General features: G+C 43.1%; 1 protein-coding gene across 5 annotated transcripts; it reads left to right on the plus strand.

Moving 5' to 3' along the window:
* The first annotated feature begins 52757 nt into the window (after positions 1 to 52757).
* On the plus strand, positions 52758 to 116472 carry CTNND1 (catenin delta 1). 5 transcript variants are annotated; one of them, XM_075217198.1, is made up of 20 exons: positions 52758 to 52910; positions 68938 to 69155; positions 71720 to 71785; positions 71880 to 72017; positions 72388 to 72803; positions 77027 to 77255; positions 77807 to 78029; positions 94893 to 95088; positions 96304 to 96421; positions 97579 to 97726; positions 98911 to 98976; positions 99503 to 99630; positions 100698 to 100848; positions 100984 to 101173; positions 105585 to 105699; positions 111164 to 111242; positions 112858 to 112905; positions 114126 to 114205; positions 114903 to 114985; positions 115858 to 116472. In XM_075217198.1, the coding sequence occupies exons 2-19, from the start codon at positions 68961 to 68963 to the stop codon at positions 114963 to 114965; spliced, it is 2649 nt and encodes an 882-aa protein (XP_075073299.1). In that variant the 5' UTR covers positions 52758 to 52910; positions 68938 to 68960; the 3' UTR covers positions 114966 to 114985; positions 115858 to 116472. The 5 variants fall into 5 exon arrangements, with proteins under 5 accessions (XP_075073299.1, XP_075073300.1, XP_075073301.1 ...); XM_075217199.1 differs by having other exon boundaries at positions 68943 to 69155; XM_075217200.1 differs by lacking the exon at positions 114903 to 114985.
* Positions 116473 to 122475: the final 6003 nt, after the last annotated feature.

Consider the following 122475-nt stretch of genomic DNA (forward strand, 5'->3'; position numbering starts at 1 on the left):
AAGCATCACCACATGTGGTTTGGATGGTAACCCCTTGCCTGGGGGAAGGATTCCCGCTAGGACTCCAATGGTTCGGTTGTCTGTAGGAGTCCTCCATACGGAGGAGCTCTCCTTCTATCTTATCACTTGTCCCTCTGCTCCTTTGATATTGGGGTATCCCTGGCTTCGCAGTCATAACCCCCTTATTGATTGGAAAACAGGGGAGATTGTCCGTTGGAGTCCCGGGTGCTCTACGTCCTGCTTGACCCTGCCTCTTAGAGTTATACAGCCTAGTCCAGAATTGTTGCCTGTACCCTACCAGGACTTCAGTGATGTCTTTTGCAAGAAGAAAGCTGATTCACTTCCACCACACCGGGAATACGACTGCGCAATTGAATTGGTACCCTGTTCTAAGTTGCCCAAAGGGCGTTTATATTCACTATCCCTTCCTGAAACACAGGCCATGGAATTATACGTAAAAGAAAACCTGAAGAAAGGGTTCATCCGCCCTTCTAAGTCTCCGGTAGGCGCAGGTTGTTTTTTCGTTTCCAAAAAAGATGGCAGCCTGAGGCCTTGCATCGATTTCCGTGGACTGAATAGCATCACGATTAAGAACATGTATCCTTTACCCTTGATCTCTGTCCTGTTCAATCAACTGAAAGCAGCTACTGTATTCTCTAAGATTGACCTCCGAGGGGCCTACAATCTTATCCGAATCAAGAAGGGGGATGAGTGGAAGACTGCCTTTAATACCCACTCGGGACATTACGAATATCTCGTAATGCCATTCGGTTTGTGCAACGCTCTGGCAGTCTTTCAGGACCTGATTAACGATGTATTACGTGAGTTCTTGGAAAAACCGTTGTTTATTTGGATGACATCCTAATTTATTCTGAATCCTTATCTCAGCATCGTCAGCACGTCCGCCAGGTTTTATTGAGATTATGAGAACATCATCTGTACGCAAAACGGGAGAAATGCGAATTTGAGGTGTCCACAGTGGCATTCCTGGGTTATATCATCTCCTCATCAGGATTCGCTATGGATCCTGCCAAGGTGCAGGCAATTCAAGATTGGGTCCTACCTACTAACTTGAAGGCGATCCAAAGATTCCTTGGCTTCGCCAATTATTACCGAAGGTTTATTGGCTCATTCTCCTCGTTAGTGGCTCCTATCACTGCCCTCACTCGAAAAGGAGCAAACGCAGCGGAGTGGTCCGCAGAAGCACTGGCGAGTTTTTCAGCTCTCAAAGCTGCCTTCATTTCCGCTCCAGTCCTTAGACACCCTGACCCAGGACTTCCGTTTATTGTGGAGGTGGACGCTTCAAATGTCGGTGCTGGTGCCATTCTCTCTCAGAAAGACCCACAGAGTAAAAAGCTACATCCTTGTGCATTTTTCTCGAGAAAATTTCTGCCAGCGGAATGTAATTATGACGTCGAAAACCGTGAATTATTGGCCATTAAGTTGGCATTGGAGGAATGGCGACATTGGTTGGAGGGAGCTGCACACACCATTACTATCTTCACAGACCATAAAAACCTCCAATATATTCAGACTGCAAAAACTCTGAATCCCAGGCAGGCTCGCTGGGCCCTATTCTTCACCAGATTTAGGTTCATCATCACATTTCATCCAGGTTCAAAAAATATTAAGGCTGATTCTTTGTCCCGAAGTTTTTTGGCCCATCATCCTGAGTCTCCTGACTCGCAGTCTATTATTCCTTCAACTTCAATTCATCTCGGACTCACCCAGGATCTGGGAGCCACTATCCAACACTTCCAGAAAATTGCTCCAGTTCAGACACCTCTCAACAAGTTATTTGTCCCGGTTCATCTAAGGAAACCTGTCCTCATAGAGGGTCACAACAATCGCTCTGCTGGTCATCCGGGAATTCGTAGGACTATCGAAATTCTTTCTCGCTGGCTTTGGTGGCCCACCTTATCGGATGATGTGGAGGCTTACGTTCGTGCCTGTCCTGAGTGTGCTAGAAACAGATCTGCTAGAAACCGCCCTTCTGGTCTACTGCTACCCTTGCCTGCTCCAAGCAGACCTTGGTCCCATCTTTCGATGGATTTTATTGTTGACCTTCCAGTATCTGCAGGCCATAACACCATTTGGGTAGTCGTGGACCGATTCAGTAAGATGGCACATTTTATATCCTTACCCAAACTACTGGATGCCAGGACCTTGGCTACCTTGTTTCTGACCCATATCTTTCGTCTCCATGGTCTTCCTGAAGACATCGTCTCGGACCGAGGATCTCCGTTTATTGCACGATTTTGGAGATCTTTTTGTAAGTCCATTGGGATCAGTATCAGTCTGTCCTCAGCGTATCACCCGCAGTCGAATGGACAGACAAAAAGAACCAACCAGTCCTTGGAACAGTTTTTACGCATCTATGTTTCAAAATTTCATGATAACTGGTCCTCTCTCTTGCCCTGGGCGGAATTCGCTTACAACAATTCCTGCCATTCCACAATACACACATCTCCGTTCTTCTGCAACCTCGGATTTCACCCGAAGTCTAACTCTTTCTCTACTGCTGTTCCCAGTGGGGATTCTGGAACACCTGCTTTTACAGCCAGGTTCAGATCTATCTGGAAAAAGGTGCACTCTGCACTGGGTCAAGCCTCGCAAAAATCCAAGGCTTTCGCTGACCGCCATCGTGTGCCATGTTCTCTGAAGGTGGGAGATCGGGTTTGGTTGTCCACACGGAACATCAAGTTGAGGCAACCTTGCAAGAAACTGGGGCCCCGATACATTGGACCATTTTCAATTGAGAAAAAGGTAAATCCAGTGGCTTTCAGGCTGAAACTCCCACCGTCTTTAAAAATACCCTCGACATTCCATTGTTCGCTTCTGAAGAAAGTCGCTGCTCCCAGCAGATTCAGCCAGCCTTCCTCTAGCAGGCCTCGGCCTTTGGATGTGAATGGAGACCAGGAATATGTCATTGAAAGAATCCTTGACTCAAGGAGGGTCCAAGGCCAAGTTCAGTTCCTGGTGCACTGGAAGGGTTATGGCCCTGAGGAGCGATGCTGGATACCGCGGAGGCATCTCCATGCTGGGAGACTCATTAAAGAATTTTTCAGGAAATTTCCCACTAAACCTGGGTGTCGGGGTTCCTTATCCCCTCCTCAAGTGGGGGGTACTTCCGCCCAGCACCCGACCGTTGCTAAGGCAACGGTCAGACGCTCCTTTAGCGCGGCGTCCCGGCGGTATAGAGAGCCGGGCGCGCACGCGCATTTTGTAAATTATGATTGAATTCAGCCTGTGGGCTGAATTAGCAGGCAATAGCCTGCAAGTGGGTATACTTCAGGGGCAAGCCCTGATTGGTCCCTCTGTGTATTTAAGGCAGTGAGGTCTGCAGCCTCACTGCCGGTTATAGCGTTCTGTCCTCAGTCCTGCTGCCTGCTTGTGCTATCTGTTTTGGTTCCTGCTACCTTGGATTTGACTACCCGTGTTTTGACCCCTGCTTGTTATTGGACCTGTGACCCTTCTCTTCTGACCTCGACCTTTTGCCTGGACTTCGGATTTTGCTTCTCTGCCTGTGTGTTTGACCCTTCGCTTGTCCTTGGATATTGCATCTGTGACCCTTTGACCTAGGATTCTACTTAACTACAGTCCGCCAATCACTCCACTTCTGGGAACTCCTTTAAGTCAGTATACGTCACTCGACCCTCGGTCAGCCCGCAGCCCAGTCTGTCCCCACCACTAGGGGCTCCAGCGAACACCTGGCCTTCAGAGTAGTTCCTGAGTTTCACTGTACTGACTTGGGAGTTCCTAACAAACATAAGGCATAATACAAGGTGCACTGAGCTAGTTATACAAGCCCACAGGACAAGAGGGAGCCAGTTCAAAGTTCAAGCTAAGTGGAGCAACAGTGTGGATTAAAGTGGGAATCCAAGCAGCATAAGAGGAATCACCAAGTCATCAGGGCCGGACTGGCCATCTGGCACTTCTGGCAAATGCCAGAAGGGCCGATGGCAAGATGGGCCGATCCAGCGTCTGCAGACCCGCTCGAGCAGCGCTACCTCTCGGTTCTCTGCTCGGCGGGCAGAGTTAAGTGATTCCTTCCTAAGCGTCCGCTTGTCAGGGCAGAGGAGAGCCTGACAGTTACAACATAACGGAGACTCTGACTCCTACTGCGCATGCGCAAACCTAAGCGCGGTCTGGAATGAATATTCACAGTAGCATTTTCGGCTCCAGCCGCCTTCCAGTCAGGAGAAATAGGGAAGACTCACTTTGGGGACATAACAGCAGCCAATGGAGAACATCTGCAGAAACGTGAGTTCAACCACTTGACTCAGGGACTTGAACCAAGTTTTAGTACTGTGGCTATGAAGGCTTTCATTTGAATTACCACATATATTGTTAACATACATAGTTATTTGACTGGCTTGATCCTGCTATATATGAAATTGGACTAGAGTTATTCTGGAAAATTTTTGGATCCAAACTTGTTATACATTCTTTTGGATATGGACTGTGGTGGATTTATCATCAATTTGTGAGAAATCAGCATGTTTCAGCAATACTAACAAAGCTATGTGTTCTGACCAGAATTACTATTATTGCAATTGCTATTTTGAGCATTATGTTGATATTTTATTTAATATTTGATGTTATGACATTGGAAGTTTATGATTAATTTTCCAAATTGCTGTTTTAGATTTTATTCCTGATTTATATAAAATTGTTTATCACTAATTGACATTTACATTTACTGACACTGCGCCTTGGGATTATCTAATGGTTTATCTCTAGTGGTTTTTCTGGAGTTTTCTGGAATTCGCTCCCTACATCTCTATACTGACATGAACAGGTGAATTAAAGTTTGAGAAGCAGAGCTAACTTTGCCCAGACAAAGAGTGCAAAGAATTTCTTATGCTCAAGACTGGTAGAAGCGTATCTGGCCCTCTTGCCAAAATGACTAATATCAGCTGCTATGTGAAGGCCATGAGCACCCAAGGCCAGCATTGGGGACATGCATATCTGGCAATGGAAGAGTGGTAACTGGACCTACTGCCAACATTAGCTTTCCATGTCTGTCCAAGTATGGGTTTTGTGTCTCTACTTCATTATTCTTTCTGTTGTGGTAATGCTGTGCTGTTTCAGCATTATATCGGTGAGGAGTTTGAAGAGGATTCTGTAGGGGAACCATTGTAAGGCTTGGCAGAGAGGGGAGGCAGATGTGGAGCAGCAAAAGAGGTAGACAAGTCTAGCTGCAACATTAAGTATAGATCGAAGAGCGGGACGGGAGCGGGGAAGGCCAGTAAGGAAAAGGTTGCAGTAGTCAAGACGAGAGATCAGTGAGTGGATTGGTGGCATCCTGGGAGAGGAAGGGTCTGATTAGTGTATGCTATAAAAAGCCTTTTAGGTTTGGACATACAGGTAAGGGATCAATTATTAAGAAACTCATTCTCCAGAAAGAATATAAAGTCAATAACTGCTGCTGTCCATAGATAGCCGAATAAACACAGACATCATCATGTTTATATCCTCATACAGGTTTTCCAAAGGGGCTGGGTACGTATTAACGATCCTGAAAATTCCAACAGGCTTTAGTCCTAAAAAAACCCCCAGAGCTCTGACAAAAATTAATACAATATAAACAGACTTACCTGAACACCGAAGCTCCAGATCTCCAATGGAAGCGACATGCTGACAGGTAGTCATTCCGAAATACACAGGACTCCAGCACTTCAGTTTAACGTCAGTGCGTCTTACATCAATGTTAATTTAAAGCGGCAGTGTCTGGACCCCGCAGACTAAGTGTTTTAACACTTAGCCTAATTAATGATCTCCAGAAGTTCAGATGGTATAACACAATTAAAATACAAAATACAGTTCTTTATATACTGTTTCTGACACACATTTTGGCAGGGGGTAACCTAGCTGGCACCACAAAGCCTGATATATTACATCCAATGTTTAACATCAGGATGTAATATATTCTCTAAACTTGGATTTAACGGAATTTAAACTTAACAAACGTCACATCAATCTGTGATTTCCCAAATTACTTGCTTTTTCAAATAGTCCCTATCTTATTAATAGGAACAAATACACAGGAATAAAAAGTAATGACCCCCTGATGTGTATCCAGGCTAAAAAGATGTGTTGGTTTACTCTAATGAAAAGACTTAAGTAGTCTTCCTTTCTTCAGAAGAGTGACAGAAACAAATTTCCTCCATAATCTCATAATAAATTAATACATGGCCAAATGCATTTACACTCCCACCTCCTAGGACCGAGACATAACCTTTTCGGAGCTGTGCGGCGGTTGCTAACCAGCGCCACAGCGCCCATATGTCAAATATATACATTTAAATTAATAAACATTCCCTTTAATACATTTTTACATCCCCTAGCGCTGGGGAATTAACCCTCCTGTTGCTGGAGCACATTCCAAGATGTGCAGCTGTATCAATACCACACCAGCGTGCAACAATATCATGCATGGAGCTCACAGCAGGTGGGCCTGTGTGCTTTAACTGCCAGGGCTGATTTTTAGTCCCAGTCCGACCCTGCAAGTCATAATACTGCAGCAGGCCTGAATAAGTGTGAGAAACAGTTCAGCAGGGACTCCTGTTCTTCTCTTGTTCATCTCTTGTATATCTCTAACTGTACTAGTTAATACACTTGTAAGAATTTCACTTAGAAGAATTCTCACTAGCCAACAGCCTCACTGGTTATAAAGGTTGGGGCCAGTCTTATTATGTGTTTACTAGCAGGATTGCAGAGCTCCAGCTCAGGTGCCTCCCGGCTTTTGTCAGGCACACACTGGGACAAAAGAAACGAGAATTCCTATACTGCAGAGTTTGGAACAGGTCGATCTTGACAGTCCAGTGGGAACAGTAATTTCCAGACAGTCATGCATTCAGATTTATTTCCCATACTAATGCACTCTGGGTACAGCTAGCAATCTAGATGGCCCCAATTGGTGGCTTTTGGTTAGAAACCCACCTCTCACTCAGACCCCATGCTGATAGTAGCGCCACTAAGTTGGGAGATAAGGGATACACACAATGAGTTTTGACCAAATTCTGTTTCACATGCTGGACCTTCCAGTGTATTTATTGTGGTCTGGTGCACTGCTGTCAGAATTCTTAGTATGAACACTACAGAGAGATATGGTAGTGAAAACAGAATGTCATTATTATTGAACACGGCTCATACAGATAGTAAATAGTGCAGTCAATGGTTAACAGCAAGCATACTCCATAGAAGCAGCAGGTATAATGGATAAATGTAGAATCCTAGACACAAAAGGTGTATTGCAACACAGGGTAGCAGGATGACCAGGTTTAGCAGACGAAGCAGGATACCAGTATTTCCAGGTTTAGCAGATGAAGATGACTGGCAATCAGGCACACATGGTGAATTTCAGATTCAGGTTACTAGGTTTAGCACTACCAGCACAGGATATTACAGAGGTATCAGACGGGAGGACGGTCAGGCAAGCCAGGGTCATAAATCAGAGGATCCAAAACAATACCAGGGAGTAAACATGAGCACAGTCAAACAGAGACATGGTCAGGGTCACAACAGCAGGAGCAATATGACGAGACAAGCTGAGGTCAGATACCAGGGGTAAATGTATTAACCAGTGGTTTTTGCAAGTCGCTGATGTTTAGGGAGAGTTTGCAGGGCAATTTAAAACGGAAATGGCTGCAAGGCAAAACCTTGCAAAAACCACTGTTAATACATTTACTCCAGGGAGTAAATGTATCAAACTGAGAGTTTTCTGGTGGGTTTGAAAAGTGGAGATTATTCTATTTAACCCTATTTAGAGTCTTCTTGAGTTCAGTGACTCATGCATTTTTGCATTAGTGAGTCCTTTATACCTATCTGCATTTCAGCTCCAGTGTTCCTGAATATTTACCTGTAATTCGACTCCAGTATCATCCTTGTCCTTTACCGCCACTCCTGCTCCAGCATTTGTCTATTTGTTTGGGTGCTGCCACAGTGCTTATCTAGTTCCTTAGTACCCTTTCGGTCATTTCTTGTACCTGCATGGGGGCAATGAACTGCGTGGCACAAGCACTGAAGACCACAGCTCCATGATTATGACTGTACTTCAGATGAGGACTGACCAATCACCTTAGCATATGGTCCAGATACCGCTGGAGGAGGGTTTGGTACTTAACATATCCAAGGCAAGACTGCACCAATAAGAATTCTTTTAGGAGGAGGCACCCCAGAGTTGTTTTACCTCTTTTAGGAACATTTGACATAATTTAACACACTTTACAACATCAACATGGTACACCCATGACATATTTATGAAACCCAGGGAAGTACCACTGGAATCTTATCGATGAGAGGGGGTCCCAGGCAGGTTTACCTTTATTATGTCATTTCTGTTGCCACACGTTCTCCAAAGGAGACTTGTCAAGTGTATATATGCATCCAATTCTATTCAAGTATGACGGGGTGGAGGAATGCATCTCTCCTCCATCTCTCCTCATGTGAGTGTTGCACTGTCTTAACTAGAGGATAATGAACCTTCACTCTGCTCACTTCTGACCCTGATTAAGAGGTGTTTTTCTTTATTTAACAAGTATTTAGTTTGTTTTAAATAAGGAGTATGATTTTTTTTTATTATATATATATATTATTGTTGTTTTACATTGGTATTTTAGTGATATAGGGTTTATAATATAGTACATTGTTTTTCCTGATGTCATATGCAGTGCTAGGTAATTCAATGGTAGATAGAGGCAGGAGAGAAGTACAAAAAACTGTTTATTGGATATGTCTAAAATGTCCAGAGTAACCTAAGGATTATATAAAGAAAAAACACAGCTTGCTATTGGTTAATAAATACAGAACAAAGTCTCTAATAATGGCAGTCTCTGGAAGCTGAATTAAAGATTTCCAGAGAAACCAGAAGTCTGTAGTATTTCAAACAGAATAATTAAAGTTCAGACTTGTAGAAACAGACACAGTACTAACAAGATGTAATCTTTGTAATGGACAATATCTAATATTTCTGATCATCTGAAGGCAGCAAAACTCCATATGCAATTGAGATGAGCACAAAGCCCCTCAGTACTGTATCAGCAGAGAGTGATATAGAAGGAGTTCCTTCCTAGCCAGCAGACATATGTTCAATGTGTGTGTGTGTGTATGTATATATAAATATATATCAGATCAGGAGAGAAGCACACCTATTTAATGAGACAGTTGTGCAATGCTTATCACAGCTGATGAGGTAATGTCAACATACACAGTCAATGACTTATGCTCATCAGATTTAAAGAGACAATCCCAATATCCTAACATGCACTCTTTAAAAACCGTGATTTGACATATCTAATCCTGAGACCTCACTTAGACCTCTGATGAACCAAATAGTTGAGTTTGGATCTGTTGCGGGGTTCACTGTCAATTTTGAGAAGTCCACTGCTATGTACCTGGGTAAAAATGTCATAACCCCAACCTGGGCACGAGACATATTTATCCCCATCCCGTCGGTTCCAGATAGGACTGTCGGAGACCCACAGTTGTCCAAAATGTGGATCCCCGAGGGCGGACTTGACACATTGCTTTTGGGAATGCCCCCCCAATTAAGCGATTTTGGACTCAGATTTGGAGATTCTCTAATACACACTTGGCGAATTACGCACCCCTTTCTCCGGAATGGGCAATATTTGAAATACTCCCAGATAGATGCAAAGTTGGTAAAGGATGTAAGAAACTATTATTGGCAATATCAGTCACGGCCAGAAAGAGCATACTGCAGGTCTGGGCCCAAAATTCCCCTCCGGTGTTTTCTCTTTTCAAAGAAAAACTATCACATATTTGGCATGGACTGGATAGAGATGTCTTTGCAGAAAGAGGTTAGAGTAAAACAATTTTTCGACACATGGGAGAGCTTTATGGCCCTTTTACCTCACACTACACGATTACAACTTTGGAATAGTTTCCATAATACTGAATGGTTTGAATTGAGAATGGTTTCTGCTAGGGATGTGCACCAGCCACTTTTGGTGTCTCGTGTTTTGTGTTTTGGATTCGGATTTGCTTGAGGTTTTGGGTTCGGATTTGTTTCGCAAAAATCCTGATGAAAGGTTTTGGTTCGGATTTAAGGTTTTGGATTCGGATTTATTTTGAAAAAAACATAAAAAGTGTTAAAATCAAGTTTTGGTTTATTTTCACTCCTACGCTATTATTAACCTCAATAACATTCATTAGCAATCATTTCCACTAATTCCCAGTCTATTCTGAACACCTCACAATATTGTTTTTAGTCCAAAACGTTTCACCGAGGTAGCTTTCTGGACTGCATAGTGCAGTGGTCCCGGTACACAATTTGGTACTGGGGCCACAATATATCACCCTCAACTGGTCTCAATTCCACCAAAAAAGTATCTGGACTGCGTAGTGGAGTGGTCCCCACAATATAATAAAAAAACCCTCAACTGGTCTGAATTCCACCAAAAAAGTATCTGGACTGTGTAGTGGAGTGGCCCCGGTACCCAATTTGATACCGGGCCACAATATAATAAAAAACCCTCAACTGGTCTGAATTTTACCAAAAAAGTATCTGGACTGCGTAGTGGAGTGGTCCCCACAATATAATAAAAAAAAACCTCAACTGGTCTGAATTCCACCAAAAAAGTATCTGGACTGCGTAGTGGAGTGGTCCCCACAATATAATAAAAAAAACCTCAACTGGTCTGAATTCCACCAAAAAAGTATCTGGACTGCGTAGTGGAGTGGCTCCGGTACCCAATTTGATACCGGGGCCACAATATAATAAAAAAACCCTCAACTGGTCTGAATTTTACCAAAAAAGTATCTGGACTGCGTAGTGGAGTGGTCCCCACAATATAATAAAAAAAACCTCAACTGGTCTGAATTCCACCAAACAAGTATCTGGACTGCGTAGTGGAGTGGCCCCGGTACCCAATTTGATACCGGGGCCACAATATAATAAAAAAAAACCTCAACTGGTCTGAATTTTACCAAAAAAGTATCTGGACTGCGTAGTGGAGTGGTCCCCACAATATAATAAAAAAACCCTCAACTGGTCTGAATTCCACCAAACAAGTATCTGGACTGCGTAGTGGAGTGGCCCCGGTACCCAATTTGATACCGGGGCCACAATATAATAAAAAAACCCTCAACTGGTCTGAATTTTACCAAAAAAGTATCTGGACTGCGTAGTGGAGTGGTCCCCACAATATAATAAAAAAACCCTCAACTGGTCTGAATTCCAACAAACAAGTATCTGGACTGCGTAGTGGAGTGGCCCCGGTACCCAATTTGATACCGTGGCCACAATATAATAAAAAAAAAACTCAACTGGTCTGATTTTTACCAAAAAAGTATCTGGACTGCGTAGTGGAGTGGTCCCCACAATATAATAAAAAAAACCTCAACTGGTCTGAATTCCACCAAAAAAGTATCTGGACTGCGTAGTGGAGTGGTCCCCACAATATAATAAAAAAAACCTCAACTGGTCTGAATTCCACCAAAAAAGTATCTGGACTGCGTAGAGGAGTGGCCCCGGTACCCAATTTGATGCCGGGGCCACAATATAATAAAAAAACCCTCAACTGGTCTGAATTTTAGGGGAACAGATAGCGGACACCGGATGGACGTCTAAAACCAACATAGCAGTTAAGGGCGCAGTTCCTCTTTTTTGTGACTGCACAAACAATTAACGTAGTAATAGAAATGACAGGTTTTTTTTTTGTTTTAAATATAGAAAGAAAGAAGGTAGTACTAGAAATGGCAGTTATTTAGTTTCTTTTAAATAGAGAAAGAAAGAAGGTAGTAATAGAAATGACAGGTTTTTTTTGTTTTAAATATAGAAAGAAAGAAGGTAGTACTAGAAATGGCAGTTATTTTTATTTTTTTAAATAGAGAAAGAAAGAAGGTAGTACTAGAAATGGCAGTTATTTAGTTTCTTTTAAATAGAGAAAGAAAGAAGGTAGTAATAGAAATGGCAGTTATTCGAATCCCCAGGAGAGTCTAAGTGGGGTGAGCCACAGAGAGATTATTTCCCTCAGTTTCTCTAACAGGTTGTCAGTGTTGTGCCTCTTCTTAAAACCTGTGATACATAACTACACACACTCAGCAAAGCTTTTACAAATTATCTGCGGCACAGGAGAGTACCACTGGACTGTACTTTAATAGCAGTACCTATTATTTTTGGGTACAGCAACAGTGAATGATCGTAGTTAGACTTTTAAATAGCAGTACAAGCTAGATTTTTTAAAATTTTGTAATATTTTTTTCCAATTAATTTTGGAAAATTTTTTATTTATTTATTTTTAATTAATTTTTTATAATTTTTTTTATAAAAATATATATATTTTTTTTAACTTTTGGATAACTTGGAAATAACAATGCACTTAGCAGAACAGACCACAGGACACAGGAAATACAGAAAGAAAGAAGGTAGCAATAGAAATGGCAGTTCCTCTTTTTTGGAACTGCACAAACAGTGATGAAAATGAAGGTGGAGCTGGTGGCATGTCACGGTCCTCTTCAGAGGACAATCTCCTGAGCAGCAGGTCTTTGCACCGCTGTAGACTTGTGTCCGCCGGAAATAGAGACACAACATACGCTTTAAACCGAGGATCGAGAACGGTGGGCAGAATGTATTCCTCTGACTTTAAAAGACTGACCACCCTCGGATCCTGGCAAAGCGTATGAAGGGCTTCATCCACAAGAGCTACATGCTTGGTGGAATCGCAATGGTGTACCAGCTCCTCCCTCACTTTCTCCAGCTGCTTCTGCAAAAGCCTGATCAGGGGAATCACCTGACTCAAGCTGGCAGTGTCGGAACTGACTTCTCGTGTGGCAAGTTCAAATGGCTGCAGAACCTTGCACAACACGGAAATCATTCTCCAGTGCGCTTGACTCAGGCGCATCCCCACTCCTTTTCCTATGTCGTAGGTGGCTGTGTAGGCTTGAATGGCCTTTTGATGCTCCTCCATCCTCTGCAGCATATAAAGGGTGGAGTTCTAGCACGTCACTACCTCTAGTTAATTTAGATTGCAAGGCTTGTAAATACTTTGAAGGCAGGCTGCAAAGACTGTGGAGCTAGAAAGTGAAATTAAATGGACCACGTTACATTGGTGGCTATCTATGCCCCCCCCCCCCCGCCCTACACTTATAGTTGAATATAAAAAAAGCAGCCTGCATAGACTGTAGAACTAGAAATTCAAATATACAAAGAAATGGACAAAGGCAGTTTGGTATCTGTCTGCATCAGATCCCCTCTCCAATAGGAGTAAAATAGAAAACTATTCAGCGTTTATATAATCTAGAATATAAATAGAAATTGAGAAAGGCAATTTGGTATCTGTCTGCATCATAATCATCAACATCCTCCTCAGCGCCAGCTACATCAATATCCTCCTCCCGGTGTACACCATTCACACCTTCATTAGCCAAATCTGTAACTGGACTGTGGGTGATCCTTCCAGCATATGCAGAGGGCGTGCTGCAAATGCTGGATGGAGTCACCTCTTCACGTACAGTGATGGGAAGGTCAGGCTTCACAACCACCAACACCCTTGGAATCGCCTTGGGGATTTGTGATGTCATCTGTTTAGAAGGCAGAGTTCTTTGCTGTTTTGTTGTTGTTGCTGACAGCATAACTCTCTTAAATTTTTTGTAGGGGGGGGGAGGAGGAGGGCTTAGATCCTTGGGTGAAGCTGGACCACTAGTCATGAACACGGGCCAGGGCCTAAGCCGTTCCTTGCCACTACGTGTCGTAAATGGCATATTGCCAACTTTACGTTTCTCCTCAGATGATTTTAAGTTTCTCTTTTTGCTACTTTTTGAGAACTTGGGCTTTTTGGATTTTACATGCCCTGTACTAGGAGATTGGGCATCGGGCTTGCCAGACGACGTTGATGGCATTTCATCGTCTATGTCATGACTAGTGGCAGCAGCTTCAGCATTAGGAGGAAGTGGGTCTTGATTTTTCCCTACTTTATCCTCCAAATTTTTGTTTTCCATTATATGTAGCACAAGAGAGCGTACCCCTAAGCCACACACACTCGGCAAAGCATTTAAAAATTATATGCGGCACAGGAGAGTACCACTGGACTTATACTGCTGAATCAGTGAACTTTGTAATAGCAGTACCACTGGACTTATACTGCTGAATCTGTGAACTTTGTAATATAGCAGTACCACTGGACTTATACTGCTGAATCAGTGAACTTTGTAATAGCAGTACCACTGGACTTATACTGCTGAATCTGTGAACTTTGTAATATAGCAGTACCACTGGACTTATACTGCTGAATCAGTGAACTTTGTAATAGCAGTACCACTGGACTTATACTGCTGAATCAGTGAACTTTGTAATATATCAGTACCACTGAACTTATACTGCAGAATCAGTGAACTTTGTAATATAGCAGTACCAATGGACTTATACTGCAGGATTGTTTTGGGATATATTTTTTTTTTTTTTATAATTACTTTTTTTGTAATTTTTTTTATAACTTTTTTGGGAATTTTTTATAATTTGGGAATAATGGGGAAATACCAATGCCCTTAGAAGTACAGAGCACAGGACACAGCACCACTGGACTGAACAGGACACAGCACAGGACCCAGCAGCACCACTGAACTCAGAAGGACAGAGCACAGGACACAGGACCCAGCAGCACCACTGAACTCAGAAGGACAGAGCACAGGACACAGCACCACTGGACTGAGCAGAACACAGCACAGCACAGAACTGAACAGCACAACACAGCACAGCACAGAACTGAACAGCACAGCACGAGATATAGCAGGACAGAGGACCACCTAACACAACCTCCCTCTACCCTGATCAATGCCCGAGTGAAGATGGTGGCTACTAGCGGGGAATTTATAGGATCCGAGTATCGCGAGATCCGACAGCGGGATTATGACTCAGAGCCTTGGTTTCAGTTTTGCAATTGGCGGGAATACCCGGATCTGTCTCGGATCCGGCTCGGATCGGCAACGTTCGGGTGGGCTCGGATTTCAGATATCCGAGCCCGCTCATCTCTAGTTTCTGCAGATCCTCCAATAGATCTGTCATCACCTTCCAATGTTTAGATCCTGTTTAAAGTGGGAGGTTTTGGTTACAAAAAAAAGGGTATAGGCATGAGACGTTGATTACTCAATGGACTGTAAACTAATTGTGAAGATTTGTATGTAATTTATAATGCATTCAATTGTATGTATTGTATAACACACTCAATTGTATTTGTTGGATTTTGTACTTCAATAAAATATTTATAAAAAAACAAACAAACCGTGATTTGCATTACGAGTGTACAATAAGATGTGAAGACACCATGTTTTATTGTATTATTGATGCCCTTTAAGAACTTCATATAACTTGGATGTTGCTGCCCCCATATATTTCCTTTAAAAAGGAGGACATAAGGAGGTGAATCTATCCCCAGTAGGTATTCAAAAGAGAGGACGAAATTCGTTGGGTGATCTATTGAGTCATCCATATAAGTACTTATATTGATGAGTCAATAGTTTATACAACGCATTTCGTTGGAGGCTATGTTGGTAAATAAATCCAAAACGTTCCAAACAGAACACAGAGTTTGAATTGTATACGAAGTGAAATTCTGAATAGAGTCTTTATTTAATGGATCCAGGACTGGCCATAGGCACATAGGAACAAGGTAACTTTTACATGCAATTTGTTCAAAAGTGCAGGATGATACATATGAATTCACTGGTATTGGATTAAGGACTATAATTAAAATACTTTCAGGATTTGGATCTGCAGCCACTTTTCTGGGTATGCGCAGAGTGATTTCACACAAGCATGCAAACTGGCATAATCTTCACTGAAAGTCAACTTTTAAACACCACCCACCACAATCTATTTGTGGTGGGTATTGTAGATAGAGTTTTCAAGACTAGAGCAGTGATGGCTAACCTATGACACTCCAGGTGTTGTGAAACTACAAGTCCCAGCATGCTTTGCCAGTAGATAACTAGCTGATAGCTGGCAAAGCATGCTGGGGCTTGTAGTTTCACAACACCTGGAGTGTCACAGGTTAGCCATCACTGGACTACAGGAAAGTCTTATTGTGTGAGGGAGGGAATTTCACATAGTGGCTTCAACCCGAAAAAAAGTCCTGTAACCGGGAATGGGAGAATGTGATGAGAGTGGAAGAGAGACGCAGATCTAGTGCAGAATGGAGGTGTCGAGATTGGAGATATTTTGAGACAAGTAAGGAGATGTATGTCGGTGCAATTTTGATGACAACATTTTAGGTTAGTAGAAGATTTTTTTATTGGATTTGTTAAAAAATAGGCCACCAATGTAGAGACGGACAGAGTGGCTCAACAGAAGAAGAATGGTTTGCTAGGAAAATCAATCTAGCTGCTGTGTGCAAAATAGATTGTAGGGGTTCAAGTCTGATTTTGGAAAAAAACAGTAAGTATGGAATTGGAATAGTCGATGCAGGAAATGACTATGCAAAACTACCTTTCTAAAGATGAAAAATCATCCCTCCAACAACTAAGTAAAATGGAAAATCTGCTGTGCGGTTGTTACATAGTAGCAACTATATGAAGACAAAATAACTAAGATCTTGACTATGGGTTCAAACATTCATAGATACAAAGTGGCCGGTCTGGGCAATAATATGTAATTGATTATTTTGTGCATAGTTAGGAGTGAACATAGGCAGTCTCAGACATAGTAGGCATATGTGTCAATGAGACATACATTATGTATGAATATGACAAAATGAAAGTTAAAAGGAAAAAAAGGTTTTCACCTTCTGTCAAAGATGGTAGTTGTAGGCTGTGCAGGCTATACAAAATATCTTCGGTAATAACTGTGGGATAAAACTTTCATAGCTACAGAGTGGTAGTTCTGGGCACTTATAAATAACATAGTATGCATAGCCTGAACGTTTGTATCTCTGTTAGCATTAGAGATGAGCGCACTCGGATTTCGTGAATCCGAGCCCACCCGAACGTTTCCGATCCGAGCCGGATCCGAGACAGATCCGGGTATCGGCGCCAAATGAAAACCTGAAACCGAGGCTCGGAGTCATAATCCCGCTGTCGGATCTCGCGATGCTCGGATCCTATAAATTCCCCGCTAGTCGCCGCCATCTTCACTCGGGCATTGATCAGGGTAGAGGGAGGGTGTGTTAGGTGGTCTTCTGTCCTGGTAGATCTCGTGCTGTGCTGTTTAGTTCTGTGCTGTGCTGTGTTCTGCAGTATCAGTCCAGTGGTGCTGTGTGCTGTGCTCTGTCAATTTTGAGTTCAGTGGTGGTGCTGGGTCCTGTGCTGTGTCCTGTTCAGTCCAGTGGTGCTGTGTCCTGTGCTCTGTCCTTCTAAGGGCATAGTTATTTCCCCATTATTCCCTATTTTCAAAAAAATTAAAAAAAAGTTATAAAAAAAAATACCAAAAAATAATTTAAAAAAAAAAATAAATTACAACAAAATTTGCAAAACCAATCCTGCAGTATAAGTCCATTGGTACTGCAATATTACCAAGTTCACACATTCAGCAGTAAAAGTCCAGTGGTACTGCAATATTACAAAGTTCACACATTCTGCAGTATCAGTCCAGTGGTGCTGTGTCCTGTGCTCTGTCCTTCTGAGTTCAGTGGTGCTGCTGGGTCCTGTGCTGTGTCCTGTTCAGTCCAGTGGTGCTGTGTCCTGTGCTCTGTGCTTCTAAGGGCATAGTTATTTCCCCATTATTCCCAAGTTTTTAAAAAATAAAAAAAAACTTATAAAAAAAAATACAAAAAAAAAGTAATTATAACAAAATTTGCAAAATCAATCCAGCAGTATAAGTCCATTGGTACTGCAATATTACCAAGTTCACACATTCTGCAGTATCTTGTGCTACATATAATGGAGACCAAAAATTTGGAGGACAAAGTAGGGAAAGATCAAGACCCACTTCCTCCTAATGCTGAAGCTGCTGCCATTAGTCATGACATAGACGATGAAATGCCATCAACGTCGTCTTCCAAGCCCGATGCCCAATCTCCTAGTACAGGGCATGTAAAATCCAAAAAGCCCAAGTTCTCAAAAAGTAGCAAAAAGAGAAACTTAAAATGCCAATATGCCATTTAAGACACGCAGTGGCAAGGAACGGATTAGCCCCTGGCCCGTGTTCATGACTAGTGGTTCAGCTTCAGCCAAGGAACTAAGCCCTCCTCCTCCCCCCCCCCTACAAAAAATTTAAGAGAGTTATGCTGTCAGCAACAACACAGCAAACAACTCTGCCTTATAAGAGACATTATCACAAATCCCCAAGGCGAGTCCAAGGGTGTTGGTGGTTGTCAAGCCTGACCTTCCCATCACTGTATGGGAAAAGGTGGCTCGGGAGGAGGCTATTGATGTAGCTGGCGGTGTGGAGGAACTTGATGATGATGATGCTGATGTGGTTATTGTAAATGAGGCAGCAGTGGGGAAAACAGCTGATGTCTATGGGATTAAAAAGCCCATTGTCATGCCGGGTCAGAAGACAAAAAAATGCACCTCTTCGGTCTGGAGTTATTTCTATCCCAATCCCGACAACAATTGTATTGCCATATGTAGCTTATGTAAAGCTCAAATAAGCAGGGGTAAGGATCTTGCCCACCTAGGGACATCCTCCCTTATACGTCACCTGAATAACCTTCATAGTTCAGTGATTAGTTCAGGAACTGGGGCTAGGACCGTCATCGGTACAGGGACACCTAAATCCCGTGGTCCAGTTGGATACACACCAGCAACACCCTCCTTGTCAACTTCCTCCACGATCTCCATCAGATTCAGTCCTGCAGCCCAAGCCAGACTGAGTCCTCTTCAATACGGGATTCATCCGAGGAATCCTGCAGCGGTACGCCTACTACTGCCACTGCTGCTGTTAGTCGGTCATCTTCCCAGAAGGGAAGTCGTAAGGCCGCTAAGTCTTTCACAAAACAATTGATCGTCCAACAGTCGTTTGCCATGACCACAAAATACGATAGTAGTCACCCTATTGCAAAGCGTATAACTGCGGCTGTAACTGCAATGTTGGTGTTAGACGTGCGCCCGGTGTCCGCCATCAGTGGAGTGGGATTTAGAGGGTTGATGGAGGTATTGTGTCCTCGGTACCAAATCCCGTCGAGATTCCACTTCACTAGGCAGGGGATACCAAAAATGTAGAGAGAAGTACGATCAAGTGTCCTCAGTGCTCTGAAAAATGCGGTTGTACCCACTGTCCACTTAACCACGGACATGTGGACAAGTGGTTCTGGGCAAACGAAGGACTATATGACTGTGACAGCCCACTGGGTAGATGCATCCCCTTCCGCAGCAACAGCAACAGCTGCATCAGTAGCAGCATCTACAAAACGGCTGCTCGTGCAAAGGCAGGCAACATTGTGTATTACAGGATTTAATAAGAGGCACAACGCTGACAACATATTAGAGAAACTGAGGGAAATTATCTCCCAGTGGCTTACCCCACTTAGACTCTCATGGGGATTTGTGGTGTCAGACAATGCCAGTAACATTGTGCGGGCATTAAATATAGGCAATTTCCAGCACGTCCCATATTTTGCCCACACCATTAATTTGGTGGTGCAGCATTACCTCAAGAGTGACAGGGGTGTGCAGGAGATGCTTGCGGTGGCTCGCAAAATTGCTGGACACTTTCGGCATTCAGCCAGTGCCTACCGCAGACTAGAGGCACATCAAAAAACCATGAACCTGCCCTGCCATCACCTCAAACAAGAGGTTGAGATGCGCTGGAACTCCACCCTCTATATGCTGCAGAGGATGGAGGAGCAGCAAAAGGCCATTCAGGCCTACACAGCCACCTACGACATAGGCAAAGGAGTGGGGATGCGCCTGAGTCAAGCGCAGTGGAGAATGATTTCCGTGTTGTGCAAGGTTCTCCAGCCATTTGAACTTGCCACACGAGAAGTCAGTTCCGACACTGCCAGCTTGAGTCAGGTCATTCCCCTGATCAGGCTGTTGCAGAAGCAGCTGGAGAAAGTGAGGGAGGAGCTGGTAAACCATTGCGATTCCACCAAGCATTTAGCTCTTGTGGATGAAGCCCTTCGTACGCTTTGCCAGGATCCGAGGGTGGTCACTCTTTTAAAGTCAGAGGAATACATTCTGGCCACCGTGCTCGATCCTCGGTTTAAAGCGTATGTTGTGTCTCTGTTTCCGGCGGACTCAAGTCTACAGCGGTGCAAAGACCTGCTGGTCAGGATATTGTCCTCTGAAGAGGACTGTGACATGCCAACAGCTCCACCCTCATTTTCTTCCACATCTATGGCTGCGAGGAAAAAGCTCAGTTTTCCTAAAAGACCCGCTGGCGGGGATGCTGATAACATCTGGTCCGGACTGAAGGACCTGCCAACCATTGCAGACATGTCTACTGTCGCTGCATTGGATGCTGTCACAATTGAAAAAATGGTGGAGGATTATTTGGCTGACACCATCCAAATAGACATGTCAGACAGTCCATATTGTTACTGGCAGGAAAAAAAGGCAGTTTGGAAGCCCCTGTACAAATTGGCTCTATTTTACCTGAGTTGTCCCCCCTCCAGTGTGTACTCGGAAAGAGTTTTTAGTGCAGCGGGGAACCTGGTCAGTGAGCGGCGAAGGAGGTTGCTTCCTCACAACGTTGAAAAAATGATGTTTATAAAAATGAATAATCAATTCCTCAATGAAGTACAGCACTGCCCTCCAGATAGTACTGAGGGACCTGTGGTTGTGGAGTCCAGCGGGGACGAATTGATAATGTGTGAGGAGGAGGAAGTACACACTGTAGGGGGAGAGGAATCAGAGGTTGAGGATGAGGACGACATCTTGCCTCAGTAGAGCCTGTTTAGTTTGTACAGGGAGAGATGAATTGTTTTTTTGGTGTGGGGGCCCAAACAAACCAATCATTTCAGCCACAGTTGTTTGGTAGGCCCTGTCGCTGAAATGATTGGTTTGTTAAAGTGTGCATGTCCTATTTCAACAACATAAGGGTGGGTGGGAGGGCCCAAGGACAATTCCATCTTGCAACTCTTTTTTTGGCATTATGTGACCATTCAACAGTCGTTTGCCATGTTCAAAAAGTAAAACAAAATGTCAACAAATTCAAAAAATTAAACCAAAAGTAAAATGCCCTGTCATAAATTAAAACAAGAGGTATTGACGTGCTAGAACTACTGTAGTGTTTATATGTTATAAACACTACACTTGGAAGTTGGAGGAGGTATTGTGGCCCCGGTACCAAATTTAGTACCAGGGCCACTCCACTATACAGTCCAGATAGAGGTGTATCAGATATTAAACAATGTTGACTGTTGCTGCAAAATTTTTAAATAATATTGTGGGGAACACTACACTATGCAGTCCATAAACTTTTTTTGGTAGAATTCAGACCCGTGGAGGGTTTTTTAATTATATTGTGGCCCCAGTAAAATATTGTGTACCAGGGCCACCCCACTACGCAGTCAAGAAACTTTTTTTTTGGAATTCAGACCCGTGGAGGGTTTTTTAATTATATTGTAGGGACCACTCCTCTACGCAGTCCAGATACAATTTTTGGTGTAATTAAGACCAGTTGATGGTTTTCTTATTATATTGTAGGGACCACTCCTCTACGCAGTCCAGATACAGTTTTTGGTGTAATTAAGACCAGTTGATGCCGGTTTTCTTATTATATTGTGGGGACCACTCCTCTACGCAGTCCAGGTACAATTTTTGGTGGGATTCAGACCATTTGAGGGTTTTTAAATTATATTGTGGTGACCACTCCTCTACGCAGTCCAGGTACAATTTTTGGTGTAATTAAGAGCAGTTGATGGTTTTCTTATTATATTGTAGGGACCACTCCTCTACGCAGTCCAGATACAATTTTTGGTGTAATTAAGACCAGTTGATGCCGGTTTTCTTATTATATTGTGGGGACCACTCTTCTACGCAGTCCAGATACAATTTTTGGTGTAATTAAGACCAGTTGATGCCAGTTTTCTTATTATATTGTGGGGACCACTCCTCTATGCAGTCCAGATACAATTTTTGGTGTAATTAAGACCAGTTGATGCCGGTTTTCTTATTATATTGTGGGGACCACTCCTCTACGCAGTCCAGATACAATTTTTGGTGTAATTAAGACCAGTTGATGGTTTTCTTATTATATTGTGGGGACCACTCCTCTACGCAGTCCAGGTACAATTTTTGGTGTAATTAAGACCAGTTGATGGTTTTCTTATTATATTGTGGGGACCACTCCACTACGCAGTCCAGAAAGATACCTCATTGCAACGTTTTGGACTAATAACAATATTGTGAGGTGTTCAGAATACACTGTAAATTAGTGGAAATGATTGTTATTGAATGTTATTGAGGTTAATAATAGCGTAGGAGTGAAAATAAGCCCAAAAACTTGATTTTTGAACTTTTTATGCTTTTTTAAAAAAAAAATCAGAATCCAAAACCATACATTCGAACCAAAACCTTTCGGCAGGTGTTTTGCGAAACAAATCTGAACCCAAAACCTCAAGCAAATCCAAATCCAAAACACAAAACACGAGACACCAAAAGTCGCCGGTGCACATCCCTAGTTAGCATAGCCCAGCTCTTTGTCAAAAGATGCATCCAAACTAGTGACCATAAAACTAGACCCAATAGGTTAAGCATACCTGCTTGAAAAAGGACAACAATGGGTGAGGTGGGTTATCAGCAGGAATCCAAAGCATAAGTGTTATGTGTTAAGAAGAAGTCCTATCTCCAAATCAATATTTAACTCTTTAGAAAGCGAGATTGAAATTTTCGTGCATTTTACCATAGAGATAAGCACAAGGAAATCTACATTTCAGGGTTTTCGGACGTACTTAATGCCCATAAATTAAATATTTGAGGGGTCTCTTCTGTGCACCCTATGGAAGTGATCTGGTACACTATGATTTTCCATCTTATTTTTTCTGTTTCTGTTATGTTTGTCTAGTCGCTATCAATTAAAATTGTCCACTGCGATCAATGTGGTTCAACGCACAAAGAGATTTAATAGCAAGATGTAACAAGTAACAATTCAATAAAATAAAGTACAGCAGATACATACACGGCGCACATGGGTCCAGCATACAGTCATTCAATCCTGAAGTCTGTGGTCAAAGTGGACTGTATGATGATCTCAGTGTCTGGTTTATATAGAGTTTGTGGTACATAAAATAACAGTAGTGATGTCATGGCATTTTTCCATTGGTTCAGGATTCAGGACAGTCCAGTATAATGCAGGTCATAGGTCGGTTCAAACGATGCCCTTCTAGGGAGGGGGTCAGCTCTCCAACAGCTGCCTATGTGTTTTCCCTCCGAAAAAGCTGGTTCAAAGTGGTCTATTAGCATTACAAACACAGTATCATTTTGACCATTTATACTTTATCATTCATAACTTGCGTACGCAAGGTGTGATCGCTTAGCCGATAGTAGCGGATGTCTGATGGTGAAAAGTGGATCAAAATGACACTAAACATGATACGTTTCCTATATCCTGAACCTTAGATATCAATAAAGTGGTTTTAACATTATTATATTAAACTTAAATCTATTACATTTGATTATAAAAGAATCAAATGTAATAGATTTGGAACTTTATTAAGGTGAACTATTTACAAGTGAATGTGTGAGTGTAAGTGTATGCAGAAGTGTTCGCACGTGTTATTGATAAATACGCACTTCAACGCCATAGCGTGCTCTTCGCATATTTTCTGATAAAGCCAATTAAATTGATGGTTATTAATTTGAAACGACTTCATCCAATTATTCGACTTCCACATTGCCTATATACAGTATATTCTCCAAATCTATTTCTGTGGTAAAGACAGCAAAGCTAGTAGATATAGGAGAGATCTCATTCAATTTCTCAAAGTATGTGTAGCCTACCTTTGTGTTTCTCCTCTAACACTAGGCTTCTTCATGGTAGTGATGTAATAGAGTTCCCCTGCTGTAAGTAGTGTTTTAACTGTGCCATTTCATGCACATGTATAGCTAAACAAATGATTATGTAAATCTGATTGCCCTCCTTCTGTTGTATGAGCTTTGTAATCATGCTAAATGTAGGTGTATATTCCAAAATTAAACTAATATCCCAATGCTTATGGTAGTGTTTTAATCATAGGAAACGTAGGTGCTGATAGGGCAGAGTATGGGTTTACAGACAAAGATATAGCTAGGTTTAGGTAGATTCTACAATGTGTCATATTGGAGCTGTTCCATATCTCTCACATTGCCCCCTTCTTACACTCACATTGCCACCCTCCATGTCCCTTTCTTTCTTGCCCCCTTTCAGGCATCCTATTGTTGCCCCCTTCATGTTTCTCTCATTACAGGAGGCAAATAACTTTCTCCAGCGCTAGGTGCAGGGGAGGGCTGGCAAAGTTTAGCCCGGGCGGCAATACTCGACTCAGCAGCCTATTGGGAACATTTTAAAGGTAAAAAAATGCAGCTAGCCCAATGACCCAGCCCAAGGTAGCCCACTATGAGACTGGCCCAGGGGGCAATGCCACCTGCCCCTGGGTGAGTGGTAGATGCTGTGACCCCCCTAAGAAAGGTAGGTCCAATGTGCATACCCACCCCTCTTAATCCAGCTCTGAATATGAGCTCTCTACAGTGTGTGCTTTGCACCTTGTCCCTCTGATCTTGTCTCCTTCCTGCTTACTTTACAGGTCAATTATGGAGTGCAAAATGGCTGATCTGCAGTGCAAATACTGTTTTGGACCAGCTGCATGTCTCACTTTGCACAAGTGTTCCTAGAATGATCCATCGCAGTCGAAATTAAAGAAAAAGATACATTTACATGAAAAATAACCCAGCATCAACTAGCAATGACAGATAATTATAGATTATATTTTTTTATATTCAATAAAGTAATTTATGAGGGTTTTGGGGAAACAATAAATAATGATTACCCCAATAATTTAAATGTGAATGGTGCTTCCTTTTATTCTCTGAATGGCAAAATAGCTTAAACAGTATGCTGTTTGAGCAATCTCGCCACTCACAACCACCTCTTTTATTTTGGCCATTTGGATAGCAGTTTTGCAGCGGTTTTGCAACCTCAGCTTAGTAAATCCAGCAGTTTGTATGTTCATCATTGTTAAAATCTGGATGGCGATTTGTAAAGTGGTGGTATTGTCAAATTCAATTATGGACGTTTTAATGGCGGTTTTAAAATCACTGTAAAAATTGCCGAACACTGGCAGTGTCAACAAACCGTCCTTTAGTAAATCTAGTCTTTAGTGTTTAGTCACCATGAATATGCAATTTCTAATCATATAGTTACTCTTTCCTTTGTTGACTTTTGATGTCTCCCAGAAAGCAACTTGCACTGTATCCAAATATTTTTTGGGGGAATGTGATAAGATTAAGGGCTAGATTTACTAAACTGCGGGTTTGAAAAAGTGGGGATGTTGCCTATAGCAACCAACCAGATTCTAGCTTTCATTTATTTAGTACCTTCTACAAAATGACAGCTAGAATCTGATTGGTTGCTATAGGCAACATCCCCACTTTTTCAAACCCGCAGCTTAGTAAATCTAGCCCTAAAATGTGTTTTTTATATGTCTGGTTTCTCTGTTTCATATAGACTGCTCTCCATCAGCCCACCATGACTTGTATTAATCATGCTTATGTTGCCTTTTGATTCTTAAGGACATATTTATCACAGAACAAAAAGTCTTATCACCAGTGATATGGCTTTTTATCCTCTTCTCATATATAAAGGGGTAAGATTCACCAGTAAAACTCATGGTTTGCACTGGGAGGGCTATTTAACAAACACTGTGACAGTAAAATGGCCACAATACATTTCTGTTATCACCATCTCAGGACAATATCCCCTGAGACTGCTCCGTGAAGAGGGTAAACTTTACCTCATTAGGGCAGTTGAGTATTGCTCAGCTGCCCGGCAATATTTTATAGTTATATTGTGTAAATTGGTGAATTTTTATTGCAGCTATTATTGGCAATAAAAAATCAAGCTTATTGATACATTTTGATAAATAGGGGCCTTCGTCTATTTGTCTGTATTAGGATCTGCACATACCAGCTGCAGCAGTTTATCTCGTCCAGTTAAATGTTTCCTATGTCTAGGTCAAGTGGAACAATGTGATATGGTGTATTGTATTATGAACCTACAGTTTGTCTCTGCACTAAGCAACTTTTATTCTATCTGTAATGCAATTTATTATTATTATTACTATTATATTATGCTTTTTTGTCAGACATTCACATTATAGCAATTCTAGCAAACAAAATGGTCTTACATGTGTATGCTGATGATGATTATTCAAAATGGACATGGCTCTAGAGGCTTAAATACCAAACTACAGTGCATGCAGACTTCCTAGCCTTCCCCTGCGGCCCACAGCTTCTCATCAGTCCTTTTATCTGGATTATGCCATTGATAGCAGTTCTTATTCTTTGCGTTATGTCACATTGAGCTTCACCCATGGCCACAGCTCTTATAAGTGAGTGAGGAGGCTGAGGGGTGTTTTAAGGAAAATATAGGTCTGAGAGGTGTTCTAGTGTAAACCGGGTTCTAAAGGGCAAAGGAGGATGCTTTTGGTGAGTGGGCATTGTAGGGTTGTTTTGATTTGAGTGGCATGTGGGGTCTATTTTAAGGGCATGTGATGTCTCCTTATTTATTATTGTTAATTTATATAGGTCCAATCATATTATGCACCATTGGAGCATACAATCTAAATTCCCTACCACACACACAGACTAGGATCCATTTTATCAGAAGCCAATTAACCTACCAGTATGTTTTGTTTAATCTTTGATTAAATGTATTATTTTACGTTTTATGGAGATTGTGTGGCCCTTTTTCAGATTAGAGGGCCACAACACATGCAGCCCTTGAATAGCATTAGGTTGATATAGATGTACAAAGTTGATATTGTTCATTTTGACATGTTTCACTTCTCCACTATGTCTCTTAACCCTTCCAGGGTTCCTTTTCCTCAGGGTTCTCGCCCAAATGCCCTTTTCGTTTCCTCTCCTGTTATCTTTCTCTTTTGTGGCTACTTCCCCTTCTTAATTCTGCTTTCTTGCCCTCTAACTCAGGGATGGACTGTTTATTTCTCCTCCACTTACCTTTAGTCACACTCTTGAGAATCAACTCCTCTTCAGTTAATGTCAATGGAATCAGCTCCCCCTGCAAGCGAACTATTCTCTTGAGAGCCTGTAGGAGAGAAAGAGCTGACTTTTCTACAAGAAATGCATCTTACCGGAGCCCATTCCAAACTCCAGGGTAAGCGGGTAAGCAGTTTTCCTCTGAGAACTGTAAGAAATGGGGTGTGGCTATTTTGATCCACAACAAAGCCCCTTTCTGCACTCCAGCACTTATGCATATCCTGAGGGCTACTTCCTACTTGTAGGGGGTACGCTCCACTCTGATCCTATTACTCTGGTCTCGGTTTCTGCCCCAAATTAAAAACATAAGCCCTTTTTTACCAGACTCTTTAAGTGCATTAAGCGGTTGTGCAGAAAGCTGGTGGTGACTTTAAAGTAGTCCTTAATCCCACCTTGGACAAGTCTCCCCACCTTCCTCCCGGAGGGGAGCTGCTCTCTCCCAAGATTCTACTTCTCTAGCCACTTTGCTCACTAACTACTGTCTATATCATTTCGTGCGACTCTGTAATTCCGACGCCAGAGACTACACCCACTTCTCTGCCCCTCACCAATTATACTCTCGTATAGATATGCTACACATTTCCCACTCCTTATGTTACACAAGCAGGCATTACTCCACTCGCCTGGACTGACCATTCAGGGGTGTTCTTCCTCCTTGACATTCTTAAACGACCACCACATAAAGGTAGGTGGTGCTTAGAAGACTCCCTCCTGCTTAATCAACCTACCTTTTTAGACATTAAAACCTGGATTTTCAATTACTTCCTAGATAACTTTACCCCTGATGTAGACCCGGGTGTCATATGGGAGGCTCACAAAGTCATTATTCGAGATTAACATGACAGTGACTTCCAGGAGAAGGGCCATGGAGGATATGTCATTTCTCACTCCTTGCCCAACCTCAGACACATCATGAACCTGGCTTACATACCCAGATTGACTCACTGAAGGGCCAACTTAACACCCTCCTTTCCCGTAGAGCTGCTACCACTATGCAGAAACCCCAACAGTGGTATTATGAGAACCTGATAAAGCTGACTTGGTGCTTTCTAGAAAGCTTCGCAAAACTCTGACTCGAGTCATATCGACAAAATTCGACAATCCCCTAGAGCGGACGTCTTCTATGAGCCGTCTGCGATACTTCTACTCCTCCATTTATAACGTTCATGCACCCCCCCCCCCCTCCAAGTACCTACTTTGGAGGATTACTGTTATGTATAAATAACTTATGGTATAAATTTATTCAAAGGAAATAGCGCAGGGCGCTTATTTATATAATTGCACATGCACTTATTTTTGATATTGTGTATATTTTGGGATAGGAAATCGTTATTTCTGAGCCCAGGGTAGAAAATGTGTTTTTTTCTGTTTTAACCTTTCTAAAGCAAATGCCTATTTCTGATGTATATATATCTATTACAATTAGACTTCGTGGATGGAAGCCTTTTGTGTATTGTGATATGGGAAAATGGTTTGTTTTGGTTTGTGATGTTCTGTGGGAATGTGTATTCTGAAGAAAGACCCCATATGTTAATTGGGTCATTTGATGTGTGAGGTTTCACTTGGAGACAGGAAGGTTTAATTTAAAAAGTGCTGCTAGATTTCCTGCATCTAAAACAAAGATGCAAGACATCACAGCGTTTCTAGAATTTCACAGATAAGTGTAAATATTGTTAGCTTTGCAATTCATGTATATTTATATTTTGGTAAACAGGGTACATCCTCATTCTAAAAATAGCCTGTGTCCAAATCTGTATAAAAAGCACTGTTCTGTACACTGAAATGTATCATTCTGATGTTCCATCTGACCTGACCACTGATACCTTTAATCAGTGGAACTGTCCTTGTCAGGGCACCTGAGTAAAATAAAACATCATTCTTTGCTTCAAGACTATGCTTTACAACTTCTTCAATATTGCTGGAATCCTTTGACCTGCAGATTAGACCCTAAATCTAATCTGTTCTCCGGCTGTCTCTGAGGTTTGGACCCAAGCTTTTCCAGTACCACCGCTCTGGCTACTACCCATGCAGCTCTGGTCAGTGTGATAGGCCAGGGGGGATCCATCCACAGCAACCCTGATCCATAGTAAGAGGTCTGAGTTACCAGCCCAAGTGTACCAGCACAGGAGTACACTAGCAGTGAGTTACCCAGAAGGAACATGGTTCTGAGCACCATAAAGGAGCTCAGTGGTGTCAACATTGGAAGCCCCTCCTACTATGGCAAGAGGGCGCATTTGGGATAATGTAAGGAAACAGTGGCAAAGTAAGCCCAGCCGGTTCCTAGTAACAACAGACAGGCGGTCTGTTGGCATAGGCGGTCCAGCCTGTCACAATTACCTCATAGCCACTCCTCTTCCTAAAATTACCCTACTGCAGCTGATCGCCTTGAACTCAGATATCACCCTGGCTGAGGTCCTGGCGGCTATCAAATCTTTAAAAGCTTTGTCCGCTCTGAGCCCCGATGGATTCACTCCACAATACTACAAAAAGTTTGCTGGGCTATTTAGCCCACATCTGGCAAAATTCTTTAACAAGGTGCTGGATGGGGCATCCTTTGACTCAGCCACCACTAGGGCTAACATTATTGTTATCCTGAAGCTGGGGAAGCCAACTCTCTATGCGCTACCTACAGGCCTATATCATTACTCAACATTGACTTGAAACTTTATGCTACAATTCTGGCTTCCAGATTGAACCCACTCCTCCATTCCCTCATCCATCCTGACCAGGTGGGCTTTATCCTGGGGCGTCAATCCCCTGATAATACTAGGAGGGTCATTGACCTGATACATACAATTCATAATGATAAACTTCCCTCTCTACTTATGGCGCTCAACGCTGAAAAAGTTGTTCGACTGCATTTCCTGGTTTTTCATGGATGAGGTGTTTGGAGCAATGGAGTTCTCTGGTAAATTTCTGAATGGCTTCTTGGCCCTATAACGCACTCCATCAGCTACAATATCAGCGAATGGCCTCACCTCGGCTTACTATCTCCTAAGGCACGTGTCAGAGTTGCCTCCTCTCACAGCTCATATTCTCCCTTGTGATAGAGCCGTTGGCTGCCAGGATCCATGCCAAACAGAAAATAGCTCATATGCTGGTGAGCCCATTTGCTCACAAAATTGTTCTCTACGCAAATGATGTCCTGATGACTATTTCTAGTCCGACTGTCTCTTCCACCCCCCCCTACCTCTTGGCTGAGTTAGATGTTTATGGCCACTTTTCAGACTACAAAGTCAACATGAACAAGATAGAAGTCCTTGGGGTAAATGTATCAAATAGCAAATTTTGCAAATCGCTGACACCTGGCGAATTTGCATGGTAAATTTAAAGCAGCAATAGCTTTAAAGGCAAGTTTTGCCTGTAAAGCCATTCCCGCTTTAAATTTACCATACAAAGTCGCTGGATGTAGGCGATTTGCAAAAATCGTTGTCACAACGGAAGTGTGATGGAAGCGATCTGCTGGTGTTGATGCGACTGTACAGGGGGGCGCGGAGTCTAATGCACCCCTGGTGTTCACCAGGGACCCCCGCAAGGAAGTATGTCACTGTCCTAAAGACAGTCACCAGCAAGATAGGTGAACAGCGGATAGACAGACAAGCCCAGGTCGTAACCAGGAGGGCAATGCAGTACCGAACTAGAAGCCGAAGAGTGGTCAGGGAAGCTGAAATGTACCAGAGGAGCTGAATCAATGTCAAAAAAGGATACAAAGAGTAGTCAGTAACAAGCCGAATCAACAGAATACAAGGAACAGAATGCAGGAACAATGGGACGTTTGCGGTCGGAAGGAGTCGGGCGTCCGTCACCAGCAGTGGAACTGCGGGGACGGCGCTTGACACTACCCCCCCTCTCTCCTCTTTTACGTAACCTCTCCAATGAACCATAAAAAAAATGTAAATCACTTTTCTGCGCTGTGGTTTCCGTGACAGAACCAATAGACTGAACAATAATAATATATAAAAAACAGAAAAAATACTTATATCGACTGGTGGTATGGTGTTCAATTCCTCTCCGACGATCTCACAATTGCCTCAAAATTGTAGAATACAAAAAAAGTATAAGGATTACAAAAAAACATTTATAGATGGACAATAATGTTTTTTTGTAATCCTTATACTTTTTTTGTATTCTACAATTTTGAGGCAATATTTATATTATGCATTGGCATCTCCATCACTTTGACACCCGATCATGTGATCGGAGATTAACCTCCATAGGATAATGCTGTGAAGTTTAAAATAATGTGATTTATTCCGTAATTTGCAACATGTACCCCTATTTTATATATGTTACTTCAAGTTTTTATCCAATGATGAATGTTTGTTTTGTATACTGGCGCTTCTATTAACTCTTAGTATATCTTTGGGTCTGATCATGTGATCGGAGTTAATCATAAAAGGAAACACAGTTTGTTGTGCTCATTACCTTGAAAAAGATCCAATGACTAGGATCGAAACGCGTCGATTTCAACTGTGTTTCTCCTATATTTCCCTACCGAGACAAGACCCATCCAGACGGAGATGTCAGCGAATGTTCAGTCCGCCAGCTTGCTTTTCTAACATATTGCAGTTAACATCCGGATGCAGCTGCCTTCTCTTTGATGATTATCTGTGATTGTTTCACTCGCTGGAATGACTTACATATGATATGCTGACTACCATCTATTCTGCGGTAGGAACATCTATGTTTTTATCCAATAAATGTTTTTAGTTATTACATAAAAGATATACCTCTCTGTTTCTTACATTTACCGAGAGGTTCTGAAGAAAGAGGGAGGAGCAAAGAGTTTTATGCTTACTTTGAAGTGCCACGTTTAAAGAATCTATGGTGTAAGTAGTTTTGACTGTGGGGGATCCCACAACATATGCAATTTACTTACCTGAAATTTATTTGCAACACATTGAAACATCTATCAACCGTATTGATTATATGTTCAAAATCATTAATGTTGGAGAACAATTCCTTCCTAAATACTTGTTCAGTCTATTGGTTCTGTCACAGAAACCACAGCGCAGAAAGGTGATTTACATTTTTTTATGATATTCAACTTTGGTGTATAGTTTTAATTCACTGATCTGCCGAAGTGGCATATGTAGCGCTGTAAGGGTATTATACTATCCATTATATCTCTCCAATGAACCAGATATTGGGTCCTGCCTCGCGAGATTCAAGAATTCAGGATACATTCTACCTTAAACTCCTCCCCGGAGGTAGTCTGAATAGGAGCAGGAGTAGAGAAATATGGAAAGAATTGTGGATCTTGAGGGATGAAGGAATTTGTAGCTTGTAGGATACAGCGTTAATGACCTTAGAAATTTTAAATGGACCGATGAAACGTGGCTCCAGTTTCATAGAGGGAACTTATCACCCACATGGAGAACAGGAAAACATCTTCGCTCAGCAGAATTCTTGTAACGTGCGGCAGATCTGGTAAGGTTGGCTCTGGGCCATCTTAGAGAAACGGTCCACTACATTCCAGATGGTGTCGAACACGTGAGTCATTGGAAGTTCCGTAATGAAGTCCATGGATATACTGACTCCGGGAGAGTCAGCAATAGGAAGAGGATGGAGGAGCCCCCCAGGAGGATTTCTGCTGGGCACAAACATGGCAGGCTGCAACAAAATCTTGGACATCAGCAAGGAGAGACGGCCACCAATAATAGCGTGATAACAAGGCTACTGTCTTTTTAAAGCCAGCATAAACTGCAAAGTTAGAAATGTAAATCTTTTGACGGAGATGAGGTTCAATAAAGGAAATATTTACAGGTGGTGTCCCGACCGAGGAGTGGGTAAGAGCAACAATGTTAGCAGGGTTGATGATAAGGTTAGATTCGAATGATGAGATGGCATTGGATTCCTCAAAGGGTCTTGACAGAGCTCTGACATTTTTAGAACCAGGACGGAAGGTCTTAAAACTGGAAAAAAATAAAGACCAACAGGCCTGACGAGGATTAAGGCATTGAGCGGTCTGTAAATAAACCTGTAAAAATGGTAACCAGGTGAAGGGCTCCCTCAAGAAGATGTCTCCACTCCTACAGAGCTGATTTGATGGCCAACAACTCCTTGTCACTGATGCCATAATTCCTTTCACAGACCCCTGAAGGGTGTCCAAGCGAGAAACAACCCCTTGTAGACATTGCAAGAGTTGTGCCTGATCGGAGTCTTACTGATCCACTCTCTGGGCTAAATAGAGCAGCAGGTCTCGAGCTGAGGGTTCGTCCTGTTCACTCATATGGCCAGAATATACTGACACGCAATTGCAGAGATGGTCACTATCCGGTATTAGCGAAACTGAAAATGGAGGGGCGGAGTCTAACGTTCCCACGGTATTCACCAGGGACCTCTGCAAGGGAGTTTAGGCTTAACTGCAGAGGGTACGCAGTTCGTGGTTCTCCAAGTCAATCACTGGTGTAGCGACAGTGGTAGACAGGCGTAGTCAGTCAGTCCAGGTCAAAGCCAAACGAGTGATGCGGTACACAGGAAGGATCCAGAAAGAAGTCAGGTCAAGCCAAATAGTCAAACCAGCTGAACAGCAAAGTACAAAAACGTAACACAGAAGAATGGTAACAGGAAGCTGAGTCAGAACCGAAGAACACAGGATCAGTAGTTCAGGAAGCGCTGGAGTAGGAGGGAACCAATACTCTGGCACCCTACAGGTGTCATACGGCGCTATATAAACCATATGATGCACCCTGATTAGGTGATGAAGTTTCGGTGGTCAGACATACTGACCGCCGACAGGTGAGCATAGATAGCGTATCATTGCCTAGCAACGGAATGCAGCTTAACTGAACATGCGCACGCACAGCATGCAGAGGATCAAGGAAGCGTCCCATTGCCTAGCTGCCGAGAGGTTGCAGGCATCCGCCTCCTGCAAAAAGTGTCAGTGCGGAGACGGCGCCTGACAGTACCCCCCTCCCTGAAGAAGAGTTGGAGGTCTGATTCTTCAAAAACTTTGACAGCAGGTGGGGAGCATGTAGATCTTTCTTATTCACCCAGGACCATAACCCTTCCAGTGGAGGAGGAACTGAGTCTTACCGTGAAGAGATCGGGATTTCAAGATGCATTCAACCTCATATTCGTCGCCCAAGACCTTCTTGATGGGAGGAGGCGGAGGCTGAAGGTTGCAGAATTCATTAAGAACCAATGGTTTTAATAAGGAAACATGAAATTAATTATGCAAGCGGAGTGCAGGAGGTAAATGGAGCTTATAGGTAACCGCATTAATAATGTGAGAAATGCGAAGGGGACAAATATATTGGGGATCGAATTTCATTGATGGTAGCTTTAGTCTGAAATTACGCATGGAAAGTCAAACCTTGTCCCCAACGTGAAGTACTGGAATCTTCCTACAGTGACAGTCAGCAAAGAGTTTATGCCGTTCCGAGAACTGTAAAAGTTTAGATCATACCCGAGTCCACATTTTCAAAAAGTCACCGATCATCTCTTGAGCTGCCGGTACTGATGCACTGGGGACTTCTGAGGAGGTGGGAAGTACGGGATGTCTGCCAAAGTCGGTAAAGAAAGGAGATGTTACAGAGGATTCATGTTGATGAATATTATGTGAAAATTCTGCCCAAGATAGATAACCACTCCAGGAGCATAGGTGATTAGAGCAGTAACAACGGAGGAACGTCTCCAAGTCCTAGTTGACCCACTCAGTCTGACCATTAGTCTGGGGATGGTATCCCGAGAAGAATTTTAGCTTGATTTCTAGATTGTTGCAAAAGGATCTCCAGAATCTTCAAATGAATTGAACTCCTCTATCAGAGATGATCTCAATGGGGCAACCGTGGATCCGAAAAATATTTTTAATTAAAAAAGTAGCTAGATCAGCAGCAGGTGGCAATTTCTTAAGAGGCTGCTAGTCAATGGGTCGTGGCTGCAGAGAGGGTACAGGCGTCCGTCTCCTGCACCAAGTGTCAGTGTGGAGATGGCGCCTGACAGGAGGACTTACGAATAAATCCATGTCAACATTTCTCAGTGATGTAATCCGCCATGGCTTGAGTCTCACTCTCACGGTCACTAGGATTCTCGACCCAGACTTCTGCCAATAGTTGTCACTACACTCGAGGCGCGGAGTTTAACGCAGCGGCTGGTCTTCTCCAGGGACCCCTGCAAGAGGGTATGGGTTTTAGCGGCACCACTGCGCAGGTCGCGGTCCTCAAGTGAGTGTGGCAAGGTTAACGGACAGACAGCTATGAGAATATAGGATATGGCAATCAAGATAATAGAACGCGATGAGACGCTCAGTGGATGTAGGTAGCAGGAGCAGCAGAGAGGTATGGATGACTGGCAGGTGGTAGACACCACAGACGTAGAGATAGAGATGGAGTCTGGCCAGCAGGTGAGATAATTAGGAGATGCTGCAGCAGATGGCTGGTATTTACCACAGAGGTAGTGATGATTATCTGACCAATAGATGAGATAATAGGAGATGCAGTTATGTTCAGTGGATGACTGGTAATTACCATAGAGGTGGCGATGATTATCCGGCCAATAGATGAGATAACAGGAGATGTAGTTATGTTCAGCGGATAGCTGGTATTTACCACAGAGGTGACGATGATTATCTGGCCAGTAGATGAGATAATAGAAGATGTAGTTATGTTCAGGGGATGGCAGGAATTTACCACGGACATGGCGATGATGTATCTGGCCAGCAGGTGATGTGTAGGAGACTCTGCAAAGATCACCACGAGACAGGTATTGCCACGGAGACGGCGATGAGGTTTCCAGCCAGCAGGTGAGGTATAGGAGACACTGCAATGATCAGCGAGAGGCAGGTATTACCACAAACATAGCGATGAAGTATCCGGCCAGCAGGTGAGGTATAAGAGATGCTGCAATGATCAGCGGGAGGCATGTATTACCACAGACGTGGCTTTAAAGTATCCGGCCAGCAGGTGATGAGGTCTGGAGACTCTGGAATGCTGAGATGAACGGGAAACACAGGAGATTAGACCATGGCTACCACAGCAAAGTGAGGATCAAGAACAGACAGTTAAGAGGAGGTCATAGGTGCCTTAAATAGGGGAAGGCTGACAGGTAGCCAATACGAAGTGAGGAAAGGTTTTAAACATCGTTCTGGTCTGCACATGTGCAGAAGTATTCCTAAGATGGTGGACGGCTGCGACGCTGCATGGAGGCCGGCAGAGAGGTGAGTGGCCTGGATCTGGGTCCAGAGGAACCAGAGATCCAGCGAGTGACAGTGTCACGGGCACTAGGAGTCTTTACCCAGGGATCACCAGGTGGTAGGCTTACCAGAGCAATGTAGATGGTAATAGGGTACTCTGGTAGCTGGGTGATCACGGAACAGGAAATGGTAACTGATGAGATGCTCAGGAAAGTCTATGACTAGCAGCACTGGTAATATGGAGGTAATAATACACGAGGAACTGTATGGACAAGGGCACGTGAAGGTAGTCAGTGGTCTGCGATAGCAAGTTGTACCACTGCTATAGTGAGGAGGAATGTCCAACAGAGACAAAGGGGTGATGAGAGTCAGCGGTTTGCGGATAGCAAGTTGCACCGCTGTCTGAGTGATGGAATGGAATCCAAGTGGAGGTATCCGGGTAGTCAGTGGTCTGCGGTAGCAAGTTGTACCACTGCTATGTGAGAGGGTACTGGAACAGGTGATACCGGAAACAGGGATCAGTGGTCTGACATGAGCAAGTTGTACCACTGAATATATATGTGAGGAGGTGCACGGGGAGAGACTGCAACACAGGATATACACAGGCACCTTATACACGATCCATAGTAACATGCACAATATATATAAATGACTGAACAGTTCTGCAAATATAGAAAGTCTCTTGAAGTAGTCCAGCACAAGTTAACACAGTCAATGATGGCAATAGACTCAGCGGACAGCAGACTCCAGAGGAGAACCAAACACAGTCCAGCAAGATATGCAATACACCAGCACAGTCAATGAGAAGTATGCATACCGTGGTTCAGAAGCAGTCAGTCAGATAGGAGTGCAGCGATACCTGAGTGGCAGGAGGCCGGCTGGATGAGAAGTCCCTGGATGGGTGAGGCAGCGGTCTAGTAGGTGCAGCGCACAGGTGAGTAGACCAACAGGGACACGAATCACAGGAATCAGTAATACGTGGAACTGGACTCATGGAGGACCCAGGAGAATGGAGATGATCCAGCAGAGGAGTAGTTGATGAGATACGAATCCAATGCTGACAGGAGGGTAGAGACCAGCGGGACACGTGAAGGCGTGGAGAGCGGATCAGCAGGAGATGGACGATAGCGCAGACAGCAGCGGCAGGACTCTGCGCCCACGGAGGTAACCAGGGGCAACCAACAGGACCCACGGTGATGGAACACGGGATGGCAGAGTAGACCAGGAGCTGTAGATCCAGGAGTGTAGCGGATGGCAACGTGAGCAGTAGACTGGAAACACAGGAGAGCTGAGATGAGGCGGCAATGCACAGGGGTAGCGGATAGGAATCAGCTAACAGTCACAATGATGAACACAGGCGAGTTGCAAGCTGGAGACTGTAGTGCACGGAGGCAGCGGATAGGAATCAGCTAACAGTCACGATGATGAACACAGACGAGTTGCAAGCTGGAGACTGTAGTGCACGGAAGCAGCGGATAGGAATCAGCTCAGGAACTTGATGATGATCAGGTGAGTGGATGTGAAGTGAAGGCTGGAGTGCACGGAGGCAGCAGATAGGAATCAGCAAACAGCCATAATGATAATAATAGCGTTGAAGTGATTTAGAAGACTGTAGTGCACGGAGGCAGCGGATAGGAGTCAGCAAACAGTCACGATGATACAGTTGATGGTAGAAGTGGTATGGGAACCACAGGAGTAGAAGTGGTTTGGAAACCACAGAGGTAGAAGTGGTTTGGAAACCACAGGATTCAGCAGGGCTGAATACACGAGAAATACAGGAACACCTTCAGAGACTCATGGGGAATGAGACTCCAAGATCAGGCAACGTGGTGTTGACCACAGGTGCTTAATATAGGGAGTGTTGCCTGATCTGCCAATTGAGTTAAAGGGACATACACTGAAGTATAGGAAAGGGCTGCGCATGCGCAGACCCTCAGGATGGAGGACGGCCACGGTTCCTAAATGTCCGGGAAGAGGCACTCACGGTCCGGTGAGTGACAGTACCCCCCCTTTTAAAGGTGGGCACAGAACGCCTGGAACCGGGCTTGTCCGGATTTTTTTAAATAAAACTTCTTCAAAAGGGCAGGAGCATTAAGATCTTCAGCTTTGATCCAAGAGCGCTCCTCAGGACCAAAGCCCTTCCAATGAACGAGGAAATGGAGACCTCCTGGCGAAATTTTTGCGTCTAGTACCTCAGTAATCTCGAAATCCTCCTCCTGATGGACTTGAACTGGCTGCGGAACTGAGGGAGGAGTTGAAAAACGGTTGATAATAAGAGGTTTGAGCAAGGATACATGGAAGGCATTAGAAATCCGAAGATTCTTAGGAAGAAGAAGTTTCACACATACTGGATTGATTACTTGAATGATCCTATATGGACCAATAAAACGGGGGGCGAATTTCATGGATGGAACCTTCAAACGAATATTTTTGGTGGATAACCAGACACGATCTCCAATTTTTAGTGGGGGAATAGCCCGTCTCTTCTTATCTGCGAAAGATTTATATTTGATAGATGTCTTCTTTAAACAGGTTTTGACCTGAGACCAGATATTTTTAAAGGTCTGACAAACAGTTTCCACCGCAGGAACTTGGGTGGGCGGGAGGGCAGGAAATTCCGGAAAAGACGGATGGTGACCGTGAACCACCAGCACTTGACTTTTTGAAGATGACTCCTGAGATCCATCTTCAACGTCCGATGACGTCATGAACGCCCGATGAGGAGGAAGGCGTTCAGACTGAACTTTATCACCCAGATCCGTAGATGAAGGATCTTGTGGAGGAGGACCTGGTGGAATAGACGAATGCTGTCTTTTGAATGAAACCACTTGGGAGAGACAACGATGATGACATTCAGTTCCCCAAGATGTAACTCGAGGAGTGCGCCAGTCAATCTGGGGAGAGTGACACTGAAGCCATGGAAGGCCTAAGACAATCGGACTTGTCGTAACAGGAAGGATTAAAAACGATATTTCTTCATGATGCAGGGCACCAATCTGAAGTGTTACTGGAGACGTACTCTGGGTGATGAGACCGTTGATGAGACGTGATCCATCTATAGCCGTCACAGTAATGGGTGTTTTTAAGGTAATCACTGGTAGAGACCATTGATTTACTAATGATTTGGAAATAAAATTTCCTGCTGCTCCGGAATCAATCAATGCCTGTGACTCAAAGGTTTTGGTAGCCAAGGAAATCGTAACATCAAAAGCGCAGGCTTTTAATTTCATGGAAGATGGAGAGGACTCCAGGAACCCTAACCTTATCTCCCCAGTATTGGTTAGAGCCCGGCATCTCCTGGGACAAGAGTTGAGCATATGCGTAGAATCGGCACAATAGATACAAAGTCTATTCTTTATTCTTCGGTCCCTCTCCTCTAAAGTTAATTTGGAGCGACCTATCTCCATGGGTATCACCGGAGATGAAGCTGGGTGAAATTGAGGATTTGAGAGAAGAGGTGTTTTAACCGAAGTTGTTTTCTCAGGTTCTCTTTCACGAAACCTCAGGTCTACCCGATGGCAAAGAGAGATCAAATCTTCTAAAGAGGAGGGTAGTTCTTGTGAAGTCAATGCGTTTTTAATTTTATCGGAAAGCCCCTGCCAGAAGGCGGCAACTAGTGCCTCAGTGTTCCACTGAAGTTCAGAGGCTAAGATCCTAAATCGAATGACGTACTGAGCCACAGTGCGAGATCCTTGGCGAAGACGGAGAATGTTGGATGCAGCGGAAATGACACGACCTGGTTCATCGAATACACTTCGGAACGTGGAAATAAACTCGGCACTATCCTGTAACAATGGATCGTTTCTTTCCCACAGAGGGGAAGCCCATGCGAGAGCTTGTCCAGAAAACAATGAAATAAGATAGGCCACTCTGGAACGATGGGTAGAAAAATTTTGAGGCTGGAGCTCAAAATGAACTGAGCATTGAGTAAGAAAACCCCTACAAGCCTTGGGGTCTCCATCGTATTTTGACGGAGTAGGCAGGTGAAGCGTGGAAGCTGTAAACACCTGGGATGGCACTGGGGAAACGGAGGAAGACACAGGAGCATCAACAGTAGTTGTGGCATCTTGCACAGACGGTCTTTGGGAGGCCAACGCCTGGTAACACCGCAGTAAATGCCGTTGGCGAACTTCCTGTTGCTCAATACGGGTAACCAGATGCCGCAGCATCTCTTTGGCTGTAGGTTCCGTATCTGGGTCTGTCATGGCCTGATCTTACTGTCACGGGCACTAGGAGTCTTTACCCAGGGATCACCAGGTGGTAGGCTTACCAGAGCAATGTAGATGGTAATAGGGTACTCTGGTAGCTGGGTGATCACGGAACAGGAAATGGTAACTGATGAGATGCTCAGGAAAGTCTATGACTAGCAGCACTGGTAATATGGAGGTAATAATACACGAGGAACTGTATGGACAAGGGCACGTGAAGGTAGTCAGTGGTCTGCGATAGCAAGTTGTACCACTGCTATAGTGAGGAGGAATGTCCAACAGAGACAAAGGGGTGATGAGAGTCAGCGGTTTGCGGATAGCAAGTTGCACCGCTGTCTGAGTGATGGAATGGAATCCAAGTGGAGGTATCCGGGTAGTCAGTGGTCTGCGGTAGCAAGTTGTACCACTGCTATGTGAGAGGGTACTGGAACAGGTGATACCGGAAACAGGGATCAGTGGTCTGACATGAGCAAGTTGTACCACTGAATATATATGTGAGGAGGTGCACGGGGAGAGACTGCAACACAGGATATACACAGGCACCTTATACACGATCCATAGTAACATGCACAATATATATAAATGACTGAACAGTTCTGCAAATATAGAAAGTCTCTTGAAGTAGTCCAGCACAAGTTAACACAGTCAATGATGGCAATAGACTCAGCGGACAGCAGACTCCAGAGGAGAACCAAACACAGTCCAGCAAGATATGCAATACACCAGCACAGTCAATGAGAAGTATGCATACCGTGGTTCAGAAGCAGTCAGTCAGATAGGAGTGCAGCGATACCTGAGTGGCAGGAGGCCGGCTGGATGAGAAGTCCCTGGATGGGTGAGGCAGCGGTCTAGTAGGTGCAGCGCACAGGTGAGTAGACCAACAGGGACACGAATCACAGGAATCAGTAATACGTGGAACTGGACTCATGGAGGACCCAGGAGAATGGAGATGATCCAGCAGAGGAGTAGTTGATGAGATACGAATCCAATGCTGACAGGAGGGTAGAGACCAGCGGGACACGTGAAGGCGTGGAGAGCGGATCAGCAGGAGATGGACGATAGCGCAGACAGCAGCGGCAGGACTCTGCGCCCACGGAGGTAACCAGGGGCAACCAACAGGACCCACGGTGATGGAACACGGGATGGCAGAGTAGACCAGGAGCTGTAGATCCAGGAGTGTAGCGGATGGCAACGTGAGCAGTAGACTGGAAACACAGGAGAGCTGAGATGAGGCGGCAATGCACAGGGGTAGCGGATAGGAATCAGCTAACAGTCACAATGATGAACACAGGCGAGTTGCAAGCTGGAGACTGTAGTGCACGGAGGCAGCGGATAGGAATCAGCTAACAGTCACGATGATGAACACAGACGAGTTGCAAGCTGGAGACTGTAGTGCACGGAAGCAGCGGATAGGAATCAGCTCAGGAACTTGATGATGATCAGGTGAGTGGATGTGAAGTGAAGGCTGGAGTGCACGGAGGCAGCAGATAGGAATCAGCAAACAGCCATAATGATAATAATAGCGTTGAAGTGATTTAGAAGACTGTAGTGCACGGAGGCAGCGGATAGGAATCAGCAAACAGTCACGATGATACAGTTGATGGTAGAAGTGGTATGGGAACCACAGGAGTAGAAGTGGTTTGGAAACCACAGAGGTAGAAGTGGTTTGGAAACCACAGGAATCAGCAGGGCTGAATACACGAGAAATACAGGAACACCTTCAGAGACTCATGGGGAATGAGACTCCAAGATCAGGCAACGTGGTGTTGACCACAGGTGCTTAATATAGGGAGTGTTGCCTGATCTGCCAATTGAGTTAAAGGGACATACACTGAAGTATAGGAAAGGGCTGCGCATGCGCAGACCCTCAGGATGGAGGACGGCCACGGTTCCTAAATGTCCGGGAAGAGGCACTCACGGTCCGGTGAGTGACAGACAGTACCCCCTCCTTTAAAGGTGAACACAGAACCCTTAAATCCGGGTTTACCAGGGAACTTGGTGTAAAATTTCTTTAGAAGCGCCGGAGCGTTGATGTCAGCAGCACGGATCCAGGAGCGTTTCTCAGGACTGAATCCCTTCCAGTGAACTAAATATCGAACATCTCCTCCCATTCAACTTCAACAGGAAGAGGAATTTAAAATTCCTCTTCCTGTTGAAGTTGAATGGGAGGAGATGTAGATGACTGAGTAGAAAAGCGGTTGATAATGAGGGGTTTGAGCAACAAGATATGAAATGAGTTGGAAATACGAAGATTTTTGGGGAGTTGTAACCTGAAACATACTGGGTTTATGATTTGTAGAATTTTGTATGGACCAGTAAATCATGGAGCAAATTTCATGCAGGGAACTTTTAAACGGATATTCCTGGTGGACAGTCATACACGATCTCCCACTTTCAATGCGGGGACTGCTCGCATTTTTCTATCGGCAAAGAATTTGTATCTGGAGGATTCTTTTTTGAGAGAGGACCGGGCTTGAGCCCAGATGGAGGAGAATCTCTGGTGTAGAAAGTTGATTGCAGGAACCTGAGTGGGTGAAAGAGCGGGAAATTCTGGGAGAGAAGGTTGGTGACCGTATACAACAAAAAATGGAGTATTAGCTGAAGATTCGTGGTAGGAGTTGTTATGAGCGAACTCAGCCCAAGGGAGTAGATCTGTCGTCCTAGTTGGCTGCAGAAAACATTCTTATGAAGGTCTCAAGGTCCTGGTTGACCCTCTCGGTCTGGCCATTGGACTGAGGGTGGTATGAAGAGGATAGGCATTGTCACGGGCACTAGGATTCTTTACCCAGTATCACCCGCTGATGGTCTTATCAGAGCAGTAGAGTTGGTATATGATACTCTGATAGCAGGGTGATAATGGAACTGGAAACAGCAGATGGTTAGAGAATGCTCAGAAAGTCTATGACTAGCAGCACTGGTAAACAATAGGTAACTGAACACGAGGATCTGGATGGACAAGGACACGTGAGGGTAGTCAGTGGTCTCCGCACGGCAAGTTGTACCACTGCTATAGTGAGAAGAATGTCCAGGAGTAATAAGGAGGTGGAAGTCAGCGGTCTGCGTATAGCAAGTTGTACCGCTGTCTGTAGTGAAGGAATGGAATCCAGGTGAAGGTAACGGGGAAGTCAGTGGTCTGCGTGTAGCAAGTTGTACCACTGCTTATGTGAGAGGATATATGCAACTGGTGACACGGGGAAACAGGAATCAGTGGTCTGTCTCTAGCAAGTTGTACCACTGAATATATATGTGAGGAAGGACACGAGGAGATAAATGCTATGCAGAGTCTACACGGGTACACTGAACTTGATCCCACGTTGAACTGCACACAATAATAATAATGAATGAACAGCACTGCACAGATAAACAAAGTCACTAGAATAGTCCAGCAAAAGGAAACACAGTCAATAATAGCAATAGTCTCAGAGGATGGAAACTCCGGAGGAGAACAACTCAGTCCAGGATGGATATGCAATACACCAGCACAGTCAATGAGAAGTATGCATACCGTGGTTCAGATGAGCAGGCTGTTAGAGATAGCTGCAGGGATACCTGAGCGGCAGGGAACTGACGAGATGAGAAGTCCTTGCAGAGTGGAAGCGGCAGGTAGGTGCAGCGCACTGTAGGTAGGCCAGCAAGGACGACAAAATACTCAGGAAGCAGTAGTATATCGAATTGAACAGCAGGAGACCACGGGAGAGCTGAAGCGATGTAGCAGAGCTGGAAGCCGAGGAGCGTAGACTTGATGCTTAACAGGCAAGTTGACACGAATGGACACACTGTAGGAGCAGTAGGCAGCGGGTCAGTTGACGGCAGGTGGAATGCAGACTGGAGCGCTGAGACGAGCAGGACTCTGTAGACACGCTGAAGTAGCTAACAGGAATCAGCTGGAACAGTAGCGATGTAACACAGGAGAGTTGGAGAGATCTGTAACTTGTTAGACACACGGAGGCAGTGGATAGGAATCAGCTGCTGGAGTCACGATGAAACACAGGAGAGTTTGCAGTAATCTGTAACTGTAGATATACGGAGGCAGCGGATAGGAATCAGCTGCTGAAGACACTAGGAACACGAGGAGTAGAAGTGGTCTGGAAACCACAAACGGCAAACAGGAATCAGCATCAGCTGAACACACGAGCAGGCACTGGAACACCTTCAGAGACTCATGAGAAATGAGACTCCAAGATCAGGCAACGTGGTATTGACCACAGGTGCTTAATATAGGGAGTGTTGCCTGATCAGCCAATTAAGTTAAAGGAACAGAACTGAAGGTTAAAAGGGACTGCACATGCGCAGTAACCATTATAATGGACGGACACGGTTCCTAGCTACCTTAGAAGTAGCACTCACAGTCCGGTGAGTGACAGGCATAGACGAATCCCCCAAATCGTACATAGAGAGTGCCAAAATCTGGACACAAACTGTACACCTCTGTCCGAAACGATCTCAGAAGAACATCCATGAAGACAAAAGATTTCTTTAATAAAGTGGTTTGCCAACATGGGAAAGGAAGTAAGTCCCACCAAGGACACGAAATGGGCCATTTTAGAGAACCTATCCACCACTACCCAAATTGTGTTAAATTTTCTGCTGGGTGGAAGATCCGTGATAAAATCCATGCTTATGTGAGTCCATGGTTTGAAAGGAATAGGCAGAGGTTTCAGAAGACCGGCTGGAGCCTGATGGGAGGATTTAAATTGAGTACAGATGTCACAAGCGGAGACATACTCTTTAACGTCATTCCTGATGGCAGGCCACCAATAATTTCGGGAAATGATCTCTAGAGTCTTCCGGGCTCCAGCATGACCGGAGAAGCGAGAGGAATGATTCCAAGAGAGAATTTTCTTTCGAAGCAGAGGAGGTACCAAAGTTTTTCCCCGGAGGTGGGGTGGTAGTGGAGGAGGCAGATAAAACCACACATTTGGGATCCAGTATAGGCCGCTCTTGGAGGTCTTCTGAGCCAGAGACAGAAGCAAAGGCTTGAGAAAGCGCATCTGCTTTTTTAATCTTGGAAGCAGGCTTGAAGGTGATAATGAGGTCAAAGCGAGAGAGGAATAAAGACCATCTGGCTTGTCGTGGGTTCATACATTGAGCGAAATGCAAGTAGAGTAAATTCTTGTAATCAGTGAATATAGTTATAGGATGACAAGCCCCCTCCAACAGGTATCTCCATTCCTCCAGGGCTCCTTTAACAGCCAACAATTCCTTATCGCCAATGGTATAATTTTTTTCAGCAGGTAGTAGAATTTGGGAATAAAAGGCACAGGGATGCAGTTTTTTCTGTGCAGATTTTTTTTAGAAAGAACAGCTCCGATACCAAAGTTGGATGCGTCAACCTCGAGAAAGAAGGGGGGAGAGCAATATTCGGTTGTTGAAGAATGGGAGCGGTGGAGAAAGCTTCTTTGAGGAATTGGAAAGCTTAGAGAGCCTCAGGAGACCATTGCTTGGGGTTGGAACTTTTACGAGTAAGGGAAACAATAGGTGCAACAATGGAAGAGAACCCTTGAATGAAACGCCGATATTAAATGGGGAAGCCCAAAAAGCGCTGGATAGCTTTGAGACATGTGGGCAAGGGCCAGTGCAGAACTGCTCTTACTTTCTCCGGGTCCATCTCGAAGTCCACACCGGATACTATATACCCCAAGAAAGGGATCTGGGAAAGTTCAAAGGAGCACTTCTCCAATTTGCAGAACAACTGATTTTTTTGTAGTCTTGAATGGACTTCTGCAACGTGTTGTCGATGGGTAGGAAGGTCTTGGGAGAAAATCAGGATATCATCCAGATAGACAACCACACACACGTAGAGCAAGTCCCGAAAGATCTCGTTTACAAACCCTTGGAAGACAGCGTGGGTATTGCACAGCCCAAATGGCATGACCAGATATTCATAGTATCCATCGCAGGTGTTAAAAGCTGTCTTCCACTCGTCTCCAGCCTTGATCCTAATAAGGTTATATGCACCACACAGGTCTAGTTTGGTAAATATCTGAGCACCTCTAATGCAATCAAAAATCTCTGTAATCAAAGGGATAGGATAACGATTTTTTACAGTTATGGCATTTAGACCTTGATAGTCTATACAGGGTCTTAACGTGCCATCCTTCTTTTTGATAAAAAATAGTCTGCTCTGGCAGGAGAGGTGGAAGGTCGGATGAATCCTTGCTGGAGATTCTCTTTGATGTAAGTTGACATTGCCTGAGTCTTGGGTAGAGAGAGAGGATACACCTGACCTCTAGGTGGAATTTTACCGGGTTGTAGGTGCACGGGGCAGGCCCAAGTTTGATGAGGGGAAATTGTTGGGAACGTTTCTTATCGAATACATCCACAAAAGAGGCGTATTCCGGAAGGAGCCAAGGTGGAAGAGGACTTAGAGAAGACTTGGATATCTTGACTGGTAACACCTGGGATAGGAATCTGTGGAGACAAGCTGGACCCCAGGACAGGACTTGAGGTGACATCCAGTCTATTTGAGGTGAGTGAAGATGGAGCCAAGGAAGTCCCAGAATGAGAGGGCTAGTAGTAGCCGGAAAGATCAGTAGAGAAATTTGTTCTTGATGGAGGGCCCCTACTTGAAGAGAAAGATGAGTAGTATGTTCAGTGATGAGTTCATTGCGAATTCGTGACCCATCAAAGGCCGTGATGACGATGTTTTTTTTCTAAAGGCATAACAGATGAGGACCATCACTGAGTGAGAAATAAAATTACCGGCTGCCCTGGAATCCAGGAGTGCCTGAGATGTAAAGGAACCAGTAGAAGTGGAAATGGTAACTGTAAAAGAACAATTCTTAGAGCCAGCACAAATTGGAGAGGGTTCCAGAGAACCTAACCTGACCTCTCCGGAACAGGTTAGGGTTTTGCGTTTCCACGATCTCCTGGGACAGAAATTTAGTACATGACTGGGATCGGCACAATAGATGCATAACTTATTCTTTAGGCGTCATTCTCGTTCTTCAGGTGTTAGTCTAGAATGACCCAACTCCATGGGTTCCGCTGGTGGAGAGGATTCTTTCTCCGAGATTCTTTCCCGAAATCTCATGTCCACACGATTACATAAAGATATTAAAATATCCAGAGACGTAGGTAATTCTTGAGAGGCCAGTACATCTTTAATTTTATCTGAGAGTCCTTGCCAGAAAGCGGCTACAAGTGCCTCGTTATTACACTGGAGTTCTGAAGAAAACTTGCGGAATTGAATCACGTATTGAGCCACTGAACGAGGTCCTTGTCGTAGCCGAAGGATACTTGAAGCAGCTGAAGTAACCCGCCCAGGTTCATCAATGATTCTTCGAAAGGTGGCTAGAAAGGCAGTATAATCACTTAACAAATGGTCATCTTTTTCCTAAGAGGAGAAGCCCATGCCAGAGCCTGCCCAGAGAATAGAGAGATGATATATGCCACCTTAGAACGCTGGGTAGGAAAATTGTGCGGCTGGAGTTCAAAGTGAATGGAGCACTGATTGAGAAATCCCCTACAGGATTTTGGGTCTCCGTCAAACTTAGAGGGAGTAGGTAGATGTAGAGAAGAAGTAGGCACCGGGGATCGCTCAGTGGACTGAGACGTTCCTGGAGGTTGTTGGGTGGGAGGCGAGGTTGGAACTTGTTAAACTGAGACACTAGAGATTGGAAACACTGTAGTAACTGTCGTTGAATAGCATCTTGTTGCTCCACCCAAGCCACCAGGTATTGCAGCAAATCCGTCATGGTCTGTTCTTACTGTCACGGTCACTAGGATTCTCGACCCAGAATTCTGCCAATAGTTGTCACTACACTCGAGGCTCTGAGACTAACGCAGCGGCTGTTCTTCTCCAGGGATCCCTGCAAGAGGTTATGGGTTTTGGCGGCACCACTGCGCAGGTCGCGGTCAAACAGGAAACAGGGAGTACGAGATTTGGATCCTGGGGCGACCTCCCTAGTGACATCCAGGAAAGGGCATTTCCTGGTCTCTTGGGACAAGCTGCAGTATAAACAGAGATGATTCTTAATCCGGCATTCTCTCTCCTTGGATGTGAGATGGGAACGGACCAGCTGCATAGGAGAGTACAGCGCGTGTCTGGAAGCGAGGGGCTAGCCAAGGAGAAAAGCGGCGAGAACGATCCCTCTCCTGAGAACACAGAAGAGATCAAGTCGTCTAACTTTGTCGGTAAATCCCTGAAAGCAAGGTCGTCCTTTATACGCTCAGACAATCCATGCCAGAAGGTGGCAGTTAAAGCTTCGGCATTCCATTTTAGCACAGAAGAGAGGGTCCGAAACTGAACTGCAAATTAACCAACAGAAAAACCCCCTTGGTGTAGAGCCACCCTACCAGGCTAATTGAACACATTTCAGAAGGCCTCAATAAAAGCAGTGGAATTGGAGAGTATTATATCATTGCTGTCACAGTTACAAACAGAAGTACAGCTAGGAGTCACGGATATGGTGAAAACACTCTGTGTTTATTTGCAGACAAGTATAAATAACAGGTAGTCAGGAGTAGTGGTAATTACCAGGTGCAGGCTGATGCAGGAGATAATATAAATGTCCAGAAACAAGCAGGTACACAGCTAATGCAGGGAAGCAGGGGTATGAACAGATTCCAGGCAGCATGAACCAGAGGAGCAAGGCAGGAGGAAGAATCCACAGGTAACACAGGATATGACAACAATAACCAGCCATGTGTGCTGGGAGTGACAGGGTATATAAAGGGAAGACCACACCCAGGTGCATGGGATAATTGGAACATGAAGGTTAACCCCTAATGCACACAATAAGGCACAATAGCAGCACCTCTGGTGAATGGAGGTACTGCCAATACAAATACAATGATAAAGGCAAAAAGGCAGGAGCTGCCATGCAAAGCAGCATGTAATGCATAAGCTGTAGGCAGATCGTGACAATTGCGCTCCCACAAAGGCGATGCCCAGGCTAAGGCCTGACCAGAGAGAAGAGAGATGATGAAGGCAATTTTTGCTCTTTAAGAGTTCAAAATGCATTAAGCACTGATTCCAAAAAACACGGCACTTCATTGGATCTCCGTCGTAATTGTCAGGCATAGGAATACAAAGATCCCTGGAACTTGGAGCACCGGAGGAAGAAACCGAACTAACAGGAACAGTAGAAGATGCGGTGGCAGCCTGAGAAGTGAGAGACCCCTGGATGGAGTCTAGGCGCGAAACCACCCCTTGAACGCACTGCAGCAGTTGAGTCTGATTATTCACTTGTTGTTCAACACGCTGAGCTAAGTGTAACAACAAATCCCGGGTGGAGAGTCCAACTCACCAGGGACCCCCGCAAAGAGGTATGGACTTGGCCGCAGACGGTGTACAGGACGCGGTTCACCGAGACAGTCACCAGAGAGATAGGTGAACTGCGGATAGTCAGACAGGCCAAGGTCATAACCAGGAGGGCAATGCAGTACCGAATCAGGAGCCGAAGAGTGGTCAGGGAAGCCGAAGTGTACCTGAGGAGCAGAATCAATGCCAAATCAAGATCTAAATAGTCAGTAACAAGCCGAATAATCAGGATACAAGGAACAGAATGCAGGAACAAACACTGGAGATCAGGTGTGAGCCTAATACTCTGGTACCTTAGTGGTGTTAGTGGCAGGTTTAAATAGAAGCAGCAAGCTCCTGATTGGAGCATAAGAAAGTCGTCTCTGGATAGACAGAATCGGCTGACACTGCCTACCGACACTAACGAGAAGCGTCCCCACTGCTAGGCAACGTGGACAGACCTGCGCATGCACGCAGACACTGCGTCCCATTGCTAGATGCTTGCAGCCGGAAGGATAGGGCGTCCGTTCCCAGCAGCAGCAGAACTGCGGGGACGGTGCCTGACAACCGCTATTTGATACATTTACCCCCCGGACTTTCCTGTGCCTGCATCAGACAAGTCGCTGCTTGAGCAATCATTCTCTTTCAACTGGCACCTTCAAAAAACTCAAATACCTTTGGTTATATATTACTAAACACTACCACCTGTCACGCTCCAGTAGGTTAGGATCCTAGATCTGCCTAAATTAGCACTACTTCCAGCAAGGCGAGGAGTCTAACAGGCAGAAGGTATTCACCAGGGACCGCCGCAAGGTGGTTTGGTCTCAGCTGCGTCTGCACCGCAGGTCGAGGCCCTTACTGGAAGTATCAGGCGAGACCTATCGGGGAATGTACAGAGGAGAATCCATCAGGCTCAACAAGCTTACTATAAAGTAGATGGTGATGTGATACGATGGAGTGTCAGCTCTGCGGATAATAGCTTACAGCAGGAGTGATGAAGTGTTAGTTCTGCGGACAACTGGTTACCACTGGGATAGTGGCGAAATACACAATGAATGTCAACTTAGCAGAAAACAGGAGAAATGAAGTGTCAGCTTTGCGGACAACAGGTTACAGCAGGAAAGATGAAGTGTCAGTTCAGCGGACAACTGGTTACCACTGGGATAGTGGCGAAGTAAACAATGAATTGTCAGCTCTGCGGACAACTGGTTACCACTGGGATAGTGGCGAAGTACACAATGAAGTGTCAGCTCTGCAGACAACAGGTTTACAGCAGGAGAGATGAAGTGTCAGTTCAGCGGACAGCAGGAGAGATGAAGTGTCAGCTTTGCGGACAACTGGTTACCACTGGGATAGTAGCGAAATACACGATAAATGTCAACTCAGCAGACAACAGGAGAAATGAAGTGTCAGCTCTGCGGACAACAGGTTACAGCAGGAAAGATGAAGTGTCAGCTCAGCGGACAACTGGTTACCACTGGGATAGTGGCGAAGTAAACAATGAAGTGTCAGCTCTGTGGACAACTGGTTACCACTGGTATAGTGGCGAAGTACACAATGAAGTGTCAGCTCTGCAGACAACAGGTTTACAGCAGGAAAGATGAAGTGTCAGTTCAGCGGACAGCAGGAGAGATGACAACCAGCAGGAGCAATGGAGTTATGTCTAGTACCTAGCAGGTAGATTGAAGAACAGGCACTGAGCTGCAGGGGGAAGTGCACTGGGAAAGACACATTTCGACCATTGTAATTAAAATCTTCGAACAAACAAAAAATTACATATGTAGTAGTATTTTAGGAATATAAATAAATACAAGTTTATGTTATTATCCTCAGCTTCAGCAGTTGACACAATAGGGAGATTAATTCATTTCTACCCTTATAATTTTAGGTGGTGGCTATGAATCTCTCTGTAGAGAAGTAATTAAACATGGATCTGCTACCATTTATGCATATCTATATCTATATCTATATCTATATATATATATATATATATGTATAAACAGTAATGTTGTTTCAGCTATCCTAAGGTCTATCAATTTTGAATAAGTTTCGGCACTGGGATTTTCACTAAAACAATCTGATAAGATTTTCTTTTTAAAAAAAAAGATCACAATATTCGGTTCTATTGTGGACATATTCCAGTCTGGTATCACTGTTATAACAAGAAGGCATGGCTGGATAATGAATCATAGGACTCAAGACCCAATCCATACACTTATTTCTTTTATGGAAACAGTGAATATTTTCATTTCATGTGTATTATTATGTGTGTTTAGTTCTTGGATGGACTATGCTACACACTGCATACTATTTATTATTAACATTTATTTATATAGTGTCAGCATACTCAATTGCACGTTTAAATTGTGATATTTTTATTAAAAACATATTTTGTGTGAAAAAAATATCAAATATATTTAACAAAATGAAAATAAAGTTTTATTACATTTTAAGACTGTTATGTCCAATTGTAAAGCCTACGCAATCTGCTGGCGCTATATAAATAAATGTTGATGATGAGTTTATTTTTCCAGCTTGCTAGCGTCGTTTTCTAGTCATATTCCAGCTTAGCCTGTCTCTAATAGCAACCGTGAACAAGGGGAAAATCAGAAGTAACCAATGTGACATTTTGTACAAGGTATAAAAAAATGTAGTCTCTTTTTAGACACACGCAAAAATATATATATATATATATATATATATATATATATATATATATATATATATATATATAACATTATACTTATGAATTGCTGTAAATAAAACACCCTGTCCTGCAAAGTGAGACCAGTACAACTGCTTATCTAGTGCAATAACTAGTCCTTCATATTACCCACACACCATTTACTCAACAGATTTTTATCACTACACTACTCCGTGTTCTCCAGTCCATATGAGATCCACCCCTGTAATCTCTCCCATTCTTTTACCTACCACTCCCTGCAATCTCGGCTATATGGAAATCTATATATACACCCCTCCCTGTGCAGCCCCTCCTCCTCCCTCCTCTTGTATAACGCGCATCGCCATTGGTTACTCCAGTCACTCTTTTTCTTTGAGCACCGTGACTGGCTGCAAGGCGAGCAGGCGTTGACGTCAGGGCCAGGCCTGGTAGGGCGGGTTCGGTCCAAGCGGTAGAATTTGCTTTGTGGTTTGAGACCCACCGGGAGTGACGTCACTTTGCCCACCTTGACGTCAGCGGCCTCCACGGAGAGATCCGGACTGTACTGTGCGTATTATATCCCTCTTTTTATAACGTAACTTTAATGGGTAACCCTGGGTGTTGGTAGACCTATTACCGGGGTGGGGGTAATGTGGCTGCAGACGCCCATACAGGTGAATGGCAATGCCTGCGGTACATGATGTACAGTACCGTACATATGGTGGTGGGAGGGGGGCATCTGAGACTGTTCCTTTACTCTTGAAATAAAATGTAAAACTTGGGCGTCCATACCTGGCCTGTGTAGTGTAACAGCGATACAGTGCTGGAATGCACGGTGTCCACATAGCTCACACAGTGTAACTTGCCATGTATGTTATAGGACTTGTCTGTTGAAGTTATTGAGTGTGAACATTATGTTAATGGGTTTGGCTTTGTTAAACCACGCACACAAGTTCTGTGTATCTGCACCACGTCTGTAGTGGGACCACATCTTTGTTTTGTATTTAGTCCTTCCGATATGTATGTGCCAGTGTCCTACATCTTGGGTGTACTATTTGTGTATCTTGGTTCTCAAAATGTAGGGCAGGCTACCCCGAGGAGGGCGAAGCTGGCAGCTTCATGTTTAACATTCATTAGTCCATGTTATTGGGGAGTGTGTACAGGGCGTATGATAGGGGCTCTGCTTTCCAGGCTGTTTCACTCTGAGTAAATGACTTATGTGGAAGACGTTATTTACTGACCCTTTTTTATGTACACTCTAAAGTAACTGCTACATTCTGCGTAATTATGGTATCTTAGTCGGGACACGTTCCGGCTTGTGCATAGAAGGGAGGTTACTATCCTAAAATAGCATACGTTTTTAAGTGTATATGAAAATAAGCATGTTTATGTGCCGTTGCTTACCCTGTGATAAAGATTTTGTACTGCCGGCCAATAGTGCAGCAAAGACCAGGGTCATAAAAAATTCATATTGCTTGCATGGTAAGGAAACAAGTGCATTCTTTAGCCTTATTTGGTGGTAGTGCATGGCAGTATATTAAATCGCAGGAAGTTAAAGAAAAGTTTTACACGTTTTTGAGTTGTGGCACTGCTGTCTTAACTTATTTTAAGTCATATTTTTACTTTATAATTTTGTACTTCTAAACTGTACTATTCATGTCTTCAACTTTGCAAGTGTTTATGCACTTGCATGTTTATAATTTTAAATAGTTTATAGATTTTTATGCTGCTACTTTGCTTCCATGATTTAACTTGAAAATAGCGGTAAAGGAATGCTAGTGTAAAATTGTATGGCATGGCTAACTGATAAAATGTGCTTTTACAATTAGTCTGTATCAGAAATGGTGTTAGAAATCATTTCTATGGATGACGACCACTTTTATTATTTGGCTACATGTTTTTCAGATTGGTCATTATACAAAATGTCCTTGTCTTTTTGCTAGTGGGTCTCTGACCTCATCTGATGTACAGGAGCTCTCTGCATTTCCTGGCTGTGAAAGCTAGTAGAGTCCTCTCATTGCTGACACTGGTGATTGTGCAAGCCAGGAGATAAGTTTGGAATTCTTTCTCGCTTCTCCATTGTCCAGACACCAAAGGGCACTTTGTACTTTCACTTTTATGGTAAAAAGTTAGCATTGTCCAATGTTGGAGTTGTTGTTTAGGCCACTGTTTAACAAACTTAGTCCTATCAAGGAATAACACACATTTTTCATATATATTTGCCTTAAAATATGGTAGTCAATTTGGACCACTAATGAACTTAGCCATTTTCAAATACTGAACTGTTAAGAAAAGCACCACTTATTCTGTAATATGAGGACCAGTAGTGAGGACCAAGTTTAGAGGAACCCTTTTTACATCTTGGTTTCACAACTTTCTTTAAGCAGCCACATTAATTTCTCTGTGTGAGAGCATGTTACAATACTGACCCTGTCAATTAGGTTAACGGTGCATAGTAATAGAAGTCCTAATGACCCACTTACAACAAAATTTTTGTGGAGGAAGTGATGATCTCAAAGTGCCTAGTAGAAGTAACACTTCAGTAGTTGCAACTCTCTGGTCTTTTGGCAGCTGTGCAGCAAGAAAGTCATTTTTGAACACATTTTATGACTGATATTGTGACCATTGTTTTGGTTTGTGTCACAAACCCTTCAAGTATTGTCCACATGCATTGATTTTAATAGAAAAATTGGAAACTTTGATGGTAAATCCTGTCACCTGATGTTTGTGGGTGTCTGGAAACATATCTGCTGCAGTCATTGTGTTTGGCCCACTGAATGCTTGGGTCTGCCAGTAGTTCTGGGAGACTTTCAACCTTTAGTAAGCAAATCTGAAAGTAACTGAGGAGTGCATATTCTCAAATTACTCATTCAGTTACATGCATGTTATGTTGCAGGAGAATTATATGTACTGTAGGTTTGAGCATCAAATCATTTGTTTAAAAAGAAAAAATAAGCAAATATCGTATAGTTTAGTTCTCTGATATTGGTTTTAGGGGCTTTTTGAGCAGTAGAAAACAATCAAATCCTTATAGAGCAACATTTATAAAATCAGCAAATTTGTGCAAAAATCAGCGTTATTTGTTTATTTCCTTTTCTTTGCTCCCACTACACTTATTTTTGTCCAGTTTATATGATCATTATTTTTGAGTAGTATTATAATATGGGTGCGCTATATTTCTAGTGTAAGGTGTTCCTTAGAGATGAGTAAAGTTACAGTGAATCACATTACATGATGGAACAAGCTGCTTTTGTAGAGGTGTGAAGTTTCAGCAGTAAAAGCTTCAAGTTCTGCTTTTACCTTGCAATTCTCCTTTGTATTTGTGAATCAGCATTTTGCAGAATTTAATGTCTATGAATAGTTTGGGTGATGGTCAATTCATTCTGCTGTCTGGTTGGGCTAGGACAGTGTTGGCTAACCTGTGACACTCCAGGTGTTGGGAACCTACAAGTCCCAGCATGCTTTGCCAATATATAGCAGCTTATTGCTGTAAGGGTATGCTGGGACTTGTAGTTTCACAACACCTGGAGTGTCACAGGTTAGCCAACACTGGGCTATGACAGGGAACACTTTTGCAGCTAAGTGTGGAACAAGATGAATATTTTGCGCAATAGGTTTTGACAATTTTTACTACTGCTTTGGCTTGGTCACATTTTTCAGTTGCCAAAGTGACTGTATCTTGTCCGTCCCTTTATGCATCCTTCTGAATGTTCTAAAGGGCTGGTATGCTGAGAAATGAACTGGTGCATTACTCTAAACATGCCTGAAGTTGTAGATTAGTAAGAGCCGTTCACTTCGCACTAAACCTTAAATTGATGCTATAGCATGTATGTATGTATGTCTTAACATAGCTGATGTTAATGCATAGGACAGGTGGGGCGTGAACAGGTTTTACTGTTTGTTGTGAAACTTATTGAATTGGAGGACTCAAATGTGTGCAATAGTGTGTTTATATATGTATTTTTTTAAGCTGTGGAAAAGCCCAAAATATTTTTTTTTCAATGAGTCTTGTAAATTTGACATAATTTTTATGTTTTTGTCTATTGATATAAATGTTTTCAATAATTTTTTTTTAATTTCCTAAATTATGGATTTTGTCCAGTTGGTGACTTGCACCCCTTTGTTATCCAGTATTTTCTTTACTTTGTATGATACCTATTAGGAGTTTTGGCCCACCCACCTCCCAACCTCTTTTAGGGTGATAATTACACCAGACTGATTGGGGGGGGGGGGGGGGGTGTTAACAAATCATAGCTTCTTCAGTATTGTGCAGATTCTCCAGGTTTTGTAGTGGTTTTTGGCTTTGCTCATTTAATGTGAACACAATCACAGAGGCAGCACTGATTTTATGGGCTTAATCACTATGCAGATTAAGAATATTGTTACTGACTGTATGACCAATTTTTAAATGAATATTTGATTGGCCAACAAAATAAATGCCTCCATTGTGTGCTGGCGATAGGCCTACTCTAAATTAGGGTGTTCCAATTTCTGAGTAATGTTTTGTTCAAAAGTCACTGCTAGAAAGTTTTCAAAGTATTTGCCTGTTTTCGGGACATTTTGGTGAACATTAGTGCAGTTCATTAATATTTATAGGCATTGTATTGCTTTTAGTCAAGCAAACTGTAAGGTTACCTCACATTCACTAATGAGTTAACGTTCATAATTTACAAATGTTCCGAGACAAAGCTTTCTGTTTAGAATAACTTTCTTGTTTGGTGGAAGCTTATTGTATGTGACAACAAGCAACAGTAGGATCAAATATCTAACAACTGAAATTGGTACACAGCCACTCAGATCTGTGACACTTGGGGACAGTGTGTAATGCTTCATTAAGTTCTGCTGCATGTATGTTACAAACATGGGTGCTTTCTATACCCTCTGTCTAGGGCAGGGCCATTGTGATGGCTAGATATGGTCTGCATGGAAGTATATATTTTTGCAGCACACAAACATATGGCTACAATATGTACACAATTGACATTTTATTCTGTATACATCTTCAATCAGTCTGATCAATGAATTGTATGCCTGTCTGTATTATAAATACCATCTTTAAAACATAAAAAAAAAATATTTTTTTTTGGCCCACCATTCTGTGTTGTGGGTAAAACAGGAACTTACAAGGTGGGCAGAATAAAAATAGTCATTAAGACAAATGCTTGGATGGTGCTGGTCCCTGTTCATGAGAGCTTATAACCTAATTGAAAGTGGGCCAAGCTGGAACAAGATGAGCTAGTGTGGCTCAGAATGCAGAGTCGGACAGTTGTTAGGGTAAAAGGTAAAATTGGATACTATGTCTTGCAGTAAGCTATGATCTAATAAAGAGCTGGGCTTTCAGAGAGTATGTATAGATTTGAAGGCAGTGGTTGGGCGTGGCGGGGAATTTCACGTGTGAGGGAAGGATCAGTGACTTGAAACTGGGTTCTGGAGGACATGGGAAGCCAGTGTAGGGAATTTCAAAGGAGTACAGCAGATGTGGAGTGGCGAGAGAGGAAGATCAGTCTTTTGCGCTTTTAAGTTGCATTGAAGCGGAATAGATGCATAAGGGGAATGCTAGATAGGATGAGGTTGCTGTAGTCCAAGCAGGAGATAAGAGTTTTGGTACCATTATCGAGAAAGAAAGAGGCATTTTTTGGCAATATTTCTAAGGTGGAGGTGACTGGATTGGGAGAGATGGAATGTGAAGTATAAAGCAGAGGGGTGACAAAAGTGTAACACCCAAGCAGCGGGCTTGAGAGACAGTTGAAATTGGTCTTATTGCCAATGAGGGAGACTAGAGGGGAAGAGAAAAGTACTTTAAGGAAAATATTGCGACTGTATAGAAAGCCTTATGATGTAGCTGAAGTTTGTGTTTTAAGGATACTGTTGGTGCTTTTTTTGTGTGATTCTCAATGCATCTCAACCTGTGCAGCTTTTACCTGGTTCCTTATAAGGTCACACTGGCTCTTGAATATAACAGTATGTGTATTATTCCCTGCCTAAACATCACAAACTAGAGGGGCATTAACACATAATTGTCTAACTGTACCTAGCACAGGGTAGTATATATGCTACACATTGTTTTGTTGTCACTCTGTGCAGGTAATGAACAATCTTGGGGGGGGGGGGATTCAATTAGGTTTCTGATCTGCGTTACAGTGAAAGTGCGCAGTATTGACGGTAATATGGTACAGCAATAATGCAGATTTTCCTTCGCAGCCCTATGGGGATGCGCACGAAAATACACATTATTGCGGTACCGTGGATTGTCTTTGTGGCCCATGCCGGCACGTTACAACGGATCGGAAACCTAAGTGAATACCCCACTTGGAGGGTTGTCTGCTCTGTGTTCTGAACTTTTAAGACCTTGTCAAGCCTCCAATAACTGCACCTCCCAAGAATATTTTTATACATTCATCCATTCTTGAATATTTATGTTGGGTAATAAATAGTCACTTTAGGGGGAATTCAATTGGCCGCGCACTATTGGCGTTGTTATGGTAGTTTTAACGCTGTATTTTTGCTCGCAGCACCCTGAGCTGCGAGCAGAAAGCCGGGTTAATATTACCTTAATAACGGTAATAGTGCGCAGGCCGCGTTACTTTTTCAAGCAACGCAGCCAATTGAATTCCCCCCAAAGTGACTATTTATTACCTAACATAAATATTTAAGAATGGTTGAATGTATAAAAATATTCTTGTGAGGTAACTGTAATACATTTGACGTGGTGGTACTTCGGGGGGGGGGATTTAATTCCTCCCTTTGTGTCAGAATCGGGGTCCTGTAAAGCCAAATTGGATGAGCTTGGAAGCTGTTAGTGGTAATTTACCAACATCAATTGGTGTTGGTATCAACTGATTGATAATCAGATTAATACTGAGTTTTGCTGTAGTTGTTGTTAAAACTTGTGTGGAAAGCATGATATTTCAGGTGTGCTTGAGCTGTCAAGCCCTACAGAAGTGTGTGTGTGGGGGGGGAAGGCACATGTAGTGATGTAAAATGCTTCCCATCTCTCACCTATATAATTACAGCGGCTTTTGCATCACAGATTTGATTTGTGTAAACTGAATTCTGGGAACTTTGTAAAACTTAAAATGTGCAGACTTTGATTTGGGAACTAAATTGCCGTGTAAAAATAATGTCCAGTATTTGTGTGCTATGTGCAAAAGCAGCCAGTATTTTATCAGCATGCTTAAAGATATATGCATTTGCACCTGTAGTAGTATGTATCTAGGAGCACATTACTCCCCCCTCCCCCTTTTCGCTAAAATCTACATGGTTCCCATCTGTGCCAACTTTTAACATCCTTGTACAGGGTGCAGACAGCTCGTTATTACAGTGAAGTATTTGTTTTTATTTGTGTTGTGATTTCGACATGGCCATTGTTTTGGAGGTACAAATAAAGAGAAAAGGGCACCGCGGATATAAAAATGTGGTGATTACGATAGCAAATGTTTAAAATTTGTAAAATAAAATCATTGGAGTCCTACAGCACTAATTCTGCATATTTCGTGATGGCAAAAATGATTCAAATAAATAAAATCCATTATTAAAAATTACCATGTACATTAACATTTTCAGCTCCTGAATTAACGTTGGAACTATTTGTAATTGACACAATGTTAAACATTGTGTGTAGTGTTATTGTTTTCAAGAATATTTAGGGATTAGTGAGAGGTGCTCAAACTTTGTCCTTCATAGCTACCAACAGGTCATATTTTCATGATTTCTGTCTGTAGAAACAGGTAGCATAATTGCCCATCCAAATACATAAAATTTACCTGTGTATGGGTAATTATGCTACCTGTTTCTACAGACAGAAATCCTGAAATTATGACCTGTTGGTAGTTCTTGAGGACTAGGTGTGAGCACCTCTTGATTAGAGCATCTATATCACGATATGTTCAGATGAATAAGTCCTTAAAGAAGCAATTCATAATGACCTAAACGACAGATCTGATTATTCAGTACTTTGATATGCCTCTTGTGGATGACAAGTAGGTACAAAAAAATACTGCTTGTTGATCAGAATGTATTGGCGACTGGCCTGCTCATATGAAATAAAAGTAGTCACATTCAAGGCAGATATGATTAAAGAGGAGTGTTTTTGTTTGTGTCTCTCAGTTTATGTAGCGAAACCCTGCGTTTTCGAAGTGGGCGTGATTTTGCAAGTGCTTGGGAAGCACTCTGCCTGTGTTTGTGTGGATGTTTTAATACCAGCCCAATCAGTCAGTGAAAATAAAAGGACCTCAAGAAATATATTGCATACTAAATTGAAAAGAATATATACAAAATTAGATTCAGGGATACACATCTTACTTTGCATTTGATTCATTTATTGGTTAAATGGTCAATATGCTTTTAGCATATTAGTTTAGAAGGGCAATACATGAGTTTTGTGCGTTCTGCTCATTGGGACATTTATAGGTATGTCAAGACTTCCTCACGGATTAAGAAGTTACAGTTCTATATTAGTAAGGACATGCAGCAATCACTTGTTCAAATAAGTCTTTTTGGAAAAACATTATGTTGTGTTCCAAATACTGCAGCCTATGGTCTGTTGATCCTAATGCCAATTATGCTGCTCACAAAGGCAACAATTAAAAAAAACAAAAAAACATACAAGTGACCTTAAGACATTTGTCTGCATCACTTTCCCATGTTCACTTATGTGCTGCATATATCTTGGGTCCAGCGGTTTCCTAGCTAGAACTGTCTTACCAGTTGTATGTGCATGTTATGTTCTCTGAATGCAATGCGAGCAGTTTCTGAGAATGCATTGGTCTGGATTGGTCCTTTAAGTGTTGGGTGGAGTTCTCCTTTAAGTTGTAAATTTTAAATTTGTGCGAGTTTTTTATCTGTTTAAATAGAACGCTTTGTCATGTTTGTCTGGGGCGTCCCGACTCGTTTTGTCCCATGCTGCTTTCTCTGCTGTTAAGGCAGTGATATCAATATCCTTTCCTCTGTGAACTTCCCATTTGCATGAATGGAAGCCTCTGCGAGGAAGGGCATTTATAAACGCTGTCTGTTTAAAACGTAATCAGTAGTAGCTGAGAGGAGAGCACCCTGCCAGATCATGGGTATGGTGTAATGCAGGTAAATAAGATTGTTAATTACCATGGACAACGCCCACAATCAGTATCCACAGTAATACATAATTTCACAAAATCCCATATAAATAATTAGATTCCTTGTAAGTTTTCTGCTGCCTCCAGGATTTCACCCCATCAAGATCAACCTTTTGGCTTCGAAAGAGAGTAAAGTAGAGTGTAAAGCTTGTCAAATGGTATCGACAATGATTTTTATGCTAAAAATAAAAAATAGATGATCCGTTTACCTTTTGTAATAGCCTCTCTAGGGTTTTCCAGTTATAGGTCCTTTTAGGTTTGGTCCCTAGGACTAAGTACCATGTAATATTTTCAAATAACAAAAATTAAAAACTCCGACGTAAAGGTAAAATATCTGGATGCAACCAAATGTTGGCGATGAAAGTCCTTCAGTGAATATGCTGGATGCCAGATGGAGGTGAGTGCACAGAGTGCAGCCTGGAAGCCTCTCTCATTGCAGTCTTCATTCTGTTGAATCTGTCTGTGATAGGAGGAATCTTAAGGGATGGCCATTGTCAGGTGTGCAAAAACCCAAGCACCCACTGGACAGAAAATAGTTCTTTCAAGCTGACTATTATTACGGTCTGGCATTGCGACATCATGAGTGGCGATCACCTTAAAGCACATACACGTTCATTAATTTTGTGTCCAGAAGAGGTTTTTTTTCCCCCCTTTTAAAATTAAGTGTCTCCTCACCCTGTCCTTGTCTTAGATTTGTTTGGTGGGATTTATTTTTATCTCGCAAAGCATTACTGTTTAAAAAAATAAATAAATAATAATAATAACTTGGTCAAACATTTTAATGTGGTGCTGGTTTATCATGGTGGGAATGACTGATTTAATTTTGCTTCAAATGAGGAATCTGGATGGCTGCTTCCATCAGTACAAAATTCTTGACTTTATTATAGATTTCTAAAACAGGAGAAAGTCTCTTCAGTTCCTGCATCTAGTGTGTAATTCAGTAACTGCAGATTGGCTTTGCCATAAATGGACCACATATGGCTCAGCTTTGTGGTAATTAGCATCAGTGTGGCTCATAATTTTTTCTTTTTAGTATTTTGCACTGATGTGGCTTAAATGTATAGGCTTCGTGAAAGTATATTTGTTGTGTGTCCAAACTTTAGTACATGCCACATTCAAAAATCCCCTTATGTCCCCTTGATGATCAACCTGCCTTCATAATCATTAGCAAATAGTAATAAACCTCCATTCAGTCATCATTAACCCACAAATCTTCAGTCATTATTCAATACCTCCATTGTGGATCATTATTAACCTCCCTCACTAAATTGCCATCCTATTATTAACTCCCTTTTCCTTTATTAACACCCTCTACCTCATTTATCATACATCAGTTACCATTTGAGTACTTTCGTGCCACCAAGCAGCCTGATGAGTCTGCTTGATCATAGAGGAACTGATCTGTCAATAATTATTCTCAGAGTAAGCTTACATTTTTGCTCCACAATGCCAGGTTTTGTGGGGAAGGCAACCTGGGGGGGGGGGTATTGGTGCTCAGATCAGGTCACAGTAACCTGGTGTCATGGATTTGTCGAGTCCTGTAGTAGCCTCCAGTCAGGAAAAACAGATAGGAGAGCTAATGTAAGACTTGAATTGCCCTTCACATGTATGTGTAGATGCATTTTATATATTCAGTTCTTGCTCATGGAGATAGCTGCATGTATTGCCATGGTGTTGTTAGTATGTCTTGTTTAAATACTTGAATACACTGGCAATTCTCCTGTTGGGAGTGTGTATGCTAAGAACATCCTATGCTTGTGAATATTATTACTTTTACTATCTGTTACATAACAATTTGACTAGTCATAGCCTGAAGTCTGTGCCTTGGATTATCACACAAATGTGGCAGGGGGCAGAGAATGATTTTGAGTAAACCACTGTTCTGATATTGAAGAGATGGCAAGATAATCCAGTTCATACTCTATAAAATATTATTTAAATATGTTTTATAATGTTTTAGCTATAGTCTTATTTGGAGGAACACACACGCTGACTTGAAGCACCTTTTCTGAACAAGACCTTTTAATAAAAATTTGCTGTTTACAGGTGTGTGGTCCTTTGCAGTATAATGCAAACCCATCACTTATATTCAGATATGTCCTGTACTGTAAGGAGGTTGGTAATGTGGATGCAAATATGTTCAGGATGCTAGAGTATGCAGTGGTAAGCCAAGTATCAGATGTAATTTCCTGCTTTTGTTTATACGCTGTTCCTTGTGCAGAAATATTTAGGAATTTTCAACTTCCTCACTGCTTTTACCCTGTGATATTAACTGTATAAGGATACTTTTGGCGCAATGCAAGCATTATTGTTTTTCGGGTTTAAGGTGCATATAATAGAACTCAAATTTATTCTTGGCTTGAGCATTAAGGGCTAGATTTACTAAACAGCGGGTTTGAAAAAGTGGAGATGTTGCATATAGCAACCAATCAGATTCTAGCTGTCATTTTGTAGTATGTCCTAAATAAATGATAGCTAGAATGTAATTGGTTGCTATAGGCAACATCTCCACTTTTTCAAACCCGCAGTTTAATAAATATATCCCATAGGTTGACAGTAGGATCTTTTGCTGCACTTATTTGTTGTCCATTTGTTTTGTTTTGGAACTTACTACAATTAACTTAGTATGGCTGGTAGTATAGCTGTTCAGTATGTTTGGTGTAGGGTCCTCAAACCCCCCCCCCCCTTATTTTAAGGCTTTTGTTTTATATAAACTCGGAAATGTATCGACTCTTCCTCGGCAAATAGCTTATTACTTTCTGTTCTTGTGCTAATTTGTGGAGTTACAATGCAGCAAGGGTGTGTGTTTGCCTCAGTGCAAGGGTTAAAATGTGTGGGTGTTTGTGAGGCATATTGCAGGGCTAAGGTCAGGGTGTGTGCTAGAACTAGGAGTTTGCTTGACTACCTTTTAGGTGTAACAGCTGTAAATGTAAGATATGGCCTTATATTTTTCATTTATTAACACCTTTCCGCAGAAACTATGCATTCCTTACCTGCTTTTATAAATCCTCAGGCTGTACCAAACATAAGTTACAAGAGCATAGTTTCACAGACTGTTACTTGGGCCCATGCATATGTAGTAGTGTGTTAACGAATAAGAAATTGGATAACTGTTATAAAACCATATAAAGTATTGCATATTGACCGATTTGGCAAGTGCAGTAGGTGTTGTCTTTTAGCAAAACGGTTAACCTGTGAAATTAAGATGGCAGGGTCAAGAATGTCACTTGCTTCTGGTATGTAGAAAGTAGTGTTAGTATTTACATTTTACATTTATTCCAAGCATCCGAGTTGTGTTCAAGAAGAGGAAAACGTCATATTCGTGTCTTCTATGACCGTAATGAAAGCTACATTACCACTGAATTGCCCATTCACCACCCCAATTTTTGCGCAGCCCTAGTGTGTATTTATATATGTGTGAGATATATGGTTTATATTATTCAGCAGATGAGCCAAAAGGCTTAATTCCTGTAGGATTTAACCATACTCATGCGTGTTTATAGCCAAATGTGACAAGGCACTGCTATTGCAGTTGGGTGAGGTCTGCAGGTGCTTATATGGTACGCTGGGGTCATCGTCGCCACATATATGGTGTGTCCTGACCGACAAGCAATGGCTCTCCATCTGATGTTAATCTGGATGGGTGGTTGTGATTGGAAGGCTGTTTCAACCCATCCTTGTAACCATCAAAAAATAGTCTTTATTTTCCCGTCAAGTTGCGGCGCATGTCCACCTATATATTAACATGAAAGTAATCTAAAGTATTTTTTATTACATTTATTCCTTTATACCCCACAGTGCTTTACTAACCTAGCACTTTGCCATATGTTGCACATAAAATGCCAATACATCTTCCAGTTATTATACAAGCATGGTTCATGTACTTCACTGATGAGAAAAGATACTTAATCCTGAACATGGCGCATAGCCAGTGTGATTACTGTATGCATAGGTCCACCATAGCACTGAATGCAGTCATAACGTGTTAGGTGCACCTACAGGAGTTTCTAAATGCATAGCATCGGAGAACAGCACAGCAGTATTTGGACGAGAAGGACAAATGTCCGGATTCCCTCAGGCTCCCAGGTTTTAGACTTCATAGCCCAATCTTTAGGCACCCTAGTAACCTGGAACCCGGGTTTATTCCAGCAACGTAGTAGCCATCAGTTGGGAAAAGCAGAGATTGCAGAATTGAAAGTAAGTCCGTAAAGATTACTCATTTATCATTCACATGTATGCGTAGATGCCTTTTTATCTGAAGCTCAAGTTCCTGTGCATGGGGTACACAGTCTAGTGGTTTTAGTAGGCAGTTAAGTACATCCTCAATTGACACAGGATATCTGATATGACCTTGTGTTGAGGTTCTGTCTATAGGACCCCAATTTTGAAGTCTTCTAATGTAAGTGATAGAGTTAGCAGGGTGCCATAGCTTAATCCAGGTGTTAGAGCAACTGCCCCAAGACTCGCTATGAGTGACCATTTCCTTTACACTTTGCCAGTGATTAAATAGACTCCCTTAACCAGTAACAAAACACAAATGCTGAACAGTTTTGCTCTGGCTGCCCATTGTTTTTGTGGTAAATTGGTCAAAACAGCTGTCTGAAATATAATTTTGGGAGTTGCTAGAAGGTTCAGCACTGTCACGAGTGATTGTGGAAGGGAAATTTTGTTGCCTATAACATGTTTTTGTTACGTGGTCATTGTCTGACTTAAGATATTATTTATTTATTTTTAAAATACTTTGGCACAGTTGTTGGTGCTGTGGCCTCTGGTTTGATCCTGACAAGGAGCTATCTCCATGTACTTTATGATGAATTTAGATTGTAAGCTCCACTGTGACAGGTATTGTTGTGAATGAGTAAACATTCTGATTGTATATAACTGCATAATATGTTGGCACTACATAAAGGTTGATAACGTATTACTAGTAGCTCTTTAAGGTAAGACAACTTGTGTTTTAAGTTTAGAAGTCCTATAAGAATGTATACCTAAAGGAAGTAACCAGTTGCCACATATTGTACATATTTTAGCTGTAAAGTGCTAACCACATTTGGTAGAGTGTTAATGTGTGTATCAGGTTTGGCAGTTATGGATCATAGAGTAAGTTGATGACTACCACTTTTGTCCTCTGTGATTGGTTATTTTCTGACTACATCACACGGCACCTGTGTATGTGACCAAATTGGACGTTGATCCTGGCACTCACACTGAGTAAAAGGATTGGCCAGTGTGTGACCTGCTATCAAAAATATGACTGACTAAATTCCTTACAACCCTGATTGCATCCACTTAGTTTTCCTGTTGCTCATGGGTGACTCTTCTTCCTCAGGAAACCAAACTAGTTTTACGAGAAATAAAAGATAAACTTTGTACATGATGTGTCACACCTGTGATCAGTTTCATAGATAAGAATTTGCAATCCCTAACATGTTTTATGTCTCACATGTAAGCTGTATCATGCAGGAGCTCTGTATTACATGCATTTATAAGGTGTTCTGTGTTTTTAAATCATGTATTTTATTTATTATATACACAAATATGGATTACATGCATCCAGTGATAAAACAGGGAGTTTGTAGTGCAGTTCGGTGAGGTTTTTTTTTTTTTGTAATGATCCGAATCTCAAATGATACATCCCTGTTTAACCTCTTTCAGAGACTTGGCAAGTGTAAATGAATAGCAAGTTTGTCGTAGGAGAAAAACAAAGTATCCCTGTGTGGGCTGAAATATGTGCTCAGAAATTTCTGAACCATTGTGTGTGTATATATATGTGTGTACGTACATACATATTCTATTAAAGGACTCTGTTGGGCTCCAAGAGCTGGGTGGCAAGTAAAAACAGCCAGTGAAGCACCAGAGAAATAGGTGCTGAGGAGAACATTGTGTGTGTGTGTGTATATATGTGTGTGTATATGTATGTGTGTGTGTATATATATATATATATATATATATATATATATATATATATATATATATATATATATATATATATATATATATATGTATCTATATATGTATGTATTTACAGTTTTATTACTATTCAAATAAAACTTCAATTTATCGAAAGAAGTAATCTGAAAATGTGTCATATACTTAAGATATGACCTTTTTATTATAAGATCGCCTCGCTTTCAAAGCTCTGTCATTTCTCACTCTTGTATAATATACATGGTATCATCGACACTTATTTATATAGCACCATCAAATTCCGTAGCACTTTACAATTGGGGATAGCCAAAATATCAAAGGGAATGAATTTTGACGAAACACTATATGCTCTAGAAAGCCTTAAGTAATGCAAGGTTCTGATGCCAATTTCTTCAGGAAACCTGCCTTAGGCATACTTACCAACTTTTTTAAGTTGGTGTCCGGGAGACTCTGTAGCAGGTGGGGGGGGGGGGCGGGGCACAGAAATCGCGTCATTCACCGGGAATCGCAAATGCGGGAGTCTCCCGGACATTCTGAGAGAGTTGGCAAGTATGGCCTTAGGTGCTATCTTGTGGTTAGGCCAATGTGGTGAATTAGGTTGCTGCAATAGAAGAAGCTTAATGAAAATCAGTTGCACATAAGTTCTTCACTCATCTGATTTCATAAGTGATATTCACTTTATCCAGAGAGAAATGTAAATTTACTTTATATAACCAGAGTGTAGTTAACACTATTCAAAGACTCTGCATAATTATCTAATATTACTGTGAGGTGTAGGTAAGTTTAAAATATTTTGACTTTTCATATTTTGGGAATTCCTTGTTATGCATTTATGCTATTCAAGATTCTTTATTGTATTTTAACTTTTAGTCAATTGTGTTTGCCAATATAACAGTGTGTCATATCTGATGCGATGTTTGTGTCTGGAATGAACTTGGTGTAAGAATTTTGCTTCGTTTGGTACATTGTATCTTTGCCTAACATTCAGAGTTGACTGTCAGGTTTATATTGACATAATAGCCTGTTAAGCTATGTGGCACCTTTTTTTTTGTCCACTTTAATAGACGCCTGTGTAAGCTATCCCTTACCTGATGATTATCACTGGAGTGCCTTCATCTCTTAAATTACTCTAATTCATCACCTCACAAGTGTGTATTTCATTGTAGCAATTCAAAGGCCTGTGCAAAACTTAATTTTAAGTAGCACTCCCAATTTGTGCATGCTGTTTCTGAGCCATGTTCTCTCTTCTGTTGGAAGGTGCTATTACTTTGGTTTCCCTAACTGAAATTCCTCAATGACTCCATGAACATGAATAATTTGATCGCAGATACTTTGTCTAATTTTTTGCCTTCTTGCCTTTCATTCCTGGTATGCAGTATGGAGTATGGAGATAAATGTTTTCCCGGTCACTTTAAGATTGACCGTTAAAGCAACCAGGAGTGGAAGTCATCTTGGGTTTGTGGGACTGTCTCTTACTGGTTTTAATTTGGTGTCTGTCTCTCCCTCCCTCTCTCTCTTCTCCCTCTGGTTCGTTTTCTCTCTCATTTCTCCTTTAGCTTAGGGTCTCTTTCTAACCTTTATGGATGAGCCTGAGTCTGAAAGCACGGCCAGTATCTTGGCCTCGGTGAGAGCGCAGGAGGCACAGTTTGAGCTCCTGTCTCGTGCTCTGGAAGAAGAGAGGAGACACGTCACTGCTCAGCTGGACCGGGTGTGGGTGACCCCCCAGGAGGCCACTACCCCCCTCGCCAATGGCACCCTCACCCGTCGCCAGCAGGTAACATTCAGCATGCCTGGGGTTGATGCTATATTTCATCTGGAGGTCAAACTGACTAGCATTGTCAATGTTAATGCTTGAGAAGTAAATTATCTTTCTGCAGTGTAAATACTTTTAAGTTTATGTTGTAATACAATTTTAATTAAACCTTTCCACACCTCTTTTTGTTACTCTAAAACACTGATGTGCCACAGAAAAAAGAGTAATGCCCAAGTGGTAATTTTATGATGATCACAGATTTGTTAACTTTCAGCCTTTGAAAACCATGAGAACTAAGATGTTTGCGGACTTGGTGCAGTAGAGCAACAGGAGGTGGTGTGATCTGAACAGTCTTAAGTATTTAATAGAATGTTGTAACACAGGGATGTGCTGTTACCCAGAACTACCATTCAGACATTAGAGGTCAATAGTCAGGCTGTGTATACTTGCCCTTCCAGAGGCATTTGACCAATTCTAGCTTATCATGCATATCTATTAAACCACACATTTAGCTTAATAAATTGTCAACCTAAAAATAACTCCTGCCTTGATGATATAACTTTGAAAAACATAAAGAAGCCAGAAAAATAGCGCATTTATTTAAATAATGCATTTATTAAAGATTGCTGGAGGTCAAACCCACAAATTCAAGATGTCAAAGCGCAACCCCTTTTAAAGCCCCCGGGGATCTGCTCCTTGAAGCAGTTTTTGCTCTGCCGTCATTGTTCCAACAGCCCTGGTGGAATATAGTACATAGTGGCTCCTGATTGGTCCTCCCAGCCCCTTTTTGCTGCCATTTTAAAATGAAAATGTTCACCACCTTAAGTGGAAATACAACTTTAGTGTCATGTTTATTGTGTTATTAGTAATCAATTACTGTATCTCGTGTAATTGTGCATCACCAATACTGTTAAACATGTACTTTCACGTAATTGAATTTACTGTAGTCTGCCTATGGTAATCGCGAAGTCAGCAGTCAGACAAAACGTCTGCTTCCATAGGGATTATTGATTGACATGGTAAACGCCTTTCCTTGTTTACTTCTGACAGCGTGTTAATAATGTCCTCTGCGCTGGAAGTGCTGGTATGGTAGCCACTTTACTTTAGTGGGAACATTGCCATATGTTCATATGGATTGTATGGAGATTATCTAGTTATAATTCAGTTTGCCCACAGTAACCTCACCATTTAAATTACATAATACTGTTTATTTGAAGGGTGGTATTAAGCAAAAAAAAGTACTCAAAGCTTGTCTTCAAGTAAATACATCTTTTAAAGGTACAATGAAGCATTAAAATGAGCCTATAGTGTAACAGTACACTTTGGAAGTGCTAACTAGCCGTGCCCTGTGAATCATAGCTATTGTACTAGGAAAGTGGTGAGCAACACCATTGTTGATGGCTTCATGAGTGGCCCTATCTCCTGCATTGGGGCCACCCATTACCTTTTTAATGCTCTGGGAATGGGTCCAATTTTTTCTACAAATGTTGAGTTTATTTAGATTAATATTAATTTATGTCTGGCTAGCTTGTGGTTAGACCTACTATATGTGTTAATTTCTTTCATTCTGGACTTGCAGTCAAAAGGGCTAAAGGAGGAAATAACTAATCATGAAAGCTGCAGCATTAAGGATTTTTCCCAATTTCTGTGCTTATTTTTCTATTTGCTATTTGAAACCGTGCTCCTTTTATTGTGCTGGTGCCTTAAGTTGACAGTGACTGCTTGCAGGGAGGAAGTAGCAGCTGCTTCCTCTCCACAAATGAAGTGGTCTTCTCCACCAGTTTAGAATGTAACTCTAGCACAAGAGTGATGATTCACAACTCAGCCAGTGAGCATTTGCAGGTGTCCTGTTCCTTTTTGTTTTTCCTTTAGTGTTACTTTTTAATTTTCTTTAAAGAAAAAACCCTCCATCTTTTAAACGAACATACCCCTCTGAAGTGGAAGAACTGTGTGGGTCCCAGATATGGGACAGTCGATATTCCTATAATTCAGGTTCGCTCTGAGCGTTGTGAGTCTCTTCTCCAGCACTTAACAGTCTGAAAACCTGGCGTAGCTTAAATTAATATACTGTTTGATAACTGTGGTTGGATGACTGCCAAGCCACAGATCAGCCATTAGGAAGGAGGGATGTTCATTTTCTTTAACTATTGTTAGTGAAGTTGCTTACAGTTTTAACTGATGAAACAAAAATACAAACGTAACATAATACTTGCAAACTTTTAACCTGGAAATGTCTCTTGTAAAGGATAATGATCACCAAAGGGTAATTTAATAAATTAGTAACATATATTCTGTACAGTAGATTGCTGGTGCCATCCAATAAATTCCCTTTTTCTGGGATTCGACACCCCTAGTAATAAATAATAAACATGATGGTATTCTGCATCTTGAGAATAATGGGAATCCTAGGGATGGGATGCCTGAAGGTTGGAGTTCTGCTGCTTCAGCCTGTTTAAATTTATGGTGCAGTTGTCTGCACTTTGGTATTGCATGGGGCAATAGATTAAAAAGAGAAAAGTTTGACTGTGTCATCTCATCCCAGTTTCAAACCTTTTTAGTAAGTAACTCAAGCATTTCTCCTGCAGAACGGGCGTGTTGTTCACTCCACAGAGGGGCAGCGCAAAAAATACTCTGATATAAACACTACACAGGTGAGATGAACAGGGGATGGAAACAAGTGTGAACAAATGTTAATGGGGATGTTGGCTAAAACTTTATTTTCTACTATGCTCATTTTTTCAATAGGATCGATCACCTTTTGTGTACTCGCCAATAAGGATGGAGGGCCATGGTCTTCCTGCTGATGAGAATTATGCTCTAGATGATGATCCCTCCTACTTGTCATACAGTATGTCTGATGAGCCGCGACACAGTGACATGCCAGTAAGTGCAGCATTTTTGTCTTTTATATTGACTGACTGTTCTAGGACAGGATGTAGAATCCGTAAACATACAAACGTGTATTTGGTGTAGGTTTCCAAAGTTTGTGTTACTGGTATCCATGCTCAAATGAGATGCCAAGTACGATTTACGCATTACATCTAAAGTTTGACCTTTCAGTTGGTGCAGCAACACTTTCTGAAGATTCCTGTTCAGTAAACGTAATTTGGCTCCTCACATCTGTGTGCGGATTACAGTATTCCTGTAGTGAGCTCAGTAGGATGTTGTATCTATTGTGGTAATATTCTGACCACCTGAATAAGAAGTATTATATAATATTCTCCCCCCCCCCCCCCAATCTCTCCTTCTGTAGATGAAGCCTGCTGCTGGGTATTCCCAAACCTTAGATCGCCCATACCGTGATGTAGTAGGGGGCGGAGGTGCCTACACTACAGTGCCCCGCAACTACCATTTTCGTGGACATGGTGCAGACCCAATACAGATGATTCCGCCCCCGCAGCATCCTGGTTACAGCAGCTTGTCCAGGCCAAATAATCGTTATCGCACTGTTGAACCGTACAGAGGTCCTGGTTATGGCCCACAGCCACAAGTTAGAGGAGCTGGATTTGGAGGCAGCCAGTCTGATCTACTTGCAGCCAGGTATGGATCTGAAGATGCCTATGGAATGGAGGATGATAGAAGGAGTCTTGGTGGTTATGTGGATGGGCCTGACTATTCCACTGCTGGAAGGAGGGGTGCCAATGGAGCAGACCAACGCAGACGACTGAGGTGAGTTAAACTCAGATTTGTATATGTTCGCAATTTTCATTTGCCAAGTTTAGGAAGTGGGGAAAATAATTATTACCAGCACTGTATGGGCAGCTTGTATACACAAGTTATATTTCCAATGATCTGCACTTACCTGATGAACTTTGTGGAGGGGTATAGTAGTCAGTTAACAGGGCATTGTCACCAGGAGCTACTAAGTTTTGCTTAGAAATCTAAATATTAAATCTTCCAGCATACTCTAAGTGACACCAGTGCTCCACCACCCTCCCTGCCACTAGTTACTGTCAATTTTTTTCAGAATGAACCTTATGTACAAGTGAAGGGTGTCCAGCTAATTAAATAGAAAAGGAGTGCTAGTAGCCCTTTAAACTATACCTTCTTGTATGTGTATGCTTTTTATGTACTTTAAGCAGCACCTATAAATTGAGCCAATAAACACACTTATTAGGTTCTGCATGTTCCTGTGGTGCTTGTCTCTGCACTGCTGTCGCTTAGGCCAGCAGATTAAAATTCTCACTTTAACCTTCACTTTATTGGGTTGTTTTAATTTCTTTTCACAATGGAAGAAAAACCACAGAAAGAAAAATATTTTGTACAGTAAACCATGTCTACCATTCGATAATATTATTGGTCTAACACAGAAGCAAGTACATGTAAGACTAATCGAGATTAAGATGACACCTGGCCATGATGGTATCAAAGTTTGTGTGCCGAAGGAGCTATATATTATGTGGCACAGAACATGTTATGCAGATTTCCATGAATATAAGAAATAAAGATTTAGCTACCATAAGACTGGTAGAAGACAGATTCGTTCCTAATATTTTCAAATGGTGAACTTAATGTACTTTTTTTTTTTTTTTTTTTTTTTTTTTATAACCTAATTATATGTACGTAACCTCATATTAACAGCATGAAGATCATGATGATGGCTGTCCTCAGTCTGCAAATCTCACACCCAAAATTATAGCACCAACATGTGTGAATTTATTTTACAAACATGAAATTGTAATCTAGGACATATAGAACTTATCTTCCCTCCCATCAGAGTCATCACCTTCCCTCAAATCTCCGTTATCATCAATAACACCACAATTTCTTTGGTCTACCAAGCCTGCTGCCTTGGTGTCGCACTTGACTCCGCCCTCTGTTTTATTCCTCATATCCAGACTCTGTCCACTCAGCCATAAAAACACTGCCAGTCCATGCCCTTTTATTACACAACATGCTACCAAAACATTCTTTAATCATCTCCAGTCTTAACTACTGCACCTTCGCTACCTGGTGTTGCCAACCCCCATGTATCCCCACTTGAATCCATCCCAAGTGCTTCTGCAAGACTGATCGCTCTCTACATCTGCTATACCACTTTGGAAATTCCTACACAGACTCCCTGTGTCTTCCAGAATCAAATTTAAACTTCTCACCCTTACCTATAGAGCATTTAACAGCAACACCACTTCATACATCTCAAATCCCATGTCAAAGTACTCTCCGTCCTGTCCTCTTAGATCTACCTTTGACCTTTGCCTTGTCCTGTTTCTGGTAAACGCCTCTCATTCCTGCCTAAAAGACTTCTCCCGTGCTGCTGCCCACTTATGTAATTCTCAACCACACCCATACATGCTATCCCAAGCCTTCAAATCTTTAGATGCTCTCTGAAAACCCATCTTTTTTAATTTTTCCTTTCTTTGTGCTGACCTTAACTCCGATGATGCTATTCACACTAATGCAACATCACAACTGTCCCAATCTCCAATTTAAGCCACATTGTTTCAACTGTGCCCTGTTCCACTTAGTATGTAAGCTGCCTACATACACTTGTTTTCTTGTCTGAATTTATTTTGCCTACCTTGCATGTCCTGTCTTCCCTACTGTACGGTGCTCCAGAGCACCTTTCAAATCTAAAATGATATAACGCTTTGCCTGTGATTTGATTTTAAACGTTCTGTAGTGTCTTTAGATGCCTTCACTCATCTAAAATTGCTGTTGGAGCTATTTTTTTGTTTGCTGAAAGTAACTAGTTTGGCTTCCTGGTACTATATAACACCCATGCTGTTAGATATTTGGTATTGTTTTTATGCAATACATATGAAATTCATGTGAATCAGTGTCTCCTTTACCCCATTTGTGGGTATAAAACAGTGGCAGGTCCCAGTCTTAGTCATGCAGTACCACAGTAGTATGTCTCGAAACTGAAAACAGGTGGCTTTTCTCAATCTGCCACACAAGCAACTCAATGAATGCTGAAATATGTATCATGGACTCATTGTTGCCATAGGGAAAGTTCTCTGAAGCTTTGTACAAACGAAGGTCTGGGGGCAAGGGTCTCAAATTTGTGACTGGGTTTAACATTTTTTTTTTATTTAAAGTTGAGTTGGTCCTTCTCAATTTCACTGACAGCCATGTGATAGAAGAAAGTATATATATATGTGTGTATATATATATATATATATATATATATATATATATATATATATATATATATATATAATAATATTTTATCTTATTGGGGGATGCTACTATTTTGGGGTATAGAAGTTGATGCTGTGGTTAGGCACTTAATTGGAATCTGCACAAAGTCAGAAACTCTTACCCTTCTATATCCTCTCCCTTCTATGAACTCCAGTTTAAGTGCCCAAGTAGTCTGGATCTTTCTGCACTGTGTTGCTTAGGACAGTGCAAATGATTACATGTATTTTATTGTGTTCATGTTTTGCTGTACTATATTACATTCACCGCCGCTGGGGCAGTAGTTCTTACACTCCCAGAAGGAAGGAGACAGGATTGATACAGGAGTGGGCTGAGGCATGTAGTGACTGGGGCCTCTGTTGCTGCCCTTCAGCTGCCTTTGAGGGATGGCTCCAGAAATGTGCCACAACAGAAAGTAATGACCAGGGGTAACAAGACCTCATTTCGTAGCACAGCAAAGATAAGAACCTCCCAGTCATTCACTTCCAGCTGCGAAAGGGGAGAATCTGGTGCAATTGGCCCTGCAGCAGCGTCCTGCTCATTGGGACTTAAGCTTGTTTTGAAAGAGGGAGCTCTTTCATGCAGATCTCTGTATATTATAGTTCACGAGGGCAAGTCTGTTCTACTTATTTAAATCATAGCATAGTTATTCCAACTCTTGGACTGAATGGTTCTTCTGAAAAAGAATCACTTTGCTTATTAGATGTGGTCAAGACCCTGCGGATCTACTTCGATAGAACTCTATGATGCGCAAAAAAGGGGTTTATCGCCAACTAAACAAACCATTGCCAGATGGATTATGGCTGTAATTCAGCAGGCATATGTGAGTATCAGAGAGCCGCTTCCAGAGAATATAGGGGTCACTGGCGCTTACTGGACAGCTTGACAACATGTCTTGGCCAAGCAGCTGTGTTTAGTGACCACCTGGTTTTTAAGTCCATATGTTCACAAAATGTTGCAGTTTCAATGTCTTTGCATCCAAAGATGCTAGCTTTGGCTGTAAACTTTTGCCCACAAGAATTTCTGAACTTTCCCTTCCCTAGGGGCAATGTAGCAATTTTTAAATCTGAAAAGGCAATTGGTGCCTTGAGCCTTTTGAAGTCCTTCTGTTTTTTTATTTTAAGCAAAGTTTTCTCTGTGTAATGCTCTGCACCCTGCAGTGAAAGGGTTAAAGGAACTACCAGTGACTACAGGAAGGAGGGAGGAGCAAGCAGAAACAAGGAAGAGGTAAGATGTTTCTCCTCCTTTGGTGCTCAAGCCTACTTTTGCATTGCTAATGTCATCCCCAGATGGCTTTAGTTTTTAAGGGCAAGCAATGAAAAGTTAACATTTTCATTGCTTGTTAAACTTAGTTGGTTCCCAGTCTCCATAAAAGTTTATGGAGACTGCATTAAACAGTGTAAAGTAGGTTAAGGCAGGATAAATCTTTGGTTTCTCTTGTGTTTAACCTCTTGATAAATTAAGAGAAGAACTGCTATTTTCTCCAGATTTCTTGGCTATCGCAGTTCAAAACTTGACTCCTTAACTGAGTTTCTGGTAGGGAGGGACTCTAGAGGGGGAGGATTATCTGAATTTGTGCAGAATTCAAATCAAGTGATTAACTCCTAACTAGCTTCTATAACCCAAGGTAGCAATTTCCCTAATTGAATTAAAGAAATAGAGTTTTAATGTAAGTAAAAAAATCCTGTTTTTATCTGATTTATTGTGTTTTTTGGTTTTTTTTATTATTTATTTATGGTCTTCCTTTCTAGGAGTTATGAAGATCCACTCTCTGATCATTATGGATCATCCTTGCCTCCATCTGGAAGCCTTTCCAGCCTTGGACCGGCTCCTCTGACAGTTGCCCCCAGTGGCCCTTGGCGGCAGCCGGAACTCCCAGAAGTTCTTGCTATGTTGAGTTATACTCTGGATGCCGTGAGACTAAATGCTGCTGCATACTTGCAGCATCTGTCCTATCGTAATGAGGATGTTAAGAAAGAGGTGTGTGTATATTTTTGTCTGAGATCTAAATTTAAAAGGCAATAGGCTATCCTAGTGTTGGGTCAATTAAAGCAATTTGCTGTTTACAATTAGTTGAATAAAGGGCATTGCACATATTAAGATGTTTATCTTACTAAAATGACATTAACTGTAGCCAAATGTCTGCTTGATATGCTCTCATAATAGGGGGGAGTGTAAGTCACTGCACGTGATGGGGACCTCCAGGTTGTAGGGTCGTTAAATAAATTTTATAGGATTTTAAGTGCTACTTGATCCTGGTGATTGATTAGGGAGCATGGTGATTATATGCATACATTAAACCTTGGAACTTTATGGCACAGGACTGTATTCCAACACATGTATGTAGTTTGTATGTGTTTTATTTCCTTAGTCCAAAAACATACTGGTAGGTTAATGTGTGTTTATGTTCTAGACAATTTAATGCTGTCATGTTGACTCTGTTTAACGGTTAATGTTATGGATCAATTGAAATTTTAGTGATATTTAAGGTAAATCCTTTTTATTTTCACTTTTTTGTTTGTTTTTTGAAGGTGTGTCGTTTACGTGGAATACCACCCCTCATCAGCCTCCTGGAAGATCCACGTGCACCTGTCAGACTTGCAGCATGTGGGGCACTTAAGAATCTCTCTTATGGCCCTGCACGTGAGAACAAGATGGCAGTAAAGAACTGTGATGGAGTGCCTGCATTGGCAAGACTACTACGCAGGAGAGGTGACGGTAGAGAAGGAAGAGAGATGGCAGAATGTGTCACCGGTGAGCTTGGACATGTTATCAGAACTTTTAGATAAGTTTGCATATGATAGTTAAGAAATGTTTTAATGATCTCATAACATTCAAAACATTTTTAGTAGTAGCCGCTGTCATCCATATTGATGTGTTTATTTCGGTTGATATGCATAGTTGAACAAAGTACAACCGAATTATATATAACTCACCTAAAATATAAAAAAGGAGGTTCTAGGAAATGATGACTAGAACCGGATTGGTTACTATGGGTTGCATCTACTTTTCTTTCATCCTATCTTGGGGACACGGCTACCATGGGTTGTGAGAGTGGGGTTGGCAGTTGGCATTTAACTAGTTAACTTGTTAATGTATCATGCTGACAAACCCCTCCCTTCTGCAACCCCCTGTATCCTCTTCAGTCTCGGTTAACTTCCCAAGGGAGTTGGGCTTACTTTAATACTAGAAAGTTTTTTTTTCTTTTTTTTTTTTTTTTCCCCCTCCTTTCATATTTTTTCATTTAACTCATTTCATTTTTTTGTACAGCGGTGTGCTCTGTTCCACTAACGCAGAGCACACTCATTCAATAGAAGAGGCAGCTGTCGGATACTGAGAGGCAGATAGCTCTCACTGACGGGAACAACAAAAAGATTTTTTTTCTTGCTAGTTTACACCTCTAGCTCAGCGCTGACTAGCAGCTTAGAAAAGGCCCGGTCACGCTGCTTCAAAACCGCTATACCGACGCTGCCAAAAACAGCAAAGAGTACTGGTAATCGGAACGCAGGGGGCTGCCATCTTGGATTTGATCAAGTTCCTTCCTCAGCTAAGGAAGGGGGGGGCGGCACTTGTGTATTAAGAAAAACGGCCACTAAGTCTGGATATAATAGACACAGCAGATCGCCATTGGCAGCAGAGGATATCATTATGAGCAAGATAATGCATATGAAGAACGGGGGGTGCTAAAGCTAACAGCTCCCCCCGCAGTCTGGACCCTTTTGGACTATTCCATAGCACTACCCGGGAAAAGCAGCAGCCACTTCTCGGGGATGCTGAGCTGCTGACAGACCTCTCCTGCTCCAGATGAAGCGGCGGTGCGCTGTCTGGGGGGAATCGGAGGTTCCATGTAAGGACCTGATTTGCCAAGCTCCTCTTCCAATGATTTTACTGCTGCCCTAGGAGCCGGGCACAGTCGCCGCAGGCTGTGTCCGTCCTCTTTGTGCAGCTAACAAGCTCCCTGCACACACTGCGTCTGGAGGGTTGGCAGCAAGTAAGTGAACCCTCTCTCAGCATAGTGTTGAGAGAGGGAGGGGTAGAAATCGCAGTGGTTCCCTGAGCTGGCTGCTTTTTACTAATAGCAGTCATTTTTTTTTAATTTTTTAAGAAAGTATCTATTTTGTGCTCAGGGAACAGGGTCAGGCAAGGGTCACTAACTTAGTGAGCCCTGCGAGGCTCTGGATTGGGTGAGGAGGTTGTCAGTTAGACGATAGCCAATCCAGTGCTGGGCCCTGGGGGGAGTGGTTTCCTCATATGCACTTCCTCCATGGTAGTCTCTCACTCCTCGTGTGCAGACACCAGAATAGACAGCCATTTTAATAAGCTCCAGCTTCTCCCCCTTTCTGTCCTGTAAGGTAAAGTGGTGGGGGTGGTTGTGTTTTAAAGGATTCTTTTACATTGGGGAGCTTATTGGCTGTATTGCAGGCTCACTTTCTGTGTAAGTTTGTGTGCTGCGTGTTATCTGTATTGTGTTTTATTACACTGTGCTGTGTTTTGTCCCATCTGTTAACATGTCAGAGAGGGAAAAATCCATGCGTGGTAGGGCAGGTGTTACATCTATGCTGGGTTTCACCTGTGCTGTCTGTAACGCTAAGTTACCATCTGGGAAGTCAGGCGCACAAGCTCTGTGCGTAACCTGTTGGCCCACGGAGAGCACACCGTGTGAAACAGCAGCTGCTTGTTCACATACAGAGGAGCCTGTCTGGGCTCAGTCTCTCTTTAATACGGTGGCTGAACTTGCTCAGATGGTACGGTCTCAAGCGACTACATCTTCAGATTCAGCTTCCTCTGGGGCGAATTACATGGGTTCTAGTTGGTGGCAAGGAGACCTTCGGTTCATTTTGCAATGAGACTTCTAGGCATGATGGTATCGTCATTCAAGGCGATCCAGTTCGCTCAGTTTCCTGCACGGCAGTTCCAGTTGGATTTTCTGTCGCAATGGAACAAATCCCTTCGGAATCTGGCAAATCAGGTTTTTCGCCTGTCTCCGCATACACGTCAGTCGCTGATCTGGTGGTCACACAAGCAGAATCTCACCACGGGACGCTTGTTCTCAATTTGGTATTGGATTCTGATAACAGCAGATTCCAGCCTTCGAGGTTGGCGTGCTGTATGTCTTCACGCTCGGTTTCAGGGGCTTTGGACTCGGATAGAATCCAAGCTTCCTATTAATGTCTTAGAACTGCGAAGCAGTGTTTCATGCTCTGACGAGTGCGCTGCACTTGCTGGAGGGAAAGCCAGTGCAGATTGTCAGACAATGTCACAGCAGTGGCATATCTCAACCATCAGGGCAGCACCAAGAGTCTCCCCTAGCCATGCACATGATTTCTCTTCCCTGCCATTGGGGGACACTGCCAGACATTGGGGAATAGTAGTGGGCTCAAGAATTCTTGTCACTTTAACTGTTAAGTCTTTGGACTCCTCCCCTGCTATGCCCCTCCTCTCCAGAGAGATCCTCAGTTTTTTGTAAGTGACTTAGAGTTCGGTCACTGGAGTGTATAGGCTCCTGCCTATACTCTGTTAGCAGTAGGTTATTCATGTTTTTATTTTTAATTCCTATTTAGGTGCAGCGCGGGATCCTGTAAAGACCCAGCAGAGTGAGTAGGACTCAGCTCTGCTCACTCTGGATCCCAGCGCAGGCAAGTGAAGCCTAGCGCTTATTTATCTAGCACCTCTGCCGGCATTTTTAGTTTTGATGGCCATTAGATAACTTTATTAAAGAAATGAGAAATAAAGGCTGCAAGGAGAAGACGTAGTAAGAAGGGGGCACAGGATAAGTCTCTATAGAGCTTATCCGGGGGAAAACTGTGTAATAGAGAAAGGGGAGCGAAGCTGCAACAGCCTCTCCTCCCCCTGCCGAGATCAGCTTGCTGGCAGGTCCCCGCTCCCCCCCCTAACAAGCGGCAGTGCAGAGGAGCATTTGAAAGGGGACAGAAAGCAGCGCTCACGCTCGGGAGAGGTGAGTCGGCTACAAGGACAAGACGCGCTGAGCTGGGCACATGTTTGAATGGCGCGCAAATAGCGATCCTAGGCGGCCATTGGTTGATGGGGCCGGTGAGCGTCGCCAGACAGAGCGGGCAGCGCCAGGAAGGGGGAGGAGTGTGAAGCAGTTTCCTGCTTCTGGTCTTCCCGCGCGGTGAGACGGAGAGATCACGCTGGAGCGTGCAGCACTGCCCGAGGATCCCTCTGCTCTGCCTCTCCTCCTGGGATAGCATTATCTGACTCAGAAATCGTTACAGGCCTGTATGATTTGAGTGCATTTGAGGAGTGTATATTGTGGTTATATGGTCTTGTGAGTTATTTCATACAAAAGGGAAATTTTCACAGACAATTCTATAACAGGCATTTGTATTATTCGGAGTGGTGCTCTTTCAGAGACTTCCTAGCACAGGACTCTTCTATTTTGTCGCCTTAATTTGTCTGCATTTCTTTTAATAATTATTTTAAAAAGCAGGACAATGGCGGAGAAGGGGACAGCTAAAGGCAAGGGTAATTCTGTGCCTGCTGCAATGTATTATACCTGTTCAAAATGTAACACAAAACTTTCTGTTGGCCACACAGACCGAAACGCCCTTTGCGCAGCTTGTACTGCAGACGCTCAGAGGCGAGACAACTCAGCCCAGGAGGAGGGATCTTCTACAATGGTAGAACCGCCCTGGATGGAGGCCTTTTCTTCATCTATGGAGAAGCTGATGAATGTGGTTCTGCGGGTAATAGAGGTACGTGAGAACACTACCACACTTACACTTGCAGGCAGCCAGTCTGACGACAATGCTTCCGCATCACAGGCAGGGTCTACCCACAGGGAAGATAGGCTAGTATCTATTTCCCAGAAGGGTAAGAGGGCCATTACTGAGGTAGGCCTGCACTTAGGTCAACTCTCTGATCTCTCCTCAGCAGAGGAAGGTGAGGTAGATATAGACCCGGAAGGGGACGCTCTCTATGATCCTGACTCTGGCTCCACGAGCATGGATAGTCTATTTTAGGAATCAGACATGCCTTAGGGTTAGCTGATCCGGAGCCGGCTGCTCCTAAGGGTATCTCCTTATTTAAAAGACCTAAGGCACAGTTAGCAATATTCCCGCATTCTCCAGAAATGTTGGAGATTATTTCTGAAGCTTGGCACAAGCCAAATAAGCAGTTTATGATGCCGGGAAAATTCAAGTCCCTTTATCCTCTGCCCCCTGAGGACACTGTAAAATGGGAGACTGTACCTAGAGTGGACACTCCGGTAGCCCGTTTAGCTTCATTTTTGGCTATCCTGGTCCAGGAGCGGATAACCCTTAAGGACTACACTAATAAGTGTGATCTGGCTCTTCGCTTAGCGTATACCGCTGTGGGAAGCTTGTTTAGGCCTAATATGGCTGTAGCATGGGCCAACAAGGCGGTGCAGTTATGGCTGGAGGCTTTGACTAAGGGCCTTAGAGATAACACTCCGCGTACAGAGCTAGTAAATCTAGTGGAACATGTACTAGAGACTTCCGAGTATGTAGCGAACGCTGCCATGGATGCAGTTTCGGTAAATGCTAAGGCCTCGGCTCTTATTGTAGCAGCTCGTCGTAACCTATGGTTACGGACTTGGTCAGTGGACGCAGACTCTAAGAGAGCGTTAGAGAATTTACTCTTTGACGGACTAACTCTATTCGGGGCGGAGCTCGAAAGGGTTATTCAGGATACCACGGGAGGAAAGAGTACTGCTCTACCCACGGTTTCAAACAGACCCCGGCAGGGTATATTTCGGTCCTTTCTGAGTTTTTCCCGAGGGGGAGGTGCCTTTAATAGAGGGCATTCCTCAGCATCCAGATCATCGGCTATTAGAGGCAGAGGAGGTAGAGGTACAGCAAGGAGAGGTTCTGCTCGTCCAGCAGACAAGCCCTCCGCGTGACAGTTCTTCAGGGGGAGCATCAGGTGGGGGCACGCCTGCTTCAATTCAGGGATCAGTGGTGGAAATCCACGACGGATCTCTGGGTTCGAGGAGTTGTGTCCAGGGCCTACGTCATAGATCTAGCCCACTCCCCTCCTCGCAGGTTCTTCGTCACTCCTCTCCCCTCTTGCCACCTCAGACGTGTAGCATTTCAGGAAGCCATGCAAAAGCTCCTTTCTGCTCAAGTAATAGTTCAGGTTCCTCCTTTAGAAAGGGGGTAGGGGTTTTATTCAAACCTCTTCCTGGTGCCAAAACCAGATGCATCCTTCCGGCCCATCCTGAATCTTCGTCTCTAAACAAGCAGCTGAAGATTCAGAAATTTCGCATGGAATCCCTTCGCTCTGTGATAGCAGGGATAGAAAAAGGGGAGTTTTTGGCATCATTAGACATCAAGGATGCCTACCTACATGTCCCGATCTGGGAAGGACACCAGAGTCTCCTTCGGTTCGCAGTAGGAAAGGTGCACTTTCAGTTCAGGGCACTTCCCTTCGGCCTGGCTACCGCTCCCAGAGTCTTTACCAAGATCATGGCAGTCATGGCCGGTCTATTGCGTCAGAAGGGCATAACAATTGTCCCTTACCTAGACTACCTTCTGTTGAAGGCACCGTCTGCGGTCCTTCTATCCCAACAGATTCAGACTTATGCAGTTTCTTCAGAGTCACGGTTGGGTGTTGAATATACCCAAGTCATCGCTGGTGCCAACTCAGCAGATGCGCTTCTTGGGTCTGCTTTTCGACACTCAGTCTCTGAGAGTTTATCTTCCAGCAGAAAAAGTCTTAGCTTTGCAGACAAAGACCAGAGACATGCTGAGGAAAAGGAGTGTCTCGGTTCTTAGTTGCATGAAGCTCCTGGGGACGATGGTCTCGGTATTCAAAGCAGTTCCTTTTGCTCAATTTCACTCCCGTCCACTTCAGGGAGAGATCCTGCGGAAGTGGTCAGGGTCTCAGACGAATTTGCACAAACAGATGGTTTGTCTGTCCACAGCCACAAGGCTATCTCTTGTCTGGTGGACGTCCCGATCCAACTTGGAGAGAGGCCAATCCTTATAGGTATGGTCTTGGACTCTAGTCACAGACGCCAGTCTGTTGGGATGGGGGGGAGTAACAGGAACCCTGAGACTTCAGGTTCTCTGGTCCCCTCAGGAATCACGCCTTCCAATAAACATTCTGGAGCTCAGAGCAGTGTACAATACTCTGATAGGAGCACAGGAATTTCTAAGAGGAAAACCTCTTCAGATTCAGTCCCACAACGGTAGCGTACATAAATAATCAGGGGGCACTCGCAGCGCGGCTGCTATGCGAGAGGCCAGACGCATACTAGCGTGGGCAGAACATTAGGTCCCCAGGATTTCAGCCATTCACATTCCGGGGGTGAAGAATTGGGAAGCAGACTTCCTCAGCAGACACACCCTTCATCCCGGGGAATGGGTTCTAAACAGTCAGGTGTTCTCCCTACTGGTGGAGCGTTGGGGCCTTCCGGAGATAGACCTGATGGCGTCCAGCCTGAACCATCAGGTGTCGCACTATGGCGCAAGAGCCCGAGACCCAGCGGCAGAAATAGTAGACGCCATGTCAGCCCCTTGGCAGTACCGGAAGGTGTACATTTTCCCGCCCATTCCAATGATTGCGCGGGTGCTAAAGAAGGTGAAGAGGGAGAGGGTTCACGCTATTCTAATAGCTCCATTTTGGCCACGCAGATCGTGGTTCTCAGATCTGCTGTTATTAGCAGGAGCTCCTCCATTCCGGCTTCCCATGCAGGCAGATCTTCTGGTTCAGGGTCCGTTCCTTTACCAAGGTTTGGATCACCTGGCTTTGACGGCCTGGCTATTGAAACCCTAATACTTAAAGTGAAGGGTTTCTCTCAAGAGGTCATAAACACCATGATTAGGGCCAGAAAGCCTCCGTCATCTTCCATTTATTACAGAGTGTGGAAGTCGTATATTGTGTGGTGTGAGTCTAAGGGATTTCATTCTTCTAGATTTAAGATTTCCCGTGTCCTGGATTTTCTTCGGGAAAGGTGTTCAGAAGGGTTTGCGGCTTAGTAACCTCAAGGGGCAGATATCCGCCCTTTCTGTCGATTTTCAGAAAAAGATAGCTGAATATGCAGATAACAAGAGTTTTTTGCAAGGAGTTTTGCGCATACAACCTCCTTTTTGTCATCCTGTTGAGCCCTGGGACCTCAATTCGGTTCTTCAAGCTCTTTCTAAACATCCGTTTGAGCCTTTACAGTCTGTTGACTTACGGTATCTTACGTGGAAGACAGTATTTTTGTTGGCTATAGCTTCAGCACGAAGAGTGTCTGAGCTTGGGGCACTTCGCTGTGACCCTCCTTTTCTTATTTTTCACGCAGACAGGGCAGTCCTTCGGACCAAGCCGTCTTTTGTTCCTAAAGTGGTTTCTAGATTCCACCTAAATCAGGAAATTGTTGTCCCTGCTTTTAAAGCAAAGAAGGACTCTTCAGAAGGGTCTATGCAGTACTTGGATGTGGTGCGAGCTCTACAGATTTATGTACATCGTACAGCGCAGGTTAGAAAGACCAGAGATCTTTTAGTTTTATATGACGCCAATAAAAGAGGCTGGCCTGCTTTAAAGCAGTCAATTGCTCGGTGGATTACGTCCGCGATTCGTGAGGCTTATGTTTCAGTTTCTCTAACCGTTCCGCAGACTTTACAGGCACATTCTACTAGGGCAGTACGTGCCTCCTGGGCGGCTAAGCACGGCGCGTCGGCAGAACAGTTGTGTAGAGCGGCGACTTGGTCTTCCGTGCACACATTCACTAAATTTTATAGACTTCAGGGCTTTGCATCGGCTGATGCAAGCTTTGGTCGCAGGATTATGCGTGCAGCTGGTCCAGAGCATTCCCACCCTTGAGGAAGCTTTGGTATATCCCCAATGTCTTGCAGTGTCCCCCAATGGCAGGGAAGAGAAAATAAGATTTTTTACTCACCATAAAATCCATTTCTCTGACTCCATTGGGGGACACTGCGCACCCTCCCTTGCTCTGTATATAGTTCTGTGTGTGGAAATTTGGATTTATTATTAAGACCTGTCTAGGTTATGTTACTTCCTTAAGTTCACTCTTTGTTAGTCAAAACTGAGGCTCTCTCTGGAGAGGAGGGGCATAGCAGGGGAGGAGTCCAAAGACTTAACAGTTAAAGTGACAAGAACTCCTGAGCCCACTACTATACCCCAATGTCTCGTAGTGTCCCCCAATGGACTCAGAGAAATGGATTTTACGTTGAGTAAAAATCTTCTTTTTTCAGTGGGCCGAGGCTCATGTTACAGCGCTCATGGCCATCTTTATTCCCAGAATAGAAAATTGGGAAGCATGCTTCCTAAGCAGGCAGACTCTGCACCCGGGAGAATGGTACCTCCATCCGGAGGGGTTTCATCTGTTAGTGGAGAGATGGGGTCAGCCGGATGTCGACATGATGGCATCTCTGTTGAATCACAAGGTTCCCCGCTACTGTTCTCGCGCAAGAGACCCAGAGGCAGTCACCGTAGATGCGATGTCCGTTCCTTGGAGGTACCACTTAGTGTACCTTTTTCCTCTGGTAGCCATGCTTCCACGAGTACTGAAAAAGGTGGAGAGGGGGTGTTCCAGTGCTTCTAGTAGCGCCGGATTGGCCGCGCAGGGCCTGGTACACCGACGTGCTTTTCATCGCAGGAGGTCGGTCGCCGATTCACCCAGACCTGTTGACTCGGGGTCCCTTTCGTCATCTAGGTTTGCAACGCCTGGCTTTAACGGCGTGGCTGTTGAGGCCAGGATCCTAAGAGCTAAGGGGTTTTCGAATCGGGTGGTGCAGACCATGCTCCGTGCTCGAAAACCTGCTTCGGCGAAAATATACCATTGTGTCTGGAAGACATATATTGGTGTGAAACGAAGGGATATCCTACCTCTTTACGGTTAGCGAGGTTTCTCAGATTCTTGCAGGACGGCTTGGATGCAGGTGTGCGTCTTGGCTCTCAAGGGTCAGGTGTCGGCTCTTTCGGTCTTCTTTCAGAGAATACTTGCTGTCATTCCTGATGTGCAAACTTTCATTCAAGGTGTTCTCTATGTACAACCTCCTTATGTTCCTCCAGTTCCGCCATGGGATTTGAATTTGGTGTTGAGGGCTTTACAGCATCCACCGTTTTGAACCCTTGAATACGGTGGACTTCAAATTTCTAATTTTGACAACTGTTTTTCTTTTGGCCATTTCTACGGCACGCAGAGTTTTAGAGCTTCCGGCCTTGTCTTGCAAGCCTCCTCTGCTGGTTTTTCATGAGGATAGGGCAGTTCTTTGATCCAAGCCCTCCTTCCTCCCTAAAGTGGTATTTAGATTTCATTTGAATCAGGACTTTGTCCTAATTCAAATGAACGCCCTTAATGCTCTGGTTTCTCCTTCTGTTTGACATGTTGTCTGATAAGAGAATGACGTGTTAAGTTTATTCTGTTTTCTTTGTTGTCTCTCTATCTCCGCTTTCTGTGGGCTTTGTTAAACATAGACTGGGATCTTACAGGAGGTGGGGTACAGAGGGGGAGGAGCTAGGGCTTAGTTTAACTGAAAGTTAAAGTGACAGTTCGCCTGTCCCTACTCTATACCCCAATGTTCCCGGTGTCCCCGAATGGATTAAGAGAAACGGATTTTACGTAGGTATAGAAATCCCATTTTCCTGCCAAAGGTGGATTCCAGTTTTCATGTGAACCAAGAAATACTGGTTCTGGTGTTCACAGGGGGGACCACAGTCTTCAGGGACATGCTTCATGGAGTTTCTGGATGATTTGCCGCACAAATTCTTTATTTTTTGACTCCTCGAAACGAGGAGGGTCAGCCTCTAAGCAGTCGATTGCTAGGTGGCTTACTTCTACTATTAAGCAGTTGCGGTGTCCCCCAGATGGAATCGGAGAAACGGATTTATTGTAAGTATTAAAATTCTTCTTTCGTCTGTGTTTTTAGTAATTCTCTGTCGTCTTTAACAATTCAGCACATCAGACTGCCTGTGCTATCCATACAAAGACTCTTTAAGACTAACATAGGCAATGTACACTAATGGTGTTCCGATGCATGTGCAGCATATTTAAGTCTGCTGCAGACAGTCCGTGGTGTAGTGCCTTAAAATATGTTGTTCCAAAGATTAAATTAATGCTTGTTGATACTTTAATGTGCTCTCCCTAAGGAAGTACCTCTACAATTGAAGATGGTGAAAGCTGTAGAATATATATGTCATAGTTACGCTATTCAAGTGTCCAATTCCACTATAGTCTGTGTGAAAGCTTATTTTCGCTTTCATCCAGTCTGGGGGACACTTCTTACCATGGGGTTGTGGAGGGGAGCTCGGGAGTTGGCACCTAGCTAGTTAACTTTAGCACTGCTGACAGACCCCTCCCCTCTACAATCCCCCCTGCCTCTTCCTCGTCCTGTCAGTTTTTTCTAGGTGCCCAAAGGAGTTGGGCTTGTTTAGAAACAGCTAGTGATTTATTTTATTTATTTTTAATAACTTTAATTTTTCTTTTATTTTTGGACATAGTGTTAGATTAGGGCAGAGCTGGGACTGTGTTCTATACATAGAGAACACACTCACAGAAACTGGGCAGCGGTGACCGGATTCTGTCAGAGAGCAGACTGCTCTCAATGGCAGAGCATTAGCGGTCACAGTACAGAGTGACAAGCGGTTTCCCCGACCGCTGTCACTCTTGGAGGCTCCAACGATAACCGGCGTTGCCATTATAGGCATAGAGCGCCGCTTATTGCATTACCTCGCCGGCGGCCATGATGACGTCATCGGTCCGCGGAGGTGCACAGAAGGAGAGTCGGGGGGCCATACCAAGATTCACCCTTTAGGAAAATAGGAAGGGGCATCGGGGTATTCAACGCTGCAGTAGACCTCTCCAAGGGGTCTCCATAACTTTGCCAGAAATAAGGATAAGTTCCTTTTTTAAAAAAAAAAAAAAGAGGAGAGACAGAAAGCTGCAGAGTGGGAACTATCAGAGCTCCCCTGCTCTGCAGCACAAGTGGTACAGTCCGGACTTCTGGCGCCAAAAGAAGCTCGGGAAGGAACTTATCTTGGAGGAAGCAGGCACCAGGTCACTGCTGTTGGACTCCTCCCCTGAGTGGCCCTTTTGGCTAAGTACCAAAACCTTTCTTTAACCATTTACAAACTATTTTGTGGTTACAAGAGGGAGGCTAGTAAGGATTATTGTATTTTCTTACTTGCACATATATCTTTTCATCTGTTACACACATACAAGTACAACTTTTATTACAGATTAGTTGGTTACTTGTTTTTTACTCTCAAACTTTCACTTTCAAAATTATCTAAGTGTGTTTGGTGTGCTTTTCCTTTTAAAATGTCAGAAAAGGGAAATGGCTCTATGGCTAAATATTTTACATGTTCCAGATGTAAAGTTAAATTACCATGTGGGCAGAAAGACCCGTTGGCGCTCTGCTCAGTCTGCGAAGGAGAGGTCCCCTCTGCGCAAACCCAGCTCCTTCCAGCCCCACTGACGGAGGAACCGGCCTGGGTGACTTCCCTGACAGTCGGTTTCCTCTTTAGCACAGATGATCTCCCAATCTACTCAATTGTTATCTAGTGGGGCAGGACCTTCCTCTTTGCTTACGGACCAGCCACCTGTATCCACAGAACCGGCATGGTCCTCAGCATTTATAAAGGGTTTGGACAGACTTAACCAGTTACTTGAATCCCCAAACCTGCCCCCAGCTAAAGGAAAGCTGCTTAGATCCGCTAATCCTCTCATGGTCTTTTCAGATTCGGAGGGATTTTCAGAAGAGGAAAGAAAATCAACTTTGGATTCTGACCAGGTTCAATCCTTGGAACAGGAAGAAAACACTAAATATCAGTTTATTGATGATATGGTTTTGGCGGTGAGCCAGGCGTTTCGACCTCCCAGAAATGGAGGATCCTAGTCCTAGAGACAGAAGGCTCCTTAAGAAGTCCAAAAGGAAGATTATTCGATTTCCCCCTTCTGTAGAACTCAGAGATATTGCAGAGGGAGCCTGGAAACAGCCTGATAAAAAGTTCTCTGTTCCAAAGAGGTTCTCTTCCCTGTATCCATTACAGGAGGAGGACGTGGCTCGCTGGGAGGAAATTCCGAAAGTAGATACTCCAGTAGCCCGTTAGGCCCGACACACTCACCTTCCAGCCCCGGGCTCAGCAACTCTGCAAGATACCACTGACCACAGAGTGGAATCTCAATTAAAATCTATCTTTGTAGCAGCGGGTTCTTCCTTTAGACCCACTTTTGCTTTAGCTTGGGTTGCTAAAGCCATGGAAGCATGGGCACAGCAACTGGCAGAGTCCTTACAGGATTCAGAATTAATCACTCTAGCTTTACATTTGAAAGAGGCATCAGGGTACATTTGAGGCGGCTCAGAGCACAGCATCTGTGTCCTCCTCTATTCAGGCTGCGTCAGTTTCAGCTAGAAGAACGTTATGGCTGAAATCCTGGGAAGGGGATTCAGATTTAAACAAATCCATGGAATCCATTCCTTTTACAGCAGCAGGTCTGTTCGGCCCAGATTAGATAATATGATTTCCCAGGTAACGGGGGGCAAAAGCACCTCTCTGCCGGTCCTCTCCGGTAGAGGCCGGGCCCCATGGTTTAGCTCCTTTCGTCAGTCCTTTCGGGGAACAGTCGTTTAAAGGTAGACAACCGAATTCTCGAGGCTCGTCTGTCAGAGGCAGGTCCTCGTTTGCAGCTAGGCTCCAAGACTCAGGAGAAGCCTGCGTCCTGACTGCCACTCTATTCTCCAAGAGATGGCGCCGGTGGGGGGACGTCTCTCTTTTTCAGGAACAGTGGGCAGCGTCACCCAAAGACCCTTGGATTCGGTGCATTATATCAAGAGGGTACATGATAGATCTGCTGGGGCCGATACCACAGCGCTTCTTTGTAACCCCGAGATCCACAAAGAAGACAGGCAATGCAGGCCTGTGTCGCCTCTCTCTTCTTTCGCAAAGTCATTTGCAGGGTCCCAGACAACCAGAAAAAGGAAGGCATTTTATTCAAATCTTTTTCTGGTCAAGAAGCCGGACGGGTCCTTTCGACCCATTTTAAACCTAAAGAGCCTCAATGTGCACTTACAAGTGGACAAATTTCGTATGGAGTCCCTGAGGTCAGTGATAAACGACCTAGAGAAGGATCAGTTTATGGCGTCCATAGACATAAAGGACGCATACCTCCACATTCCCATTTGGAGAAATCATCAGTCTCTCCTGAGGTTCACAGTGGAGAACTCCCACTATCAGTTTCGGGTTCTTTCCTTCGGCCTCTCCACAGCTCCAGGGGTCTTCACGAAGATCATGTCGGTGATGGCAGCGTGTCTTCACCTAAAGGGAGTTCAGGTCGTTCCTTATTTAGACGATCTACTCATCAAATCCTCAGATTTGCTTACGTCAGCACTTACCACTCACCATAGCGGTTCTTGAGAGCCATGAGTGGCTGATAAACGTAAAGAAATCCCAGGTGGTTCCGTGCCAACGCATGGTCTTCCTAGGACTCATCATGGATACCAGTCAGCAGAAGGTGTTCCTGCCTACGGAGAAGATCAGTTCAATCCGAACTATAACATCTCAGGTCTTGTTCTCTCCCAATCCCTCAATTCATTTGTGCATGCGGCTGCTTGGGAAGATGGTGGCCTCCTTCGAAACGATCCCCTTCGGTCGGGCTCATTCTCGATGCTTCCAGTGGGATCTGTTAACAAAATGGTCAGGATCCCACCTACGTTTGGATCTCCAGAGGATCTCGCTGTCTCCGGGGGTGAGAGATTCGCTCCAGTGGTGGCTGAATCAGGATCACATGTCGGTGGGCAGGTCTTTCGCTCCATGGTCATGGATCATAGCCACAACAGACGCCAGACTGAGAGGTTGGGAGGGGCGGTAATCCTGCAGCTCCGGCTCCAAGGATTTTGGTCTGTTCAGGAATCAGCCTTATCAATCAATACGTTAGAGTTGAAGGCAATTCTTTTAGCTCTTCAGGGGGCCCAGACTCTCCTTCAGGGCCACCCAGTCAGAGTTCAGTCCGACAATGCCACGGCTGTGGCATATGTCAACAGGCAGGGAGGAACCAGGAGTGCAGCTGCAATGCGGATTTTTGCTTGGGCAGAACAGTATGTTCCAGCAATCTCGGCAGTGTTCATTCCGGGAATAAAGAATTGGGAGGCCGATTACCTAAGTCGAAATCCAATGATGCCGGGGGAGGGGTCACTCCATCCGGAAGTATTTCAGTCTCTAGTTCAGAGGTGGGGTCTTCCGTATATAGATCTCATGGCCTCAAGACACAACAAAGTTCACAGGTTTTGCGCAAGGGCAAGAGACCCCTTAGCGGTAGCGGTGGACGTGATGATCATGTCATGGGAATTCAGGTTGGGATACCTGTTTCCCCCGATTCCCATGCTTCCTCGCGTGCTCAGGCGAGTGAGGCAAGGCGGTCAGCCGGTAATTCTAATAGCTCCCTCATCGCCGCGTCGAGTGTGGTACGCGGACATAATCTCCATGGCGGAAGGACAAGGATATCGTCTTACGTCACGAGACGACCTTCTTCTTCAAGGTCCCTTTCGTCACCAGAATTTACCTCAGCTCAGTTTAACGGCATGGCTGTTGAAACCAGCCTCTCGAGGGCTAGGGGTTTCTCCCCCAGTGTAGTGAACACTATGCTGCGAGCTCGAAAGCCGGTTCGGCTCGCATCTATCATCGTATTTGGCGAGCCTATATCAGATGGTGTGAAAATAAGTCCTGTCACACGTCTTCTTTTCGCCTCCCTCGCTTATTGGCCTTTCTTCAGGATGGGCTGGAAGCAGGGATCCGTTTAGGTTCCTTTAGAGTTCAGGTATCAGCACTTTCAGTTTTCTTTCACCTGAAGTTAGCGGATTTGCCAGACGTCAAGACTTTTCTTCAGGGAGTCTTACATATTCAGCCTCCCTATGTTCCGCCTACAGCACCATGGGATCTTAACCTGGTACTGGATATGCTTAAAGGGGCATCCCTTTGAGTCTTTACTTGTGGCAGATTTTAGGTGTTTGACCTGGAAGGTCGTCTTTCTTTTGGCAATTGCATCGGAACGTAGGGTGTCTGAATTGGGAGCTCTGTCTTGCCGGGAACCATATCTGGTTTTTCACGAGGACAGAGTGGTATTGAGAACACTCCCTTCCTTTGTTCCAAAAGTAGTGTCTGCTTTCCATTTGAACCAGGAAATTGTAGTTCCGGTCTTTTCATCTACTTCCCATTCTGATCAACAATCTATGGAAAATTTAGATGTGGTTAGGGCTCGCCGTATTTATGTCAAAAGAACTTCTCAGATTAGACGTACCGATTCTCTGTTTGTTCTTTATGATTCTAACAAAAGAGGCTGGCCAGCCTCAAAACAGTCCATTGCGAGATGGATTACGGCAACCATTAAGCACGCTTACTTAAGGGCTAACCGTCCGGTGCCAGAGAGACTTACGGCCCATTCCACCAGATCGGTAGGGGCGCCATGGGCAGCGAGAAATGGGGTTTCTGCCGACCAGCTTTGCAGGGCAGCCACCTGGTCTTCTGTCCACACATTTACCAAATTCTATCAATTTAATGTATTCGCATCCGCGGATGCAAATTTTGCTCGTAGTGCCCTACGAGCGGGGTTCTCAGAGCGGTCCCACCCTTAGGGGGCTGCTTTAGAACGTCCCCATGGTAAGCGGTGTCCCCCAGACTGGATGAAAGAGAAAAGATTTATGTACTTACGTTAAATCCGTTTCTCTGATTCCGTCTGGACGCTTACGGACACTGCGATCCCTCCCTTCTGCTTTTCCTCTGTATGCTCTTGGTTGATTGACCTTTTTCCTTGGGGCTTTTAAATTAACTGACAGGAAGAGGCAGGGGGATTGTAGAGGGGAAAGGTCTGTCAGCAGTGCTAAAGTTAAGTAGCTAGGTGCCAACTCCCGAGCTCCCCTCCACAACCCCATGGTAAGCAGTGTCCCCCAGACGGAATCAGAGAGACAGATTTAACGTAAGTACATAAATCCTCTTTTCTGTAGCTTGTATCCAAAAATTGTGCAGCTTATAAAGTAGTTAATGGTGTTCTATCACATCTCATGCGTTTTCATTTAGATACAGCTTTGCCAGAGAAGGGGTTTTTGTGTAGATCATTATACTGTCAAGTTGTTAGTTTTTTTTTTTTGTTTTTTTATGATACAAAAAAATGTTCTATGTTTTCAATTGTGACCTTATATTGCACGTATGCTTGTGTGTGTATACTGCCGTCTGTTCTGTCTAGATAAGGCAAGTACTGGTTAGACACAGCATACTTACACCCAGATTCAATTCGAAACACATCTAGAGATCACTTTCACAGTCAGAACTACTGGTTATTTTATTTGTGGGGTGTTTTTTTGTTTCGTAAAATTTATACAGGCCTAACCATGAATCAAGTACTAAGAGCTTAAGGTGAGCCAAGCCTCACCCTGACATGTTCCGATATTCGTTTTAGCATCCCTTATGTATCTTATTCGGTCATTTCATTTGACCCAATAAGCAAGTATACCATTTTAATTATCCTAAAAATCTAGTCAGGTTTTTTTTTTTTTTTTTTTTGGTTTGGGTGTTTAAGAGAAGCTTCCAAATAAAAAAACCTTTTTACATTATGGAGCACTCCTTTTCTTATAGAAAGCATGTGATTGGATATATCTGTTTCTCAAGATGTCATGTTATTTTCGTACCCACTAGGCACCCTTTGGAATTTATCCTCACTGGACTCTGTAAAAATGGAGCTTGTGGATCAAGCTTTGTACACTCTGACCCAAGAAATCCTGGTTCCATATTCTGGTTGGCAGAGAGATGGTGGCGCAGTAAATGCAGAGGACGGGAAATCCCGACATATTGAGTGGGAACCAGCTCTGGTTAATACAACAGGATGTTTACGGTACGTATAAGAAGGTGCTTTTGAGGTTTTTAAATTGAGTATTTCTTTTCTACTAAATCTGCTGATGTTTGAACTTGTCTTTCAACTACAGTTGGAGTTTCCCAAGTTTCAGAGTTTGCAATGGAACCAGAGTATACGAATCTCGTTAGAAGTTGTAAATTAAACATTGAGATTTTATTTTCAGCCCAGTTTTTGTTAACATGAGCAATAGTTGCTAAATGCTTTTACAGAGGGGTGTGAGGGGGTTCAGATCCATTTAAGGTTTGTGGAGCTTCTCTGTTCCAATTTTACTGGTGTTTCCAAGCTGCTGTATGTTTTCATTTATTGGGGGGGTGGGGTCTTATGCAGCTTTTCTCACATAGTGGCTTCATGTAAAGGATGTATTAGTTGACCAGTCTATAGCGTACAAAAGGGTCTTTGAAGTACCCTTGTTATATCGAGCAAGCAGAGTTTTTAAATTGAATAAATTGCACTACTTTAGTTAGAATTCCCTTACAGTTTAAAGGGCAATGAATTGTTTATGGCTTAAAGTACAGTAGTTTTGAAGTTGGCAGGGAATAATCAGCCCTTAGCAATCAAAATTGTAAGAATGTGCAAGATGTGGGCAGCACAGTGGCCAAGTGGTTAGCACTTCTGCCTAACACCACTGGGGTCATGAGTTCAATTCCCGACCATGGCGTTATCTGTGTGGAGTTTGTATGTTCTCCCTGTGTTTGCGTGGGTTTCTGCCAGGTGCTCCGGTTTCCTCCCACACTCCAAAAACATACTGGTAGGTTAATTGGCTGCTATCAAAATTGACCCTAGTCTGTGTGTGTGTGTATGTTAGGGCATTTAGATTGTAAGCTCCAATGGGGCAGGGAATGATGTGAGTGAGCTCTCTGTACAGCGCTGCGGAATTAGTGGCGCTATAGAAATTGCTGCTGATGATGATATGATCTTGCAGTTATACTGATGGTATAGTAGGGACTTGTAGTCTTGTATGTTTGTATTGGTGACTACATGGTTGCTTGAAACTGTGTAGTAATATGGGAGAAGGGGAATGGAGGCAAACTAGACACCACAGGTAAAAGTTAGATAGTGGAAATAGTCACTTGATAGCAAGTCGATATGGGACGATTATGTTTAGACACTAATGTATGAAATTCGGCCAGTTTTGTGGGTTTTGTTTTTTTACCACTGAAATGTTAACTTTTTTTTCTTCCTTTCACCAATCAGAAATATCTCATCTGAACGTTCTGAAGCACGCAGGAAAATGAGAGAGTGTGAGGGTTTGGTGGATTCCGTAGTTCACCTATTGCGCTCAGAGGTTGGACATGGACAAGTTGACAGCAAGGTACACCCTGATTGGAATGTGGGTATTTGGGACATGCAAAGCGGTCATAATCAATGTGAGCTATGAAGCAATAATAGCATTCCTTCTTGAAAGTTGCATATAATTTTACAAGGTTGTATTTTTTGCAAATTTCAGTGGGGTCACATGGACATCTTGCAGCCGAAGGTTGGGGGTAATGGATAGGCTTTTTCAGTTATTTCCTCTCATTAGGACCTAGAGGTGTGTTTTGTTTTCCTAAAGAGCACCTCAATATATTAAATTTCAATTATTAAATTGGCTAACATAGGGTATATAAGTTTTTTTTTCAGCTTTTCGGTTCCCTCAATAATTGTATTTAGAATTACTGGGACTTGTCAAGGAGGCCAACCTGACATCTTCAAGGTGTGTTCTGTGATTTCCTGACATTCTTTTCTTGGCTTCGGAATGCTCATGCAGCACGAGTCCAAAGTCAATGGAAGATAAAATGCTGGAATGTCATGGCAGAAGGATCCTTGAATGAAGCAGATGAAAGGTTGTTGAAGGCTAACAGTAAAAAAAAATGGTTAAATAAAAAGTGAACCTCTTTTACTTTGAAATTAATTTTTTTTGTGGAAGAAATCTTATTTTTTTTTCTATTATCCATAAATATATTTATTTCAGAGCCACATTAAAAGATAACATTATTTTATCTCGGCTCTATAAATCTTCAGTAGAACATATGATGCTGTGTGTGGCAAGTTGACATTTTTACTGACCACACTAACATGTCCCATGTGGAGTTTAATACAGACTAAGCAAAATACTAAAGTCAGGGGCATCCTCGACAGAGTTAAAAATAGGAAAAAGAAAGTTCTTGTTTGGTTTATTACTATTGTTGGGTGCTTCCATGTTTATCTAATTCGCTAAAGTAACTTGGAGAAAAAATAGCCTTTAGCCTGCAGTGGAATAAACCTCCCAGTGACTGGCTGATCAATAAAACAAAATAAGATTTTAGTTTTAAACATGAACAATATATTTTTTTGATGTATACATATCATCTGCAGAGTTGAGTTGCAAGTAAATTGTTCAATGCATTGTCATTGACTAATCCTCACCCACTCATTAATTTTATTAATCCTTCTCTCTTAGTGTTGATAGTGTGTGTCAGTTATGTATCTTTTGATTCTTCGTCCCTGTAGCTTGTGGAGAATGTGGTGTGCTTGCTTAGAAATCTTTCTTACCACATCCATCGTGAGATACCGCAGGCTGAAAAGTATCAAGAAAACCCACAGACCACAAATGCAGATCCACAGAACCCCAGTTGCTTTGGGGTGCGTCGGGGTAAAGGTATTGTATCCAGTGACTCTTGCCTTTAGAACTGAATGCTTAAATTTTCATCCATGGGAAAAAAGGTGTAAATGGAGGAAGTATCATGTTTCCTTGGCCACCATACAGTTTACCTTTTATTCTGAGTAGCAATACTGTATATGGCAGTATATTTTGCTGCGTCTGACAAATTAGAATTGGTACATAAAGAAGGGTTGTAGTGTTTAGGCTCGTTTTGTTTTTATTTACTTTTGTGTGTGTGTTTAGTTTGTGTATTTTGAGCCAGTGTCCAAGTTCCAAAATGCTACCATCCTAAAAGGTAAAACTTCAATGGAGGTGGTAACACTACTAAATATTGTATTTATAAGAACAAACAAAAAATGCATGTCTCCATTTCCATCATGGATTTGCTCTCATACGCACCCATGTTCTCGCAGTGCTTTCAGGAGCCAAAAAACTAGTCAAAAGCCAGACTGTTATGTGTTATTGCATTGCCCTTTTGGGAATTGTCAGTGCCTTGGTCTTCTCTTGGCAGCTACAAGCCTGCAATTTGTAGATCCACTTGCAGATAGCTACCAGTGACTGTTTAGTGTTCAGTGTTCTAGGTATGACAGTGCTGCTGGCAAAGTTTGATTCATATTGCTAGAGGTGCACGTGATATCTTGTACATACATTATTTTAATAGGTTTTAATAATTGTAAACTGCATGTTTTAAAGGCAAACTTAGTTTACCAGAACTGACAGGCCTTAAAAAAAAGTCCATGCTCTGGTAGTCCTTTAAATCCATTTCAATACCTTCTATTTTTAATAATTAGAAGTCTATATTTTTTATTCAGCACATTGGTTAAAATTGGCAATCGTATTTTCAGACATCCACATTGCAGCAATTTGGAATTGCATTACACATTCTAAATCAAAGTCATTAGAGATCTTGCGTGCTCTGGGAGGCCAGAAATTTGCAAACTTCCACTGTTTGTGTTGAGCACAATCTTGCATATAACTCTTCCTTCTCTAGTTTTCAGTTTTACGCGCCCACTGTCAGGAACTCAGGCAGTTACAAAGTTGGGATAGTAGGGGGTACATTATATCTGATCTTATATTTCCTTTACGCTGTCTTGTATGTTTTCAAAATCTTAATTACCTCAAATCTGTATTGCTGCTGTAAGTGACAAGCATTTTGAGTGACCAAGCTGTATATTTATTAGGCAAAAAGGCATCTGAAGAGGTGGCAGACACAGTGGATTTTCCAAAGAGATCAACCCCAGCACAAGGTGAGATGCTTTACACACTAGTCACTGAATCTGTTTACTAATTGACCTTGGTTGACGCTTAGGCAGAACTGTTATCACGACGCAAGGGGAGTGACTTTCTTTAAAGGGCATTTAAAGTGGTGGTGGCACATCAGTCGATTATCCCAGCAATACCTAAACCCTGCAGTAGACACTGATGAGCCTGAACTTGGAGAGATTAAGTGAGGGTGCCACACAATCTCGCCATTGCATTTTCAATACTTAACCCACCTTGTTTCATCTTCATGAAACAACACAAATTTTGTTTTTGTGTTTTTGTTACCAACCTCAAATAATGGACAAAATCAACCTTAAGTGTTACAAATGCATCAGAAGAATCAAAGTTCAAGTGTGTTCTGTTAGCTGGTATTTGAACAAAAAGAATGGAACTTTTAAAATGCTTTCCTTAATTGTTAAGAGGGGCATAATCTAGCATTCACTCGCTGGTTACTTTAGTTTCTTTACAGCTCATGTGACCTGATCTGTCACTTCTTATTTTCTTCTGCAGGTTATGAACTCCTCTTTCAGCCTGAGTTAGTACGATTGTACGTTTCTCTTGTAAAGCTCTCACACACTCCTGCAGTCTTGGAAGCAGCAGCTGGTGCCATTCAAAACCTATGTGCTGGATCCTGGATTGTGAGTGGGCCTGAATGCTCAATTTATTTCTGTGTGGTAGCTCGCATGCGTTTCTGAATATATGCCGACATTTGCACATAACCTAACATGAACAAACAAAACATGTAAACTCGCTGGTCCACATGGCATAAATAAAACAACCTATTGCAAATTGTAGTAAGACACTACATACTTGGTCATGAATGATCACACAATGTAAATGTTTACCAGAAAATTGGATTAAACTCTGTTTATGAAGGATGCTTTATAAAACACACAGCATGACTGACCATTTTGTTAACTTTTGTAACTGAATAGTATGCGAATATTCCATTTTGTTCTAACAGTCTACTTAAAGCTTGGGAAGCACAGTGTATGTGGGGTGACTGATATAAAATGACAGTGAATTTATTGTTTGCTTTTCTATTTGGTACATAAACTACTTTATATTGTTCTTAGTGGTCATTCAACACATATAAATAAATTTGACTGCAGAATGTAATTCTATTATCCAAGGCAAACCTTTCACTTAGAAAGTCCAATCCTCCTTAGTTGTGGATATTCAAGGTCAGCATTTAGCCTACATACAATTCTGTCTTGACAAATCTTGCAAGCACAAAAAAGAAAAACAAAACTCCCATTTAAATGTACAATACACATACTTTTGAATGTATCCCTTTAGCACTATGTGTAGTAGACTTAGTCACTGGTGAAGATAATAAAAAAAAAAATTAGAAATCTGAACTAAAACATCTTTATCCAGTTACGAAGTCTGAGACCATCTTCTAACCGCTGTATGTGTGTCCAAAATGTAATATATAAAATCTCTTCTGTGTACGTGAGCACTACTCTATTTTTAATCGTATACTTGTCAGATGTATAATTTGAAGATTGTGTGAGTCTTACTATTCCCTCAATCATGTTTTAGCCATTTTCCTTCACTGTACATAGTCCATATTTGTTCCTTTGACTGTCACTAGTGTAATCTTTGTGTGTACGCATCTGTTTTCTTTAACTGTGCTTCCTGTTTATTTTGTTGTCAATGTGCTTGCACAATGTTTGACGCAATGTGGTGTGCGCTCTCGCAGTATGGCCGCTGTATTCGTGCTGCTGTCCGTCAGGAGAAAGGTCTCTCGTCACTTGCTGATCATCTGACCCATGAGAGTGAGCGTGTTGTACGCGCCGTTTGTGGAGCACTGCGCAACCTTTGTGGAGACAGCCGGAACAGAGAGCTGATTGGTGAGGCAGTGGGCTTGTGGAGGTTGTAGAAGGGATTGACACATTACTAGGAGTTGGGATGAGTAGATATAAAATAGGTTAACAAATGTAAACTATATTTCTGGCTTATTTCATGTTTGGTCATCTCCCTGTCAGGTAAACATGCTCTAAACAGTCTAGTGGCACGTCTGCCTAGCTCTGCTCCTCAGTCTCCTGCGGTTTCCGAGGATACAACTGTGTCAATACTGAGCACCATTCAGGAAGTAATCACTGGGAACTTGGAGGCAGCTAAGAAACTGCGGGAGAGCCAAGGAATCGAGAGACTTGTTCTCATCAACAAGGGAGGGTAAGTGTAGTAGTAGTATTACAATATGGATGTTGTTGCTATTGTATATGAAGTGCCAGGGTTTTATCCATGTATTTTTTTAAATGTTTGAAGTATTTCATTAAAAAAAAAAAACTTTTGTTTTTCCTACCATTGGGGGACACTACGGAACATTGGGGTATAGTAGGTGGGCTTGGAGTTTAGGCACTTATAAAATTGTAAAATCCACACTCCCCTACTATGCCCCTCCTCTGTCACAGTAAGCTCAGTTTTTAAGTGCTTTAGGAGATAGAGCACTTCTCTATAGGCTCCTGCCTATACGCTTGTTTAATTGTTGTCATGTTTTTATTTTTTGTCCATTCTCCCATTTAGGCGCAGCGCAGGGCCCATGTAAAAGACCCAGGAGTGAATAGCCTGTTGGCTTCCTTCACTCGGATCCCTGTGCTGGGGTAAGCAGCTTGCGGCTCCCCTTACCCCCTACACCACTGCCGACAATTGGGTTTTTCTTCCCTTAGTGAAAATGAGCAACAGAGAATTTAGATACCCGAATCGGATATGCCTAGATTGGCAGAATTGGGAGCTGATGTACCGGGCAGGAGTGAAGCTGTCAAGCTCCTCCTCCCAACAGACCTGATTTGCCGGCATTTCCCCTAAACAATGAGCAGTCTATACAGGGGATCGGTCAGGCGACTGCACTCAATAGGAGGCAATGAGCTGACCGGAGTAGTAGCTGTGGGTCTGGGCACTATTATTTACCCTGCAGCACTTGGACACCAGCCGACATCAATAATAGAGGCTGTTCGGTGGCGCATGGAGGCGGTCCTGGCTTCGGAACTTCCCTCCTCTGCCTTGGCGGGCTTCACAGAGGGCAGCTATCTCCTGGACACATATTGCAGCTCTACAGATATCTCTGCACGCTGAACCTACTACTTGGAACCTCTGTATTTGGTGACATATATGGGTGCTTTTAATGGAGTTTTCTCCTTACATTTATGTGTTGACCTATTTTTTTTTTTTTTTGTTCTCAAGGGACAGAACTTGTTTCATAGTACTGGGATCCAGAGTGCTGGTGTCTTATACTCTGGATTTACGTACTTTACATACTCTGTCACAAATCTTGGTACATATAGAAAGAATATCTATATATTGTATATACAGTTAAATATTTACAGCGGGACACCTTTATAACATAGCACCATGTCTGAAAAAGGCATCTCCAAGGGTAAGGGACCCACTGGTACATCTGTGCAGCATTATACAGGTGCAAAGTGTAATGATGATTATCTGTTGGACAGTCTCACCTGGATGCCTTGTGTGCAGCATGCGAGACTGAGAGCTGTGAACGCAGTGCGCCTACCCTGGTGTTGACAGCCATGGATCAACCGGCCTGGGCCAGATCGCTAGTGACATCCATAGCCGATCTCGCTAAGGTGATGTCACGGTCTACAGAGGTACGTGATTCTTCTCCTTCCTTGACTGCACCACACACACACACACACACACAGTCTATGCAGTCGCTGCCTATAGAAGGTGGTTTTTCCCAAGCTGAGGCAGGATTGCCAGTATCCCTGACCAAATCCGCCCAGGGTTTGACACGCATGCTTACGGTCTCCTACAGAAGTGCATAATTTCGGATTCTTTTTAGACCCCTAATCCAGATTCCTAACACTCGTCAGCTGAAGAGGGCGAGTTGTTTTTTAGAATCTGACGGAGAGGATGCATTAGGAGCAGAGGAGTCTTCCTCAGCACATTATGTGGATAATCTTATAATGGGTCAGACACTCATTATGCCGAGGCTGGGTTTCCTCTGCTTTCTCTCTTCAAAAGAGCTAAGAAGCAGGTTGTTTTCCCTCATCCCCTCAATTGTTGGATATGGTGTCCGATGCTTGGCAGAAACCTAGTAAGCAGTTTCATAAGCAGGGCAGATTCAGATCGCACTATCAACCACCGGCAGAGGATTCTGATAAATGGGAGAGGGAACCCCTAAGGTGGATCCCCCAGTTGCTGATTTGTCCATTTTTTTTTTTTTTCCGGCTATTCCTGTGCAGTGCAGGGTCTCTACGGGATCCAATGGACAAGAAATGTGTTCTTATTCTTCACTCCCCTTATGTAGCGGCAGGTACCTTGTTTACACCAAACCTTCTTACATTAGCAGAATACATCAAGGAGGCTTCCGATTATGTGTGTCAGGCATCTATGGATGTGGTGTCGGTCAACTCTAGGTTTTCGGGCCTCATCATTGCAGCCCGTTGTACCTTGGAAGCTTTGGCCTTTGATGGTATTACGTTGTTTGGATCTGAAGTAGAACAGATTATTCAGGTGCCCACAGGGTGCAAAATACCTTTCTACCCGTTAGTTCCACTAAACCGAGAGAGTCTTGTTTTCAGTCCTTTTGGGAGAAGTTGTGGAGCTCTCTCCAGAGGCCAGTAATTGGCTGCTAGAGGAATGCTCCTTAGAGGACGGGGCTCGGCCAGAACAGGGAAAAAGGCTATGGCAATGACAGGATCCCACTCCAGGATACTGTGGTGTGGGCTCCTTGACTACGCTTTCAGGAGCGATGGTGGGTTTCAACCACAGACACTTGAGTGCTGGTGGATTGTAACACAAGGTTATGTCATCGACCTAGTTCAGTTACCCACAAGACGCTTCTTTACCACAGCTGTTCCCTCTTGCGCCATCAGGCACAAAGCACTTCAGGAAGCACCTATTGTCCAAACTAATTATCCCGGTCCTGCAGCACAAAAGAGGAAGGAGTTTTTACTACAACCTCGTCCCCAAACCGGACGGTTCATTCTGCCCCACACTAAATTTACAGTCCCTAAGCAAGCGGGTCCGCATGATCAGGTTCCAGATGGAATCCCTGCGCACGGTAATTGCAAGCATGGAACAGAGAGAGTTCATGGCCTCCATAGATATCAGGGATGCCTATCTATGTACCAATTTGGGAAGGACAGCAATGTCTCCTCTGCTTTGCAGTACAGAAACCTCATTTTCAATTCGGGGCTCTGCCCGTCGGCTTAATCGCTAACCCGAGGGCCTTCACCAAGGTGATGGCAGGATTTTTGCGATCCCAGGGAGTCTCTATCATTCCCTATCTGGACGATCTACTGAAGGTGCTGTCTGCAGCTTTGCACTTACTCCACATCCAGATCATCATTCACTTTCTAGAGGAGTATGGGTGGGTACTGAACCCTACCCAAGTCCTCGCTCAATTCATCTCGGCAGAAGCGGTTTGGGTCTCCATTTCAACACAATAACCCAGTGGGTCTTCCTTCCGGATCACAAGGTCCTTTCACTTCTGCACAAGACCAGGACTATCAGGTGCAACTGGAAGTATCTTTTCTCCGTTGCATGAAGCTGTTGGGGTCCATGATGTCTGTTCAAGTTGGTGCCCTTCACACAATTCCACTCTCAACCTCTCCAGAGAGATTCTTCTAAAATGGTCTGGCTCTGGAGAGGCAGATCATCAGACTGTCCAGAGCCACGTGCTTATCTTTCATGGTGGTTGAGCAGACAAAATCTATAGAGGCCAATCATTCCGCGCCTGGTCTTGGACCCTGGTCTCGACATACGCCAGTCTGTCCAGCTGGGGCGCGGTCGTCTGGTCTCTCAGGTTTCAGGGTCTCTGATCCCCTCAGGAGACCACACTTTCCTTTAATGTCCTGGAACTCAGGGCAGTTCACCAAGTGTTACTTCAGGGGCAGAGGTTTCTAACCGGGAAAGCCTTAAAGTCAGACAATGCCACAGCAGTGGCTTATCTGAACAACCAGGGGGAACGCGAAGCTCCATGGCAATGCAAAAAATATCCAGGATCATGTCCTGGGCGGAACGTCGTGTTCCGATAAACTCTTCCATTTTCATACCAGGGGTGGACAATTGGGAAGCCAACTTCCCAAGTCGTTACACGATCCATTCCAGGGAGTGGTTCCTCAACAAGGAGGTCTTTGCGCTTCTGATTCAGCGTTGGGGTACTCCAGAGATCGACCTTGCTGCTTCCTGTCTAAATAAATTTTCAGGTTCCTTGAGTGGGGTACACGGATGCCATGATGATTTCATGGCGCTTCCTAGTATATCTATTTCCTCTATTCCCAATGCTTCCGTGGCTGCTAAAACAGTTAAAAAGAACGTGTCCCCGCAATTTTGGTGGCTCCATATTCCCCTGTATGTTTTTTGGGGGATTTTTGGTGTTTGGTTTTTTTTCACAATTTATTGTATTGATGTTCTGAGATATTGCAATATTTATAATGAGAGGCATGGCATTCACTTTTACAAATATATTTGTACATGTATTTTTATGGTGAACCAAGTTCTAGATTCAGAAGGGAGGTAGTTTGGCAATAATGAATATTTCAAAGTTTCTACAGTGTCATTGTACAGTCAACATTCCATTTTATTACCCAGTCTGACTTGACATATTATACTCTTTGCACAGTGGACGGTCTGACCGAGAGATACGTGCAGCTGGTCTTTGCCTTCAGACTGTGTGGGGTTTTAAAGAACTCCGTAGACCACTGGAGAAAGAAGGGTGGAAAAAAACTGACTTTCAGGTATGTTGATCACTATTGCACAGCTGTCCCATTTGGGAAGATGGTAAACAGTTAAACATGCAAAGGCAGTTTTACATCTAAGTCATTATCAGATTTTTGAATTGTGGAATTCAGTTTGTGTGTTTTTAATCCAAACCAATTTCTCCATTAAGATTAATGCTGTAGACCTATAGATTAAAATATTGTACCTAACAATATTGGATATAATGTACACACTACCTTGGTCACAGTTGAGTGCAATTTGGTATCAGCCATTGGGACACAAGCATTACCTATAAACTGTCGCCACCATTTATTTATAGGAGAAATACTTGAAGCAGAGCATGGAACACAAATGTAAATCCAAAGTTAGATGGTATCTTGTGTTATTTTTTTGGTACCAGGAAGATAGTGTATCTTGGAAAGTATTCACAGCGCTTCACTTTTTCCACCTTTTTGCTATGTTAGAGTCTTATTCCAAAATGGAATAAATTACTTTTTTGCCTCAAAATTCTGCTTACAATACCCCATAATGACAACGTGAGTTTTTCTCTTGCATCCATCTGGGGGAAATTCCTTAACCATGGGGTTGAGTCGGGGGGAGGAGTTAACTTTTTTCAGCTGACAGCATATCACCCCCGCCAATTCCCCACATACCTCCGTTTGAATTGGGTGCCCTTGGAAGAAGCCAGCTGGAGTATACCAAGTTCCTCCTCCCATGGGATGGCAGTGAATTCTTGAGGATGGCGCGCTATTGATAGCGCTAGCGGGGAACACATTCTAACAGGTTTTCCCCTAATATAACAGAAAGGGCAAAACGCTGTTAAAGTAAAGAACACAGAAGGAGAGCCAGTGGAAGGGGAATGTGTTTGAGGAACACCGCTCCCCCCCGCTGAGTGAGCGCGTGGAAGATCCCTTTTGGCGCCAAGCTTCAAAAGGAGGACAGTTGCAGCAGTCATTGAAGAGAAGTGCACTGTTGACACATATCTTCCCCGCTGAGTGTCACTTTTATTTTCTTCTGTGTGTGTGTGTGTGTATGTGTGCATGTGTAGACATGTATATTATAAGACAATGATGTGTTGAGAGAACTGTTGTTTATGAGAAAACTATAGAGTCCTCCAAGCCTGTCTTATTTAAATCAGAAATACTATATGTTAAATAACCTAATCTGTATTTTCTGATAATTTGGAGAAGTGTTTGTGAATTGAAACGTGATTCAGTTTGTCTTATCTTGTAATGGCAGATAAAAGCAAAACAACATGTACCAAACATAATGTCTGTTCAAAATGTAATGTTAAATTAACAAATGAACGGCTGGATCAGGGGGGCTCTGTGCGACCTGCACTGTGGCTCCTGTGAAACAGCCTATAGACACCTCCACCATAACGGTAGATGCTCCTGAGTGGGCGGCTGCCTTAACACAGGGAGTTAATACCCTTGTAGGTCTGTTATCTAAACCAGTTGAGATCCCATCTACATCTGTGGCTTCTCAGGGTAGAACAGTAGGAATGACAGATGAGTCTTTCCCCAGGGGTCGGTTTATTTCCCTCCCCAACCCTCCCGGGGGCTTCCCAGATAGGAGAGGTGGGTTGGTCAGCGGTGGCTAAAGGCCTGGACCGGCTTACCCATCTACTGGAGGACCTCAGACACGAGCGTAGTGTTAAAAGACGTAGACAAACAGCTAAAGCGCTGTGGTTAGTGTCAGACTCTGAGAGTTCCTCAGAGGAGGAGGGGGAATTGTTGGACGATTCAGATGTGTCCATTATAGAGTCAGAAGGAAACTCTAGGCACCAGGGTATGGACGATCTGGTAAGAGCACTTCGTCAGACCCTGGGGTTTGCTGAAGTAGAGGAGATGAAGTCCTTGGACCGTTCCCTCTTTAAGAAGGCTTCTAAGCAGGTGGTCAGGTTCCCTCCCTCAGTTGAGTTGAGGGATATTGTAGAGGCCTCTTGGAAGTATCCAGATAAAAGGTTCTCTATGCCAAGGAAGTTTGGCGTATTGTATCCCCTTCAAGAGGAGGATATGACCCGCTGGGAACAGGTGGCAAAGGTGGATGCACCTGTGGCGAGATTGGTTCGTCAGACTACACTACCTGTACCCGGGTCAGCGACCTTACAGGACGCGACTGACAAGAAATTAGAATCCCTGCTGAAGTCGATCTTCACGGCCGCCGGTACTAGCCTCAGGCCAGCATTGTCCTCTACCTGGGTAGCTAGGGCCATGGAAGTCTGGGCAGGGCAGTTAGAGTCTGCCTTGCAGGATTCAGATTTACTGCCTCTGGCCATGCAGCTAAGGGAAGCAGCAGGCTATGTATATGAAGCGGCCCATAATTCGGCCTCCATAGCTTCGTCTATTTCAGCTACAGCTGTAGTAGCTAGAAGGGCGTTATGGTTAAGGGCTTGGAATGCGGATTCAGAGTCTAAGAGATCATTAGAATCCATCCCGTATACGGGTGGGATGCTATTTGGTCCAGAATTAGAGTCTTGGAGTATTTACAGGCAAGGACGTCTTCTTGCCCCCTGAAGCCTGTAAAATCCAAGACCTAGGGCTAGGCCTAGGTTTAGTTCTTTCAGACAGCCTCCTTACGGGGGCGGGTCTGGCAGAGGCCGTGGAATCCAGGAGACAGTCCCGTAGGGGAAGGTCATCCTTTGCCCCTGCGGCGCGGAGAGCTTCTTCCGCCAAGCTGCCGGATAGACCAGCAGCATGACTACCACCCACCTCTGGTTACAGAGGTTGGGGTGGGAGGACGGCTGCTTGGGTTTGCCCAGCAGCAGACAGGGTCCTCGGTAGACGAAGTAGGTCCTGAATATCGTGATAGAACTCATGGGACCAGCTCACCTCAGGTTTTGGAAAAAATTACCTCGCTGGCTTCTGTCAAATCAGAAAGAGCTCAGGGCTGTCGTTTTTGCTTCGTTTAAACTAAGCTATACAGGCTTAGAATTTCCAGTGCGGGAAAAGGTTTTAGTCACACCCATTCGGGGTGCTAAGACCAGACGGGTTGTTCAGTCCTATGACCGAACTTCTGGAGTCTGAAAGGGTCACAGAGAATCCCTTGTCTAAGAAGGACTTTCTTGAGGCTAGTGAGGGACTTGTACGCAGCAGAATGTTGTCTCCACAGGACAAGTTGTGGTCCTAGATGGAGTGGACAGGCAGGATCCTGTCAGACAAGAGGCTGTCAGTAGCCAGGTCTTTGAAACTGCTGGGAAAGATAGTGACATCTTTCGCGACCTTAACCTGTGCAAGGTTCCACCCCATAAGAGCATTCCCGTGTTCGAGGTACCAGTGGAGGAGGTAGGTCCTCAGCTGGTGGTTGCGGGACCAAAACCGAACAGGAGACGGGAAAGTCCTAGAGTTCTGCGCAAGAACAAGGGATCCACTGGTAGTGGACAACCTAGCAAGGCCTTGAGGCTGCAGGTAGAACCTGCCCCACGGGGTCCTGTGGAGAGTCAGTCCGGAGGATCGTCCAGTCTTTCTGGTACTGCCAGTAGGGCTGTGAAGAGATCGGCTGACCCTGGGACAGTTCTTGCGTCAGAGACTGAACCAGCTGTATTTAATGGCAGGGCCTTAGAATCCAGTCTGTGGAGAGCGAGAGGTTTCTCGGGGGGAATTTACCACTGTATAGTGGTGTGAGAAGAAGTCTTACAATTCTAAAGCCTTTAGTCTGGCTAGATTTCTCGCCTTCTTACAGTGTGGTTTAGAGACGGGGCTTAAACTTGGAACCTTAAAAGTTCAGGTATCTGCTTTGTCAGTGTATTTCCACAGGCGGCTGGCGGAGCTTCCGGATGTTAAGACCCTTCTACAGGGAGTGCTTCACATCCAGCCACCCTACGTGCATCCTGCGGAGCCTTGGTATCTTAATCTGGTCCTTAGCATGTTGCAGGAGCCTCCCTTTGAACCTCTACTCTCAGCAGAGTGGCGGTTCTTGTCCATTTTGGAATAAGGCTGTAACATAACAAAATCTGAAAAAAGTGAAGTGCTGTGAATACTTTCCAGATGCACTCTATACCCCTAATGACAAATATAACTTCAATACTTATGCAGATAATATGAATACCAGGAATTGAAATAAACAGTTAAATCCATTTTGAATAGTATCTACATTAACGTGTGGGTGCTGGAAAAGGCATTGTTCGTCACCAAACTATTCTTGGATGGCTGGGAGAAGTTGGTCTTGAAGGATGTTTTGGTACCATTGTTCATGGCTGTGTTTTTAGGCAGCGCCGTACATTACATATACAGAGAACCGAGACACAACATGATATGGCATGACAAAGGACTGATGGTAGCGCTCACCTTTCCTTCTCCGGACAAGCGTTTTTCCAGATGCCCCAAACAATCTGGAAGGGGGGATTCATCAGAGAAAATGACTTTACCCCAGTCCTCAGCAGTCCAATTCCTGTACATTTTGCAGAATATCAGTCTGTCCCTGTTTTTCCTGGAGAGAAATGGCTTCTTTGCTGCCCTTCTTGACACCAAGCCATCCTCCTAAAGTCTTCGCCTCCCTGTGCGTGCAGATGCACTCACACCTGCCTGCTGCCATTCCCTAGCAAGCTTTGTACTGGTGGTGCCCCGATCCCGCAGCTGAATCAAGTTTAAGAGACCGTCCTGGCTCTTGCTGGACGTTCTTGGGCTCCCTGAAGCCTTCTTCAAAACTATTGAACCTCTCTCCTTGAAGATCCAATAAATGGTTGATTTAGGTGCCATCTTACTAGCATTAATATACTTGCCTGTAAAGCCCTTTTTGTGCAAAGCAATGATTACTGCATGTGTTTCCTTGCAGCTAACCATGGTTAACAGAGGTAGAACAATGATTTCAAGCATCACCCTCCTTTTTGAAGCTTCCAGTCTGTCATGCTGATTGAGTTAGAATAACAGAGTGATTTCCAGCCTTGTCCTCGTCAACACTCTGTGTTAACAAGAGAATCATTGGCCTGATGTCAGCTGGTCCTTTTGTGGCAGGGCTGAAATGCAGTAGAAATTAGATTTTTGGGAAAAATTCATTGTCATGTCAAAGAGGGACTTTGAAATGAATTGCAATTCACTCTTAATGACGTTCTGGAGTATATGCAAATTGTCATAATAAAAACTGAGGCATCAGACTTTGAAAATAATATTTGTGTCATTCTCAAAACTTTTGGCCATGACTGTATGATGGGGCTTTTCTTGAATTGAGCTAACAGAGCATTGGGCCCCATTACACCATTTTCTATGGTTCCCAGATATTTCTATATACTGCTTTGAAACCACCTCAACTTGTATTTACAAAGTAAAATGTTTTTGGCAGAGGACCTCTTCAAACAAAGGAAGTATAACAAGCTTTTTATAGGTAATTCCATCTTCAAATATGTTCTGTTGCGTTAAGCTCCTGATCATTTTTTTTAAATGTTTGTGATCGTTTTAAACATTTTTGTCCCTTCACTACAGATATGCAAACTTTTCATACTGTATGCAAATTACCCTCCTTTCTTGTGGTTTTACTTTTTAGGTGTCCTTTCCCGGAACAAAGCGAACTGATGGTTTTGATGATAGCACTCTCCCTCTCATTGACCGAAACCAAAAGAATGGTATTAGTTTTTTTTTGTTTTTAGACCAGAAAAAAAAAGAACTTTTGTACAGCGAGAATTAACATAAAATGCACATTAAGCCTTGCCATGACTAGATCTGATGCCAGATAAAAAGCTCAAACTGTAATGCACAGCATATCCATTGTCAGTACTACAGTGCATGAATTGACAAATCCACATCGAATCCTATCTACAGAACAAGGTGGTAAGCCTTCTTACCATGCTTCAGGAGAAGCTGTTCTGCCCAAAGCATGGCAGCCTACAATAAGTGTGAGTTAGCTGACTGCACTGATTTAGTTAAAGGGGAATAATCACATAATTGAAAAACTATTATTCATTTATATCCGTTATGGTTTGTACTGTGAGTTATCCTTATTTTTTGTCTTGGTTCTCCTTTTGAATATCAATACTTTTTTAGTTAACTGGCATTTTAATTCATCTTTGTAAAGCATGCCGTTAAATATCGTCATTTTGGCAACGTACATCTATTGGTGAACACAATTAGACACGCAGTTAAAGAGTTCACTGTCTCTTGCTACTGGGAAGTATATAAATAGTGAGTGGTAAAAAAAATAAATACACACTTTTGTTTTTTGTGTTTAGTTTTTTTTTTTTTTTAAATTTCCTGAGGTGATCCTAAATATGTTCAAACAAAACCCCACAGAATTGTCAATTTATCCTCACAGGTAGGGAATTACTATATAGCAAAGTCAGATAATCTCCCAGGATCAGTTAACCCAGCTGCTTAATTTGTTCTCTATAATGAGAGAATTATGTGTGAGGCATCCAACAATTTTAAATGTATCCATTCCTATTTTGCTTATTGTCTACTAGTATACTCATGTCTTTTTCAATCTTTGTTCTCACCATTTAAATACAGTTTAATGAATAGGTTTTTCTGCCCAAGTGGTACAGTCTTTCGGTAGATACTTTACATTCCTGAAAGTTTAGTATTCACAAACATGGATACTTTCTAGACCACCTACAAAATAACTGATGAAATCAATGAAAAGGGCACATGACCGTACTGATATCCTAATTTTAGCTCAATCAAAATGTGTGTATACCGTCTACTTTCTGGGGTGTATTAATTGTCTAATCTAAAATCAAAAAGTTTTTTTCAATATACATAAAAGGTTTTGTAACTCGGAGTTGAACATATGGTAGTGGTTATAATAAACTAAGTCCTCCCATGCTACAATGTAGCACCCTGCTTTTTCTCTCCTCTGCCTGGTTAGCCATGACAACCAGCTGCAGAGTGACTGAACATTTGCTGGACTTTTGTTGAAATGCACTCTGCATTGGTTGATTAGTGGGCAGGGACAGTTCACAGAAACTGAATTGACTATGTTGTGGATTGTCAAGTTAACACTAATCAACGGGAAGAATCCAGTCATCTCTTTCTAAAGACTTTCAGAATTCCTTTTTAAAATCTGTATAATACTATGCACCATGGCCACTTTTAACTAGCATATGGTCATCCAATATTTGTGATTTCCCCCCCATGCTTCATATCACAAAATCAGCTTTGGGGTTATAATTGTCCTTTAAAATAAAAGTGTGTTCCTCTTTAGTGTTTGTTTTACCTGTTTAATATCTTTTGTGGTTTTACTAGATAAAAAGTTTGAGAGTATGGACATTCCCTTGAATGACATCAGACCAGGTAATTTGTTTTGCACATTGATCTCTTGCATTCCTCTGCCAATATCATCTCTCACTTTCAGGTGGACTATGTATGTTCTCTGAATCAATATTAGCATTATTTTTCTTCTAATCATAGACTACTGCCACAAATTATAGTTTAAGACAGTAGCTAATATAAAAAGTTACAAGGTTTGTAATCAATTAATTGTCAATCTGTTTTATGTGTTCTTGAAATGCCTTGTGTGGATTTGACCTTTTTAACATTATAATGACAAGATAATTTTATACCTGGGTGATCTAACCATTTCACACTTTACCATGTGTCTGCTTTAAACAAAGAGTTGCTTTACTTGTGTACGCAAGTTAATCTTTCATATTTTCCCCCAAGGAATGATCCGGCTTTGTTATGTAAGATTCAAGTCTAATGCAGATCTTGTAATTTTGATAAATTGGTTCAAATTTTTACTTAATTTACTTTTGTTAGGCTTCCAATGAATAATATTTACAATGAATGTCCTTCTGTTAGAGAAGGTGTGCACATCTATACTAAATATACTTCCATTCAGTGGTAATCTAAAATCCAGGTTGCATTATATAGAGAAGCAATTGTTTTGGAATCTTTTTAGGCTTGAAGATATTTGTCATAGATGGAAGCATTTGTCTAGGTTCCTCAAACTTTCTGTTGATAAGCAATTTTTAAAGGCATTGAAGTCTGCTTTTGTGAGCCTAAAATAAAAAAATGACGATAGGTATGACATACACTGTCAAATATCTTAATTCCTGTAATGGTTTTGGAACTTAAAAATAAACACACACACACAAATACACTGTATCCCTGATAGTGGATTAAGCTCCACTCACTAGGAAGCTTAGTAGCTGCATTGTATTTTTTTTTTTAACGGGGCAAACGTTTACAGTTCACCTCTTTTGTAATTTTCAACTTATACATTTTTGCCTACTTGGGTAGACTTTCTTTTCTGTGTTGGGTGTTCTAAAGAAATCAGGGGTATTTTTGGAAAAATAAAGTCTTCAAGTTTCAAATAAGGTATGATTTGTGTGGCTACTGTATGGAAAAATGGCTAAAATTGATAGTGCAATTTGATCAGCTTATGTCATGGAATATAGTCTCTTCCATATTTATGACGTTCATATTTTTTTTTTTTCATTTACGTAGTTTTCTTTGCTAATGTACGGATGGTTCAGAATTTCTTCCATTACACTTTTGTTTTAATCTCTTAGAACCATATCCACACAATGGGGAAAATAGCACTCGTCACCTAAACCGTTCTGGGGATCTTTCTGAACTGGAACCTCTTAAAGTAAGTATTGCATCATGAGGTGTGTTTTGGACCTTGTCATTGGTTTTACACACAGTTTTGTGCTATGCCCTGCTGTATGATCCACCTGAATCACCTTCAGTGCATCTTAAATATTTCTTTAAGAAAAGGGCCTTTGATGCAAAGATTAAATATCACTATTTTAGACACAAGCATTAAGCTAAATAATATCCATGTTATAATTGCCTTGTTTAGATTTCTGTTCATCTTGCTTTTTTCCTCTTCAGCAGTTTGCCATGTTATGAGAGCACAGTGAGCAACTGCTTTTTATTCAACCAATCCACACTACATTTATGCAGAGGGGCAGGGCTTTTGTCACAATTCATTCTTGGCTTGACCTGAATGAGAACACAATGGGACACTGTCCTAAAGATGTGGGAGGATTTTCAGCTGTTGATAAATTGAGTGGATCTTACTGTAACACTTTTGTTTAGCAGAAAGGCAATGGAATGTCCAGTTAATATTGGCAATGTGTGTTTTTGTTTGTTTTTTTACCTTCAAGGCTTAAGTCTGAAAATATAAATTTAAGTTAATCTTTTAAGAGGTTTCTATAAGTTGAAGTGAACTATGATGTACAGTGGGCACAAGGCATGTACCGGTTTGTATGTACACGTAGTCATTCATATTTCCTCACTGCTTTGCACAATTCTAATCTCATTACTAACGGTCTCTGTCACAGGAGAGGTCTTTCAGTGCTGGGGGCTCCTTGGATCTTGGGGATGCTGAGGACCAACCAGTCTAAATCCTACATCTTTCGCATGTGTATGTAACACAGGCTATGTATGATCTGCATTTGTGTGAAGTATTTTATGTGCATGTCCCTGGTTTGTAGAAGCTTTCCTCTAGATCAGTGGATTCCAAACTTTTTCAGTTCAAGGCACCCTTAGGGTCTCCAAAATGTTTTCAAGGCACCCCTAAGCCAAAATACTTACCAAGTAGTCCCCCACCTTGCTTACCACTGCCCCTGGCCGAGGTACCCCTGTGAGCCTAGGCGCACAGTTTGAGAACCACTGCTCTAGATCAATGGTTTCTAACCTTTGTACACATTGTGATTTACAAAGGTAGCACGCAAATTGTTCAAGTCACATACATGAACATTTATACAATGAAACTACACCCACAACTTTTAATTTAGCAACTTTCCTAATATTGTATTTTTAAAATAAATTTTTACATAAACACTGTATAAAAAGAATGACATGGACATTTTTTCAAAGCTATAAATAGCCCTAATGTGCAGCATATCATCCCTAATGTGCAGCATATCAGCCCTAATGTGCAGCATATCGGCCCATCTCCTCTTTGGTACATAGCCCGATCCCCAGGACTTCTGGTGGCACCAGTCATGAATTACTAACCTGCTTTGCGACTTGGCAGTTTACACTGATTAGATGCTAATAACCAAGCACTAACTGACAAGTAACTCACGATTACCCAATCGGAAAAACAAATTGCTTATGTTTTGTGTCTCATTGTATAATTAAAAGGTTGTAATTGAAGAGTTAATAGGGTCATCTAGGTCAAAGCTTCCAAGACCTTCTGACATTTATTCCAGTGCTGAGACACTGGTTGGGAGTCACTGTTCTATGATGTACAGTATGTACTGCCTCTGACACCTTGATTTTTATTTTCAGGGCGATACTCATGCTTGAGTGATCTCCTCGGAGCTACTGGACCAGGGACGCTTCATCTTTTACCCCTCACTGCCTGTCTTTCCCATTCTCAACCCCCCTCCCCTCGTCTCTCTGCTGCATTCTGGAGATAATTTGTGAACTGTAAATTGCCGTGACCTTTACGGAGACAAGAGGCGCAGGAGACGCGATAACACTGGAATATCGCAATAGTAACGGAGACTGACAGTGTAAATATGGGAACACTAACATATCATGATATGGCTGATACTGCAACACTAACAGTCTTTCAGGACAGATCATTGTGGTGCAATTGTTCTGGCACCACCTACTTCTGATTTTTATGTTTTTTGTTTTTGTTTTTGTGTTTTTTTTAAATTTTTCCTGGGTGATCTGGTTACATGTTCCTCTTATGACTCATTATTTTTTGTTTTGTTCTTTTTTTCTCTTGGAATCACCAGTGGCCTTTTCTTGGGGAATATAGGGAGGTGGCTGTGTAATGGAGTCCCCCTGAACCCACCCCATCTTGCTTCCTTCCAAACCTTTTCATAACAATCTGATGCCAAGGATTGTGTTTTTTATAAATAAAATTTTTAAGACAATCGTATTAAAAATAAACTGTCTTGTGTATTCCTTTTTAAAGCTTAATTTTAGTGTTGTACTTTCAACATTCTGGTTCATGTGATCATTTTGTGAGTGTATTACACTGGAATGTGATCTCTCCCTGTGATTAGGGGAAGAATTTAAGAGTTAAAGCTGGGTTTTAGAAATGGCAATCTTTTATAAATGGAAGTTGGCCCACCATATTTGGATTATGCAAGCATCCCTGTCTAAGCAATTCTGAAATGAATGACTAGACTGAGCCACATGATTGTACATTTGTCATCACTGCTTCCATGGTGGCTGCTTCCTAGCAACCTACATTTTGAAATCTGTAATAAAAGATTAAAATTTCAAAGAACAGATTTTGAGTAAGGTGGTGGATGGTCAATGGGAATATGTATAATTATGTTATTCATGGCATTCTATCAAAAAAGGTGAGTACTTTTTTTACCTTACCAAACGTATATTACATCTTGTGTCATAGAGATTGAGTATTTGTAAGCTCTTTGAGACATTACTTTTGGTTGAGCAGAATTCAAATTGGCATGTGGTGTTTGAGAAATATGCCAACTTCAGGCATATGTCCACTTATCCATCTTGTTATTGGGACCCTCTCTTTGGTGTAAACCACTCTGCATGTGTATTTATGTACCAATTCTGACTAAACGTAAATAGTACTTTCTCTTTCATCCTATCTGGGAAACACTTGCTAACATGAGGTTGTATGAGGGGGAACGTGTACTTGGTACTTAACTTGTTAATTGTAATATGCTGACAGACCCCTCCCCTCTGCAACCCCATGTACCTCAATTTAGTTTAAGTGCCTAAGGGAGTTGTTTACTTTTATTGCTAGTAAGGTTTTTTTATTTCTCATTATTTTATATTTATTTTATTTTCTTTCTGTGTTTTAGTGTTATAGTACTAAGGCAGTGTGCACTGTTTAAACAACAGAGCACATTCCTTTCAGTGGAAGCAGCTGTCATAGAGTGAGAGCTGGACAGCTCTCGCTGACAGCATCTGCCGTTTTTCAGTGCTGACAGACTGCTTGATGAAGCCGCTGTCTCACTGAATGTTTCCTGATATACCTGCGCTGCCGTCAAAGGCAGAGAGCGCCAATAATCAGAGCAGTGGCGGTGAGCTTCTTCCTAGTAGGTACCAAGTCCCCTCTTTGGAAATAGGAAGGGGGGGGGGGCTGAACTCAGATCTGAATAAATATCATCACAGAGCACAGGAAAGATAGCTGTGGACTTAAAACTTTGGTGCTCCTGCTCCAGTGATCAATAGTTGTGGCCTCCTTTGTTTAAGAAAATGAAGGGGGGTGGGGGTAGCTAATGAAAATAGAGCTCCCCCACCTACAATAACACTTGGGGGGGGGGGTATATTTACTAAACTGTAGGTTTGAAAAAGTGGAGATGTTGTCTATAGCAACCAGTCAGATTCTAAAAGCTAGAATCTGGTTGCTATAGGCAACATCTCCACTTTTTCAAACCTGCCGTTTAGTTCATATACTCGAACTATTCCTAGGGCACCAAGAGGCCAGGCGAGCCTGGGAAAAACTCCAGACACTCCTCAGACTGAAACCGGAGAAGCCGCTGACACTCCTATCCTGCTGAACTGTATTAGACTGTTGGAAGGCTAAGTGTGTATATATGTATAGCACAAAAAATATAAACAAGTGGTTAAAATCCACTTACATGTTGATTGCTGCATCCTCTCTGCTCCTTTATATTTCACTTCACTAGAAAGGGGTATATTTGTAACTTTGTTGCAAGTAAGTGGCATATTACCTAGGTTCCCAAACTGTGCGCCGCGGCTCCCAGGAGTGCCGCGGCGCTGTCACAGGGGTGCCGTGGACAGGAAGAAGAGGTAGGAAAAAGAGGAAAAACCCCCAAAAAACTACTTACCAATCTGGCGGCGCCCGGGACCCAGCCTCCTCCTTCTTCCTCGCTTCTCACTGAATGCCGGGCGTGACGTCACGCCCGGCATTCAGTGAGAAGCGAGGAAGAAGGAGGGCAGAGCGCGGGGGCACAGAGTGTGTGGATGCAGGGGGCACAGAGTGTGTGGATGCAAATTATTATTTGACAGAAATATAATTGCAAAAAATATACATAAATAAATTCTTTAACCCTTGGATTTATGTGTATTATTTTTGTATACAACTAAATAAGTATTTCTGTACTGACCTAAATACTTATTACGTCCTTTTGACTACTTATAAAACGGGACTGCTTGGTAATTATTTTGGAGGGGTGCCTTGAAAAAATTATGGAGACTCTAAGGGTGCCACGAACTGCAAAAGTTTGGGAACCACTGGCATATTATATAGATTCTACTCTCAAAAACAACCCATCTTCTATTACACATAAAGTTGTTGTAAGATACTATTTTTGACTATTTAGTTAAATTAGTATCCTTGTATTTAAATCAAGCTTGTGTCTTGTGTGACTACTAAACTACTAATGTCTGTACTTTTATTCTGTTCAGTGATACAATTTCCAGTCAGAAAAATATCTTATAAGGAAAAAGCACCTTGTGATAAATATTTGTTCAAATGTAAAGTTAAGTTACCTATTAGACAACAGTCCCCGGGGATGCTTTGTATTGACTGTGACATGGGGACCCAGGACGCACAAGCCCAGATTAGTACATCTCCAGTAGCGGAGGAATTGGCATGGACATCTTCCCTGACAGTCGGTTACAAAATTAGTTCAGCTGATCGCTAGGATGGCCGTGATACCAGCAGTTGTTGCGGTTCTCTCTTCCACCGCAGTAGAAATTGACCTCCCCCTGACAGCAATCTGGGTACCAGTCACCACAAACTACGAATTTGGGCCCAGCTGGTCCGTAATCCTCCATCGCTATCCCAGGCACTCCATGAGAACTGGATTGGTACACATCCTTAGTCAGAGGCCTATGTCTGTTAAACCGATTCTTGGACTCGCCAAGACCTACACTGTCTAGAACCAAGCAGCAAACCCTCTTCTTTCGCTCTCCTGACTTTGAAATATCGTCCGAAGTGGAGGGTGAGCCCATAGATGACTGATTACCTGCAGGTTATGGGATTTTTACAACCTTCCTGCCCTGTGACCTGGTAAGAAGACAGGTGATTGCTTCATTGTGTCACCTCTCCTTTTCACCAGGGTTATCTGCCAGGTTCCAGCGACCCATAAAAGCCAAGGGTTTTACTACAACCTCTTACTGGTTCCCAAGCTGGATGGCTCATTCCAAATTTAAAGATGCAAAATCTACGCCTGCAGATAGACATATTTTGAATGGAATCCCTCAGCTCTGTCTTCTGTCGGTTAGAAGCAGACGAATACCTTGCGTCAATGGATATCAGATACCTACCTTCACGTTAACATAAGGGAAGGCTATCCGGCCCTTCTCACTAGCAATTCAGGGTGTTCCCCCATCTGCCTCTCCACGGCGCCCAAGGTGTTCAGAAAAATAATGGCAGTAATAGCTGTCTGTCTTCGTTCAATGGGGGTGTGAATAGTGCCCTATCTGGATGACCTCATTAAAGCCACATCTGCTCAGCTCCTGCACCAGCACTTGGACCATACCATCAAGATTCTGGAACATTATAGCTGGATTATAAATCCCAGTTAGTTTCTTGTCAGAGGATGGCCTTCTTGGGGCTTATCATGGATACCATAGAACAAAGTATTCCTCCTAGAGGACGAGGCATGTTCATTGCAGATAGCACTGGTTCTGGCCAGCAGCAGACCATCCATGCTCCTTTGCAAGTGGCTCCTAGGAAAAAATGGTGTCTGCTTTCGAAACGCTTCCTACAGTCTGTTCCAGTGGGATCCAATCTGCGATTGGAACACCAACTAATCCGGTTGTCACCTGAGACTTGGGTATCCCTCCAGTGGTGGATGGTCCAGAACCACCTGGCTGTAGGCAGGTCCTTTGCCCCGTAGTCCTAGATCATCGTAACCATGGACGCCAGCCCTGCAGGGGCTGTGGTCCTTAATCTCCATCTTCAGGGCCTTTGATCGCATCAGAAGACCACCTTTCCAATTTGCATCCTGGAATTAATGGCCTACAAGGGGTCTAGAACATTCTTTAGAGGTTCCCGGTCCGTCTACAATGCCACGGCTGTGGCTTATGTCAACAGGTATGGCGGGATCAGAAGTGCTGGGGCGATGAGGGTTGCAGCTCGTATCTTGGCCTGGGCAGAGCTATATGTTCTCTTAATTTCAGCAGTATTCATCCCATGTGTCCAGAACTGGGAGGCAGACGACTTAAGCCGACATGCGGTAATGCCGTTGGAATGGTTGCTCCATTCTGTTCCCCCTTCCCCATTCCGATGCTTCCTCGTATCCTCAGGTGGGTCAAGCAAGAAGGATTTCCAGAAATACTGGTGGCTCCCACTTGGCCTCAAAGTTTGGTGTGCAGACAATACTGTTCATGGCGGTGGGTCAGGGACACTGTCTGCCACTTTGATATCTCCGCTATGCTCAATATGCTTCAAGCCCTTTAAAGCCTTTCATTTGGCAGATTTTCAATTCTTAAAATGGAAGGTACCGTTCCTCCTGGAAACTGCATCGCCTTGCAGTGTGCCAGAGTTATGGGCCCTTTCATGTTTAGAACCATACCTTATCTTTCATGATGACATGAGCTTAGAGAGCTGAATGGAGATTGTGTGAAAGAAGTTGGGAGCCAGGAGACAGTTCCATTGATAGAGGGAGAATTTGAGAGAGCTGCACTGTGGAAGCAGTCCCAGAGAAAGAGAGCAAGCAACTGGAGAAGTATTGCGGATGTGTGAGGATTCGGTCTGACCTACTCTTCTCCAAATGACAAACAGACGCCTTTGCTGAGAGGAAGTGTGCTGATGGTGCCATTTAAACTGTAAGATAAGTACGGGATATTTCCTGGACTGAGATTAGTGACTATAGTTAGACAGGGTCTTCAGACCTGAAGATATTGATTTGAAACTAAATAAGTCTTGCAAAAATAAAAAAAATAGTTTTAAGGATAATAGTGCAGGGAGAGACAGATGGGGATTATGATGTTGCATTCAACGAGCTATTTCTTGAAAGCTAATGAGAAGCATTTCAGAGAGTAAACTGCATGTTTAAAGTGTGACATACTCTGAAAGAAAGGCAGTGAAGTTTCATCATATAGAATTTGCTGGCGCTATATAAATACATGATGATATAGCTAATAGGAGGGAGCAGCTACCATTTTGTTTGCAACGGTTTCTACCTCTGTTTTGGGACACATCAAGAGAGGGAGGATGAGTGTTTTATGTTCGTGAGAAAAATCTATTTTAATGGAGGAAAGATACTGCAAGTTGGTTGGGTTTTTTTTTGGTCTGCCAAGCCTAGTGGTTCAAGGGAGGGAGCTGTTGTTTCTTCATCTGAATTGCATATATGTTCCTAGAATCTTGAATGAAGCAAGCAAGGTTCTGCACATTTTGATACAAGATATCCGCTGGTGTTCAGGGGGGGAGCAGGGTAGTGGAAAAAAAAACAAAAAACCACAGATACTCACCTGTGATGACAGCGCCGGCGTCCCTCCTTCTTCCTCTCTGCACTATTTACACTGAGTCAGGCGTGACATCAAGTCACGCCTGACACTCAGTGAGGAACTGTGCAGAGAGGAACAAGACAAAAGAGAAGAGAGGGAAAAAAAAGCTAAGTAAATGAAAAGAGAAAGTCACACCATGAGGAAAAAGTAGGAAAAGAGGCACGGACCCTAGGAGGGAAAAGTGGGAAAAGAGGCACGGACCCTAGGAGGGAAAAGTGGGAAAAGAGGCACGGACCCTAGGAGGGAAAAGTGGGAAAAGTGGCACGGACCCCAGGAGGGAAAAGTGGGAAAAGTGGCACGGACCCCAGGAGGGAAAAGTGGGAAAAGTGGCACGGACCCCAGGAGGGAAAAGTGGGAAAAGAGGCACGGACCCCAGGAGGGAAAAGTGGGAAAAGAGGCACGGACCCCAGGAGGGAAAAGTGGGAAAAGAGGCACGGACCCCAGGAGGGAAAAGAGGCACGGACCCCAGGAGGGGAAAGAGGC

Source organism: Mixophyes fleayi, chromosome 6 (assembly GCF_038048845.1).
Source record: "Mixophyes fleayi isolate aMixFle1 chromosome 6, aMixFle1.hap1, whole genome shotgun sequence".
Lineage (NCBI taxonomy): Eukaryota > Metazoa > Chordata > Amphibia > Anura > Limnodynastidae > Mixophyes > Mixophyes fleayi.

Excerpts from the sequence above, each read along its gene's own strand:
- CTNND1 (XM_075217198.1), top strand. The coding sequence starts at position 68,961 with ATGGATGAGCCTGAGTCTGAAAGCACGGCCAGTATCTTGGCCTCGGTG. Across the intron at positions 97,727-98,910 it reads TGGGGTGCGTCGGGGTAAAG|GCAAAAAGGCATCTGAAGAG; the intron begins GTATTGTATCCA and ends TATATTTATTAG. Across the intron at positions 101,174-105,584 it reads GTTCTCATCAACAAGGGAGG|TGGACGGTCTGACCGAGAGA; the intron begins GTAAGTGTAGTA and ends CTCTTTGCACAG.